This window comes from Acomys russatus, chromosome 19 (assembly GCF_903995435.1).
Source record: "Acomys russatus chromosome 19, mAcoRus1.1, whole genome shotgun sequence".
In the NCBI taxonomy this organism is placed as follows: Eukaryota; Metazoa; Chordata; class Mammalia; order Rodentia; family Muridae; genus Acomys; species Acomys russatus.
The window spans coordinates 62,225,706-62,348,727 of NC_067155.1; the positions used below are offsets into that span (position 1 = coordinate 62,225,706).

The 123,022-nt window shown below is 53.2% G+C and overlaps 3 protein-coding genes across 3 annotated transcripts; 2 read left to right on the top strand and 1 right to left on the bottom strand.

The window, feature by feature from the left end:
• The first annotated feature begins 3,288 nt into the window (after window positions 1-3,288).
• Myo1h (myosin IH) lies at window positions 3,289-46,263 on the top strand. Its single transcript, XM_051161967.1, has 31 exons — window positions 3,289-3,447; window positions 4,372-4,487; window positions 6,139-6,337; window positions 7,105-7,185; window positions 12,866-13,045; window positions 15,938-16,036; window positions 18,089-18,202; window positions 18,576-18,647; window positions 20,355-20,474; window positions 21,422-21,489; window positions 21,809-21,914; window positions 22,818-22,898; window positions 23,782-23,873; window positions 25,926-26,020; window positions 30,115-30,161; window positions 31,918-31,998; window positions 33,183-33,288; window positions 34,892-35,009; window positions 37,072-37,185; window positions 38,538-38,614; window positions 39,873-39,941; window positions 40,648-40,732; window positions 41,327-41,486; window positions 42,208-42,291; window positions 42,911-43,004; window positions 43,153-43,208; window positions 44,012-44,147; window positions 44,299-44,369; window positions 44,490-44,587; window positions 45,377-45,476; window positions 46,240-46,263. Exons 1-31 carry the CDS (start codon window positions 3,322-3,324, stop codon window positions 46,261-46,263), a joined length of 3,069 nt encoding a protein of 1,022 aa, XP_051017924.1. The 5' UTR covers window positions 3,289-3,321.
• A 2,248-nt stretch (window positions 46,264-48,511) lies between these two features.
• Kctd10 (potassium channel tetramerization domain containing 10) lies at window positions 48,512-67,341 on the bottom strand. The gene is made up of 7 exons (XM_051161705.1): window positions 67,228-67,341; window positions 61,706-61,919; window positions 56,003-56,172; window positions 53,770-53,856; window positions 51,944-51,996; window positions 50,887-51,082; window positions 48,512-49,242 (listed from the first exon to the last, which is right to left on the bottom strand). The coding sequence occupies exons 1-7, from the start codon at window positions 67,228-67,230 to the stop codon at window positions 49,018-49,020; spliced, it is 948 nt and encodes a 315-aa protein (XP_051017662.1). The 5' UTR covers window positions 67,231-67,341; the 3' UTR covers window positions 48,512-49,017.
• A 202-nt stretch (window positions 67,342-67,543) lies between these two features.
• On the top strand, window positions 67,544-112,238 carry Ube3b (ubiquitin protein ligase E3B). Its single transcript, XM_051161706.1, has 28 exons — window positions 67,544-67,766; window positions 71,682-71,765; window positions 74,189-74,370; window positions 74,468-74,588; window positions 75,796-75,855; window positions 76,428-76,532; window positions 81,001-81,097; window positions 82,887-82,972; window positions 84,134-84,216; window positions 87,119-87,224; window positions 87,495-87,615; window positions 88,332-88,509; window positions 89,954-90,117; window positions 91,078-91,245; window positions 94,314-94,485; window positions 95,979-96,097; window positions 96,548-96,662; window positions 97,313-97,412; window positions 99,564-99,683; window positions 103,083-103,259; window positions 103,333-103,443; window positions 103,974-104,111; window positions 104,296-104,361; window positions 105,508-105,566; window positions 107,187-107,369; window positions 107,629-107,740; window positions 110,473-110,565; window positions 112,027-112,238. The coding sequence occupies exons 3-28, from the start codon at window positions 74,210-74,212 to the stop codon at window positions 112,216-112,218; spliced, it is 3,207 nt and encodes a 1,068-aa protein (XP_051017663.1). The 5' UTR covers window positions 67,544-67,766; window positions 71,682-71,765; window positions 74,189-74,209; the 3' UTR covers window positions 112,219-112,238.
• The last annotated feature ends 10,784 nt before the right edge of the window (window positions 112,239-123,022 follow it).

A 123,022-nucleotide genomic window follows, 5' to 3' on the forward strand; every position in this document is an offset into this window, starting at 1 on the left:
CTGAGTGCATTGGTCAGAGATGGGCGCGTCGGCACGGGACATGCAGATCAGAGTCCCAGGCTGCCAAATGCATCATCACCAGGAGAGAGGTATGCACACCCTAAACCAAGCAGAGCCTGGCATGCGGCACCATTCCGGGCTTGCTGCTCACTGCGACGCAGGGCTCTCACGGAACCAGAAGCTCAGCCATTTTAGCTGCGCCTGAGCGTTTAGCTGGGTGGTGAATTCGGAAGCCAGGGCCTCACGCTTGCTCAGCCTCTGAGCTGTAGCAGTTGCTGTGCCGGGTACGTTTGCTTCAGAGCTGTCGTTTGTAATATCCCCTTCATTCTGAGATGCTTAACCACTGAGCTCTAATGTCTACCTTTTTCTTTTTCTTTCTTTCTTTCTTTTTTTTTTCTTTTTTTTCCGAGACAGGGTTTCTCTGTGTAGTCTTGGCTGTCCTGGACTCACTTTGTAGACCAGGCTGGCCTTGAACGAACAGTGATCCACCTGCCTCTGCCTCCTGCGTGCTAGGATTATAGGGGTGTGCTGCCACACCCACTGTCTGCCTTTCTCTTTAACTATTATCTCTCCCCACATCTCTCATCTGCGAACACTTCCCGCATCCCTCTGGCTGGGAGATACTCTCCTTATTTGCTTTTAATAATTGTATTGATTTTATACTCACATGTAAATCTAAGGGCACATCAGTTACACACTGCGTGCTTGGCTATACACTACATGCATGTGTGCCCCACATAGTGTAAGGTGAAGGCAAAGAGGCAAAGCTGTGTTTGTAGATAGCTAATGACTCCTGCCACGTCATTTGAAATGATTTTTCATTTTTTTCTCTTAAGTGTCTTAGTACTTTACCAAAATACAAAACAAAACAAAGAAAAGAGGGAAGAAAAAAAACTAACTTAAAAAATTTTCAAAGATTTATTTATTTGTTATTTATACAGTATTCTACCTGCATGTACGCCTGAAGGCCAGAAGAGGGCATCAGATCTCGTTATAGATGATTGTGAGCCACCATGTGGTTCCTGGGAATTGAACTCAGGACCATTGGAGAAGCAGCCGGTGCCCTTAACCGCCGAGCCACCTCTTTAACTTAAGTTTAAGTTGTGTGTCTGTGCGGCTGTGTGTGAGGAGCCTGTCTCGGAGGCCAGAAGAGGCGGGCACGGGTGCTGGGAGCTCAGCCGTGAGCACAGGCACGCCTACCTGTTGAGCTGCCTCCAGCCTTTGCACAGTCTCGGTCCTGTCAGGGTGACTGGGTGAGTCACCGATCTTGGCCTTTTCTTCCTAAGGTTCTATTGGGTGTTGGAGGGCCTTGACCTGCAGGTTCCGGCTGTCCCTGCCTCAGGTCCAGGCTCGCCCTCCCGCCCACATGCTGTTCATCCTATGTCCACCGGGGGGCGCTGGAGGCCACACCGCGGAGTTCCTGGCTCCTTGCTGAGCTCTGGGTGTTCTCCGCAGTGTGTGGTCACGCCGAGATTACAAGAGTAAAATGCGACCTGACTGTGACTTAATGGTCTTCTGACACACAGTTCACAGCCGAGCCCGGGACCTGCGGGGGTGCTCACACCCAGAGCCTGGGCCCTGCCAAGGTGACTCCAGCTTCTATGTCTGCAATCTTTATTTGTTTCTTGAGACAGGGTTTCTCTGTGTAGCCCTGGCTGCCCTGGGCTCACTTTGTAGACCAGTCTGGCCTCGAACTCACAGAGATCCTCCTGCCTCCGCCTCCCGAGTGCTGGGATTACAGGCGTGCACCACCACTGCCCAGCTTGCCATCTTTTTAAAACAGAATTTCTCCTGGCCTGGAACCCACGGGTCAGCTGTCTGGCCAGCAAAACCCAGGGATCTGCCCACCTCCACCTCCCACACACAGGACTACATGCGTGTGCCACTGTGCCCAGCTTTTCTGCATGTGTTCTGGGGATCACACTCAGGTCTCCATGGTTGCACGGTGAGCATTTTACTAATGGGAACATCACCTCGGCTCCCTGGCTGATTTCACGCCCGGCTCTGCCTTTTGGCAGCTCGTGAGCGTGGTTTACATGATCTCTTGGTTTCCCCACCAGCCTCAGTGGAGCCACAGAATCAGAATTAATACGAGATGAGACGCTACAAGCTGGTAAAACAGTGTCTCACATAACAGGTGCTGGGTTTCTGTTAGATGCCACTGCTGCTTACACACACACACATACACACAACATATACACACATACATACACCCAGCACACATACGTACATGAACACAATACACACACACACTCACATATGTACGTATACACAATACACACACAATATATATACACACATACATAGAAATACATTTAAACAGGCACATAAATACATATTCACATCCACACATAAATGTATACACACATACACATAACATGCATACGTACACATATGCACACACACAATATACACACACACACACACACATGCATACACCATGCACTGCTTAATCGTGGATATGTTCCGAGAAACGCCCCGTTATTCGGCTCTGCTACCACAAAAGCATCATAGACATGGTAAACCCAGCGCAGGCCTGCGATCCACACGTACATACACACACGTGCACACATGTTGGCTACACACCCAAACAAGGTGTTGCTATCCTAAGGGTTGCTGTGGTCGGTTGTGATACAGCAGTAAGTGTTTGTGAATCTAGACATGGAAGAAGCATGGCAAAAACACCAGTGCAAATTGTGTTGGTGTCTTAGGGCCACGATGGTCCCCTCAGCCTGTTACTGGCTCAGGCTTTAGCGTCTGTTTCCTCGCAGGGGCCAGAGTCCCCGTAGGTGTTTCTGGTTAACTGAGCTGCTGAGGGCATTTCTGGTTAACCGAGCTGCTGAGGATGTTTCTGGTTAACCGAGCTGCTGAGGGCATTTCCGGTTAACTGAGCTGCCGAGGGCATTTCTGGTTAACCGAGCTGCTGAGGGCATTTCCGGTTAACTGAGCTGCCGAGGGCATTTCTGGTTAACCGAGCTGCTGAGGGCATTTCCGGTTAACTGAGCTGCCGAGGGCATTTCTGGTTAACCGAGCTGCTGAGGGCATTTCCAGTTAACCAAGCTGCTGAGGGCATTTCTGGTTAACTGAGCTGCTGAGGGCATTTCTGGTTAAACCGAGCTGCTGAGGATGTTTCTGGTTAACCGAGCTGCTGAGGGCATTTCCGGTTAACTGAGCTGCTGAGGGCATTTCCAGTTAACCAAGCTGCTGAGGGCATTTCTGGTTAACTGAGCTGCTAAGGATGTTTCTGGTTAACCGAGCTGCTGAGGACATTTCTGTTCCCCACAGAAGGAAGAAGTGAGGAGGAAACACATCCGCCTGCACATGGAAGGGACTCTCACTGCCCGGGACAAGGTGGGCGTGCAGGACTTTGTGCTACTGGACGCCTACACCAGCGAATCCGCCTTCCTGGAGAATCTTCGCAAGCGGTTCAGAGAGAACCTCATCTATGTACGTACCCTCATCTATATGTACGTACCCTCATCTGTGTGATTACTGCTCCCCAGCGGCCTTTGTCCTCTGCTCCCTCCCTGTGCACAGCCTGGTGGCCCTGAGCGACCTCACCAGTGACATAGCCACAAGCGGCCAGCAGAGGGCGCTCTCCGTGAGGCCAGGAGAGACAGGAGTGACTTAAACACCCCGCACCACACTCAGAAGATGCTCCCTCACTTTACAAAACCTGCGAACACAGGAACAGACTAGGGTTCAGGCAGCCCCTGCTCTGCCCTCTCCACGGCGGCTGGTTTCTCCTGGAGCAGCCTCTCCGGTCCCTGAGCTCAGCACTGCTGCCGGGGAGGGAGACATCGCTAGCAGGTGGCCCAGAGCAGGTGCAGGCTCTCTCAACCAATCCCCACGGGGAACAGTCCCAGAGCTGGGACAGGGGGATTCCTGAAAGAACTCTTTTGGGACAAGGGGAAAGATGCCAGACAGGGATATAAGTGACTATCTCTGTCCCTGTAAGTCTTAAAGGACCAAGGAAACAGCGTTTTATTAAAAGTGTGGTCTTGTCCTGCCTGGTGTGCGCAGGGCCTTGGCTTGGGTCTCCAGCAAAACAAAAGTGTCTGTGTTATAGTGGGTGGAGCAGCCTTCCCCTGGTGGGAATGATTAGCTCTTCATCCTCCCAGCTTCCACACAGATGCTCACTCCGCAGCGGAAGCTGCTGGAGACGCCTAGCTAATGCAGCCTCTGCATGCCTCTGGCCGCTCCTCTGGTGCCGTCTGCTCTCACCCTTCCGCACACAGGCTCTGTGTCAGCCGAGTGCACACCTCACCGACTTGTTGGGTCAGCACCCGGGGGTCAGCACCTGGGGGGCAGCGCCCGGGACACTATTTGTACACTGAATCCCTCACGGACCATGTGGTCTCCTTCCTTCAGACATATATCGGCACGCTGCTTGTGTCTGTGAATCCGTACCAGGAGCTGGGGATCTACACTGCCAGCCAGATGGAGCTTTACCAAGGGGTCAATTTCTTTGAACTACCACCACATGTGTAAGTAGCTCCCCAGGGTCAGGTCTGGACCCGCTTCCTTTTTCTCATTGTGTGTATATTGTTGTTTTTGGTTTTTTGAGACAGGGTTTCTCTGTGTAGCCTTGGCTGTCCTGGACTCACTTTGTAGACCAGGCTGGCCTCGAACTCACAGCGATCCGCCTGCCTCTGCCTCCTGAGTGCTGAGATTAAAAGCGTGTGCCACCACACCTGGCCTCATTTTATATTTTATCCTTCTCTCTTCCTTCTTCTTATCCTCCTGTCGTCCATCCGTCCATCCTCCCTCACACCTCCTTGATGGATTTCCTTAGGTTCTGCACTCTCGCGTGTCAAAGAGTAGAAAATGTCAGCAGGTTGCTTTCCCCTCCCGGCCTAAGCAGACAAGAGGAAAGCTCTTTATGGAACCTCAGATAAGTGTGTGGCTAGAGAGGCATCTTCTCTGGGATGTGGTTGCTGTGGTGCCACCTACTGGTGCCCATGTGTCACTGCAGCTAAGGACCCCTGAGCGATTTCTTGCCTGGTCTGCACTCTGGGATTGGCTGAGCCTCCCTCGGCTGGGGCCCAGCCGTTTCCTCTGAAGCGTCTGTAGGTTTTCCTTCTCATCAGTCCCATCAGCAGCTGCCCCACCACTGCATGCTGAGCTCACCAGCTCTCAGCAGAACTCCAAGTTTGGTTTCTGATCCTGGAAATAAATCGCTGGTAGTAGCTTCACCTCACGTGCTGGGAGTATCAGAGTCTCTAAGCTTTGGTTTCTCCTGCACCCCAGGGGTTGAGAAAACAGTGCTATACATTTAATACTTTAGACAAGATGCTGTTTCTACCTACGGTTAATACAATGTCTCATGAGGATATAGTTTAGCATCTGACCTATTCTCGAAAGAAATGTAAATGGGTTTAAAAAAAAATAAATCTGGCTGGTCAGTGGTGATGCACGCCTTTAATCCCAGCATTTGGGAGGCAGAGGCAGGCAGATCTGTGAGTTTGAGGCCAGCCTGGTCTACAGAGAGAGTTCCAGGACAGCCAGCCAAGGCTACACAGAGAAACCCTGTCTTGAAAAGAAAGAAATAAATCTGATAGATAGATACATAGATACATGATAGATAGATAGACAGACAGATAGATAAGTAAATTGATGAGGCTGGATACGGCTTGATGGTAGACTGTGTTTTATATGCATAAAGCCTTAGGATTCAATCTCTAAATCAAATTAATTAGGTTGTCTTAGTTACTTTCAGTTGCTGTGGTAAAATACCCTGACAAACGCTTTTTAGGGGAGAAACAGTCTGACAGTGGTGGGGACGTTAGGGAGGCAGGACCTTGACACAGTTGGTCACAGTCAGGAAGCAGAGAGCGCCGATGCCCACGGCTGCCCAGTCCTCTGTCTCAGTCCAGCATCCCGGGCAGGGACCGGCGCCTGCGGCCGGCAGATCTTCTCTGCCAACTGAAACACAGGCAGATTCTGGCAAGGCGTCCCTTGCCTTGAACTTCTGTGTTACTGAAGTTTGTGATCCCTGCAGAGGGGCCTGTCAAGGTGGCACAGTGCAGCTGTGGCTTCTCAGAGACAGGGGGTTTTGTCTCTCTGCCCGGTAGGCATTAGAGCCAGGGCCAGCTCGCAGCATTAAGAACCAGTGCTTGCGTCCGCTCCCCCCCGTAGCTACGCCATCGCCGACAACGCCTACCGCATGATGTGCCTGGAGCTCAGCAACCATTTCATCCTCATCTCCGGAGAGAGTGGAGCCGGGAAGACGGAGGCCTCCAAGAAGATCCTACAGTACTTCGCGGTGACCTGCCCCATGACCGAGTCACTCCAAATAGCCCGAGACAGACTGCTGCTCTCCATCCCAGTCCTGGAGGTGAGCGGCCTCGAGGGCCCCCGGAGGGGACTTCCGAGAAGCCCCCCAGGAAAGGCGGTTCTCTCTCCAGGGATAGCAGTAAAACCAGTCACGTGACTACTGAGGAAAGGACTTGACAGGCACCGTGACAGCGAGGGACATGACCTCGGCGTGAGGTTGGCAGGCTTGGGTGTAATCCAGCCGAACCTCAGCAAAGGCCCTGGACCCAAGAGCGCATCTCTCCAGCCGCTCAGAGCACCGACTCTCCAGAGGTCGTGGGGGGTCCGGTGGGATGAGTGACAAAAGCGCATGGCAATTAGCAAACGTATAAAGCACACGTGACCTTAATTTCCCTTGAATTGAAATCATCTGGGTTGTCATTTCTATGGCGACAGTGCTGGCTCATGCAGAACAAGTCACTGTGCCCTGGGTGGCTGCCCTGTCTGTCAGAGGAGCTCAGGGTAAAGGAGTTTGCAACTGACCCTTGGGTGTGAGAAAGAAGAACGGGGTGACAGGCTGCCAGCCATACCTGGGAAGGCGGTGACAGTCACATACTCTGCTCGGTCATTTCTAATGATCTCGTCAGAGATCCCAGGGCACACCACCCTCCTCACCATGTCCAAATACGGTGTTAGAATTGGATCCTCTGTACCAATGGCTGTGTTTTGGAGGACAAAGTGTGGCTTCCTCCCTCCCTCCTCCTCCTGTCCTGTCTTCCATTTTCATAATGAGCACGGTTGGGGGCAGGGACTTGCCGAAGTGACAATGTGCGACGTTTGTATTCAAAGGCTTTTGGAAATGCCAAGACGCTTCGGAATGACAACTCCAGCAGATTTGGAAAATACATGGACATACAGTTTGACTTTCAGGTATGCTGCAATTCCTGTGCAGGCTCGGGGGGCCCCTCACTAGGACAGCCTTCAGGAAAGAGAGCAGCATCGTTGACCCAAACAAGGGGAAGCTGCAGGGGCAGGGTAACTTTTTAAAGTGTGTGAGTGTGTGTGTGTATGTGTGTGTGTGTGTATGTATGTCTGTGTATGTGTGTGTGTATGTGTGTGTGTATGTATGAGTGTGTGTGTGTGTGAGTGTGTGTGTGTGAGTGTGTGTGTGTGTATGTCTGTGTATGTGTGTGTGTATGTATGAGTGTGTGTGTGTGAGTGTGTGTGTGTGTGAGTGTGTATGTCTGTGTATGTGTGTGTGTATGTATGAGTGTGTGTGTGAGTGTGTGTGTGTGAGTGTGTGAGTGTGTGTGTGTGTGTGTGTGTGTGTGTATGTATGTCTGTGTATGTGTGTGTGTATGTATGAGTGTGTGTGTGTGAGTGTGTGTGTGTGTGAGTGTGTATGTCTGTGTATGTGTGTGTGTATGTATGAGTGTGTGTGTGAGTGTGTGTGTGTGAGTGTGTGAGTGTGTGTGTGTGTGAGTGTGTGTGTGTATGTATGTCTGTGTATGTGTGTGTGTGTGTGTATGTATGAGTGTGTGTGTGTGTGAGTGTGTGTGTGTGTGTGTATGTCTGTGTATGTGTGTGTATGTATGAGTGTGTGTGTGAGTGTGTGTGTGTGAGTGTGTGTGTGTGTGAGTGTGTGTGTGTATGTCTGTGTATGTGTGTGTGGTGCGTGAGTATGGTATGTGTGTGTGTGTGAGCGTTGGTGTATGTGTGTGTGGTATGAATGTATATGTGTTTATGTGTATGTGGTGTATGTATGTGTGCATGTGTGCATGTGTGCATGTTTGTGTATGTGTGTTTGTGTGTGGTGTATGTGTGTGTGTGTGGTGTGTGTGTGTGTGTGTGTGTGTGTGTAGCTGCAGGTGCATTCATGCATTCATGCACATGTACCAGGGCACCCATGTGGAGGTCACAGGACAGTTTCAGGTGTCCACACCTTCTGCCTTGTTTGAGACCAGGTGACTTGTTCCACCTCTGTGCATGGCAGGCCAGGCAGCCTGTGAGCTTCTTGGGGAGCTCTGCTTCTCCTTGTCGTAAGAGCACTGGGATTACAGACCTGTGCTGGGGATCCCAGCCTAGGCCCTCACACTGTAGAGCCAGCACTTTACCTCTGAGCCCTCTCCCCACCCCCACCTCACCTCTGTGTAAACATTAACACCATAGCTCTGCCTCTTGATGGACCAGGATCACCTCTGACAGTGCTGGGTCCAGGTGGAGACACGGATGGCCAGGAACGCGCGCGCGTGCGCGCACGCACACACACACAGCTGCTCAGGGTTAGTTACAGCGAGCCCATTAGAAAATGGCCACTGCAAAAAAATAAAAATAAAAACAAAACAAAAAATATAAATAAATAAACAAACAAAAAATAAATAAGAAAATGGCCACTGCACCAACAATGGGCTCCTGTGCAGTGAGGCCTGTTGTCATGTGATACGGAGTATGGCCTAGTGCACACAGCCCAGCACGGAGGAGGCTGAGGCAGGAGGATAGCCTTGGTTTTGAGGCCAGCCTGGGATACAGTGTGGGGTGTGAGCAGCATTCCACTCACAGAGGTATCCACAGGCATATAGCCAAGCCCACAGCAGCCCTGCTCACAATGGCAGAAGACTGGGTGCAGCAGCCATCCAGGAGAGGCTCCCTGCCCACTCACAGGATGGCTAACTTGGGGTGTGTTCATACAGTGAGGGGGTCCTGGAGATGGACTGGCTGCCATTTTTTATAGAGCTTAAAAACAAATGCCAAGTAAACGGCACGTTGTGCGGGTGTGTGGCCCACAAGAAGGAGCCCACGACCTCCTCAGATAGGGCAGAGTAGGAAATACCTTCCACCCCCTGAGCCTCAATCAAAACACCATGTGCTGTACAGCATGAAGGTAGCCACGAGCGACACATGAATGAATGAATGAATGAATGAATGAATGAATGAATGCTGCGGTGCTACATATGGAACTAAAGTGTGTCTGTTGCATGCAAGCATATACTCTGCTTTCAGCCATAAATTCCAAGTGGCAAAGTGACAGGCTGGGGTGCAGCAGCTATCCGAGTGAGGTCTACCTGGCTCGGGCCCTCCCAGGAGCTGGCCTGTGAGCTGCTGAGGGCACGAACATAGACTTTGAAAGATGTCTCATAGCTCTGTGTGGTTTCAGAATATTCTTTTTCTTTTTTCGAGACAGGGTCTCTTTGTGCTAGCCTTGGCTGTCCGGGACCAGGCTGGCCTTGAACTCACAGAGATCCGCCTGCCTCTGCCTCCCAAGTGCTGGGATTAAAGGTGTGCGCCACCATGCTTGGCCCAGCTTTTCTTTTTCTTTTTCTTTTTTTTTTTAATCAAAGTTGAGTACGTACATCAAGAAGGCCAGCCCAGACATGAATGTTGCATATATGTCCGTCCATAGGCCGTCACCACTCAGGGCAAGATGTAGGAACTCTAACAGCCAGATGTTGGTCCAACAAGATCTGCCATTCCAAGGGTTAGCATGGCGCTGGCCTCTGCTGTGACAGCTTTATATGAGTGTGGAGGTCAGGGGACAACTTGGAGGAGCTGGCTCTCTCATGCTACCAAGTGGGTTCTGGGAATCGAACTCTGACCATCTTGTTTAGTGATGAGTGCCTTTACCTGCTGAGCCATCTCACTGGCCCCACAGTGTTGACTGTGGTACAAGAGCAGGTGGGCGTCTCTCTGGTCACTGCGCGGGACACTGGCCGCTTCCCTCCCTCTTCATAGCCATGGTGTCTTAATTGTTACTTTTAATAATATGTTCAGTGAGGATGTTTATTCCAGAACTACACAGGACTCTTGCAAGCCAATGAGAACACGCAGCCCAACTTGACATGGGCACAAAAGAATTTCAAGCAGATGGTGAGTGAACTTCTATTAATGGTCACAGAGGTACAGACTGCAATCTTAGTGAAGAAGCCACATGTCACAAAACTACCAGAGCCGACAGTGAGCACGGCAGCAGGGCTGAGGACAGAGTGGGGTCCACCTGTGATCACACCGTGGCTGAGGACAGAGTGGGGTCCACCTGTGATCACACCGTGGCTGAGGACAGAGTGGGGTCCACCTGTGATCAGACCATGGCTGAGGACAGAGTGGGGTCCACCTGTGATCACACCGTGGCTGAGGACAGAGTGGGGTCCACCTGTGATCACACCGTGGCTGAGGACAGAGTGGGGTCCACCTGTGATCACACCGTGGCTGAGGACAGAGTGGGGTCCACCTGTGATCACACCGTGGCTGAGGACAGAGTGGGTCCACCTGTGATCCACCTGTGATCACACGTGGCTGAGGACAGAGTGGGCAGTACGTGGCTGAGGACAGAGTGGGGTCCACCTGTGATCACACCGTGGCTGAGGACCAGAGTGGGGTCCACCTGTGATCACACCGTGGCTGAGGACAGAGTGGGGTCCACCTGTGATCACACCGTGGCTGAGGACAGAGTGGGGTCCACCTGTGATCACACCGTGGCTGAGGACAGAGTGGGGTCCACCTGTGATCACATCGTGGCTGAGGACAGAGTGGGGTCCACCTGTGATCACACCGTGGCTGAGGACAGAGTGGGGTCCACCTGTGATCACACCGTGGCTGAGGACAGAGTGGGGTCCACCTGTGATCACACCGTGGCTGAGGACAGAGTGGGGTCCACTTGTGATCACACCGTGGCTGGCGAGAGCCCACAGTGCCTCCTGAGTGCCTGGGCCCAACATGAGCGAGGACTTTTTGCCTGCTCAAAGACACAGCAGGAATTCCAGGGACACTGTTTTAATAGTGTCCATCTACAAAAAGCCAAAAATGAAAACAGGGCAGGTGATACGGCTCAGTGGGTAAGGGGACTGCTGCAAAGTCTGAGCACCTGAGTTCAATCACCGAGACCCACTCCTGAAAGTGGGTACGAGAGAACTCACTCCTGAAAGCTGTCCTCTGACCGCCACACAAGTGCTGTGGCCCTGCCACAATATTTTTGTAAGTGGACACTTTGCCTACAGCAACTAGGTTTTTCAAATGTATCACGTTGACTAAGGAGTGCCAGGAATAAAATATGGAATACAAGATGTAATGCCTCCCACTGTAGTCTAGGCAGGGCCTAGAACTTACTACAAAACCCAGGCTCAGCCTCCTGCGTGCTGGGCTGGGTGCCACAGCACTGGGCTGTGCTCTGGATTACATGACAACACCCTCACTACATAGGAGCATCGTTGGGGTGATGGCCATTTTATAATGGGTTCACCGTGAACCCTAGCAGCCGTGTGTGTGGGCTCCTAGCCACCCATGTCTCCACCGGCACCCAGCGTTGTCAGAGGTAATTCTTGTCCACCAAGATATAGAGCTAAGCACTAGAGAGGTGGCTCAGTGGTTAAGAGCATTAGCTGCTCTTCCAGAAGACCTGGGTTCAATCCCCAGCACCCACATGGCGGCTCACAGCTGTCCCTGGCTCACGTTCCCATGGATCCAACTTTGTCACACAGATATTCATGTAGGCCAAACTCCAAATGTACATTAAAATCAATAAATAAAAATGTAAAAAGAGGGAGAACTATAGTAATATGGTAACTCATTGGGGCCTTTAAGTTAGTACAAGGCTGAGGTGGGACTGGGGAAATGGCTCAGTGGGTAAAGTCACTGGTCACCAAGCTCGATGACACGCAGTAGGACAGGAGAACTGGCTCCTGCAAGTGAGTGATCCTCTGACCTCCACACCCAAACTGAAGTGCACGTGTCCTTCCCCTCCCGCCACATACACAGCTGTATACATGTGACTAAAATATTTGATTTTTAAAAAGAATCTGTGTTTATGTGTGTGAGCAGCGTGCTGCATGGGGGTGGGTGCCCACAGAAGCCAGGAGAGGGTTTCAGGCGCCCTGTGAACTTCCTGATGTAGTTCTGGGACGTGAACTCCCCTCAAGAACTGTGCTATCTCTCCAGTCATGAATTAAAAAAGAAAGAAAGAAAGAAAGAAAACCTTTTGAAAATCAGCACTAGACTCAGTAGGGATGCGGTCATCTGTCCGATGAACGATGCTTTTATTGACGCTGGGCGTTGGCCCTCACCTCATGCCATATACAAAAGTTAAATTGGCAAGATGATTTAGTATGTACAAACATTTGCTCCACAAACCACAAACCTGATGGCCAAGGCTCACCCCAGAGCCTGCATGGTGGGAGGAAGGCGCCAAATCCTGAAAGCCGTTCTCACTTCACACGTGTGCTTGTGTGTGCGCACGCACACAACTTTCATACCATTTTTAAAGTTAGCACGATGGGCCTTAGTCTGAAACATTAAACAGTAAAGCAAGTGGAGAAAATGCATTCGTGACCTTGGATTTAGTGAAACCAGAGCCACGGACACGTCAGCCGTTACCCCCCCCCCCCCCCCGCGTCCATTCCTGTAACTATAGTGCTTGGGAGTCAAGGCAGGAAAGGCAGCATTTCAGAGCTAGCCTCGACTACACAGTAAGACTCTTTCCTCCTCGGAAATCCACCCTAAGCTAAACCACTGTTGTTTACCAGGTCTGCAGCAGGATGGGGCTTGTCACAGCCATCACGTGTGTGTGTGTGTGTGTGTGTGTGTGTGTGTGTGTGTGTGTGTGTGTGTGTTTGTTTTAAAGGGTGTTCCAGTAGGTGGGCACATCATCAGTTACCTGATCGAGAAATCCCGAGTCGTCTACCAAAACCATGGCGAGCGGAATTTCCACATCTTCTACCAGCTGCTAGCGGGTGGTGACGCGCGGCGCCTCGCTTCCCTGGGGCTTGAGCAAGACCCCCAGCTGTACAAGTACCTCTCACAGGTTGGAAGGGCCAGCGCCTGGCTTTGGTGGCCTCTGGGAGGAGGGGGGTGGTCACGGGTGTTTGCTGTTCTGGATGTACCCTCCTGAATGACGCTTGTCACAAGCAAGCTAGATCTCCCCTCGCGACTTGCCGGCTATCTCATCTCGGCAAAGCCACTGGATGTCTAGTTCCCAGCAGAAATTAGAATCGGTCAGGGCTGCCAGAGCTGTTTATGATTTGTGCATCTCCCTTGTTATAAGCAGGAAGCTAGGTGGTAGAGTACCTGCCACGGATACACAAGGTCCCCGTCTTGAGTGCCAGTGCCACCCACGCCCCTGAGTTTTGATGCACAGCCAAAGCGAGGGTTAGTGGCAGGTGTGACACACACTCTGCTGTCCCTCTCTGGCCCCCACCCACCAATCTGAAAGAACTCTCTCCAGCTGCCTGACCTCCACTTTGAGAACGTAGCTGCAAAATGAGAACAGTTCAGGAGGTTCCTGATGGGTCCTAGAACATCGAAAACACTCATTTTCTGCAGCCTGTGCCGGGGTTCTAAGATGCCCAGGCTGTGTGACATATATTCGCTCCCACTAGCGCCTTTCTTTGCCTGAAGGTTTCTTCTTTTGTTTGTTTGTTTGTTTGTTTTTGGTTTTTCAAGACAAGGTTTCTCTGTGTACTCTTGGCTGTCCTGGACTTGCTGTGTAGACCAGGCTGGACTTGAACTCACAGCGACCCACCTGCCTCTGCCTCCCAAGTGCTGGAATTATAGGCTTGCGCCACCACTGGGGGGCGCCCCCCCCCCGAAGGTTTCTTATTTGTTTGTTTTTTTCCTTTTCACTGGGCCTGGTGTTGGGGTCACCTGAGGTCATCAGACAGAACAGGTGAGAGTGAGCGAGGCTTTATAAAGTGGGTGATGTAAAGTGAGGGCTGGGGTGCCTCTAGCCCTTAGGAGAAAAGCAGGATTGACTCTAAAGGACCAAGACAAATGATAAGGATCAAGGAAGTCTACACTTGAAAAGCCCGCAGCTGGTTCTCAGAACAGAGCGGCAGATTGGGTTGGTTTTGCATTTCTTTTTTTTTAAGGACCTGGTTTTCCCAGTATGGCCACATGTCTGTGTCATCTTTGGTGCATGATCCAGAGGGAGACAGGCACAAGAGCACCCACATGTGCAGATGTGCGCATGTACACACACACACACACACACACACACACACACATCTTTATTAGATTTTTTTTCCTGGCCTTACTGCTTCAATCAGATCCATTTGCCCCACTGGCTTTGCAAGCAGCTCTAGCAATTTGCCAGTGTTTGTTTTGTTTTAAATCCGTTCCCTGTTGCCGCACAAACGTTGGGGAATTGCTCAGCTTTATTTTGCAGTTTGCATTCCCATAAACCAAGTGTGTGTCCCAGAGGGACAGATCTGCACACGCTTTGCCTGCAGGGGGCAGGAGCAGACATGGGAAGAGACAGCTGCTGAGATGCCACAGGACCCCATGCCAGGACCCCTGATGGACCGCAACATCCAAGGATGCCTGAGTCTCTTATCTAACATGGCCAAGTGTTTGTACACGACCTACACATCCTCCTGCATATGCTAAGTTGTTTTTTGTAAGACCAGACACAGTGTAAGTGCTGTCACAGGACAGTACGGGGCTGTGAAGATGGCTTGGTCAGTACAGTGTTTGCCACACAAGTGTGAGGAACCAAGGTTGAATCTCTTGAATCCACCTCAAAAGTGAAGAGGCAGAGTAAGAGGGAGAACTCTTGAGGCTCACGTCCAGCCAGTCTAACCAAGTCAGTGAGCCCCGGGATCACGGAAAGACTCAAAATCTAAAGCAGAGGGTGATCAAGAAAGACACCGAACGTGGACCTCTGGCCTTCATGCACAGACGTGGAGCCCCAGGCACACGCAAAGCGAGCAGCTGTTATACTGTACTGTTTAGGGAAATAATAAATAAGTGATGTCTGCACATGTCCAGTGAGACACAACTTACCTGAAAAAAAAATTTTTTTGTTTTTGAATGTGAGAATACAGAAGTCACAGACATGGAAGTCTTTTTTCCAAAATGTGAGTTTTATTCTGGCTGGCTGGCTGGTGGACACTGCACAATACAGCAATATCTTAAGATGACAAATCTTCAGGTAGCCATCAAACTGGGAACACTTTTGTACTTCAAATGCAAAACAATTTTTAAAAATGTCTGTACCATTTTCTCTTTTTGTTTTGTTTTGTTTCGAGACAGGGTTTCTCTGTGTAGCCTCAGCTGTCCTGGACTCACTTTGTAGACCAGGCTGGCCTCGAACTCACAGCGATCCACCTGCCTCTGCCTCCCGAGTGCTGGGATTACAGGCGTGCGCCACCACGCCTGGCTTCTTTATAACTTGCATGCTTCAGCAGATCCCTTACTACACAAACACCTTCCAGTTATTTAGCAAAACTGAAAAGGAAAAGCGTTTTAAAAAAGGTCCTGAAGATAGAGTTCACTAGCTTTGAAAGTTTATGGGGACAGGGATTTTATAAGGTAAAATACCAAATAAAATCCAGAATAAGGCCGGGTGGTGGTGGTGGCGCACGCCTTTTATCCCAGCACTCGGAGGCAGAGGCAGGCGGATCTCTGAGTTCGAGGCCTGCATGCTCTCTGAGTGAGTTTCAGGACAGGCAAGGCTACACAGAGAAACCCTGTCTTGAAAATACAAACAAAGAAAAACACACGCAAAAATTTTAAAAATTGAAAATAAGGAGCTGCCAGCAAATGATCCCTGGTAGGTAGATTAACCCCTTCTTGTCTACGGTTCAGGACATTTCACAAATGGGTTCTGTGTGGTTAGATAGCCACTCCGAGCCAGGAACAGGTGTGTGCGTGCTCCATTGTCCTTAAAATACCACTACCTGATCCAACTGTGTCACAGGGTCACTGTGCCAGAGAGTCACCCACCAACGACAAGAATGACTGGAAAACGGTGTCCAGTGCCTTTTCTGTCATTGGTTTTACTGAAGCCGACCTTGAGGTAAAGGCCTTGGGGTTCTGTCTGGGTGGTTCCCCATCCTGTATTTGGTCACTGTAGGACCACGGGACTCGGCAAATAAAGGCATACGTCAGAGGTGGGGCCCTGGACTGGACTGGGCTGGGGGTGGCGCAGTGGGTAAAGACCTGGGTCAGGGATGGAGGATCAGAAACTACAGATAGTTGAGAGCCACCATGTGTGTGCTGGGCACTGAACCCCGGTCCTCTGCTGGAGCCACGTGAGCTCATAACCACTGAGCCATCTCTCCAGCCCCCTAAAAAAAGCAGACACTGTGGTGCTCTCTTGTGATCCCAGCAATGAGAAGGCAGTAGAAGCCGGTCCCTCAGCTTACTGGCCGGCTGGCCTGGCTCACGTGGTAGGTTCCAGGCCAGCGAGAGAACTAGTAAAAATGAATAAAGAGTAGACATCATGCTTGTGACCTGAGTTGTCCTCTGTTCCATGCATTGCAAGCACGTGCCTGCACACACATGTGAACATGCACACACATGAACATACATGGGGTAAAGTGTAGGACATCCTGTAATGCAAGCACACTGAGTTAAATAATAATGAAGAATATTTGGTATAAATGTGCCTCAAGTGTTGTAGCTAAACAATGCTAGAAGCCTGTTCAAGCCTAGAACTTGTAGCCTATTCAAAGAGTAAATGGGCATTTTCGCCTCTTTCCTGTCATCTTAAGTTTCTACAGTGGCCGGGTGGTGGCGGTGCACGCCTGTAATCCCAGCACTCGGGAGGCAGAGGCAGGCGGATGTCTGTGAATTCGAGGCCAGCCTGGTCTACAGAGTGAGTCCAGGACGGCCAAGTCTATACAAAGAAACAAACAAACAAACAAACAAAGGTTCTACAGTGTTGTACAGAGGGAGGTGATGTGGTCTTGCCCCCAGGTTAAGTCCAGTCTGGATTTAGATCCATTGGGTGCAAATTTAATCTTTAATTACTCCTCAGTTTTGAAATGAACGGCATCATGGGTAAACATTGAATAGAATTTTGTCTCTTTTTTTCCCATTTTGATTATAATTTATTTTTGAAGGACCAAGATGTATTTTTATAAAATGGTAATAATATTTGAGACCATGTTAACAGAAAATCAAATAGCTTGACTGTAGGATTTGTCTGTTTGTTTGTTTGTTTATTTATTTATTTATTTTGTCTGTTTATTTTGAGACAGGATCTCACTATGGTAACCCAGGCTGATGTGGAATTAGTCACTCTCCTGCCTCAGCCTTCCCAAGTGCTGGAGTTACAGGCACAAGCCACCCCAGATATCTGGAAGTTTGTTTTGTAAACTGTTTTTTGTTGTTGTCATTGTTTTTCAAGACAAAGTTTCTTTGCATAGCTTTGGCTGTTGTGAAACTTGCTTTGTAGACCAGGCTGGCCTCGAACTCAGAGAGATCTACCTGCCTCTGCCTCCTGAGTTCTGGGATTAAAAGTGTGCACCACCACTGTGTGTCTATAAATTGCTTTTTTGTTTGCTTGTTTGTTTGTTTTTTAAGACAGGATTTCTCTGTGTATCCTTGGCCGTCCTGGACTTGTTTTTGTAGACCAAGCTGGCCTCAAACTCATAGTGATCCACCTGCCTCTGCCTCTGGAGTGCTGGGACTAAAGGCGTGCACCACCACGCCTGGCCTATAAACTGGTTTTATAAAATGTTCATCTATTTACATTTTGTGCTGGAGGCTGAGTGGCTCCCCTCCACCCTTTCTCCTCATTAAGATAATTAGTACGAGCCGGGCATGGTGGCACACGCCTTTAATCCTAGCACTTGGGAGGCAGAGGCAGGTGGATCTCTGTGAGTTTGAGGCCAGCCTGGTCTACAAAGTGAGTCTAGGACAGTTAAGGCTACACAGAGAAACCTTGTCTCGGAAAACAAAAACAAAACAAACAAACAAAAAAGATAATTAGTACTGGAAATTGCCAGGGCCCATTTCTAGGGAGCTGGCTCTGTGAGCTGGGCTGGCTGAGGGAGGAGACATCTCCAGGCCCTTCTCAGGGAGCTGCTGACCCTCTGCCTCTGTCCCCTGCCCTCATCTCCAGAACCTCTTTGGAATCATCGCCAGCGTCCTACACCTGGGCAACATTTGTTTCAAGGAGGACAAACAAGGCTGTGCCAGTGTGCCGGACACTCACGAAATCAAGTGGATCGCCAAGGTGACCTTCCCTTTCAGAGGAGCGCAGAGGAGGGATGGGGGAGCTGGATCCCCAGGTGTCCGCAGCAGCCCAGTGACCAGCACCACCCTTTCCCTGGTGCCAGTTAGGGAGGTTAGAGGGAGCTGCACCAGTGAACTTGTTTCCGCCTGTTTTGGAGGTAGGGCCTCATTATGCAGCCTGGGCTGGGCCTGAACTTGCAGTCCCCTGTCTCAGCCTCCCAGATGCTGAGACTACAGGAGGGTACCACCTTAGCTGGTCCAGTGAGGGCCCTTTTGCGCTAAAGGACAGCAGTGAGGGAGGGCAGGCGATGCCGGACCAGGAGAAGCCACAGGCTGTTTACAGTCACTGAGTAATAACCGGACTCTTCACGCAGCTCCTGGGGGTCTGCCCAGCAGTTCTTCTGGAAGCTCTCACTCACAGAAAGATTGAAGCCAAAACAGAGGAGGTAAAAATGGCACCGGGGAGATGTGTGCCCCCTGCCACGGCTGCCTGACTCTGGTGTCCTTGGTGGGTAATGAACCCTCTAACCACGCCTGCCAGGCCCTGAGTGGCTCATCTCTTTCTGGGGTCCCAGCCTCATCTCCCCACTCCCTCCATCTCCTATTCCTCCGTTCCCATTAATTACACCACCTCCCACCCCTTAGACCTCATCCCGACCCCTGCTCCCCATCCCCACCCCTGTCCCCCATCCCTACTTCTGACCCCCATCCCCACCCCTGACCCCCATCCCCACCCCTGATCTTCATCCCCACCCCTGACCCCCATCCCCACCCCTGACCCCCATTCTGCACCCCTCACCCCTACCCCGTCCCTCACCCCCATTCTCACCACTCACCCCCATCCCCATCCCTTAACCCCCATCCCCACCCCTGACCCCCATCGCCACACTTGACCTCCATCCCCACCCCTTCCCCCATCCCCACCCCTCACCCCCATCCCCACCCCTGACCCCCATCCCCACCCTTCACCCCCATCCCCACCCCTGACCCCATCCCCCACCCCTGACCCCATCCCCACTCCTGACCCTCATCCCCACCCCTGACCCCTACCCCGCCCCTGACCCCTACCCCGCCCCTGACCCCCATCCCCACCCCTGACCCCTACGCCGCCCCTGACCCCCATTCCCACCCCTCACCCACCCCTGACCCCCATCCCTACCCCTCACCCCTACACCGTCCTTCACCCCCATCCCCACTCCTGACCCCCATCCCCGCCCCTGACCCCCATCCCCACCCCTCACCCCCATCCCTACCCCTCACCCCTACCCCGCCGCTCACCCCCATCCCCATCCCTGACCCCCATCCCCACCCCTGGCCCCCATCCCCGCCCCTCACGCCTATCCCCACCCCTCACCCCTACCCCGCCCCTCACTCCCATCCTCACCCCTGACCCCCCGTCCTCGCCCCTGACCCCCATCCCCGCCCCTCACCCCTACCCCGCCCCTCACCCCCATCCCTACCACTCACCCCTACCCCATCCCTCATTCCCATCCCCACCCCTGCCCCCATTCCCACCCCTGACCCCCATCCCCATCCCTGACCCCCATCCCCATCCCTCACCCCTACCCCGCCCCTCACTCCCATCCCTACCACTCACCCCTACCCTGTCCCTCACCCCCATCCCCACCCCTGCCCCCATCCCCACCCCTGATCCCCATCCCCACCCCTGACCCCCATCCCCACTCCTGACCCCCATCCCTGCCCCTGACCCCCAACCCTGCCCCTCATCCCCACCCCTCACCCCTACTCCGCCGCTCACCCCCATCCCTGCCCCTCACCCCCCTTTCCACCTTTTATCTCCCATCCCTAGTGCACCAGTTAGCATACCCTCCTCACAGGGTCCTTGCAAACACAGTTCCCACTGCCTTTCCCTGTTCATCCTTCAGCCCCCAGAGCCCTGAACCAAGGAGCCTCCCCCAGGGATCGATCGATCGCCTCCCTGATAGCCCATGTATCACCTGGTGGCACCTGTCACACTCCTTTCTGTGATTCTCTGGATGGCTTGTCAGCATGCTCACCTCTGCCCCAAGCTGAGCCCACGCACACCAGGGCTGTGTGTTTGGGCCCTGGTCTCCTAGCTCGAATCCTTTGCTCAGTCACCATGAAAGCACCGTTGGGCTAGTCCCGTAGTGACTGGCCTTATCCCTTTCCAGGTGGTTTGCCCACTGACGGTAGAACTCTCTGCTTATGCTAGAGATGCCATGGCAAAGGCTGTTTATGGACGGACATTTACTTGGCTGGTCAATAAGATCAACTCTTCCTTAGTTAAAAAGGTGGGTCAACATGTGTTGGATGTCTTGTTCTCACCAAAGTGGTAATGCTTACAGCCATCCTAGTTGACGTAAAGAGGATGAGCCGTAAGCTCCCGGTGGTGGTGGTAGATGTCTTTTCGGGTCTTCCAATGCCTTGCGCACAGTAGGCTAACAGGTGTACACACAGTTGGCTCGGCAGTACTTCCCAAAGTCTGGTATCCAACTCACCTTTGGAGGATGGAGAGCCAGGAAGCCACAAAGTAAATCAGAGGTCAAAGCGTTGCCTCAGGACATGATAGGCAGGCCCAGCTGAGAAGCCAACAGGAGGAGCAGGCTAGCGGGCCCCAAAGGCTACCCTGTGTGCAACTGCCGAAGAGAAAGGCAGCAGCCGTGCGCGTTACAGCTGAGTCCCAACCTTAGGGTCAGTAACAGGTGTCGCAGAATGACAAGCCTAGAAGAACCAGCTCATGCCCCACTATGCTAATGTGATGAGGAGGAGCAGAGCATCACAGGCCAAGAGCGAGGGGGGGGAGCATCCTCTACACGCCTCCTCTGGTCTCTATCTTTCTCTTAGTGGGAAGTCAGGAGCACCGGGTCATAGGGGTTCCGTTCTGGTCCTCTCTAATTCAGCTGATAGTCTCTAAGGCCCCTCCTCCACACTCCACGGTCAAAATTAATTTCCATCTCTTAAAGCCCTACCGTGGGGATTAAGTTTCAACACAAGAGCCTTTGGGTAAGGGCTAGAAAGATGCTCTGTGGGTTAAAAGCAATTGCTTCTCTTGCAGAGGACCCACGTTCGGTTCCCAGCACCCGCGCCAGGCAGCTCGCAGCTGCCCCTAACACCAGCTCCTGGGGACCCAAGGCCCTCTTCTGGCCTCTGCAGGCACCTGCTAACAGGTGGCCCACACACAGAGGAATCTCTGTGAGAGCCACGGCACTAGCGGTTAACAGCATGCACTGTTCCCTAGGATTTCACCGAGAAGACCGTGATCGGGCTGTTGGACATCTACGGCTTTGAAGTCTTCGACAAGAACGGGTGAGCTGGCGCTGCCTGCCTGCTGTGCTTGCCTCTTGGTTTCAGTCAGAGTCTACGTCATGTTTGTGTGTGTGGAGGCTGGGACTGGTCTCCCTGTCCCTAGAACTACAGACCCACAGCCCTCGATCCACACACTAGTCCAGGCAAGCGCTGTACCCACGGGCTGCATGCCCAGCCGCTGGCACACTGCCCCGGAAGTAGAACCATAGACAACCGGACGCTGTGTCCATGTGATGAGAGCCGGGGACTCGCACAGAAGCGATTTGGTTGGGCCTGGTGGCTCCGTGTGATCTGAGTGATGAAATCCCTGCATCCCTAGTTTTGAACAGTTCTGCATAAACTACTGCAACGAGAAACTGCAGCAGTTGCTGATAGAACGGACGCTGAAGGCCGAGCAGGCTGAGTACGAGTCGGAAGGCATTGAGGTGAGCGTTGGGCCCGTCTCTGAGTGTGTGTGCGCGCGCGCACGTGTGTGTGTGTGTGTGTGTGTGTGTGTGTGTGTGTGTGTGTATCTGATGGCAGGGGATGGGGATGGGAGGGAGGGAGGGAGGAAGGAGGGAGGGTGGGGCAGGGTGCAGGGCTGGCAGTGCATCCAGGGCTGTAAACACACTGGTAAAGGGCTCCCCTCCCCAGCTCCACCCTGACCTCTCCCCCTTCACTTGGGAAAGGTTATCTATCACACTGGGTATTGCTTGGATTGAGGATTTTTAGTTCTTCCCTAGGGACAAGCTTGAGGTTTATAGTATCATCTAAGAATTTTTAAATTTCGTGTGTGTGTGTGTGTGTGTGTGTGTGTGTGTGTGGTGTGGGTGGAAGTGGGCCAGGCCACAGAGGACAACTTCAGAGTCAGCTCCGTCCTGCATCTTTCCATGTGGTCCAGGATAGAACTCAGGGTGTGAGGCTTTTGTGGCTAACACCCTTGCTTGCTGGGCCATCTCACCAGCCCCCAAAGTATCATTTTAAAAAGATTTTCTTTGCATCGTGTGTGTGTGTGTGTGTGTGTGTGTGTGTGTGTGTGTGTGTGTGTGTGTATGAATACCTCAGTGCAGTTTCCTCGGCCAAAAAAAGGGGCACGTTCCTCTCCAGCCAGAGTTACAGGCAGTTATAAGCCACACGAGGTGCATGCTGGGAACTGAACTTGGGACTTCTGTGAGAATATTAGATGTTCTTAACTGCTGAGCCATCTCTCTAGGCCCCCAAAGTATAATTGTTTAAGGTTGGATATGAAAACCAGATTTTGGGGGAAAATATTTGGAGAATCCCTGTCAAACCAATGTGCTTGATGCCCCTGTGCATGCTGGGAGAACTCTTCCCTCTCGTTGTTTTAGTGGGAGCCTGTCCAGTACTTCAACAACAAGATTATCTGTGATTTGGTGGAAGAGAGACACAGAGGGATCATCTCTATTCTGGTGAGAAAACCGTGGCCTCGCTCACTTACTGGGTGTCTGCCTCAGGTGTATGCGTAGAGCCCGGGGCTCAAAAGGGGTAGAGGGACCCCCATGTAACCACAGAACCTCAGGGAGATTGCCGTGGGTGTGATGCCAGCATGGACTACACAGTAAATTCAAAGACAGCTCAGTCTGCAGAACAGGATGTCTCAAAATGTGTGAGTGTGTGTGTATGAGTGTGTGCATGAGTGTGTGTTTGTGTGTGTGGGTGTGGAGATGTGCATGAGTGTGTATGTTTGTGTGTGAGTGTGTATATGAGTGTGTATAAGTGTGTGTGAGTGTGTGCATGAGTGTGTGTGTGTGTGGGTGTGGAGATGTGTATGAGTGTGTATGTTTGTGTGTGAGTGTGTATAAGTGTGTGTATGAGTGTGTGTGAGTGCGTGCATGAGTGTGTGTTTGTGTGTGTGGGTGTGGAGATGTGTATGAGTGTGTATGTTTGTGTGTGAGTGTGTATATGAGTGTGTATAAGTGTGCGTGTTTGAGTGTGTGTGTGCATGAGTGTGTGTTTGTGTGTGGGGGTGTGGAGATGTGTATGAGTGTGTATGTTTGTGTGTGAGTGTGTATATGAGTGTGTATGAGTGTGTGCATGAGTGTGTGTGTTTGTGTGTGGGGGTGTGGAGATGTGTATGAGTGTGTATGTTTGTGAGTGTGTATGAGTGTGTGTGAGTGTGCATGAGTGTGTGTGTTTGTGGGTGTGGAGATGTGTGTGAGTGTGTATATGAGTGTGTATAAGTGTGCGTGTTTGAGTGTGTGTGTGTTTCACTGCAGGTGAAGGCACTTAGCCCCTGATTCAGCCTGCATATGCTGTGGTGTGGGGTTGAGGTGTCCTCTTTTCATTTGAAAGGATGAAGAATGCATCCGCCCAGGTCCTGCTACAGACTTGAGTTTCCTGGAGAAGCTGGAGGAGAAAGTGGGCAAGCACGCGCACTTCCGAACGTGCGTACCTACTGCATTTGAAGGGCTGGCCTGTAGGGACAGAGCTGTGTCTCCTTTCTTGAATCTGTGTCCAAGTACAAGTGCCTGGGGCTGGAGCGATGGCTTCGTGGGTAGCAACACTTGCTGTGCAAGCACGGGGCCTTGAGTTCAGATCACAGCAGCCACATAAAAGGCTGGGCGTGGCTGCACTGGTCCATGACCGCAGGGCTGTGGAGGGTGAGGCAGGAGGATGTCTGGGGCTGGCTGCCTGCCTAGCTCTAGGTTCAGTGAGAGACCTTGTCAAAATGAACATGGCAGAGAGTGATTGAGCAGGACACCAGTGTCTGTCCTCCTCAGATCTGTGTGCCCAACACGTACACACGCTCATATGTACCACACACATTTGCATACACACAGTATGGTGACTTCACGTACAAGAATAGCACCCTGAAAACCGGCCCATACTCCAGCATGACCTTGTTAGCCGAGATCGGGCCGACGGGAATTGCAGTAGAGTGTCTTTAAGGTTGAGTGTCTTGCTTTGGTTGTTTTGTGTGTGGTGCAGGCGTGAGATGGTTCCTTCTGAACACTTAGCCAGACGCAGTTACACAGGCTTGTCATCGCAGCACTCGGAGGCTGACACAGGGAATCAGGAGTTCAAACCTTGGCCACACGGAAAGACACTGTCTCAAAAGACCTTAAACAAACAAATAAGTGAAGCCTGGTGACCGGGCTGAACATCGCAGCACTAACAAAAGAAAGGGAAAAGTGAGTCGGGTCTGAAAGAGTGGTGTAAGTGTGAATGTGGGGCAGGTAGTGTGTGTGTGTGTGTGTTGGTGTTGGTGTGTGAGCTTGCACATGTGTGTGCAGGTGCCTATGGAGGACAGAAGAAGGTGTTCACACTGTGGTGAGCCACCTCATCTGGGTGCTAAGGTCCGAACAGGAAGGTCTGCAGAAGCAGCACATGCTCTGAACTGCTGAGTCATCACTCAGCCCCCTAATGTCCATACCCCCATGCCAATCAAAAGCATTCCCAACAGCCCAGAAAGGAAATTCAAATTCTAACTTAGTCTTTGAGACGAAGATGAGAAAAATGTAACCCGTGGTCTCGGGAGGCAGAGGCAAGGAGATGAGTGTGAGGCTACTTTGGTCCACATAGAAAGTTCCTGGTCAACCAGAGGTTTATAATGAGAACTTGTCTCAAAAGAAAAAAAAAATTTTTTTTTAAATCTTGGTGCTGTAGTGACGGCTCATTGGTTAGAGTCCTTTTTCAGAGGATCTGAGTTGAGTGCCCAGCTCCCTGATGGTAGCTCATAAGTGTCTATAACTCTAGTGTCAGGGATTTGAGGCCTTCTTTTGGCTTCTTCAGGCACTCACTGCATGCTTTCGGGACACAGATGATGTACATAGACACACAAAACACAAACACACACACATACACACACATAAAACACACAGACATACACACACATACATACACATTCATACACATGCACATGCACACCCACACACACTCAGACGCACCTACACACAATACACACATACACTCACACTCGCTCACTCACACATACACACCCAGCTGACCTTCCTACTGCACTGACACCCCAGAGGGGAAAAAGCCCTTTCTCCTCCTCCTTGCTGTCTTAAATACCCTCTTCCACTCAATGTCCCTCTTTCCTGTGTTTTCTTATGTTCCCTCTGTGTTGGCTGGTTGCTTGCTCTGCCTCATGACCTAGGGTTGACTTTAACTCTTGTTTATAGCAATTTGTGCCAGGGCTAAGCCACACCACAACAAGAAACAGGTTTTTCCAGTTCACACTCTTAGGGATCACAATGCGATCAAATATCCTGCAACATGTGTGTTTTTCTTCCTCACTAGCTTAGGTGAAGGAAGGCTCTAATTGTGAGCCCTGATACACAGGCAGACAAATGGAGCAAGGCTCCCTGGGAGCCTCCATGGAGTCGGCGTCAATGCAGATGGCAGTGTCCCTGAGCAGCTGGTCTGGGATTTCTCTGTCCTTGTTGCTGCAGTGGAGGAGACAGGATCAGGTGGTCTGTGTTTGTGTCTTGTAGCCGGAAGCTGGCTGGTCCAAAGGGCCGGAAGAGGATCGGCTGGCTGGAGTTCTGCCTCCTGCACTATGCAGGAGAGGTCACCTACTGCACCAAAGGTGAGTGGCAGAGGTTGTGGGTCACAGCCATGCAGGTGCCATCTGTGGCTACCCCAGAGTTCCTTAGTGTTGCATTCAAGCACGCCACCTGAAATGTCTTTCTTGCTTTATTTATTAATTACTGATATGACCACCAATTTATTTGTGTAGCCTTGACTGTCCTGGACTTGCTTTGTAGACCAGGCTGGCCTTGAACACACAGCAATCCACCTGCCTCTGCCTCCCAAGTGCTGGGATTAAAGGCGTGTGCTACCACGCCCAACTATAACTACCAATTTTTAAGATAAATAAATAAAAGTATTCATGTGCTACAAACTTCATCGGCCGACCTGTGCAACTCAAGGGTTTTAGTGTATTCAGAGTTGTGCATCTGTGTACTCCGCCCCATTTTAGATGCATTCCCCTCTCCCATACCCTCTGCCTGTTCCCCACGACACTAGACAATGAACTAATGCCCTTTCTACATCCATAGTGCCTTTCATGCATGAGAGAGTCCCGCATGTGGTCCTGCAGGCCTGACTTCCCTCATTTAGCATAACATTTCAAGGTCCCTCGAGGTTACTGTTCATTTTCATTGCTGAGTAATATTTTATCTGTGCCCATTGTTTGGGAAGTGTTTTGGGGGGGGGGTGGTCCTTCTAGCCGTGGTGAAAACTGACACTTGGAATATGCCTGTGTACCCTATTCCCCAGCACTACCAGAGATTGAGTCCCCTCAGTCCCCTTCCAAAAAGTTTTAGATTTTTTTTTGGACGGTCTCACTAAGTTGCCCAGGCCAGGTTTGAACTTGCCATCTTCTTGCCTCAGGTTCCTGAGTAGCTGGGGTGACCTGGCTTGCTTTTGTTTTTCTGGGTAGACGAGCATAGGCTGGGTCCCATAAAAGCTACCTGCTTAGCTGGGTGTGGTGGCGCACACCTTTAATCCCAGCACTCGGGAGGCAGAGGCAGGTGGATCGCTGTGAGTTCGAGGCCAGCCTGGTCTACAAAGTGAGTCTAGGACAGTCAAGGCTACACAGAGAGACCCTGTCTCAAAAAACAAATAAACAAAAGCTCCCTGCTTGGAGTTCTGAGGAGCCTCCTGATTGCCATGGTCCTAGTGTTCCACATTCTCGCCAGCACCACAGTGTTCTGTCAGCAGCCCTCTGTGCAGACGAAAAGGCCTGTCCTGTGGTTCTCCCGGTGGCTGATGATGCCAAACACTCTTCTCGCACTTGCCAGTCATTTGCATATCTTCCTTGGAGAAATGACTGTTTAGATACTTTGTCCATTAGAAAATTATTATTGAATCATTAGAGTTCTTTATATATTCTGGACCCTAGATCTTTGTCAGATACAGGATTCTCCAGCATTTTCTCCTATTCTGAGAACTGCACTTTCTCTATTGATGGTATCTTTCAAAGCACCAAAAAGTTCATCACTGAGAATCGTTGTAAAGTAACAGGACACATTTTAAAGTGTTTTCTTTAAATGCAAATCAGTATAGAGAACATTTTTAAAAAGAATAGATTGGCTTTCTGTGTAGATAACTCGATATATATTTCATAATTAAAGTAACAGGTAGGTAAGGATAGAAACTAGCTGTGGTGTCGGGGGAGCACAGAAGGAAATCCTCTTTGCTCCTACCCCTGAGGCAATCTCAAGATGCATGCTTCCTGTGGGTGCTATCGGCGTGTGTGTGTTTGTGCATGTGTGTGTGTCTTATGTCTGCCTACACTCGTTGGGACACATGCTCTTTTGCACTGTGTACTCTCGTGTTCCATGTGAGCCTGGAGCCTGGGATCCCACCCACGCCGCTTCTCTGGCCTTATCCACAGGGCAGCCATGGCCCCAGGTCTGTCGGGGAATACTACTGTTCCCAGAGCTCAGAGCAGCTCACTGCATCTCCCAGAGTCATAGGGTCAGGAACTGTCTGAGCTAAGGCACAGACCCTGGCTCTGACCTTCATCCAGCCGCACCCACTCAGGGCAACACAGGCTCAGCTGTATCTTTCTGGAAATTGCATGCACACACACACACACACACACACACACACACACACATGCATGCGCACACACATGCACGCAAACACACGCACACACACACACACACCACAAAGCACCGAGTCCTGGCACCTGCTGGCACTGCTTGCTCTCGTTTGCCTCCTGGAAACACCACCGCATTGGGCTTCTTGGATCTATTAAATGCTAGCTTTGACCATTTCTGGGTGTAGAGCTAAAAGAACTGGGGTACATAGGGTGCAGATGCTTTTGTCCACCCACGCCTGAGGCAGCATTATTCACCATAGCCACAAAGCTGGAAGCCACAGGGGTACCCTGGTAGGCAGGGAGCAAAGCAACACGCTAGGTATACACAGGAACTTACCTCAGCCTTGGACAGGAAGAAGGCTGTGACCAGGAACAGGATGCAAAGAGGAAGAAGCCCTGTTGGAAAGCGAGGGGCCTACAGAGACACACCGGGCTAGTTCCTGTACAGGGTTTTGGTTAGGATGCTTATAAAGTTCCCAGGTAGTGATGGCTACATACAGACGGACTTAACACTGCCGCGTCAGCACTTACAGACCCCATGGTAAATCCTTTGTGCAGGTGTTCATGTGTGGGCACTGCCTGTGTGGAGGCCGCAGGAGGTCATCAGGAAGAGCAGACAGTGCTCTTAACTGCTGAGCCATCTCTCCAGCCCCCATGTGGCTTTTTGCTACATGGGAGTTGTTGCTGCTTTTACTCGTGTCATTTAGTTCCTGGGTTAGCCATGAACCAGTGAGGACTGACTGTGTTTGCTTTTTGAGACATGGTCTAAGTGTGTAATTAATCCTGGCTAGCCTGGAACTTGGAGATCTGCCTGCCTTTGCCTGGGGAGTGCTGGGATCGAAGGCATGTGTCACCACTCCTGACTGTAAGTGGACCACGTAAGCCCAGGTTGTGAATCATACAGACAGTGAAAGTGCCACGCTGGAGGTGTGGCTTGGCTGGTAGAGTGCTGGCCTAGCGTGCATTAAGCCCTGGCTTCTGTCTTTAGCACCATGTAAATCGGGCTGGTGAATGCCTGTAACCTCGGTGCAAGCAGAGGCAGGAGACACAGCTACATAGAGGCTGGACTACATGAGACCCAGTTCAAAAAACCAAGGGAGGAAGGTCTGCCACAGTGACTTATACCTTTAATCCCAGCACTCCGGAAGCAGAGGAAGGCAGGTCTCTGTAAGTTCAAGGTCAGCCTGGTCTACAGAGCAAGTTCCAAGCCAGTCGGGACTGCATGGAACGACGTTGGCACCAACAAACAAACCCAGAAAACCACCAGTGGGTGGAAAACGACATCACTGGAGCTGGCCTGTCTCAGTGGCGCTGATTTTCCTACAACGTCACGTGGTCTCAGTTGGCCTCCCGGGGCTCAGTGCCCTCCACTGTCGCTGTGGGTCGTAAGGCTGTAAGGCATTGCAACTGGGTCTCTTAGAATCAAGGCCACGCATCACACAGCAGCCTGCTGTAAATTTACCTCTGAGGACCTGGCTCTCAGCCTGGGAAGGCCTCCCTAGAGCATCTGGCATTCTAGAGTTATACAAGGAGGGTGTCCACTCAGAGTAACTGGCTCTCTCTGGGGGAATGTAAGGAGTGTCCCCCATGGGTCTGGCTGTGCCTGGGCTATGCTGGGTTCATGTCCCCAGGATATCTGGATCTGTCTGGGGGTATGTATTGGAGGGGGGGTCCCCCATGATGTCCTGCTCTGTCTGAGGTATATCACTGCAGGCAGGGGGCGAGCTTCTAGCGTGGGTGGAGGCCTGGGTATTACTCCATGCTTAGCACACAGCACCGCTCACAGCCAGGATCCAGTGGCTTTTTCAGTCTTGCAAAGGCTGGGAAACGTCACACAACCACACCTCAGGCATCATCAGACATGTCTTAGCAGTTAGTGTGGCATCACGCTGAGTGAGACTTTTTGTTTGGTTGGTTGGTTGGTTGGTTTTTGGTTTTTTTTGAGACAGGGTTTCTCTGTGTGTAGTCTTGGCTGTCCTAGACTCGCTCTGTAGTCCAGGCTGGCCTTGAACTCACAGCGATCTGCCTGCCTCTGCCTCCTGAGTGCTGTTTTTTTTTTTTTTTTTAAACAGGATTCTTGGAGAAAAACAATGACCTGCTTTACAGACACCTGAAGGAGGTAAGCCTGAATCATCTTCACCTTACAGGTTCAGTGAGGACATAGCCTGTGGCAGGAGCCAACGGTGGTCCTGGATTTTTCTGGAACTTTCTTTGTCCATGGCTTAGGTCCTAAGCAGGGCCTACAGGCAGCCTATAATCTTTCTTAGCACCTAGGAAGGTACAAGCAAGAGGACCAGGAGTTGGACGTCATCCTCAGCCACCAGGGGAGTTTGTGGCCATGAACCACAGGACACTCTGTCTAAGCCAAAAAGAATTTCCTGATTTAAGGCTGAATGGCATTTTATTAGATAAATACAAGGGTATTTTTTTTTTTGTATAGTCCCGATTTTGTCAAATTAAGGTCATCTTCCAGATGAAGTGGCACACACCTGTAACCCCAGCACTTGAGAGAGGGAAATGGGAGGATCTCCAGTTTAAGGTGAGCCCGGGGGTAGCCGGGGAAAGTGCCTAAAAGAAAAACACAAAATCGAAGATGGGAAGAGAAGGACAGCGATGGCGATGATGACGACAGAGGCTGGGACGGTGGCTTAGCGTATGCAAGGCACCAAGTATGAATTATAAACAAGAATAAAAAGGGAGGTGTTGTTTTAATTGAAAAAAATCCCAGATTGTTCTATTTTGCCCATAAAGATTCAGGAGACAGATACTGGAGTGAACAGCCTGCTAGCTCAGAGAGGCAGGGAAAGAACCCACCTGACCTTCCTACTCAGCTCATGTTCTGATGGAAAAGGCCCAGAAGGCTCATTAGCTCAGCTAACAGCCCAGGAGGAAAAGGCCAAAAAACCCAAGGCCAAAGGCTAGCTAGCCCAAAGCCCAAAAAGCCAAAGACTGAGGAGCCGAGGAGCTCAAGAGCTAGAGAGCTAAGAGTTAAAAAGTGAGCTGAAATACCAAGAGCGCCTTCTGCTTCTACACGCTGTCTTAAATACCCCTCAGCTCCAAGTCCCCCTACTCTTTCATCCCTGTCAGCTGGTTTCCTGCTCTGCCTCTTGACCTGGGGTGAACTTTATTCAATCCAGTGTACAGAAGGCTCTTGGATTAAAGGTGTGTGTTAGGGCTCAACCACCAAACAGGACAGGTTTTTACAGTTCACAATCTCAGGGATCACATTGGGATCAAATATACTGCAAAGGGGCAGAGGGGGGTAGCGGGGTGTGCATTTTTCTTTTTTTAAAAATTTTTTTTATTAATTTATTCTTGTTACATCTCGTGCATTTTTCTTATAACAGATTATTATGAAAACTGACAGAGCAGGGCCAGCTAATGCAAAGCCTAGAATCTCTGGCTTCATGCCACTGTGTCTCCTGAGTGGCAGGATCTGTGGTTTCTGAGTCCCCCTCCAGGTGGCTAAGGCTCTGTGACCTCCATGTGTCCTTCCTCCACGCAGCAGTGCACCGCACATTGCACGTCTGCTCACTCCTGCCCGCTTATGATTTGACGGTTCGTAGGTCAGCTTAGTCCACAACACTAAGGTGGGCTGGGGACAAGTCGTGATGCCCCCGTAAGTACACACAGCAGGGGCTGCAGCATTTGAACACCTCCCAGTGTGCTCTCTGGCAATGCTGGGTGTGGAAGCCGGGGGGCCTCACTATGGGAAGTGAGCAATCTACAGCCCCGTGCCATTTCTTCGTGCTTCTCCGCACTCTGCTGTTGTGGGAACGCCTTCAAGTGCTCAGGAGCGTGTGGCTCTGCCGTCTCCTGACGGCCTCTAGAGATGCCCAGATGAGCGAGTTCAGTGCGGCCGCCTCTTCACACAGGTGCTGTGCCTGTCCAAGAACAGCATCCTGAGGGAATGTTTCCTGGTGGCCGAGCTGGAAAACCGGAGGCGGCCCCCAACGGTGAGCGAAGCCAGCGGGAGAGAGGCTGATGTGAAGTTAGGAAGGGGACAAAAGTCACAGGGACAGTGACTACCCCTGCTTCTCCAGAGCCATTCTCTCTTCTCTAACAGAGAACCGCGAAGCAAGTTAGCTCTCCTCAGGTCAGTTCACTCTGTGCAGACATTCACTGAACACCTGCTGTGCAGGCGGCTGGGCTGGGCTGGGCTTCCCTGACCTCAGGGGCCTACAGTCTAGGAGGGAGAGGGTGCAAGATGAAGGAGGGACCAGGAGACCTAAAGAGGCGGGACAAAAGGGGCTGGACCCCAGGGGCAGCCTGCCTCCACGTGGTGCTCTGCATGGGTGAGTCAGCTTTCTGGCACTGTGACAGAATCCCAGAGGAAAACATGGTAACTTAAAAGCTGAATTGGTCCCTGGCTTTGGAGTTTGCACTCCATGGCCTCTTGCCAGCCGAGAAGGTGTGTGGAGAGATTGGGGGCGGGGCATAACTTCCTTCCTCCCAGAGGGGCCCCACCCCACCTTTTAGGGAGCCCACACCTCCCTAAAGAACCCAGCATCCCTAGCGCAGTGGGCTGTCACTCCATCACTAATCTGTCAATGAGGCCAGAGCTGCTGCACGCTGACACTATGGCTGCGCTCCTGAGCTAAGAGCCTGGCTGATGCTGGGCGGGGACCTAGTGTCTCATGCACAGCGCCCTCCCAAGGCAGCAGCCCAGCCTCCCTCTCTCCATGCTTGCGTTTCGCCCCACTCTCTCTCTCTCTCTCTCTTTTTTTTTTTTAAGATTTATTTATGTATTTAATATCGTATTCTCCTGCAAGTACACCTGCAGGCCAGAAGAGGGCACCAGATCTCTATAGATGGTTGTGAGCCACCACTATGTGGTTCCTGGAAATTGAACTCAGGACCTCTGGAAGAGCAGCTAGTATTCTTAACCTCTGAGCCATCTCTCCAGTCCCGCCCCACTCTCTTTTAGTTAGGAAAATCTTCCTGTGCCCGAGAAGCTGGTGGCTTTTGTCTCAGCAAGCCCCAAGGCAGTGGGAACTGACCTTCCCCAACAGGACACCCACAGCCTCCAGGCAGAGGACAAAGCACTAACAGGCAGAGTTCAGGCCTCGGGGTCTGCGCTTCTTGCCGTGCTGTGTCTCCAGAGTCAGGGGCGTCTACTCAGTGCGTTCTCGCTGCACAGGTGGGGACTCAGTTTAAGAACAGCCTTAGCAGCCTGCTGGAAATCCTCATCTCCAAGGAGCCTTGGTACATCCGCTGCCTCAAGCCGAACGAGAGGAAGGAACCCAGTGAGTCGCCCTCCGCTGAGCGCTGAGCGTGGAGCGCAGGGCCGGGGAGACAGGCAGTGGCCATGCTTACAAACTTCAGAGAAATTTCAGTGGCACATGCCTTTAATCCCAGCACTCGGGAGGCAGAGGCAGGCGGATTGCTGTGAGTTCGAGGCCAGCCTGATGTACAAAGTGAGTCCAGGACAGCCAAGGCTACACAGAGAAACCCTGTCTCAAACAAACAAACAACCTGCCTCCTTCCTTTTTCTGCATTGTCCCTTAAGTATCTTTACTTTCTTCTCTCTTCTTGTGAGAGTTGGGCGTGTCCTATTCTGTCAGATCTTCTCTGATTAGTCACCATTTTTTTTTTGTTTGTTTGTTTTGCTTTGTTTTGTTTTGGTTTTTTGGTCACTCAATTAGACATCACTTTCAAACCTGGGTGCTTCCTTCTACAAACTAACTTACCTTCACTGTTTGGGATTAAAGGCGTGTACCACCACACTTGGACCTAAGTTTTTCTTTCTTTCTTTTTAAAGATTTATTGTGTATACAGTATTCTGCCTGCATGTACACCTGCACGCCAGAAGAGGGCATCAGATCTCATTATAGATGGTTGTGAGCCACCATGTGGTTGCTGGGAATTGAACTCAGGACCTTTGGAAGAACAGACTAGTGCTCTTAACCTCTGAGCCATCTCTCCAGCCCCCTAAGTTTTTCTTTACCTGATACTTGCTCTATGCCAGGCTGGCCTTGAACTCAGATCTGCTTGCCTCTGTCTCCTGGATTAAAGGCGTGTTTGTATTCCAGCTGGATCACACAGACCTAGAAGGCCTTTGGATGTGGTCTCTTGCCAGAGGAGCCATGTTCTGAATTAACATTCCTCTACATGTAATTATGGCTCCACAGGATCCAGTGTGGGGGCGGGGAAAGGAAAAAGCAAACAAAGTTGACAGGGACTCCTTTGATGGTCAGAGTCAGGCGATGCCAGGCAGGCAGGTGTCCAAAGTGACAGGAATCAGTTGAGTTCTCTACTGCACCCAACAATGGTCTGGGGTGAAGGCACTTTCCAAGCTCTTGGATCCTCTGGAAGAAAGCCAAGCAGACCCAGGCAGGTGGCTCCCTAGTCTACAGGATGGCAGGGCCAGGAGTGTGTTCTCCTTAGAGAGGTGGCATCAGTAAGCCCTTCAGCTGTTGTCACGTGAGAGTGCAGGCCACATGAGCGGACCTTGGGAATGTTTATCAGGAGAAACTAGAGTTTCATTTTTCTTTTCTTTTCTTTTTTTTTTTTAAGATTTATTTATTTATTGTTTATGTATACAATGTTTTGCCTGTCTGCCTGCAGGCCAGAAGAGGGCATCAGATCTCATTATAGATGGTTGTGAGCCACTATGTGGGTGCTGGGAATTGAACTCAGGACCTTTGGAAGAGCAGGCAGTGTTCTTAACCTCTGAGCCATCTCTCCAGCCCCCTAGAGTTTCTTACCAAGTCCTCCATCTAAGAAACACAGCTGAGGTGTAGTGACAGGTTTCTGTGGTGAGGCCCGGCCAGAATAGGAGCCTGGAGCCTTGGTTTAAGTGGAGCCAAGGGGACATTTCCGGCCACTCTCTCTTCTACTACCCCAAAGGCAAGTTTGATGACTTCCTCATCAGCCACCAGATCAAGTACTTGGGCCTAATGGAGCACCTGCGTGTGCGGCGGGCCGGCTTCGCCTACAGACGCAAGTACGAACACTTCCTGCAGAGGTGAGGTGGACACTGTTGCGCGCCCGTCTTAAAGCCGGCCTCCCGGAGACAGCTAGGTCCACAGGGAGGGGGGCTGACATTCCCTAGGGAGCTGAGACCAGATCCGAAGCACATGGCCCATGAGAACACAAGGCACTAACATTGTCCTCCTGCAAAACCAGCGCCCTGTTCCCATCTTCTGCTGAGTCCACTAAGTCCTAACTCAGCTTCCAGCAGTCTTGGGGAGAGGCTGGGTACTCAGATGTAGCACCAACGGGTGCATTGTCCATCCAGACCCCAAGAGTTAGTGCCTGTGACCTGGGCTGTCAAGGGCAGTGGGTGCAAGGGAGACACTGGCTCTGAAACCCTAGAAGGGTAGGAATTGTCTCCACACCCACAGCTGAGGTTAAAGTGTTTAGAAAGGTTTGATGCCACACCCGGGTGGCATCTTTAGGGATGGGCAGCACATGACCACTGCACACTGATGGCAATGCGCTTTGGGTAAGCATCCCAAAGGGCAATCTTTAGAAGTTAAAATGATGGGGCTGGAGAGATGGCTCAGTGGTTAAGAGCACTGACTGCTCTTCCAAAGGACCCAGGTCCAATTCCCAGTACCCACATGGCAGCTCACAACTGTCTGTAACTCCAAGATCTGGCACCCTCACACAGACATACATGCAGGCAAAACACCAACGCACATACGATAAAAATAAATAAATTAAAAAAAAAAAAAAGTTAAAATGCTCGCACCGTTGGCTGCTTCAGACCGTTCAACCCACCATGAGGTTTCCTTTGAGTTTAAGGGACCACACAACATTTCCCATCAGCCTCCCCGCTGCACCTCCATCACCTGCTAGCCATCTGTTGTTGGTACCCACCCTATCTGTTTTTCTCAGCTTGGCAAAGAAGTTGGGAGGCCACAGCTACCACCCATTTCATCCTCAACACATGCCTAGCATTTCCGTCAACTCCCCCCCCCCACACCCCTTAACATTTCTTCCATGCCTCATCTTATGTCTCTGCTCAACCACTTCATCCCAGACACTCCCTTCTACCACTGATGCTGTGGATGCCTCCTGAACCATCCTGTGGGCTAATACAGTTCATTTTCTGGTGGGAGGGATGTGTGAGGTTGGGTACGGAGAGGTCCATGGAAGAGGGGAGAGTACCAGGCTGCCTGCTGGGTAAGGAGCTTGGCTGACTCTAGAGGGGCTCCAGAGGTGTGGGTTGGGATTGGATTTACTCTGAAGGAAGCCTTTCTGGCTGGGTGTGGTGACTCACACCTTTAATCCCAGTACCCAGGAGACAGAGCAGGCAGACTCTGTGAGTTTGGGGCTAGCCTGATCTACAGAGCAAGCTCCGAGCCTGTCTCAAAAGAAAATAAAATATAGGGGAGGCTGGACTGAGGAAGTGACTTAGAGGGGAAGGTGCTTGCTGTACAAGTGTGAGGACCAGATCTGATCCCCAGCATGCACCACACTGCTGCTCGGGGAGCTAAAGAGCCCACTTATAACCCCAGCACTCAGGAGGCAGACGGGATTTCCATGGCCAGCTGGCTAGCTAGACTAACCAAATCAGTACACTGTGGGCTCAGTGAGAGCCCCACCTCAGGGAACAGTGAAGAGCAACTGAGAAAGACACACACGCGTGCTCATGCACACACACACGAGCGCACACACACACACACACGCACACACATGCACACGCTCATGCCCTGTTGTGCCCCCACAAGTGTAAACGTGCTCCAGTGTGCACACAAGCTCACATGAAATCCTCCACTTGCAAGCATGGCATGTTTACTCCTGGTGTCTGGCTGGCTGCCGCACTTTGGGGCACGAGGCTGCACAAGGCTATGTGGACAAAGGGTATGCACCTAGGAGTGGGACTGAGTCACTTGGCTGAGTGTCCAGCGATGGCTATGTGAAGCCACTTTCATTTCTTTCCTGCCCTGTATGCACTGCTGGGACAGCTACACTCTGAGTGGCTGGTCCATTACAGGGGGGTCTAGGAGACCTGTGAGGTGTGTGGAGGGCGGCGTAGGCTGTCCTGTTGGTTTCTACATGTCCTTCTCTGTTCCCGGCAGGTACAAGTCACTGTGCCCAGACACCTGGCCGCACTGGCACGGACCCCCAGGAGAGGGCGTCGAGCGGCTAATCAAGTATATTGGCTACCAACCTCAGGACTACAAGTTAGGGAGGTAAGTGGCCCACGAAAACTGCCAAGCCGTCTTTCCTACACTCAACAGATCTCACCTGCCGACCTGCATGGAGCAGGCGTGTCTAACCTTCAATGTGGAGGCAAAAATGCATCTACACAGTTCTCACTGAGAACTACTCAATTGAATTGAATTGGGGAAAAAAAAAACAAAACAAAACACCTTAAAAACTCTCATTCACAAGTGTCCATGGCTGCAAGCGGGCCAACAGTTGGTTTGATATGTGATCATGCCTGACACTGCCTCGTGGGTTATTTTTGGTTTTTGTTTGTTTGTTTGTTGAGAGTTGGTTTGCACACCAATTCTTCTACCCACTAAGTTTAAATGCAGCTGGTGGTTACAGCGAGAAGCAGCGGTGAAGCTGGGTGTTCTAAGCCTGGCTCTACCGCTGGGCAGAGCCTCTGCCTACACCGTGAAGAGGGGCCAGGGTGGGGCCTGTGCTGGCTACGCTGCTCTCACTGCTCAGGTGAGCACAGCATCTCCCAGAGTGCTAACTTCATCTTGCTTCATTCTCAGCATCCCAAATGGTGTTGGGTACCACTGTAGGGTACCACAGTATCCTAGAGCAGAGAGCTTCCCCATGTGTTGAATGCTTTCAGCCACTTGCTCGGATTACCCAGGATGCCTTGGGTCTGTACTGTTAGTTATTTTGGTCAGAGTTAGCATGGCTGTAAAGAACCTTGTACAAGCCTCAAGAGGACCAGTTCACAGACAGCAGGGCCTTCCCGCTTTAGGGATCCCTGCCTTCATATTGACCAGTGAGCTACCTGCCAGTTCCGGCCTGTGTGGCCTCTGGCCCAGATGGTCCCTTTCAGCTTCATTAACCCATCCACGAGTCTGTCCCCGTTCCCTAACCCTGGAATTAGCATCACAGGGCCTGGCATGCTGCTGTCCCTTCAGTAGCTGCTCTGGGACGTCTCCAGCACAAGGTGCTGGCTGTGTGGTTGGTGCAGGTGACACCCTTTCTTTCCCTGTCTGAAGCAACTTCTGGATTAGCTTCCCAGGGCTACATACCAAGTCAGAGCAGCAGGAACGCAGTCTCACAGCCCCGGGTCCAGGATGAAGACAGGGGCGGGCCATCCTTAGCCGGTAGCATCACTCTTGCCTGCTTGGTTCCCGTGTCCCTCCCTAGCTCTTACAACATCGAACTGGATTTAGGGTGTACTCTAATCTACTGTTCCCCCTCCGCCGTCCCTACTTCAGTCACATCTGCAAAGACAGCCACCTCCCACAAAGGTCACTTCTAAAGTTCTGGTGGCCGTGGGTTGGGGGCGGGACACCACTCAACCATCACGGGTGGCAACTGACCAATCATTGTTTCTTTCCTCTTCTAGAACCAAAATATTCATTCGCTTCCCCAGAACCCTTTTTGCTACTGAAGATGCCTTTGAATTTAGTAAGCATCAATTAGGTATGACGTGCCTTTTGTCCTGATTTCAAGAGAGATGAACAAATTTATCCAGGGAGGGGGCAAGAAAAACCTTAAACAGGGTGTGTGGGGCTGGAGAGACGGCTCAGAGGTTAAGAGCACTGACTGCTCTTCCAGAGGTCCTGAGTTCAATTCCCAGCAACCACATGGTGGCTCACAACCATCTATAATGAGATCTGGTGCCCTCTTCTGGCCTGCAGGTGTAAATGTAGGCAGAATACTGTATACACAATAAAGAAATACATCTTTTTTTTTTTGGTTTTTCGAGACAGGGTTTCTCTGTGTAATCTTGGCTGTCCTGGACTCACTTTGTAGACCAGGCTGGCCTCGAACTCACAGCGATCCACCTGCCTCTGCCTCCCGAGTGCTGGGATTAAAGACGTGCGCCACCACTGCCCGGCCGATAAATACATCTTTAAAAACAAAACCCAAAACAAACAAACAAAAAAACATTGTGTGTGATGTGTCAGAAGGCCTCACGTCAGAGCCAGGGATAAAGAGTGAGCCTGTGAGCGGGTACTGCTGCTCCTGTTATTCAGGGAAGCTGGCACACAGGGGCACCATGAGCTGCCGAGTACCACAGCTGGGCAGCAGCAGAGCTGCCTGGAGTTGGGCCTGTCTGGCTTCAAGGCCTGATGGTTGCACGCTCGAGGCAAGCTCTCTACCACTGAGCCATTCCTCCAGCAGCACGTGCCCCTGGCCACCCACCTGGCCAAGATGCAGGCACTGGCTTAGCCAGGCTCCGGGGTGCGGGGTGGGATTCGTGTCAGTACCTCTTCCTGGAGGACGTGCTGTTGCTGGCTGTGCAGGGTCCTCTGAACTTGACCTCAGTCACTATACGGGTTGGGGAGGTGATGAAGGCTGGAGCTGTGGGGTGCTCTGGGGTTCACACTGCTCAGTGCTGATGTCACCTTGAGGCCACCAGACATCTCTATGTGAGCCTGTGTCCTGCACTTGAGATGTGTAGATGTCCCTCCGCCCTGTGGATGGGCCGTGAGGATGGCTCATGAACTGGGCGCCCTCACTCTAACTCCTTTCCTGTGGAAGGAGAGAGAACCACACGGTGCCTGGGAGGCAGGCCTAATGGCACCAGCTGTTCCTGTCTCTCCGACACTGTTAGCTCCCCAAAAATGGTTACACTGCAGGCTCTCAAGGCCCACGCTAGAGGCCGGTCCTGCTTCCAGAAATCATGATCAAAGACAGAGACGCCAACTCACCAAACCTTTCATTTTATTTTAAGTTTCAAGAATCCAAGCCACATACAAAGGCTGCCTAGGAAGGAGAGAATACGTGAGGAAGAGACAAGCAGGTAAGAACTGGGCGGAAGCGTGGCGAGCCCATGCCCTCTCTGTGCACCCCATCCTCACACCTTTGTCTGGGGCCGCTCAGACTCATCCTGAGATCATAGCACACTGCCTTAACCACTTGCAAATAATGCATGTGTGTTGGTGTGCATGCGTGTGCGCTTGTGGAAGCTGCAGGTGAGTGCTGGGCATCTTTCTTCACTGTATTTTTTGAGCGTGGAGCTGACTTGACCAGAGTGGCTGGCGAGTCCCAGGGAGCCTTCTCCTCCATGCTCTAGCACTGGGATCTCAAAACAAACAAACAAACAAAAAGAAAAAGAAAACAAGAAAACCCAAAGAAACACACACACATGCACATACACACATGCACGAACACAGGAAAGAAAACTATTAAAGCATAAGACAAGCAGCCTGACTTTTTATGCCCGTTTGTTTAATCAATCTCCGTCTTTGAATGTGGTAACTAAGTCAGCCCTGGGTAAAAACAAACTAGTCTCTATGTCCCAAGTGTGGTTCCCACAAAGGCCTCAGGACGGCCCCTCCTGTACTGCTCAGCATCCTGTCACCCTGGGGCATGCAGGCTCCAAGGACAGGGCCAGCAGGGCCCTCGGATGGGCGGACATATACTGAGTGGGTAGATCCTTCAAGAAAAGCCTTCCTTATTTCTGCATGACTGAGCCACCTTCTAATGCCAGCGGTGGACTCTTTCAGCCACCAAGCTAGAAGCCCATTGGCGTGGTGCCCTGGCTCGGAAGGAGATCAAGAGGAGGAAGTGGGCGGTGCAGACCATTCGGAGGTAAGGGCTCAGAACCAGCGCGCTGGGGTCACAGACTTGGCAGGGTTCCTGTGACTGAGGTGAGGAATGCGAGTCTGTGTACGTGTGAGCAGGTGTGTGAGAACGTGGGCGCATTCCAGCAGAGGGCACTAAGACCTGAACTTCTGACTAAGCAAGTGCACCAAGCCATCTCTTCAGCTGTGCTTTTGGTTTGTAAGGAAAGATCTGCCCTCAGAGCATACTGGGAACCCAGCGGTCTGTCTGCTCTGAATCCCAACAGTTAGCTCTCAGCTCAGCTGGCTGTCACGGTCTCCCTTAGTCACATGGGGATCAGACAAGGTGTGGTGGGGATGGCAGCTGATCAGGAGGCCCGTTGTCACCATTCTTCCCAAAGGAGAAGAGCCTAGCCAGTGTGGCCTGCCTCGCTCTTCAGGAAAAGCCAAAGTCTGGCTTTTAGGCGATGCTCATTTTTTAACTGGCAACTGATACCAGCTCATGAAAACAGAAAGCGCCGTGGGTGGAGCAAAGCACGCTGCTGGGGCAGGCTGGGGGTGCCACACTGTTGGTTCCTGGCCTGTGTGGCTGTGCGGCCACCTTTGTCACTTTCCTCTGGAGGTTTGTCAAGGGCTTTATCAACCGGAACAAACCCCTGTGTCCTGACAATGAGGAGTTTGTGGTGCTTGTGAGGAAGAACTACATCTTGAATCTTCGCTACCACGTGCCAAAGAGTGTGCTGGACCAGAGCTGGCTGAGGCCCCCCGGCATCCTGGAAACGGTGAGTGGAAAGCAGGATGCTGATGTTGCCACCGACAGGGCTGCTTTTCAAAGTCTTTATTTGCAAACATGTCTCAGAAGAAATGGAATGCCTCAGCATTCCTCAGTGCGGGTATGAAAGCGACAGACACCTGTTCAGACAATACAGGTTCTTCATATATAGGCCAGGCTGGCCCTAATGTGTACGCTTCCTCCTGCCTCAGCGTCCCAAGCACTGAGATTACAGTTACGTCCACTATGACGTATCCGCCATGGTTACGCAACGACGGTTCTAGAGCCGTGGTTCTCAACCTTCCTAACGCTGCGGCCCTTTAACGCAGACTGTGCTCTGATGCCCCCAACCATGAGGTTATTTTGTCGCTACTTCACAGCTAAAATTTTGCTCTTATAAGTCATAATGTAAATATCTGATATGCGACCCAAGGGGCCGAAACCCACAGGTTTGAGTACTGCTATTCCCTGGTGGCAGCTCCTGTAAGATTCCCGCGCTCCACGGAAGCCCCACTGTGTAAGACGCCCCCTTAGTGGCTCTCCTCATATTTAAGTTAGCAAAATCTAGTTCAGCAGTGCTGGCCTGCAGAGGGGGACCGGAAGGCCAGCTGCCTGGAGCGTAAGATGCTGATGCTATGACCTGTCTTAAAGCTGCCATGTGGGTCACCACAACCCAAGGCGGGGAGTGAGACACATGAGAACACGTGAGAACACATGTGTTCTCCACACAGGCCTCCACTCTGCTCAGGAAGATGTGCATGAGGAACCTTGTTCGGAAGTACTGCCGCGGAGTCTCAGCTGAGAGGAAAGCCATGGTAGGGTGGACGACACATGGCATCTCCATGGTCGTGGGGACCAGGCTTGCCAAGTCACGTTACTAGCACTCAATCAACTGGCCACCCACTGACAAGCCAAGGCTCACACTATTCTCATGGCATGTAGAGGTGCTGAGGAATTTCAGCTGCTGCAGTCAGCATCCCTGTGTTGTCACCACGGGAACAGAATCCAGATGGCCCCCAAACTGCATGGGGTAGCCCCATGCTGAGGACTCTTACCTGTGGTCTTTTCTTTGAAAGGCTGCAGAGTCCATCTTTGAGGCTTTCTGGGATGTATTCCCTTTGCTCCACTGCTTTCTTGCTATGGCAAGCAGCAGTCACAGACATGTAAACATGAACACCATAGCTGTGTCCCAATAAAGCTTTATTTACAAACCCAAGCACTGGGCCACAAGCTGCCTCAGGGCCGGAGTTGCAGAGCTCTGATTTAAGAGAGATGATGCTCCCCGAAAGCTCCACCATAGGAAACGGGTGTGGGTAAGGGACTCAAGGAGGTACCAGCCCACTCTCCACCAGGGTAAGCCGTAGGACATTTGTAATGAAGCTGTCCAAAAACAGCCCAGGACCGTGGCTCTACGCTCTGAACTGTTGTTCCCAGATGCAGCAGAAGGTGGTCACGAGTGAAATATTCAAGGGGAGGAAGGAAGGCTATGAGGAGAGCTTAAACCAAGCCTTTGCCAGCAGCCGGCTGGGTAAGTGCATCTTCTGGCAGAAGGCGTGGGAGGACCGGAGATTCTGCCCTCAGCTGAGGCCTCAGCAGGGAGGAGCACAGCCCCAGCAGACAGCAGGCCTTCCTCACAGGACTGGTGACAACCCCTGCTGTTCTGGTTCCTTCCCTAGGCGAAGGCGACATAAATCCCAAAGTGCTTCAACTGCTCGGCACTGAGAAAATCCAGGTACGACAACGCCGCTGTGTGTGGCCTCCGCCAAGACCCTTCCTTATCATGTCTGAGGCCAGGGCTGTGTTTTTCTGTGTCTCTGCTGCTTAAACACAGGGGTGCAGCATGGTTCTTTGGGGCTCCTCACGGTCACTCTGGACATTAAGGTTACCAGGTGGCGTTTGCCAACAGAGGGTGACAGCCCTTCCCACACTCTGTCTGTCAGCCCCTAAACCATCTTAGTTTGCTTTTCCGTGAAACAGAGATGTAGCCAGGACCTTTACCATGAGACACCAAGTTAGTGAGGGGTAGTGGACTGACAACCCCATCAGTACCGATGTTGGTGGGTGGCTCAGCACAGCGGCCAGGAGGTCCCGGCCAGGTCACTGCTTCTAATCGTATGTGGCTTGTGGGGTGACTGTGGTGAGTGAGTCCTTGCTCATGTGCTGGTGGCTGCTCTCTGCTGCTTGGTTCTGGAGAAAAGCAGCAGGAGAGAATGGAGATTGCCCTCTGGCTATGAGACCCTAGGGACCATGCATGCTCTCCTCTCAGTGCAGACCTGGAAGGCTGGAGCTGCAGCCTCAGTTTCCTCGGGGGGAGAGGGGGAGAGGGGGAGAGGGGCAGCAGTAAGGCAGAGCTCCCTCCGAATCACAATCTTCCAGAGCCAGGGCACAGGGCAACAGCACAAGAGTGTTTCTATAAGAGCTGAGTCAGGCCGAGTGCCTGAGGCAGCGCCACGTGGTTCCAAGGGGAGAGGCTCTGTCCCCTGCAGCCCCTGGTGAGGTAGCCTTCCCCTCCTGGTGACACTAGCCACCTTGCAGTATGGCGCCCCGGTCATCAAGTATGACAGGAAAGGCTTCAAGGCCCGGCAGCGCCAACTCCTCCTCACCCTGAGAGCGGCGTATGTGGTGGAGCTTTCCAAAATCAAGCAGAAGATAGAGTATTCAGCGCTGAGAGGTAAGCGCTGGGCAGATGACTCTCTTCGGGTCGCTCACCCCACCCCCCTGGGGTCACAGATGCTTGCGCTAGGTCTCGCTTTTATGTGGGTGCTGGGTGTCCAAACCCAAGTCCCGTTCTTTATTAATGCTGAAGTCTGGATCTGTCGTAGGCGTGTCCACCAGCAGCCTGAGTGACAGAATCCTGGTCATTCACGTCTCACCAGCCGACAAACAGCAAAAGGTAACTAGGGCTTCTGGCCTCTGCTGCTCAGCTCAGCCACGGCAGCTTGCTTCCCTAGGCTGAGAGCTGAGGAGCCTCCATATTAAGGCACTCAATGAACCCACTGCCACCCCTCCACAGGGGGATGTCATCCTGCAGTGTGAGCACGTGTTTGAGGTGGCCACCAAACTCGCCATGCTGACTAAGAAGGAGCATGCCGTCCGAGTTGTTCAAGGAAGGTAGGGGCTCACTCACTGTTACAAGGCTGCCCACCGAGCCCCACCTGCCTCCTCCAGCAAAAGCGGGGGGTAGGGGATGGGAGGGGGGTAAAAGGGGGGTGGGGGGCAAGGAACCCTCCTACTGGACTGGGAGGCTCCATAGAGGGGACCCATTAGCGCTCACGCAGCAGCCCAGAGGTTGCAGGTCCACCCGTGCTGTGGGAGGACGGCGCTTCAAAGGCCAGGTGCAGTGCTGCAGGTGCCTGTGGACTGGCCAGCAGAAGGGCCGGATTCTTTGGGGGTGGGGGTGGGGAAGAACTGGCACCGAGATAGAGACCCCTCCATCTCTCAGCGGCACCCCAACAGCCCCTTAGCTGTGCCAAGTGAGCTTGGGCCACCCAGCATGCCTGAGGCAGGAGGCTGGCAGTGAGACTCGCCGCTGTGTTTGCACTGCTCCTGTTCCAGCCAGCTGCTCCTGGACAGAGGTCTGCTCTCTGCCCCCAGCTCTCACACTCTAATGGTGAATTCATAGGTAGAGAACGAGTGTGTCGTCTTAAAAGTGCATCTACCTTGATGGAACTCAGAGGACTCCTTGGGTGGCTGTGGGCTTCAGCAGGGACCTGGCAGGCCGTTATTTATGTATCAGATGACCCGTTAGAGGGCCGAACTGATGTGACAGTGACTCCAGAAGCCTGTCACTGCCCACCTGTAAGGACATCCTTCTGATGGAACCATCAGTGAAGCAGGAATTCAGTTATCAGCTACATCAGACTGAAAGCGTGTCAGTAACTTGGAACTCACTATTCTAAGTTTACAGTTCTACGTCGGTCCTGGGAAAGAAGGCACAATAGTCTTTGAGACTGGAGCAGAAGACCAAGTCTGTAAGGACAGAGACGGACAGTTAACGGTGGTGAGTGGCTGCGTGGGAGGAAGTGCTAGATGATGGGGTGAACACGTCCGAGGCAAGAGCCAGTTCGCTCCCCCTCAGCCTTGGTTTGTGCTGTGATACTTGACACAGTGACTCGGTAGTGAGTGAGCTGGGGGGAAGGGTGGGGCAGGTGTCATGAACTGAGGTTCACACGAAATAGCTGCCATTCTCAAGCGTTAAAGCCCAGCTGTTTGCTGCCTCACAAAAGCCTCTGCCATGTGCTCAGGTCCCAGCTGAGATGAAAAGGTCCTGGGCCTAAGGCGGCTCAGATCTGAAACCACTGCCGAGCTCCCCACATGCTGGTCACAAAGTCCTCACAGGCTGAGGATGTGTTCCGGTGCTAAGGAATCTATAAGATGCATTTTCCATATACACTTAAGTTTATATCTCTCTCTCTCTCTCTCTCACACACACACACACACACACACACACACACACACACACACACACTAGTTTGCATGTATAAATAGCCCAAGTATCTTTCACAGTGCAGTTCCCCATTAGGGACAAGTGAAAGGAAGGGTCACTTTGACGTGAGGAAGGGTCAGTGACGTGAGATGCTGGCAGGACTGTGTGGCCACACAGTTTATCTTCCCCCATGCCTACCCAAGGCTGACGATGCCAACGGTCCCTCTGTACCACTTTCTAACCTGCCTGGTCCCTTAGGAGGCAGAGGGGCTCCCGGTGGTGGCTGCTTCTCCAGGGCACGGGGCTGAGGCTCTAAGACAGGTGTCCCCCTCCCCAGGTGTCAGCAGGGAGGAAGACCTGACAGCAGACAACTCTGCCCTCCACGGCCACTACTTCTGCTCCAGCTGAGGAAAGCACTGAGCAAGCAGGGATTTGGTCCAGTTACCCATGCTCAAGGAAAGTGCTAGCAGCTCTTGGAACCTGTGCTATGGCAAAGCCAGACCTCAGCTTCATGGGTGCCAGGTGGCACTGCGTTCAATTTTTCCTGGGAGCCGACATAGTCATCCCCCTGCCCCCAGTAGGATCCAATTTAGGCACACCAAGAAGTCACTATGGGGGGTGGCGGACTCTGTGCCTCTGAAGGGGATTTTGTTGAGATGCACAATTTGAACTCAGCTGTAAATGACACCCACGTTCCGCCAGGGACTGGGCTGGCCCCCACAGGCCCCCCTCCCCGAGGAGGGCTGGGGTCTCCTGGAACAGCAGCTGATTCCTTTTGTTTTCTTTCACAAGCCCCTCGGCTTCCTCTCAGGGTTTAAGCTGAAAAATGACTTGGAAGTCGGCTGTGCGGCCTTGCTCTGTTGTTGTATGTCAGCAGTCCTGCTGAGCCAGGCGTCCCAAAAAGACCAGAAGGCGGATGTGAGTAGAAGCACAGTTGAACGTTTATTTTACATGTGTCCGCAGATGCTTGTACAACAGTGGGCAGGCACTTCTAAACTCCCAGCATTGTTTCATAGTGCAGAGACAGGAAGGCTAGCAATGCTTAGAATGACCAGTGACTTGGGTGGAGCCCCCCAGCCTGCACACACTCTGGGGGAGGGCTGAGTGCCAGCAGTGAGCAGCAGGTAAGGGAGGGTTGCACCTAAGTGGGACCACAGCTTCCAGGGGCCAAACAGCCCACCCTTCACGGGAAGGCGGCAGGAGGCTGTGCCAGGACCTGCCAGGGGTGTGGGCCCCAGTTGCCAAAACACTGAACTTGGTTACCAAGAACAAAAGGCTATTCCTATTTACTTTCACTGTGAGCCCTAAGCTCACTCTTATACCAAACCCAAGGCGAGTGGCTCACTGGATGCTGAGCTAGAAATGCTGACTTCTGCCCTTCGTGCGGGCTATGGAACCTGAAGCAGAGCTTTGGAGTCAGACCCAGCCTGACGGACGCCGGGTCAGGCCCTAGCTGGATAGCTGCCAGCGGTACCAGGCACCATGGAATGTTTGCTAGGCCTGTTCCTATCCCTGGGAGCAGAGGTGCAAAGCCACAGGCACATGATTTGAGGAGAGAAGAAGGTAGAGAGAGCTGCCAAAACAGTAACCGTAAGGCGCAGAGGCCAAGGCAAGTCTGATCGTGGCGCCAAGTCATTTTGCCCCTGAACATCACACAGTGTACACAGCGGCTTTTCCTTCCTACAGAAAATGCCAGGGCTCGCTCACATTAACTTCCTAGAGAAGTTGAACCCCCAGGGCAGGGCAGGGCAGGGCTGACGTTTAAAACACAAACAGTATAAAAACTTATGAACCATAATTTGTAAGCTCCCTTTTTTGGCTCTTAATACAAAAGATTCCCCGACACCACTGTTTAAAAAGCATCTATCTACCCGAGCGTGGTTCCTCGATCCAGTCGGGACTGTTTGAATATTTATTGTAGGCTTTGCTATCAGATATAAGAGAAAGGTACACAACTGTCACGTACAAAGTGAGCTGTAAAAACCGTCACAAAATAGAAACTTTAATACATGTCAGAGATCACCCACTAAATACCTTTGGTCTGAAAAACAGTAACGACTCCTTTACCGAGCGGCCAAAATCCATCACCATCGCACTCGCCTTATAACTAGTCTACTCAGAACCAACCCTGTCAGTCACGACTCACTTCTGCACAGGCGCAGAGGAGACTCTGTACCTCCTTGTGAGCGCCTGCGCCCACAGTCACACACGGCCCACCAGCAGTCACACACGTCCCTAAACACAGGCAAGACTCAAAGGTATCCTCACGCCACTCTGTTCTGCATGGAAAGAGAAACTGAAGGAAGCTACGGTAAGAGAGCGCAGGCTTACAGCAGGGACCCATGTCAGTCTGCCAGCTCCTCCTGGTGCCCCCACCTGGTGCCACACAGCTCCTACCAACACACCCTCCTGCTGAGGAAAGGAGGCCCTTCAGAAGGGAGGAAGCCCTAACGCCTTGGTCTGGAGTAATGGCTGCAAGGCGGCAAGATAACCTTCCTGGATGGGGCGCATCAGAAGGCAGTGAGGAGCAGGGTCCACTGGCAGGAAGTGGTCTGCTCCCTGCCTCACTGAGGGACCACGGAGAGGCTGAAAGCACTCAGGCCCACTGCTACAAGCTGCAAGTGTGACCAACGAGCTCTATCACAAAACTGTACAGAGCAGACTCCCAGGGAAAAGTGAGACTGCCTGCCTGGAGTACACAGGGGCCAGGCTGCTCACAGACAAGACATCTTGGTGGCTGACTGCCAACTACAAAGTCCCTCACAACTGGTAAACTAAGCCCTACGGGAGTGTCACCTAAGAAGCCCTAATAGGTAGTCAACACCCATGTAATAAATACTGCAACAAAGGCTCTCGCATACACACCAGCCTCATTCACACTTTTCCTCTAAGAGCCAAAGAAGCCAGGCTCCAGGCTCTCCTGAGAAGTAGAGCTTTCAGAAGGGTACACACTTAGGTCAACACAGAAGCAATCCGCTTTGTCAAGAAATATCAAAATAATCATCTGCTTATTACAAAAGTGTCTCCGGACTCCAGGGGAGGTGGGAGGCGCCCCGAAGCCTGCACAGGGTCAGAGGGGGCAGGGGTGCAGGGAAGGCAGCTTGCACTTGCTGCCTCACTGGTGCAGGTGGGCCCGGTCATCTGGGCGCTTGATGTGGATCCTCCGCACGCGCTCAATCCGCTCCCGCTCCCTCTCCTCGTCCTCGTCCAGGTGGTGGGAGCGCCCAGCTGCACCGCCCGTGGCTTCCAGGAGCGCGTTGTCAGGTCCTCGGCCATCCTGGGCTTCATACAGCAAAATGTTCAAGGTCTCCTCATAAATTCGGGCTTCAGGGAACTCAACCTGTACCCCACAAAATACACAGCAAGTACATTAGCGGGCGACACAGCCACCACTTCACATGTACTCTCAGCAGGGCTGCCTTAACACTGGCGCCTCCAGGAGACTCATGGCTCTGGAGATGCTGTCCCCAGTGGCAGGAATGGCTCCTAAACCTCACAGAGACCAGCAATGGGACACTCCCCGCCCAGCCCGAGTAGCCACAGGCAGCAGGTGTGAGAGGCTGAAGGCTGGAAAAACCAAATTGCCACTAGAACTCCAATCACAAGGCTGGTTGGAACTTGTGACCTAAATCTCACAGTGGCAATTGCCAGCCAAACCAGAACATCATGCTGGAGCCAGTGCGATGGCCCAGGCAGGGGTAAAGGTGGCAAGCCTGACCACCTGAGTTGAGCTCCCAGGACCCAGTGGGGCAGGGGAACCAGATCCCACAAACCATGCTGACCTTCATCCACATGCCAGAGTGGGAGGGCGAGGAGACAGACACACAGAGAATATTAAAAACAAAAAAGCAACAACAAAAGCCAGTTCCCTAGGTATTAGATAAGACCCAGCATCCTACAACTGATGCTCCAAACAGGACATGGCTCTAATTACTCAGGACTGTGAAGAAGCAAGAAAATCCCAATTCCTGTGGTAAAGCTGAACCAATAGATGCCAGCGCTGAGAGGACTCAAGAGCTGGAATCGCTTGGTGAGGACCTGAAAGCAGCTGCCACTCAGAACAAAACAGCAGCAGCGATCAGTAAGGCGCGCAAGCACTCGTAGAGCAAACGTCAGTATGAGAAGCAAATGCTCGCTGTACAAGTGACAAACCCAGCCAGCCAGCCAAGGAAGACTCCCACAGAAGCTTGACAACCTGAACAGTGACCCAACAGGCCAAGCAAGGAAGGGCCAAAGCTCTGTGGGCTCATCATCCACTCAGCAGCAGGCAGGGACGCATTAAAGGCTGCGCAGACTGCATCCATGTCCACAGGACCACGTGATGACAAAAGCACCAGGGATGCTGCATCACACCCCCACCATGCAACACCCCAGAGGACAGGCAGCTCAGACGACAAACCCCCAAGCTTTCAGGGAACAGTGGAACTATTACTGCTCAGGGCCAGTTTTGCTGCCACCAACTGTCTGGAAAACCAAGGCCTCGGGCTCTCCTGAGGGGCAAAGGTCACCACCAAAGCAGCCAGGGAGAAGAGAAGGGCCCTTGGCCTCCCAGCCGGGCTCTGCACCTAGCACATCTCGCAAGCGCAGGCTCTCCTGGAGACCTCTGCTCACCTGGAATCACTTGGGCCCCAAGCACATGCTTGCTAGATCCCCTCTCCCCCACCGCTAAGCTGCAGGGGATCCGATGCGCCTGCACTTACAGATACACACACCCACACATGGTAATCTTACAAAGTTATGGCGTGTGGGGCCTATGACAGTGGAAGACAGATCTAGGTCAGCAGGAAAAGAAGGACAGAGGTAGACGGCCAAGGGCAGCAGCAGTGTCCTCTGACTGTGAGCTTGCTGGGGCCATGCTGGTGGAGAGCCCAGCACCCAGAGGACAGCCACCCAGCAGGGCTCAGAGGGAGAGGGCACTGCAGGTACCAGGGAGCAAGGCCCAGTGTCAGTCGGCACTGCCCGTGTTTCTCTGCACAGCTCTCACCTTGGTCTGCTTCTTTTCGGTGGCATAGACGATGGAGGTACAGCAGACTTCTGCGATTTTGCGGCCTTGACCATAAAAGGACCAGCAGCAGATTTCATCCCCAATGACGTCCTTTATGAACAGGACCCTCCCGTTAAAGCGCAGAGAAAGCTTATCAAACAATTCAATGTTTTTCAACATATTGTCGTCAGAATTGCTGCAAGAGAGCATTTGGTGAGGTGAGCACAGCTGGCGACAGCTTCTAAGCCTGCACAGGCCTGAGTCCGACACTGAGTGTGGGGCCTCTGGGCTCCAGTTGCTGAGCCGACCTACGCTTTCCCCACCAGGCCCATGAGGTGCACAGCAGCAATGCCCAGGGAAGATTGTGACCCTAAGTGAGCCTGTGGATCTCTACTGAACTCATCAAATCCCTGCATTCCCCAAGTTGCTCATTTATAGAGCACGCTCCTGAGACCCAAAAGGCCCTCTAGACACACTCACCACTTGCTGGTGGCATTGTTTAAACAGTGCAGTCCCCAGTACCCGAGCCAGTCACAGGTGACCCAGCAGCCCATTCATGCCGCCTATCGAAGAGGCAGGACAGCTATGTCCATAAAAACCGCCTGCCAGTCCACAAAAACCCTTCTGTAACAGCCAGAAACTGCAAACACCACGCTGAAGAAAGAAGGAAATGTGGAGGGCCCATATGCTAGGGCCACGCTTGCCACGCTGATGGTGTACAGTGTGCACAAACCCTGACAACATCACATTGAGTGAAGGGACAGTCACAAAATGCAGCATGATCTAGCACCTGACACGACGCAGGTCAGCAGCTGTTGGAGGCCAGGGAAAATGAGGGAGCCTGCTAGTGGGCAAACTGCCCTGTCCTAGAAAGTATTGGTGGCTGCACATTGTGGGTATGTCAAAAGCACTCAAGTGTGCAACACAAGGTGGTGGATTTTGTGGGGTAGGGGAATTCCACCTCAAAGTCCCTCTACCTGCCCACCTATGCTTAGGTGCAGAGGGCGGCCACTGCGTGAGGGACAGGCAGAGCGGGGCCGCCCTGGCCGGCGCTTACCTGGTGTAGGAGTACTTGTTGTTGCTTCTGTTGTAGAGCAGCTTCACGGCCGGCTGTGGGGGACAGGAGGGCACAGCCGCTAGTGCGGAAGGCGCCACGCACACTGGCTTCCCAGAGGCAATGGCACAGGCTGGCAGGGCTGCAGGAGGAATCACTGCACGCTCCAGGAGTAGGGGCAGTCCCAAAACACAAGCACAGGGTACGGCCAGCACCTCCCCCAACACAGGTACACACAGACCTCCCCCAACACAGGTACACACAGACCCCTCCACTCCCACAGGTACACACAGACCCCTGCCACTCACACAGGTACACACAGACCCCTGCCACTCACACAGGTACACACAGACCCCTCCATTCACAGGTACACACAGACCCCTCCACTCACACAGGTACACACAGACCCCTCCATTCACAGGTACACACAGACCTCCCACTCCCACAGGTACACACAGACCCCTCCACTCACACAGGTACACACAGACCTCTCCATTCACAGGTACACACAGACCTCCCACTCCCACAGGTACACACAGACCCCTCCACTCACACAGGTACACACAGACCCCTCCATTCACAGGTACACACAGACCCCTCCACTCACACAGGTACACACAGACCCCTCCATTCACAGGTACACACAGACCTCCCACTCCCACAGGTACACACAGACCCCCTCCACTCACACAGGTTACACACAGACCTCCCACTCACACAGGTACACACAGACCCCTCCATTCACAGGTACACACAGACCCCTCCACTCACACAGGTACACACAGACCCCTCCACTCACACAGGTACACACAGACCCCTCCACTCACACAGGTACACACAGACCTCCCACTCACACAGGTACACACAGACCCCTCCATTCACAGGTACACACAGACCCCTCCACTCCCACAGGTACACACAGACCCCTCCATTCACAGGTACACACAGACCCCTCCACTCCCACAGGTACACACAGACCCCTCCATTCACAGGTACACACAGACCTCCCACTCCCACAGGTACACACAGACCCCTCCACTCACACAGGTACACACAGACCTCCCACTCACACAGGTACACACAGACCCCTCCATTCACAGGTACACACAGACCCCTCCACTCACACAGGTACACACAGACCCCTCCACTCACACAGGTACACACAGACCCCTCCACTCACACAGGTACACACAGACCCCTCCACTCACACAGGTACACACAGACCCCTCCACTCACACAGGTACACACAGACCTCCCACTCACACAGGTACACACAGACCCCTCCATTCACAGGTACACACAGACCCCTCCACTCACACAGGTACACACAGACCCCTGCCACTCACACAGGTACACACAGACCCCTCCATTCACAGGTACACACAGACCCCTCCACTCACACAGGTACACACAGACCCCTGCCACTCACACAGGTACACACAGACCCCTCCATTCACAGGTACACACAGACCCCTCCACTCACACAGGTACACACAGACCCCTCCCCATTCACACGCACACTAACACAGGTTCACACAGGGCCCCCCACAGGTACATGCAGACACAACACTCACACAGGTACATGCAAACTACCCTCACTCACACACGATGTACACAGACACCCCAACCCTCACTCACACAGTATACACACATCCACACACAGGTACACACAGACTCTCCGACTGACACACACACAGGTACACACACTCCCCCAGTGACGCATACACATACACCCCCCAAGTATACACAGACTCCTCCACTGACACACGAACACAGGTATACACACAGACACCCCCCCACACACACTCACACACAGCACCCCTGCACACCTTATTGGAAGCCGCTATGAGCCTCTGTTCTTCCTTGGAGGAGGTGATGACAGGCACCTTGCAGAAGGGCTCGTATGTGTCTTTGTTCTGCTGGGACAAAGCACGCTTTCAGCCCGGGGTCTGCCTAGCACAGGGCTATCTATACAGCCAGTACGAAGCCAGGCCCTGATGAGGGGACACAGGACAGTCATGGTGGAGAGGAAGACACTTCGCACCTGTTAGTTGGGAAAGGTGAGACTAGGGGAGGGATCTGCTCCTGTGGGGCTGTGGGGTACGCCAGAGGGCCCAGGAGACACAGGGGTGACAGCTCTCTCTGCCAGGATGCCACTCACAACTAATCCCTCAATACACTGCCATAAAGCCAGATCAAAAGCTCCTTCGTCCCCACTGTAATGGCAGCAACAGAAGGAAGGGGAGAGAGAGAAGGGGAAGTATGCAGTCAGAAGACAACCGCAGCAGATGCTGAGCTGCTGAGCAGACTGCAGCTGAGAGATGGGGAAAGAGACAGGCAAACCCATGTGAGGGAAGGAGAAGCGCCTACAGTCCTCAGGGACCACCACAGGCTAGAGGCACAGGGGTGAGGGCTGAGGGGGCCTCCTGCCAGCAGGCAATGCAGCTGCAAAGCCATCTCACCCCACTGTCAGCAGGAGAAAGTCTACACTCCTGGGGGGTGGGCAGAGCAGAGGACAGATGTGTCGTTATTCTGGACACCCTGCAACCCCCCCCCCCTGCGCTCAGCCCAGATGGATGGTACCCAGCCATGCTTAAACCCCACAGACAGAGGTATAGGGCCTCTTTGGTTTTTAGTGAGTGTTGCTGTGTAGCCTGGGCTGGCTGCAAAATCCACGATCCTGCCTCTGCCTTCTGAGTGCCTGCATTACAGGCACTGCTACCCTGGTGGCAGAGGACTCCTTGCAGACATCTTTGCCCCAAGAAGCTCCCCAGAGGAAAAAGTCAAGTCTGTTATCCAACCATGAAGGCCCTGAAAGACAAGGCCTCCCAGCCCCGCACATATAGCCTGTCCTTGGGCCTCAACAGAAGCCAAGGCTCATCCAACTACAACTGAGAAGCATCTCCAACACAAAAGGTGACACCGCAAGGGACAGAGGGACAGACAGGACATGTACGTCAGATGGTACCCAGCCAGGCAGCCAAGGACAGATGTAGTGCTTTCTGAACAAGGGCAGCACAACCCAAGGACAGCTTTCAGACACAGAAAGGACAGCACAGAGAGGTTGAACCTCTCAGACCTATAGACAGGAAGCCAGGGGACCTGTCCCCACACAAAGGTGACACAGAGGATCTCTGGTGCATCTGGACAGTCCAGTATGAGACTGGCCCTTGGCCTGCTTATCTGTGAACCTGGGGCTCAAGCAGGGATAGATACAAAATACCTCAGGACTCAAGACTGACAGTGCTGGGGACAATGACAGGGTGAACTCAGAACACTTGTCTAGCCCACAGCTGTGCTTAAACTATTCTGAGAAAAGGAAGAGGTAAGCTTGGTGGAGAAGGAAGGGAGGGGACACGTGAGGCTGAGTCCAGCTGACCGTGCCTAAGGCTGAGGACACACAGACGCAGAGAGCCGCTGGGCACTGGTACAGGAAGCGGGAAGGCCATGCTGGCGGGAGCCATCAATCACACTTCCTGAATTATGCCCCTGCACAATGTCAGCACACCTAAGAATGAATCCGGTGAGATTTGTAACAGTGTGAAGCTCACAGGCAAGGCATGTGTGGGGCAAGGCCAATAACACTGCTTCAGTGAGGGCCAAACACAGCTCCATGGCTCAGGGAAGGCGCAGACAGGAGCCTCGTGTACAGGAATCACGACCGTACCACAGCACAAAGGGAAATTCGATGCTCCAGAGTATGAACTCCTGACTGCATTTGTTTTGTGGGTAAAGGGAGGGTATCTGGAGATCTCTCTGGACTTCCAACAACAACAAATGTGCAGAGTCAGTCTCATGGCGGAGCCTCTGAGGGCTGCGATCTACATGACATGACCCGACACAAAAGAAGAGAGCAGAGTACCAGGCAGACAAAGTGTCCCTCAGACATTAGCATCCCAGGTGGATGGGACTGTGACATCCTAACCAAGGGACAGTTTCCCAACTGTAGTCTGCTTCAGCAGGTCCCCAACACCTCAATGAGGCAGGGCCCACTACGCAAGGGGAAAGGAAGATGGCAGGAAGGTTTGGGTGCCTCCGTGTGGGACAGAAAGGGGTGCCTACTTGTAGGGCCGCCTGGCACTCTTCTAGGAGACCCTGCACCAGGTAGTACTTGGCCTCCGCTAGCAGCTCCTCAATCTCCCGGCGGCTCTCGGGTAAGGGCACAGCCCCGTCTCGAAGGTAGTTGAGTATTGTCCCAAAGTGCTTCCCACAGCGGTCAATGAGGATCCAGCCTGCAGTGGGGAGACAAGGAAGCTCTTCTCAGGGAAGGGACACCATGGCGGGCCGAGAGCTCCCAGACTCCTGCGGTCCTTAGCCCGTGCAACCCCAAGGCTCCAAAGCCCGAATCTGCTCTGAAGGATCCTGCAAATACCTAAGAAACCAAAAGCCTGACTCCTGCTCTGCCACAGCTCAGCCACTTGCCAGCAGCAGGACCCATCGGCCAAACATCCCTGACTGTGCCCTCCGGTCAGCAGAGACGACTCATGGCTTCTCACAGCAAGTACTTACGGGCTAGGATAGTGACAGGACAATAGAATGCCACCAAAGGGCTCAGTCACCAAGAGAAGGTGAACCCACTTCCACTGGATACGGAAAATGTCCCACCGGCCAGCACCAGGGGAGGGGCTGAGAAGACTACCCCTGCTTACCAGTCCTCTCCAACTGTCACTGGCCCACTCCTCCTCCACCTGAGCCCACTGCTCGTCAAATTTCCTCTCCTGAAATGTGACATCTCTGACACAGTGGGAAACACACCACCAGGCTTCCTGCATGGAGCTACGCCTGTGAACACAGGGCACGTGCTAAGTGGGCTGCAAAGGTAAATCCGCCTACAGTGACTCCAGGTGTCACCTGTGCCCGTTTCTGGGTCTGAGGAAACAAGACACTCACTTCCTAGTGTCCACAACCCACATGCGTGTGGCTGGGCAGGCCAGGCCAGGGGCTGGCTAGACCGTGTGACCTTTGCCCAAGTATGGCCTCTACTGATTTAGCCCAAAGTGGCCAAGAAGGAAAGTGAAAGTGGGCCCAGGGCTTCTTGGGCTCCAGCACTCCAAGCAAAGCCGGAAATTCAAATTATTCTGTCATTCTCCTCATTTTAAAAGGATGGTAAGCTAGTTTAAAAAGCAAACAGTTCTCAGCCCATCAAAAGGCACACAAACATGCCCACACACACAGGCTGGATTCTGTCCACACGCATCAGGCCTACAGCCCCAAGCCTCTAGGCCAATGCTGACACAGTGTGGGATGATGGTATGACCTCCTCTTCTGCACTTCTGGGGGTGTCATTCCTCATTTCCACAGACACAGAGTCCCCCAGATGCTTGCTGGCATTCCAAAGGGGAAGGGAGCAGGATTCAGCCACTAAGAACCAAGCCTCAAGCTCTGAGAGAAACAGCAGTGACAAACTTAGCTGACTGGAGAGAGCCCGCCTGCGTCCTGCCTACATGCTTGACCTACCCAAACCTCTGGGGAAAGGCCAACAGCCCCAGATGCATTATCCAAGCGACAGCCCAGAGTTTCCATAAACGAGCAGGCAAACTGTGACACTGGGCTCCCGCTCAGGAATGTCAGGAAAGGCTGTGGGAAGGCACACTTGAACAAATAAGGGCAAAGGAGCCGGGCACGCTCCAGGAGGCTTCCATTAGCACTCTGACTGGAGATATGCTGGTTGCTTTCAAGGAGGACCCCATCCCTCGCAGCAGCTCAACCGCCTGCATGGAGAACCGCAAACAGCCACGAAGTGGCCTCTTGCTGCCTTGGAGCGCACAGCATCAGGGAAAGCTTCCAGGGCCATCGGGACAGTAGGATGCACAGTGCAGCCCAGAGGCTCTGCCTGAGCTCCAGGACGTCTCAGCGCCCGGCACAGGGTGCTGAGCGGGGGCCACTGTCACCTGCCCTTAGGCTCCCTTCCAGCTGTCTCTCCTGATGGAATGCACAGTGCTGGCATACAGGTGTGACTAGAGGAGCCAGAGAGCACAGAGCCCCACACGGGCCTCTCGGCAGCACTCACCATTAACTTCAGGTGTGTGACAATGAGCTAGAAAGACAGCTACAGGTGTTGGGAAGCAGCAAGCACCAGAACCCAGGACAAGTCGGTGTCTTTCAGGGTGGGAATGGGGTGCTGGGAAGGGGACTACTGGCTCCTGTGCAAACACACTGATGTTTCTTCTCTGGGAAGTTTGGGCTCCCGCCCCCCTTCTCCAGGAAGCCTCTCTTCACCACAGGCAGGCATTACAACTCCAAACCAGGTCTCCAGTCCCTCTAACACACTTGTTACACTTTCAAATTCCAGAGCCTGAGCCTCAGGGCAGGATCTGTGAGAGGAGCCTGTCCAGTGCACCGCAAGGCACTTAGCAGCATTCCTGTCACCCAGCTTGTGACAACCAAAAACATCTTTGGACATTGCTGAATGTCCCTGAGGTCACAAACAACATCAACAATGCTTATCTGAGAACGCTGAGGCAGATCAGGGACCTGTGGACAGGCTGATGAGCAGGAGCGCCCGGCCTAGCAAGGGACATTCCCCAGGCTCAATTCCCAGGACTAGGGGGAAGGGAGTGAAGAAGGAGAGGGAAGGAGGGGCACAGGGAGGTGGGGAGGAGGAGTACAGGGAGGAGGGGAGGAGGGGTACAGGGAGGAGGGGAGGAGGGGTACAGGGAGGAGGGGAGGAGAGAAAGGAGACAGAGACCTAACTGTGAAAGCAATGCGCAACCACAGAGGTAAGTCCGCAAGGAAACAGGTCTACAGCACGTGCTTCCACGGAGCAGCAACACCAGACGCAATGAGGCAGCAGAAGGACGGAACCCAGACCAACTAGTGTAAGACAGATGTGCAGCCACCGGAAACCAGGGAACCAGACTGAGGCAGACACTGGATCTGCGCAGTACTTGGCAAGAGTTTAAAGGGTCAACAGCGCCCAGTGCTGTGAGGCACAAGAGCACACAGCCTGAGAGAAAGCTCTGGCAATACTCACCGCTATCCCCAACTGTTTCTGGGAACACACTAGGGAGGGAGGGGTAAGAGCTTAGTGCTGCAGACCCTGAGGCTGAAGGGCCCTGCATCCCTGGGGGAATCACATTCCTAACCTGGCACTGCAGCGTTTGTAGGGCCATCACGGGCTGCTTACTCAGGCCGCATAAGCATAATGCTCAATGAAGGGCAGCAAAAAAGACCACTGCCTACTGTTTAAAGCCATGCTAGCAGAACGTCGGTTAGGAATCTCCACAACAGTGGGAAACACAACACTCACAAAAATGCAGCTCCCTGGCTGCTGGGGAGGTGACTGTGCCAATGGCCTGCCTAGGGCCAGTTGTCTGGGCCAGGACCCAGGGTGAGCAGCCTGAGCTGCACCCAGGACCCCAAGCCAGACGGAAAAGGAGGGAGGCCAGCAGACAGGAACGGGCCACATCGTGCTAGTCTCTGCGGCTTTCTGAGAGGATGTGCAGATAATAACATGACTGACAGCTTCAGCCTAGTCTCCCCACTCCCTAATTCTGAATGCATTAGTCAGAGGCCTGAAGCCATGGGGGGGGGGCAGGGCGGTGCTGTGTCCAGCCTCAAGAGAGGTGGGGGAGGGGAGAACAGTTTCAGGAGTCCCAGGCTGGCCTTAAACTCTTGATCCTCCTGCCCACACCTCCTGAAAACTGGTATTCAGGCATGCACCACCATACCTAGTTTTTTAATGTGGTGCCAGGGGCTGAAGCCATCTTAGCGCATGCTGGGCAGGGCTTCTACCCTCTGGGTCACTGGACATGGTGACAAGGGCTCAGAGGAAAACTCCAGCAAGGCCAGAACTCAACTTCTCAGAGAAAGCCTGCTCATGCCACGTGTCCTCTCAGAAAAGGCACCCCAAGGGCGCAGTTCTGAGCCACAGCACATCTGCTCCTGAAGGGCCCGCCATGGAGGCAGGCTCCTCAATCTCTCCATCTCTCAGTAATGCCAGCCATGTGGCTCTCCAGTGCACACACAGCTCTGTCAAGGAGCATGAGAGGAGGTTCAAAGACAGAGCCACCCACTCAGGGTCACAATTCCAGCGTACGGCCATGCCTGGTGCAAGGCAAAACTAGCACCATGCCTGGTGTGAGGAAGAGGCTCTGAAAGCATCAGCTGTGACCTTGCCGTGTGGCAGAGCCAGGACTCCAGCTTCTGCACTGATGCTCTTTTGTATTCTAGCACTGTGGTGCTCAGGCTAGTGGCAGTGACAAAGGGGGACCCTCACACAGCCTGGATGCAGGCCTCTTCTCAAGCCGCACTCTCTGGGGATGTCTGGCAACACAGCACACACCGTGAGGACTCAGAACCCCTCCTCTTCCCGGCGGAAGGCCGACTGTGGGTTCCTCTCTCAGCTGCTGCTCTTGAGTTTCTGAAGACAGTCTTTCTGTGTGTGTGTGTCAGAACATGCATGTGGCGTGCACAGCAGCCACAAGGCGTCATGTTCCCCTGGAGCTGTCTGACACAGGCGCTGGGAGTCAACTTCAATCCTCTGCAAGAGGCCTGCACTTCTGTCTACAGCAAATGTCAGCTCAGCTGGCAGGGGTGGGGTCCCCAAATCGGGGTGATTCTTTAAGATGCAGCAGCTGATTCCTGTTTGTACCTAAGCATGCTCCTGGGGTGGCGTGTAGGCCATGGTCAGGCTATGCAGGGTTTCCTCCAAGGGCAACAGGATGGCTCCGCCGGGCATGGGTAATGGCTGAGGTCTGGACACCAGCTGACAGCCAGGCCTTCATGGGGTTGCTGAAGGGCCCTGGCACCAGGTGATCTGGCTTGGGTAACGGGCCCATGCCCAAATCACAGCGTAAGGTCCAGAGATCTCAGGGTTGGTAGCTGCACTTCCTTTTCTAGCCCAAGAGCTCTGGAAAAACTATTTAATCTCCCACAGGCAAAGGACTACACTAAGGATCAAAGGGAACGGCGGCCATGAACTGCTGGGCTGAGAGCTCCAAGAAGGGCTGGAGGCCTGGTGACTGATGGGCACGTGTGACGTGTCTGGCATGTTGTTGACAACACTGCTTCCCCAGATGCTAGGCTGTCCAGACAGAATGGGACAAAGGTTGCCCTTAGCATGCGTCTACAACAGGAGCAGGCCTGCTGGCCCACAAACACTGTCCAGCTGAGTGACGATGGCTGTGTGAGCCCTGTCTGGTTTGCAATATGGCCTCAGGCCACCCAGATGATGGCTTCCTTCAGGAAGCTCCCAGCCAAGATCCAACATAGAGGACCAAATTGAGCAGGGGTCCTGGGTTCTCCCACAGCACCTGTCTCCTTCTGTGGCTGGGGCGCCATTGTCTTGGCACCCTGCAGGATAGGGGTGGCCCAGCAGAGGGTGCCTCCCACTCATAAACCACTGTTCTCTGAATACAAGCACAGCAGCGGCCTTGGGGCTCTGACCCCACTTAATGGGAAGGCAGTGAGCAAGGGAGGACACTGGGCCCCCGTCTTACAGAAGCCAAGGCCTGAGCAGGACGGATCGTGCTCAGAGTCAAACAGCAGTCCTGCTACGTCAAGACCAAGAGTCCTTATCGACACAAGTGACTCCTACTCAGTCTGGTCCCGGCTTCAGTGCCACTTCCTCAGGAAGTCCTCCCTAACCACACCCCCCCCCCCCAGACTAAGTCTAGTGTCGCCCAGCTCTCAGGGCATCCTGCAATCAACTGTGTGTACAACTGCCCTCGAACGCAGGACTTCTGAACAGCCCTCAGCCCTCAGCCACTAGCCAGTCTATGGCACATAGCGCCACACCAGACCAGCCGGCGGCGCTGGACTCACCTTCACTGTCGGTGAGCACCTCCATGCGCCCGCTGAACATGGCCTTCAGCATGGTGTCCTGCTTGGTGAGCGTCTGCATGGTGGTGTAGTAGAGGGCGCCCCCCACGTTCAGCTTCACGTACTTGGAGCTGGGACTGGCGCCCTTGAAGGAAGTGGTGCGGGTAGCAGCCGCTGGCACCGCCGAGCTCACCACACTTTCTCCTGACATCTCTTCCTGCCAGGGAGAAGACAGGGTCAGCACAGCAAGCCTGCTCTACTCAGGCTGAAGTCATATCCAGAGGTTGCTTGGTTTGGCCCATGTATACACTGCATTTAAAACTTCCAACATTGATAACTCAAGAGCTCAAAGAAATACAAAAACAGCCCTGGATTTCTGGTTTCTCTTAAAATAAGAGCTAACTGGGCCAGGAGGACAAATGGCAGCTACTGAAGGGCAGGCTGCCCCCAAGGTCAGGAACGCATCCCTCAGCTCACTTGCAGGCCAACCCTGCCTGCTGCCCCTGTAGGCATGGGCTTGTCTCTAAATCTGTGTTGCGTGATGTCCTCTGTCCACACCAACAGCACCTGGGCCGCATGAGACGGCAGTCAAGGCCGCATGTGAGCAGCCAAAAGGACCATCTTTCAAATCAACTCCATAAGCATTCTTTTGTGAGCTAGGCGGGACGAGGAAGCAAATTCAGAAAAAGGAGCAATTTCCTGCCCTCCTGTCACCTGACACGAGATCCTACAGGGGTCCGGAAGACACGGCCAGATCTGCGGTACTTAACGCGTATCAGCACCTGGTCTTTCTGTACTTCAGGAGGAACCTCTCAAACCCCAGAGCCTGAGGAATCCAGGGTGAGCTGGCTCTGCTCCCCGAATCTGGGGCAAGAAATGACAAGGGAAAAAAGCAGCCTGCAGACACCCCGGGCTGACAGCACTGCAAGACCCTGGACAATGTCCCAGAGCTCCACCGTCACATTAAGCCACTCTGGAGCCACACTGCTGTAGGACAAAACCAAGACCATTCCACCATCACGCCTAAACACAGAGGGCACGAGCACTATACAAAACACAGAAAGGACCACACACGCACTCTCCTGGCCCATGCACACTCCGGCTGCTGGTCCTGACATCTCTTCCTGCCAGGGTGAGAGTGACCAGGCTCAAGTATGGCATTAGCTGCCTGCTGACAGTACCACACACAGAGCTGCGCCTTCTCTCAACACTCCTGCTCCTCTTCCTGAGGCACCTTCTACACTCTCAGCACAGCCAGGAGGTAAGCCAGCCAGCTCGGGCACAGCTATGCTCCTATCTTTTAGCTAGACAGTGCAAAACTTCAAGTTACCTGAAAAACAATGGCTTTCCTATTTTTCTCAGAAAGCCTTTCCACAGAAAATTGTACATGGCAAGACACACATCTTCTTAACAGCAGGAGACAAAACAGAAGCAACTTGTTACAACACGGATGGTCAGCAAGCACTATGAAATAGCTTCTTCTAGTCTCTCTAGCTCTGTCGCCCCCAACCCTCAAGGCTGATGGAAAACCACAGTTGGGGAACCTGTGTCAGAGCTCTGCAGAGCAGAGCATATAGAATACTCCCCTGGGGTGCAGGACAGCCAGGGACACACGCAGAGAAACCCTGTCCTGAGAAACAAAGCAACAAAATAAAACAAAACAAGCTCCCCTGCAAGGGTTTCCTCAGGCAACTCTCTTGCTGTGTGTGCGCATGTGTGTGTGTATGTGTGCGTGCTCACAGTTTCAAAAGCTCAGGCAGAGCTCTCCTGGAGTCTATGGCGTGATGACAAAATAAAAGATCCAGGAGGAAAGCAAGACACACACAGGCACAAATACACACACACACACACACACACACACACACACACACAGAGCTTTCAAAACAGCCCCCAGAAATGCTATATTAATACTTGTGGCCAAACATCCTCCATGGTGGCAGGAGATTCTAGGAAGAAAGCATTTCCAAGACTGATGACCTGGAGGGCAGGAGAAAGGCTTACAGGTGGTAGGGGGAAATAAAAAGAAATTTGCCCCAAATTGGAAATACTTTTCAGATACAAACTTACCACACACACACACACACACACACACACACACACACACACACACACACACACAAACACACACACAGTGTGTGGAAGTAGTCTAGCATCTTGCAAGACGCCTGACACAAAGCAAGACATAAAACACCTGTGTACTTTTGTGTGGACACTTTGCATATAATAAACACTACTTAGCGTGCACAGATGGCTGGATTTTAGTGAACTTGTGCACCTGTGCAGCCCTACTCTGCATAAGGCAGAGAACACCGACACGCTCTAGACATACTCCCACTCTGACTGTTGACACCCACAGTGTGGGGGATAGCACTGGTCATTTTTTCTATGGCCCAAAGAGGGTCAGTGACAAGCAAGCCAAGGATGTGGCCAGGCCTGGCTGACCCTGGTTGTTGGTGATATTTGGTATATTTAGAGCTATGACATGTAAATCAAGACAGGAAAGTCCCATCTCATTAAAAGATGAAAGAAAAGCAACGCGTAGTTAAGGACTCGGTTTTCAGACCCATGTTCAAGGGGTGGTAGAGCAGGACCATGAACAACGCCGCTATCAGACACTGGCTTTCCCTGCCGGCTTCGAGATGCCAGCTGGACAGAAAGATTCAGCAGAGCCCGGGCTGGTTAAACACTCAAATTACATTATCTCCGCCTCAAGCCATCAGCTCATCTTTGGAGACTGTCTCCAGCTGTGACTTACTAAGGGACAAAGGCATCACAACAGAGTCCTTTGAGACACCAAGGAAAGTGTCCAAAGTGAAGCAAGGAAAGTCTAGAGCCTCCCAGAGTCCCTCACCCCAAATCAACTAATCAGGCTGATGCCTAACACCAGGAGAGACCCTTGGAGGGCAGGCTCTGGGGACATTCATGTCCCCGGCTCAGTGATGCTGGACTGAGGGCAAACACAGCGACCCTGCCCTGCCCCTGCCCGCCCCACAGTGCTATGCTCTGCCCTTCTAAAGGCTGATTTCATTAGTGAGTTAGGGTGAGCAACCTTGGTTACCAGGGAAACGGAGGTAACTCAGAAGTTTGTTCCGGTGCGCTGGGTGAATCTAGGCTTCCTTCCTTCACATCTGCTTGAAGATACTGTTGCCTACTAAATAGTGGCTGTACCTGGCCACTAACTGAAACCCCAGAGAAGCTTTTAAAAGGGCAATGCCTGGATCCTACTCACAGAAATTCCGATGTTATCAGCCTTCGGGATATGGCCCAGGGGACAACCTTTTTTTTTTTTTTTTTTAAATTAAATTCCCTTAGTTGGTTCTAATGCTCAGCCAGGATGACAAGCCTCTGTTCTAAAAGGCTCTGTACCCCTTAATTCGGCTATAATTAGCTCTGTGGTCTTGAAGAGGCTCTGTAACTAGCTTCGCACGTTGCTGGCCCAGTGAATTCCTGACCCGCGTGCAAACACAAACCAAAGCATCATAAATAGAAGTCTCGCTTTGCAGCTTCAAAGCGGAAGGCAGGAAGCAGCCATCTGTATGCTTGCAAAGATTTATGTAAAAATCAGCCAGAAGAGACAACTTCTGGTAAATAAGACATGGAAACGCAAACAAACAAAACACCAGAAAATACCAAGTCCCTGCACACTGTCTCCTGTGAGCTGAGGTTCCAGCAAGCCTGGACTGCAGGCCGCAGGTCACTTTCTATGTCATGTTCACGGGAGCTACTGCATCCAAGTCTCCGTTTCCTACGTTGTAAAACTGTTAAAGCCACGATCTTCCAAACACCGCCTCCCCCAAGAGAAAAGACAAAGCGTGGGCCACCTAGTTCTGTAAGTTCCTCTTCTGCTCCTGAACCTCCTTAAGACCAGGTGTGTTCAACCGGGGCAACTAGAGTCACCTGTGCTTAAAAAAACACTGGCACCTGCCTGGGCTGGACCCCAGACCAACAGCGGTGCTGCCAGTCACTTGGGTCTAAAAAGCTCTGCTGGGCATGGTGGCGCACACCTTTAACCCCAGCACTTGGGAGGCAGAGGCAGGCAGATCGCTGTGAGTTCGAGGCCAGCCTGGTCGACAAAGCGAGTCCAGGACAGTCAGGGCTACACACAGAGAAACCCTGTCTCAACAAAACAAAACAAAACAGCTCCTTCAGATGATTCAGTTGCTAAGTAAGATCAGGTGGTCAGTTTATCGAACAGCCTCTGGGATCTGAGGGGAACTTTTCCTTCCAGAAGCTTAAGAGGTGCTGTGCACCCCAGCTAAAACAAACTGAGGTCTCTGCCACAGTGCAGACAAGACCGCAGCTCCATCTGAACCAAACAAAGCTGAAGGAGGCAAATAAGTGAGGCACTGTACCCCCGAACCTGCTTCTAAGGCAGTTACCCTAATTCCAAGACCCTGACCCAAGGGCATTCTCCTGCACCCTTCTCTCAAGGGTCCAGTGAGAATGTTTGTCGATGCTGCTGATTAGGGACGAAAGCTCTGGTTTCAGACGCCTCCACTTAACAGCCCAAATCACTAATGACCTGCAGAGTCGGTATAAATACACCGATGAGCCCTGTGCCCAGATTGGTGGTGTTAGGGTTGAGAAGCTGGCAGCTTCTTAACAAGTTCCCAGGTTACGCTGCTAGCCGGGTTAAACAGTTGGAGAGCTACTGGTGTTGTCCTCCTTCTGGCAAAATGTTCCTTATTTTACACAAAATAGAGGTGAGCAAAGCCAAATACAGGCTGAGTGGTTTGTGTTGAGTTTGGGGTTGATCTTCTAGGGAAGTGAGTGGGTAAACAAAGAGCACCTGGGTTGATCTTTGCCCATCCCCGCCCAAGGACAAAGAACCCTTCAAGGAACAGACCCTTGAGAATCCCAAATAAACAGGAACCATCCCACGACCCACACAGCAATAGCAGACATCCTGGGATCCCGAGCTGTGGTCACCTAGGGCCAAGTCAACGGAAGTGACTAGGTAGGTACCCAGGTGCCACTTGAGGCTAAGACTCCGTGGTCAGAATACCCTGACCTCAGATGCCTGGCATCCCATACCAGAACCCAGTCACTAGTCACCTCGCTCCAGAACCTGGGGTTCAGAGGAACGTGGCAGGCCCCTTCCTGTCTTGCGGGGGACCCAAGCACTCAAGTCACAGCCTCCAAGACGCCAAGCGCTCAGTTCCAAGGATTCCAGCCCGTCCCCTCTCCACACGCCCTCGAGGCCGTCTCTTTGTCCTAAACAATCTTCCAAGTCGCATCGCCAATCAACAGTCAAGACTCAAGAGCCGGTCCCCTCGCCGCGACCCGCGCATTTTCGCAAGTCCAGACGCCCCTTCACAGACAGCACAGCCCCCCAAGTTCTTCATCCAAAGCCCTTCCCCCGCCCCGACCTGGCCCGCAGGAGCCACCCAGCGACCCTGTGCTGTCGCGGCCGCCGCCCACCGCGCCTGGTCCAGCGAGTCCCTCCCCCTCGTTCTCGTCGCCGCCGCCCGCCGCCCTCTGTCCTCGCCGGCCCGAAGCCCCCCGACCGCGGCCGCCGCCCTCACCATGAAAAGTCGGAGGACGCCGGAGTCTCCAAATCCGGACTGAGAGGAAGGAAACACCCAGCTCACTCAAGGCAGGGGGCGGAGGCGGGGCCGGGGTGTGCACTTCCGTTGTCCACACCCCACTTCCGTCCCGTAGAGGGACACTTGCTAAAAGTGTCCCCTGTAGTCCGAAATGGGGACTCTTCTTCTCGACCTCTCCCTCTCGGGTCGGTTCTACCTCTCCTTGGCTGAGTCAGGCTTTTATCCTCACTTCTGGATGTTTCTCCTTTTCGGCTGCCAAAGAAGAGAACAGCATGAAGGAGAGGTTTTCTTTCCTTGGCAAAGAAACTGTGCGGAACTGTTGTCTCCCGGAACTAGATAATTGCTCCCAGGCGGAGTTCGGAGCACAACACCCGGGGCAGCGGGGCAAGATGGCGGCCGGGCTTCGGCCGCTGCCCCGGGTCTGGCCGAACTCCGGGGTATCGGGCTGAGGCGGCGGCGGCGGCCTCCGGGACCCCGAGCGCCGGGGCCTCGAACGGATAAAGATCTCCGGCCTGCGGGTAGCGAACGGGAACAAGATGGTCGACTCTCTGGGTGGCGGGGCCAGCGAATGAGGGAGGTTGTCTGGGGGCCGAGTGAAGTCGGAGCGGGAGGCTCTGAGGACTGGCTGGCCGCCTCAGTGAGCTCGCCCTGGTTCCCGTCCATCGATTTTCCCGTTGAGGCAGCTGAGCTTCCGAACCAGCTGTTTCTGGACGAGACGGACTTGTTGTTGTGTTTGTCGATGTTAGTGTCGATGAAAGGCGTTGGGCCTTAGGGTCACCCGAGTGCAGTTCGCTGGCTTGTGACCTTGGGTGAATCCAGTCACATCTCTGACCCTCCGTTTCCTTCTTTGCAAATGAAGTAATTAGATCGTCACACGGGGGTTATTTTAGAATATGTTTTAGTGTGGCTCCTGACAGCTCTTAAAAACAGAAAAACTCGGTGAGATGTTTATGTCAGCCCAGCCGGAATGGAGCCCGGCGTTCTCAACTTAACTTTGTTGTGCCGTTCTCTTTGTGTGGGGACCCTGAGCCTTGTCTGTTTGACCTGCCAATAAGCGATCCCTTTGGGGGTTCAGAGTCAGGAACCCAGAGGACACTGGCAGGTTTTGTGCTCTCTCAGTGTTTCATTTCCCCATTTGGATGGGCTGTAGCCTTCTGTGAGAAATACCTTGGCCTATTAATGGTTTCTTTAAGATCCTTTTTCTATTCTTGAGCTTTTAAAATTGGTGTGTTGTAGGCTAAGAGGATAGAGCTGGTGTAAAGGAAGGCCTAGTTAAATATATCTACAGTGGCTGTTACGTGGTCTGCCCTTAAATGGTGCCCATTAAGCCTGGAAACCTAGCCACTTCTGCCATAAAGAAATAGCGTTCAGCAGTTTGTATTTCACTCCGTAGTCTGGCCTCTTGTACAGTTTTGTTGCTTTCTCAGCCCAAGTAGATTGGTTTTAAGTAGGTTGCCTGGGAGTATAGAGGCAGTGCAGGGTCTGCTTCTTAACCCAGCCTAGGGGAGGCAAGAATTGATCTTCTCACAGTATTGCCACCCTTATTAGATGAGACACTCAGAGGACACTTGGCTTATTCTCCCTTCCGGGTGCTCTGGACTCTTAACTTAATGTTTTGCGATCTTTCTACGTATGCAGTCCTTAGCCCCCCAGCCCAACTCCAAGCTCTGTAGGGACAGTGCGGTAAGGCTCCCTTAGATGTGATGACGTTCCAACTGCCAGTTATCAATAGTTCCCACTGATCCCTAAGCTCAACGCTGCAGTGACGAAATTAAGGTTAACACTGGCTTGGCATGGTTGCGCACCCCTTTAATCCCAGCACTTGGAAGGCAGAGACAAGTGGATCCCTGAGTTCCAGGCCAGCCAGGGCTACGCAGAGAAACCCTGTCTAAAAAGTGGGGGGAGGGATGTTCCTAACAATCCTAAGATTGAGCCTTGTTATTATTGTGAGGAAGCAGGGACGGAGAACTTAAGGACAGTGAACTGAGAGGGAGGTTCTGGAAGTTGCTGGTCTGAGGCCTTTCTTGGTACAGCCTTTGCTGTGTTCCTCTGTGGCTTTCAGGGGACTGAGAACGTAACACTCAGTTTTGCGTCTTACTTGATTCATGAACCATGCGCGTGGAAAAGGCACAAGAGAGCAGGAAGAAAGCCACAAAGCTGCTGAGCAGTGCAAACAGAAACCTGTGGCCACGATGTCTGGGGTGGGGTGCGGGGGCACCCTGAGAAAGGGATCAGATCCAGACAGGTCCTCAGGAGAAGCGAAAGACTGGAGGGTGTCACAGAGGCTGGCTTCAGTTTGCATGCAGCCCTTTGTTTTTCTGCTGTGAGGAGGCGCCCTCTTTTTCTGCTCCCCTGTCCTGCCTACTAGTAGGCACATTTTATTTTATTTTATTTTTTGCTTTAGGCATATGAGTGTTTTGCATACATGTATGTATGTGCATTCCCCGTGTTCATGCCTGGTGCCATGCTCTCATAGCCACTGTGCCATCTCTGAAGCCCCGCCTCAGCATACCTCAAGGAGAGGACTTAAGGTTGGGTCAAGCCTTGCAGCCTGCTTGCACCTCTCAGGAACTGGACTGTTCACAGTTTAAAGAGGAAGACCAGGGGTTCATCTTCCTAAGTGCTGGGCCTAGCACATCTTAGTCCCTTCAAGGCTAGGGAAACAGCCTAATGAGACTATGCAGGTGGGAAGATTAAATAGCAGTAATCTAACTAGGTTGAAAAGAGAGCGCAGTGGTTAAAAGCACTTAACTGCTCTTGCTCAGGTTCTGTTCCCAGCACCCATATCACATGGCTCATGAACTGCCTGTAACTCCAGCCCTAGGAGAATCTGACACCCTCTTCTGGCCCTCCTGGACACTGCTCTCACATCCTCACAGACAGACAGACAGACAGACAGACACACACACACAGAGAGAGAGAGAGAGAGAGAGAGAGAGAGAGAGAGAGAGAGAGAGAGAGAGAGAATGAATTGCAAATAATTTCAAAAAGAAAAGAACTTGTTGCATCCATAAAGGTAACACATCCCCTAGGCTTTTTAGCTGTTTACTGTCAGCTGAGTAGCACCATGGTACACAGATGTCTATTCTCAGAACAGGCACCAAAGCTGATTGTCAAAGACAGAAGACTGAGGCTCCTTCCCAGCAGTGTTGACAGGAACAGGGGCTGGTGCCAGCTCTGTGTAACTCAGGCCCATGTGCCTCTTGGCTGTGCTACCACACCGTGTGCTTCCTGTGAAGGGGGGGGGCTCCCCATAATCCCACTACTTAAAATGGCCACTTTGATTTGTTTTTTACCCTTTTACCATACTAACGATAAAGCCTGAGATCTGACCTTTGACCAGACTTGATGTCTTTCACAGCAGTATGGTTTCTATGTGTGCACGTTCGCCTTGCCTTTGCACTGAGAAGTGCAGTCCTGTTGTCTCACGGGTGGCCTTTTTTTTTTTTTTTCCACTTCTAAGGCATAAACCCTTTTCCTGAGCATTGAAAAAATGTGAAGAGTGATTACCTTTTTTGTTGTGTCCCCTCTTGGAGTGGCTCTAAGGTAGAGTGTAATGAGAGGAGACTTAGAGGGCTTTCCTTTCTTTTTCAATAATTTCTCCTTTCTTTCTTTTTTAATATTTATTTATTTATTGTGTTCTGCCTGCATGTACACCTGCAGGCCAGAAGAGGGTATCTGATCACACTACAGATGGTCGTGAGCCACCATGTGGTTGCTGGGAATTGAACTCAGGACCTCTGGAGAAGCAGTCAGTGCTCTTAACCTCTGAGCCATCTCTCCAGCCCTCTCCTTTCTTTTTTTAAAGACAGGGTTTCTCTGTGTAGCCTTGGCTGTCCTGAACTCACTTTGTAGACCAGGCTGGCCTGGAACTCACAAAGATCCACCTGCCTCTGCCTCCTGAGTGCTGGGATTACAGGCGAGTGCCACTGCACCTGACTTAAGAATTTATTTGTATTTCGTGTGCATTGATGTTTGCCTGAATGTCTGTCTGTACAAGGGTTTCAAATCATGAAGTTACAGGCAGTGTGAGCCACCATGTGGGTGCTGGGAGTTGAACTTGGATCCTCTGGAAGAGCAGTCAGTGCTCTTACCTGCTGAGCCATCTCTCCAGCCCAAGAGCTTTTTATTTATTTATTTAGTGGTTTCCTTTTATTTTATTTGAATTGGTGTTCTGCCTGCATGCATGTCTGTGCAAGGTGAAGGGTGTCAGATCCCCTGGAACTGGAGTTACAGAAGTTGTGAGCGTCCTGCAGGTGCCAGGAGTTGAACCTGGGTCCTCTGAAAGAGCAGCCAGTGCTCTTACCTGCTGAGCCATCTCTCCAGCTCCTAGACAGTTTTTAAAAAACCACCTCAGTGTATTACTTAGACTCGGTGACATTAGGCTGCCATGTCTGCAAAACAGTACTGACTCTGAGTCTTTTTTATGCCAGCAAAGCCCAACTCCTCTGAAGCCAGAGGCTGCACAAGGTCACTGATGGTCACCTAGCATCTCTGCTGCACAGGCAGGTCCTCAGGTAAGCTCTCCAGGCCCTGCGGAAAGAGGGAACAGTCAGGAACATGGCTGCCTCTCTCGGCTCAGCTTTGCTCCTCACCTGTGGTTAGCACCTATGACGATCTGGTTCAGGAGTTGCTGGTGGCTGGTATGGAGCTTTGTGGTAGTACCTTTGACTGGCATGCACAAAACAGCTGTTATCTTGAGTATTGCTGACAATAGAGCAGTTGTCAGCAAATCCCTGGTGTGCTTTGACAGGTGTGAGTCAGGTGGGAAGGGCCTGCAGAGGCCTGGATGCACCGTGGGCCAGAGATCTAGTCCTGCCTTTTACTCTGTATGTCTTTCCCAGTGCCTGGTGCTTTGAGTGAGCTAACCCAGGGAAAGATACTTTGATACTTTTCCAAAAATCTGGATTTCTGCATGACTTGTGTTAATGATTTGGTCAGCTAAACTAACAATGGTGTGTTTGGGGGTAGCTAAAGAAGTCGCCCAGGCTGGGCGTGGTGATACACACCTTTAGTCCCAGCATTTGGGAGTTTGAGGCCAGCCTGGTGCACAGCAAGTTCCAGGACAGCCAAGGCTATTACACAGAGAAAGCCTATGGAAAAAAAAACCTTAAAAATAAAGAAAGAAAGAAAAGAAAAGAGGAGGAAGAGAAACCAAAAGAAAAAGGAGAAGTAGTTGCAGTCCTTGTCATCTCACCCAGGTGGATGGCTCAGCAGCTCAGAGCTGTGTACCTTTGGCTGCTGTCAGCCAACACCACCCACGTGGGGCAAAAACAGTTCCTAGTGATCCTGTGCTGTTCGCTGTTCACCTCTGCCCCGCACAGCACCCGTCAGTGAGAAGGTGTGGTCCTCCTGTGCTGCCTGGCCATGGAGTAAGTGATGTGGAATGGCCCCGTCCAGGCTAAGTGGGCTGCCGTGGCTGCTGCAATTGTGAGTGCTGGGAAGCCCTTGCCATGCCAGCTGCGGAGGCCGGGTCCCCAGGGTGCACCTGTGCTGGGCACCCATCTGTGACCTCAGCACTTGAGAAACAGAGTCACTTCAAAAGAGGTAGACAGCTGATTTGTGAGCTCTTGGTTCAAGTGAGAAACCCTACCTTAAATGGGGAGCAATGGAGGAGATGTGACCTCACCTTCAGTCTTCTGTGCATGTATGCATACATACATTCACTCATGGGAAATACAGCACACACACGCACACACGCACACACGCACACGCACAAGCAAACCACAAAAACCATGGCTTCTTGAACAAAAGACTTTGGGGGCTGGCAAGGTGGCTCAGTGGGTACAAAGGCACCTGCCGCCCAGCCTGACTTTTGAGTTTGATTCCTGGGGCCTGTTTGGTGGAAGGAGACTACTGGCACCTGCATGTTTTCCCCTGTCCTCCACACATGTTCCACATGTGCATATACTCACACGCATGCACTCATGTGTACACACACAAAATAAAAATAAGTATAATTTTAAAACACTTTAAAAAGATTTATCTTTGTATTTTGTGTATCTGAGTGTTTGCTGGCATGTATGTATACGGTGAGTGTACAGTGCCAACAAGGCCAGAGGAGCACAGCAGATCTGTGTGACTAGCGTCACAGGTGACTGTGAGCTACCATGGGCTGCTGGAAGCTGAACCTGGGTCTTCTGCAAGAGCAGCCAATGCTCTCAACCCATGAGACATCTCGTGTAAATATAAAGAAAGGCCTTGGGGTGCTGAGGTGGCTCGGGTTACACATGCAAAACCCATGAAAAGAAAATTGACCCTCAGATTTTCTGATCTCCACGCATGCACTGTGACATGCACTGTCCACAAACACACGTTTAACTTTTTAAATTTCGAGCACAGTGACACAGCAGGAAAGGGCTACTGCCCAGCCTGGCAATCTGAGTTCCATCCCCAGGCCTCAGGGGCGTGGTGGGCATCACTGTGGCACTACACAGTTGCTCAAATAAAATGCAATTAAACGTTTTAAAATAATAGTTAAAACAACTTTTTCATGTGTGGCATAGCATAGACACCAGTAAACATTTGTCTTGTGAATGGGTGACCACAGTGGTGACCACATAATAATGTCTGTTTCTTCCTGCAAGCCTTTACCTGCCAAGATGAAAGGCGGCTGCCTTTCTGCCTTGTGCCTGTGGAGAATTTAGCGGAGGAGACAGTGTCTGGGAACCTCGACACGGGCGTTAAGTGGCACTCCCTGGATGGGATGACTCATGCATTGTCATCTTTAAACCTTTAGGAACCCACCTCTGCTCACACCAAGCATCCCTGGTCCCTGCGGGTGCTCTGAAGGGAGCTGGTATGAAGTTGAGACTTGTGTCAGGAGAAGGGACTGGAAGCTGCTGAGTGCCTCACTGCCTCCACAGGCTTCCACCTGCTGCCCCTACCGTGTGTGCTCCCGACACCGAGACCCACACCAGCTCCTCTGCTGTCCCCACAGGGTTCGTGTCACATTGCAAACATGTTCACTGTATCTCAGAGCTCCAGAGCGTGGTTCATCGACAGGGCCCGGCAGGCTCGAGAGGAAAGGCTGGTGCAGAAGGAGCGGGAGCGCTCGGCTGTGACGGCGCAGGCCCTGGTCCGTGGCTTCCTCTGCCGGAGACGACTGCACAGAGACATCAGGTGAGGGCCGCTGCTCCCGCTGCTGTGGTGAGGCGCCAGGCTTCCAGCTGCTTGGTGCTCCTGATTAAGAACGCCCCCTTCCCCCTTCTCTATCCAGGAGAGAGATTGATGAGTTTTTCACTGCCGACGACTCCGGGTCCAGTAAAAGAAGTGCACTTTGTATTTTTAAGATCGCCAGGAAACTGCTGTTCATATGTAAAATTAACGAGGACAATGAGGTAAGCCCTGGTGGGTTCATACAAGCTTCTTGCCCTGTGCCAGGACCTGGTGCTTGATAAGCTGGGCCCCTTTTGTTTAAGGCACCTGCATGAGGCATAGTCTTGGCTGCCCACAGTCTCTGGATAGATTCAGCCCTGCTTCTGGCGTCTCTGCACGTTAGCTGTCACAAACCAGAATTATCCTCAGATGTGTGTAAGACTCAGACAGCTGAGGGACATGGGTGACAGAGGCTAGAGACAGCACAGTAGGGAACAGGAGTCAACTCTCGGCCAGTGGTGGGCTGCAGGGGCGAGGTCCTAGAGAGCAGTGGGGTCTGCTCCCTGCCCCGGCCTGCGGGGCCAGTGCTGGCCCGGGCTGCAGTTCTCCAGAACAATGCTAGAAGCTTGAGTCACACTGATGTTCTGGTTAAGATTCAATGCTGCCATCTTATTTATTGTTACTTGTATCATAAATGATTCCACTTTGCTTCCGTGGCATGAGAATAGCAGGGGAGCAGTAGGTGCCTGTGATCACACTCAGGGTACCACTGGGGAGCCCCAAAGAGAAGCCAGACAGGCAAGGCCTCCACGCTCGCTGAGCTCCTAAGGTCACAAAGATGAAGACTTTCAGGCTCTGGGAGGCAACTCCATCACAGGGGAGCAAACCCTGGAGCCATGCCCTCCTCAGGTGCAGATGTGGGGCTAGAACAGCCCGAGTAAGCAGTTTTTCCAGGTTCTACTTTTTCCTGATTTGCACATCAGGGTTACAGTGATGACTGAAGAGCTTTTGGCTGTTGGCTGCAAGGCAGAGGTCAGTGCTTGTGCTCAGAGGTGTGAGGTGTAGGGCACAGACTAGAAAGAAGAGACATGGCTAGGAATGGTGGGAGTCGGGAGTCCAAGGCAGTCACGATTGCTGAGAGTTGGAGCCAGCCTAAGCCACACAGTGAGACCAAAGGAAGCACCATTCTGGATTTTTATGTGAAATGCACCACTTGAAAAAACACATCTATAGGGCTCGCGAGTTCTGTAAGCCACTGGTTGGAAGCAGTCTGTGGCCTGTGCTCTCTTGTGTCCACACCTCTAAGCAGGGATTAAATGTGATCATGTGTGTATGAACCACCCAACATGTTGCCTGCATGTTTCTTGTGCCCCCCAAACACACAGCCCCCACCCCTTACTCACATCCAGTCAGTTTGAAGAATACACAGCTAGCTCTTCTGCCCCACAGAGACTGGAGAAGCTGTGCCGTAGCATCCTGAGCAGCATGGAAGCCGAGAACGAGCCGAAGGTGAGTGGCCTGCAGCTGTGTCGGCTCCTCCCCGCTCCAGAGGGTGAGCGCACTGCTCTGAAAGGTCCTGGGCTGCTAGTGCTGAGCGCACTGCTCTGAAAGGTCCTGGGCTGCTAGTGCTGAGCGCACTGCTCTGAGAGGTCCTGGGCTGCTAGTGCTGAGCGCACTGCTCTGAGAGGTCCTGGGCTCCTAGTGCTGAGCGCACTGCTCTGAGAGGTCCTGGGCTGCTAGTGCTGAGCGCACTGCTCTGAGAGGTCCTGGGCTGCTAGTGCTGAGCGCACTGCTCTGAGAGGTCCTGGGCTCCTAGTGCTGAGCGCACTGCTCTGAGAGGTCCTGGGCTGCTAGTGCTGAGCACACTGCTCTGAGAGGTCCTAGTCCTCATCTATGGAGCCGTGCTTTGCTCCTACCTCTTATTCAAGATGGTCACTGCCTCTCTAGGTTCTTCGAACTCTAGGTTTAGTGTTAGCATACTGCTTTCCTGGTCCTCATCCATCCAATCCCGCTGCTTTAATAGAGCTTGTTTAATACAGCCCCGTCACTGCCCACAGCCCTGCTCTTCTTGCCGCCTGCAGGTATGGTACGTGTCCCTGGCTCTCTCCAAGGACCTCACTCTGTTATGGATTAAACAGATCAAGAGCATCCTGTGGTACTGCTGTGAGCTTCTTGGACAGCTCAAGGTAAATCACACCGCCAAACGAAACCAGCACGTCTGTCCTTACTGTGTACCTCAGTCTGTCCTCACTGTGTACCTCAGTCTGTCCTCCCTGTGTACCTCAGTCTGTCCTCACTGTGTACCTCAGTCTGTCCTCACTGTGTACCTCAGTCTGTCCTCACTGTGTACCTCAGTCTGTCCTCACTGTGTACCTCAGTCTGTCCTCACTGTGTAGCTCAGTCTGTCCTCCCTGGGTACCTCAGTCTGTCCTCACTGTGTACCTCAGTCTGTCCTCACTGTGTACCTCAGTCTGTCCTCACTGTGTACCTCAGTCTGTCCTCCCTGGTTACCTCAGTCTGTCCTCACTGTGTACCTCAGTCTGTCCTCACTGTGTACCTCAGTCTGTCCTCACTGTGTACCTCAGTCTGTCCTCACTGGGTACCTCAGTCTGTCCTCACTGTGTACCTCAGTCTGTCCTCACTGTGTACCTCAGTCTGTCCTCCCTGGTTACCTCAGTCTGTCCTCACTGTGTACCTCAGTCTGTCCTCACTGTGTAGCTCAGTCTGTCCTCACTGTGTACCTCAGTCTGTCCTCACTGGGTACCTCAGTCTGTCCTCACTGTGTACCTCAGTCTGTCCTCACTGTGTACCTCAGTCTGTCCTCACTGTGTAGCTCAGTCTGTCCTCACTGTGTACCTCAGTCTGTCCTCACTGTGTAGCTCAGTCTGTCCTCACTGTGTACCTCAGTCTGTCCTCCCTGGGTACCTCAGTCTGTCCTCACTGTGTACCTCAGTCTGTCCTCACTGTGTACCTCAGTCTGTCCTCACTGTGTACCTCAGTCTGTCCTCACTGTGTACCTTAGTCTGTCCTCACTGTGTACCTCAGTCTGTCCTCCCTGGTTACCTCAGTCTGTCCTCCCTGGGTACCTCAGTCTGTCCTCACTGTGTACCTTAGTCTGTCCTCACTGTGTACCTCAGTCTGTCCTCCCTGGGTACCTCAGTCTGTCCTCACTGTGTAGCTCAGTCTGCCCTCACTGTGTACCTTAGTCTGCCCTCACTGTGTACCTTAGTCTGTCCTCACTGTGTAGCTCAGTCTGTCCTCATTGGGTACCTCAGTCTGTCCTCACTGTGTACCTCAGTCTGTCCTCACTGTGTACCTCAGTCTGTCCTCACTGTGTACCTCAGTCTGTCCTCACTGTGTACCTCAGTCTGTCCTCACTGTGTACCTCAGTCTGTCCTCACTGTGTAGCTCAGTCTGTCCTCATTGGGTACCTCAGTCTGTCCTCACTGTGTAGCTCAGTCTGTCCTCACTGTGTACCTCAGTCTGTCCTCACTGTGTACCTCAGTCTGTCCTCACTGTGTAGCTCAGTCTGTCCTCACTGTGTACCTCAGTCTGTCCTCACTGTGTACCTCAGTCTGTCCTCACTGTGTACCTCAGTCTGTCCTCACTGGGTACCTCAGTCTGTCCTCACTGTGTACCTCAGTCTGTCCTCACTGTGTACCTCAGTCTGTCCTCACTGTGTACCTCAGTCTGTCCTCACTGTGTACCTCAGTCTGTCCTCACTGTGTACCTCAGTCTGTCCTCACTGTGTACCTCAGTCTGTCCTCACTGGGTACCTCAGTCTGTCCTCACTGTGTACCTCAGTCTGTCCTCACTGTGTACCTCAGTCTGTCCTCACTGTGTACCTCAGTCTGTCCTCACTGTGTACCTCAGTCTGTTCTCACTGTGTAGCTCAGTCTGTCCTCATTGGGTACCTCAGTCTGTCCTCACTGTGTAGCTCAGTCTGTCCTCACTGTGTACCTCAGTCTGTCCTCACTGTGTACCTCAGTCTGTCCTCACTGTGTAGCTCAGTCTGTCCTCACTGTGTACCTCAGTCTGTCCTCACTGTGTACCTCAGTCTGTCCTCACTGTGTACCTCAGTTTGTCCTCACTGGGTACCTCAGTCTGTCCTCACTGTGTACCTCAGTCTGTCCTCACTGTGTACCTCAGTCTGTCCTCACTGTGTACCTCAGTCTGTCCTCACTGTGTCCTCAGTACCTGTCTTCTCACTGTGTACCTCAGTCTGTCCTCCCTGGTTACCTCAGTCTGTCCTCACTGGGTACCTCAGTCTGTCCTCACTGTGTACCTCAGTCTGTCCTCACTGTGTACCTCAGTCTGTCCTCACTGGGTACCTCAGTCTGTCCTCACTGGGTACCTCAGTCTGTCCTCACTGGGTACCTCAGTACTGTGCATTTGCTCTGTCTGTGCCTCTCGGGATCTAGCAGAGCTTGGTAGAGAGCTGGACAAAGCACTGTCTGGGAGAGAGGAGGGTAGATCTACCATTACTGTCTTAGGTTACACTCTCCACGGTCTCCATACCAAGGAGCCTTCAGGGCCAAGGAGGGGACTGAATGTGTCAGGCTGTGTGCTGTGCTAGGAAGAGGACCTCAGTTTGAATCCCCCGCACATAACCTTTGCGCATGCTGATTCTCAGGTTCAGTGAGAGGTCCTGTCTCAAAGAATACGAGAGAGAGCAAGAGGGGAAAGTCCTGATCTGCCTGCACACACAGGCACACCACATGTGTGTACACACACGCGCGCGCGCACACACACACACACAGAGTCAGGAAGCTGTCCTCCTTCCTTGCCATTCTGTTGGTGTGATAGATTCTTTGTGTTCTCTGTTGAGATACTGTGAGGCTCCTTGTTAGGGTGGCATGCCAAAGCACCACAGAACACTCCAAAGCCTGCAGCTGTCTGCTCTCTGTTCCCTTTCTTTCCTCTCTCTCCCTCTCCTGTAATCACACAGCCAGCAGTTCACACACACACACACACACACACACACACACACACACACACACACACACACACACACACACACACACACTGTCCTCCAACCCTGTCTGTCATGACTACAGAGAAAAGAGGGCCTCTTTCCTAGCTGGGAGATCCCAGAGGACTTGTAAAGACCCAGGAGCATCCTGGGCGCAACTGTGAACCCATCTTAGAGACTCAGCCCAGTCCTGTGGCGACTCTTGTGTACAGAGGTGCGTACAACGTGGGTAGACAACGAGCAGCCACTTCCACAGGAGCCAGAGCTTGCATGGTGACTGGTGAAGTGTCCCCAAAGTCCCCAGTGGTCATGCTGAGGCCTGATGGATGGCTCTCGCCACATCCCTGCCAAGGCAATGACCCACTAGCAGGCTACCCATGTCACAGCTTGTCAGCTGAGGCATTGGGTACAGGGTAGAGGTCTTCACACACACCCCATCCTCAGAGCACTGGGATCCTCCCAGAATGCCTCAGGGCCAAGCAGGCAGGCTGTTCCTCTACGCCACCCCGCCTTGAGCCAGGCAGGTTCTCTGACCCACTTTCTACATCTGCACTCCACAGCAGCTCGCTCTCTCTCTGCCAAGAGGCCCTTCTTCTCTGAAAACCTAAGAATGGGCAGGAGAGATGGCTCAGCAGTTAAGAGCACTGGCAGCTCTTCCAGAGGGCCCAGGTTCCATCTCCAGCAGCACCTCAGGCAGCTCTATGAGCAGCCAACACCGCTGGCCTCTGTTGGCACCGCATTTCCTTGTGTCCCGCCCCACCACCACAGATCACATACACACAGAGAGACCCTCTGGCCTCTGGGGGCACCTCACTAATGTGACCATTGCCCCATGTCCCCCTGCACACACACAGGTCATGTACACACGGAGGGACACACACAGACACACATGCACCTTAAGAAAATAAATTATAGCTGGGCATGGTGGCACACGCCTTTAATCCCAGCACTCGGGAGGCAGAGGCAGGTGGATCACTGAGAGTTCAAGGCCAGCCTGGTCTACAAAGCAAGTCCAGGACAGCCAAGGCTACACAGAGAGACCCTGTCTTGGAAAAAAAAAAAAAAAAGGAACCTAAGGACAGACAGGTGCAGGAGAGGACGTGGGGCTGGAGCCAGGGCCCCTGGGCTTGAGGCTGGTCTGTGCCGGTCCTGCACACGTTCCCTCCCTGTGAACTGGTGAAGTGTCTCCAGGTCTTTCCCAGTTGGATGTATGGGAGGGTCTCTGAGCTTGCAGTTCAGGAAATCGCCAATGCACAGAGACAGAGAACAACTGTCCCTAGTGAACAGGTAAGGGAACCCAGGCCCAGAGGGGTTCAGAAACTTCTCTAAGATTACAGAGCCGGTAAGCAGGGAGGCCAGGCTGTGCGCGCGCGCGCGCGCACACACACACACCCGTCTCCAGTACTCTGTGTCGCAGGTGTGCTCTGTCCCTGTTCGTCCCAGCCTACAGTCAGCTGTAGGCACGGATGTAAGGTGTAAGGCGGCCTGGATCCTGTTTCCCAGGGATACTCAGCCCTGTCCCGGCAGCATGATCTCAGGGTTGAGTACTCACGGGCTGAAAGTCTAGAACATACCATGAGGACTCCCGTGTGTATGTGTGTGTGTTGTTGCACAGTGGGGAGCACATGCGCCGGGGCGTATGATTCTGGGTACAAATGTCAATCTTACTCCATCGTTTGCAGCCAGAAATCTTACAAGACTCCAGGCTCATCACTCTGCACCTCACCATGCTTGTCACCTTCACGGACACTTCAACCTGGAAGATTCTCCGGGGAAAAGGTATGTGGGACCCGCTTCAAAAATCTTCCCCAAAGCCGGGCTTGGTGGCGCACGTTTAATCCCAGCACTCGGGAGGCAGAGGCAGGCGGATCACTGTGAGTTCGAGGCCAGCCTGCTCTACAAAGGGAGTCCAGGACAGTCATGGCTACACAGAGAAACCCTGTCTCAAAAAACCAAAAAAAAAAAAAAAATCTTCCCCAGCCAGCAAGGGGGCACCTCTGCTGCGTGAGGAGCGTGGAAGTCCCCAGCCTGTGCACGTGGCACTTCCTGCCAGGCTGCTTCCCAGGGTCCAGTGTGCATGAGCATGTGTGGATGCCCTCTTGCCTGTGAGGGTCTGTGTATAGGCTTTGTTCTCTTCTCTCCTTCCTAATGCCCAGCACCCTGCTTGCGAGTGGTGGAATCCGCTGAACCCTTCTTGTATTATTTGTTTTATTTAAAAAAAAAAAAAAAATTAGGCTGGGTGGTGGTGGCGCATGGCTTTAACCTTAGCACTCAGGAGTCAGAGGCAGGCAGATCCAGAACTTCCAGAGGTATACAGAGAAACTCTGTCTCAAAAAAAAAAAAAAAAAAAGGAAAAAAATTAAAAAAAAATAGTGAGGGTCTGGAGAGGTGACTCAGCTTAGGAGCAGTGACTGCCCTTCCAGGGGACCCGAGTTTGGTTTCCAGTGCTCACATAGCGGCTCCAGCCATTCATGACCCCAGCTCCAGGATATTCAGTGTCGTCTTCTGACCCCTGTGGCCACCAGGCACGTGTTATACATACATGCAGGCAGAGCGCTCATAAATACAAATAAATCTAAGATGTTTTTAGTAATAATACTATTTTGCCCATAAAAATTACAGTTGCCTTCTTCCCTATAAATCATCCGGGGTTTGACACATACACTCACAGACAGCCTTACACACCAGGCACCGTGTCAGACACTGGAGTGCAGTGGCCAGCGGTCCTCAACAGCTGGCATCTGGCAAGCAGGTGGCAGAAGAAGATTCTCCAGCCATGGAGGCAGCCAGCTGAAGATTGGAAATTCCTAAAAACAAAGCACACCTTTAGCCAGCATGTCAGACCCCCTTTGTGCAGTTACTTCTTGGTGTGTTACAGCTGCTATCTCCAGCGTTTATGTTGTACCGGTGCTGTAACTACCCACGGGTGATCTAAAATGTGTGGTGGATGTCTATTCTGTGCAAATGCTCTGCTTCTGGACTAGGGAAGAGTCCTAAAGCTTCTGAGTTCTGAGCCCTGCTGGGAGAGCGTGCATCTGGTAGGGAGAGGAGACACAGCCCCGCCCTGGCTAGGGCTCCAACCCCTGAGGTAACACTTGAGCCAGACCCTCTGTAGGAATCAGCCTCCCAGGGCTCTGGTTTCCCCAAGGGACTGGGAACCTAGGCAGACAGTGGCCCCTCCACTGGCATGGCCATGGTGCAGATGCTTGTAGCTGTGCTGGGCCTCGGACAAGAGCAGAGGAGAAAGGGGTTCCCTTCTGCCTGACGGGGTTGGCACAGTCCTCCATGGCAGAGAAGGTTTGGTGGCAGGAGTAAGAGACTGACTGGTCTGGCAGTTGGGAACCAGAGTGGGCACATCTCATCTTGCAGAGGGCACAGAAAGTGGGGCGAGGCTATAAAAACTCGAAGCCTACCCCCCATACCCTGTGACTTACACCTTCTTGTCACGTGAGCCCGCGGGAGACATTTCTCATTCATCCCATCCCTGCCAAGGCCTTGTCCTCTGCTCTGGATAAATTGGTCCCACTGTGGCACGAGCTTGTCTTCTCATGCTGTTTTCTTCATTTAGGTGAGAGCCTTCGGCCAGCCCTAAACCACATTTGTGCAAATATAATGGGCCATCTCAACCAGCGAGGATTTTACTCTGTGTTGCAGGTCTGTGACCCCGGCCCTAAAGTGTTCCTGCAGTGCCTGAACTGGATTTTCCCCTAGGTTACACATGCCTCTCATCTTCCTCACTAAGTTGAATACACAGTGTCCGCTTTCCTCACTTGCAGTCACTGTGGTCCTGGGAAGAGGACTGGCACTCAGCCCTAGAAGGTTCTATCTAGTGGTGCAAGGGCTGTCCAAAGTCTGCTAACATTGCAGTCGCGGACAGAGGCCCCAGGGCTGTTCCAGCTCCTTGGTGGAGAGGACAGTGTGTTTCTACCTCGACCTCAGCTACTGCAGATGGCCCTCTGTCCATGCCATATGCGATGCCAGTTCTTAGGCCAAGGGGGAGCCTGTTGCTCTTGAGAGCTTCTGTGGGCCTTTCGGCTTTAGGAGGGCCGCTCACCTCACTCTTCCTTCTGCCCCCTGCTGGGCAGGCCAACTCCTAGTTCAGTTTCACATCTCACAGCACAGTAGTGTGTTGGCAAGAAGTGGCGAGTCACCGGGTGCGGTGGCGCACGCCTTTAATCCCAGCACTCGGGAGGCAGAGGCAGGTGGATCTCTGTGAGTTCAAGGCCAGCCTGGTCTACAAAGTGAGTCCAGGACAACCAAGGCTACACAGAGAAACCCTGTCTCGAAAACCAAAAAGAAGAGGAGGAGGAGGCAGCATGCCAACTGTTGGCTTTGGCTGGACAACAGTATGCTTCAGGCGTGTTGTTTCATGTGGATTGTTTTCACTCCCTGTGTTGGGGGGTTGTTGGGCTGTCCAGGCCAACCTCAAACCCCAGTGCTTGGGCACTCCTGGGAGGCCAGGACTGCAAGGTGCAATGTGCCCAGCACGTAGATACTCACCTTCTCAGCTGTTTATTATGAAAACGCTTCTGTGACATCTAGGGTGGGGCTGACGAGCACGGCGTCTCCACTCGGCAGCTTCCATCCAACGCGGGTTTATCTGCAGCACCCTTCTGCCTTTTTGCTCTTTGTTGTTTTGTCTGAGAAGGGGTGTACTGTGTCACAGGCTGACCTGGAACAACCCAAGAGACCCTCCAGCTTCTGCCTCCCGAGTGCTGGGATTAAAACGTGTGCCATCGTGCCACGGCCCTTTTCCAAATGGACAAATGGCTGTGTGCCTCAGTGCGCAGACTCACGGCTTGACTGTTCTTTCAGGTACTGCTGAGCCGAGGCCTGGCCAGATCCCGGCCCTGTCTGTCCAAAGGCACTTTAACAGCAGCCTTCTCTCTGGCGTTGCGGTAAGAAACCAGCTGCAAGGCCAGCTGCCCCAGCACTCCCCTCACCCTCTTGTTCTTTCTGCCACCTTGTCAGAATTTGCAGGAAGTGTTTGTCTTAGTGAAAGTGACAAAAAAAAAAAAAAGAAAGTGACATTTTGTGAGACTGAGACTTTCCTCAGCCTTCTGTGTGAATATTTTTCCTTGTGATCTGAGGGAAGCAATTCACAGTGAATTAGGCGCCATCCTGCCGGTGACTGTACAGAATTGTTTTTCCTTTTGAGTTGCTAAGAGTGAAGGAAGGACCAGCTCAAGGCAAGGGGACAGTTAGGAGGATGCTTTGGGTACACAGGTGGGAGTTGCTGGCCACAGAGGGCATGTGGGGAAGGGGTGCTGTTTGCCTGCACTTTGTTGCTACAAAGCTCATAAGTGTGTAAACACGAAAGGCTTCCATAGAGAACTCAGAGCTACAGTTCCAAGAACTGCCAAGGGGAGAAACTGCGTTCCTAACTGCTCTAGATTGTGTAATCTGCTGAGAGGATTGCTGACATGGAGAGAGGTTGGTAACTGGTCCTGGGAGAAAGGGCGCCATTGTCAAGCCAGCTCAGGATGAGCAGCCTCCCTGCCCCCTCCAGCGGATGCATGTTGCATCCTGGTGCCGAGAACTCCAAGACCTGAGGTTCTCACAGGCCCTTATGGGTGTGTTGAGTCTTATCCCCCGTCTGTGTTCTGTGGAGCCTGTTGTCATCTTCTAGAAAGGGCTGGAAGGCCAACAGTCCCAGCTTTGTGGGCCACTTGGCCTCTGGACAGGCATCGTGAAGACCTCATGGTCCAGGCTTAGAGCTTTCACCATCTTGGCCACATGTAATCATCAATTGGCTGGGCTGGAATGCCCCTGGGAATGACCTCCAGGGCCACAGGGCCGGGCATGGTGGCACAGGCCTGTGAGGATCAGTCAGTCACCTGTGGCTAGGAGATGGAGGCAGCCTGGGGCACAGTGCGCCCTGGTTCAGCACTGCCGGGTCTGCAGTTGTCGGGCAGCACGTTCTGCTGACCTCCCCGTAGAGTCAGGCGCCCCCAAGCTGCTGCTGTACTGGGCAGCGCTTTCCTCCCTCCAGTCTGCAGGTCAGTGAGCATAGGCAGGACCCTAAAGTAAGATGCAGGGTCAGCAAGATGGCTCCCTGGGAAAAACACTCACGTGGGCCTAACAGTCCACAAAAAGGTGGGCAGAGAGGACGTCTCAAAACTGTCCTCTGACCCCAGCCCTCAGCTGGCGCACCCACACACATGCATGTACATGTGCGCACTATAATAGTCAATAAAATAAAAAAGACGCACAGTGTTGCCTTTGTCAGGAATACAGTGAAAATCCTGGAAGATGTGACATATTAAGTCCTCAAGTACTAAGCCCTTCAGTACTAAGTCTTCCAGTGCTAAGTCCTCCAGTACGTGTAGCTGGAAATCATGACCTCACATTCTTCTGGGGTTTCTCACACCCATTGGTTTCTTCCCTACCACAGTCTCTTAGGCTGGTTTTTATAAAGTCCAGAGAGGTCAAAACATTTACTCTCAGTCACACAGCAGGGAGAGGTCAGGCTAGGATTAAATCTTAGTCTGACTCGGGAGCCCACACAGCTCTTTATTCTTAGTGCTCGCCTTGCACGGCCGGCACTTGTATTCTAAGAGCAGCGTGCGAGTCTTGGGTAAATGGCGCAGAGGACCCTTCCCAAGCACAGATCTGTCCTGGGCCCCTCCTTGTTCTTTTATATTTTTGGCATTTATGTATGTACTTTAAATGCTAATGTCAGGCTGTAGATACTAGAATAAACTTTGTGCTCACAGTGGGAGGTATTTGTGTGTCATCACCCTGGGACACACTAGGGTGGTGCTGCTCAGTTGAGTGGGCTCGACTGAAGCTTTCTCTCATAGCAAGAGTTTTTTCCTTTTTTTTTTTTCCCCCAAATTTTTTCAGTATAAGCATTTTCTCAGGTCAGTCACTTCAGAACTGACCTTTCCTAGCTGTGCAGCATTGCCCCTGTGGTGTCTGTGCAGCGTTGTCCCCCATGGTGTCTGTGCAGCTTTGTCCCCTGTGGTGTCTGTGCAACGTTGTCCCCCGTGGTGTCTGTGCAGCTTTGTCCCCTGTGGTGTCTGTGCAGCTTTGTCCCCTGTGGTGTCTGTGCAGCGTTGTCCCCCATGGTGTCTGTGCAGCTTTGTCCCCTGTGGTGTCTGTGCAACGTTGTCCCCCGTGGTGTCTGTGCAGCTTTGTCCCCTGTGGTGTCTGTGCAGCTTTGTCCCCTGTGGTGTCTGTGCAGCGTTGTCCCCCGTGGTGTCTGTGCAGCGTTGTCCCCCGTGGTGTCTGTGCAGCGTTGTCCCCCGTGGTGTCTGTGCAGCTTTGTCCCCTGTGGCGTCTGTGCAGCATCGCCCCTGTGGTGTCTGTGCAGCGTTGTCCCCCGTGGTGTCTGTGCAGCGTTGTCCCCCGTGGCGTCTGTGCAGCATTGTCCCTCGTGGTATGTGTGCAGCGTTGTCCCTCGTGGCGTCTGTGCAGCATCGCCCCCATGGTGTCTCTGCAGCATTGTCCCCCGTGGTGTCTGGGCATGATTGCCCCCATGGTGTCTCTTCAGCTTTGTCCCCTGTGGTGTCTGTGCAGCGTTGTCCCTCGTGGTGTCTGTGCAGCATCGCCCTGTGGTGTCTGTGCAGCGTTGTCCCCCGTGGCATCTGTGCAGTGGTGGCATCTGTGCAGTGGTGGCATCTGTGCAGTGGTGGCATCTGTGCAGTGGTGGCATCTGTGCATTGTTGTCCCCCGTGGCATCTACACAGCGTTGTCGCCCGGGGCATTTGTGCAACATCACCCCTGTGGCGTCTGTACAGCATTGACCCCGTGGCATCTGTGCACTCACTGTCTTAGCACCCTGCCCTCTCTCTCTAGCCCTGTAGTTGCTGCACAGTTCTCAGACAATCTGATGCGACCGTTTGTCATCCACATCATGTCGGTACCTGCTCTCACGACTCATCTCAGCACAGTGACCCCTGAGGTAAGCATGCCAGGTCTGTCTCTGTTTGTTTGCTAACCTCCAAAAGCAAAGCAGTACCTCTGCCGATTCCTACTCCTTCCCCCCAGCTTTCTCGGTAGCTGCTGGAGACACGTTCCTGTAACCAGCCACAAAATCAGGTTCCTGTCCTCATCCCCTCCCTCCCTTGTGCCTCAGAGCAGTATTCTGTTCAAGCAAGGGCAGCAAGCCCTGGGCAGGCCCAAACCCCATGGGGAAGCCCTAGCCGTGTTAACTGTCTGCCATTGCTTGCAGTGTCTCAGTGTTTTAGAATCCCATGACATGCTTCGCAAATTCATCGTCTTTCTGAGAGACAGAGACCACTGCCGCGATGCCTGTGAAAGTTTAGAAGGCTGCCATACCCTGTGTCTCATGGGTGAGTCTAGGAGACTGGGTTTGGGCTGGTTATGGCCAGGAGGGCCCTCGTGTATGTTAGGTCATTAGTGGCCTGCAGGAGTTAACGTCACAGCAGACCCCTCTCCGTAGTGCAGCTAGATGAACAGTCAGAACCACACGTGGATGTGGCAGACTGGCCACACATGTGCTGAGCTGGCTGCACCCTTCCCTGGAAGGGAGGAGGCCGTGGCTCCGATCAGAGCGGAGCCGCCTACCTCACAGTGGCAGTGTTTGGATAGGAGCTTAGAACACAGGGCTGCACCTAGTGCTCTGGCCTGAGCAAGGGTGTTTAGATAGAGCTGGCCTTGGTTACAGCGTTGGTGTTTCTTGGGCTGGACACTAAGGGGAGAGTACTTGGTAAACACTGAATGCATCCATTTCCCAGGACATTTTGCTAATGCCATGTCTTGTGTCACTGTCATATTAAAATGTGATGCTAAATATCGTCCCCCTCTGTGTGCTGAGGTGAGGAAGCCATTTCAGGTGGTTTGGGAGCTGTGTAGCTCATCTGTGGCCACACTGTGGTTTAAAGTCAGGTAGGCCTGGCTTTTACCAGTGCAGCCCCTGGTCCTGACAGAAATCCCTCACATACACGCTCCTTCTCACAGCGCCTCAGCCCCAGGCGGAGAACAGGGCTGGGGACTGATCCCATAATGCGCCTGTCTGGCCGGTACATTCAGCCCTCTGTCTTTGTAGGCAACCTCCTACACTTGGGCTCCCTCCACCCCAAGGTGTTAGAGGAGGAAGCAGATGGGCTCGTGAGCTTGCTCACGCAGATGATGTGCTACTGCCAGAAGTACGTGTCCCAGAAGAAGTCCAACCTGACCCACTGGCACCCTGTGCTCGGCTGGTTTTCCCAGTCTGTGGATTACGGGTATGTTCAGAGAGAGGCTTCTGCCGCCACCTCCGTCCCTCCCACCTCCCTCCCTCCTTCCTCCTGTTCTCTTGCAACTCTCGTAGGTTTGTGTGTTTATTGCACAGTGTCAACAGCCTGGGGATTCGGCTCACTGGAGAGGGCCCTGGGCTCAAGCCCCACAGTCAAGAGGGCATTAAATAGCTCATAATCCTCATATGAAAATGGCTGGGCGCTCAGCCTTTTATCCTTGTCCTTTAGTGAGAGCTGTTACAGAGAGAGGTTAGAGGGTGTGATTTCCACTTGGGCTTTTTTCCTTGGTAACTTATCCGTGACCCTTTTTCTTCTTCAGCATCGCTTTCACTGATTGACAAGGCAGCTGTGCCCTACAGGGCTGAGACAGGGCAAATGATTTAAAGGGGTAGGAGCCTCCAGACCCTCCCACAAGGTAGAGGATAACGCCATAAACTCAGAGTCACTAGAAAGGCCAGAATGCAGGGACAGAGGTGAAGTCAGCACCACACAGACAGAATATGTGTCCTTGGGTGGCCCCTGTTCGGTGTGCCCAAGGTCGGGCTCCTTCTTTTGTACCTGAGTGACATCCTTGAGACCTGTCAGACATTACAAGGCACTTCCAAGGAAGGCCACGCGTGTGTGACACCCCACCTGGAGAGCAAGAGTGCGTGCACTGGGCCAGCGGGGCAGCAAAGCCCACTTCAGGACACTCTCCTCCCCCGAGTCCTCGTGTGACATCATGCCTCCAGTAAGGTTGTCTGTGGCTACATCGTGTAGTGCTGCACACTCTGGACCCTAATGGAGCTGCCCCCATGCCTCCATATTGCGTGGCAGGCCTGGCTCATGCTCAGGGGGTTGTGGCTGTTCCCGCAGATAGAGGGAGCCAGCCTAGGGTCTTGATGGAGACTAGGAGTCAGGGTGGTGCTGGAAGTACGGCCTGCAGTGGAGAGCCATGAGACACTGCCGGTGTGGAACCATCGAGATCGAGGGGTTGGGCCAGCTGAGAAGCAGGGCAGTGCAGCTGGCAGGAGACAGCCTTTGCCTGACAGGGCTGAGGGCAGCTCCAAGATGGCTGCCTCAGGGAAGGAAGGCAGCATGGGAGGCTGGCCTGAGTGACAGGCACATGTGGACTGGGTGCCTTTTCAGACCCAGCCCTCGGCAGCAGTTTCTTCATTCCACTTCCTTTCACAAGAAATTCCCTTGGATTTTCTGTTGGTTGGTTGGTGGATTCATTATAGAGCTCAGACTAGCCTCTGGCTTGCATCCTCCAGCCTCCTGAGAGCTGGGATTACAGTCATGTGACGCATCCACTCAGTTCCTACTTAGCCTCTCTGTGCCTGAGTGCCAGCCCAGGCTGTACCTCTGTTTGGGGGGTCCCAGGGAAAGGACTGGGGCTCTCCCTGGTAGATAGTGGGTGGCCCTGATAGGCCTGTCTCCTGCTCTGTTGTAGCCTCAACGAATCCATGCACCTGATCACCAAGCAGCTGCAGTTCCTGTGGGGGGTGCCTCTCATCCGCATTCTCTTCAGCGACATCCTCAGCACGAAGCTGCTGGAGCACCCGGAGCCAGCGCCGCCTCAGCCGTCATCCCCACAGAACGTGCTCCCAGTGAAGAGTGAGTGCCGAGCGGTTCCTGCATCTTCCTGTGAGAAAGCCTCACTGCTTGTGCGATACTCGCTTCTCCCACCACCACCATCTGCAGGGCCACATTCAGCAAGGCGGTGACGGTCATGGAATAGAAATAAGAGCCAGCGAGATAGGACGAGGCCGTCAGTGTGCTCAGGGGGTCGCTCTGCTGTCTCTGAGCTTCAGCTCGGCTGCACACTCCCCATAGCCAGCCAGCCAGGGCTCTGTGGACCCTTTCTTCTTATTACCCGGGAGGAGCAGAAAGGGGAACCTTAAGCTCTTCTGAGTTTAGTCATAAACCTCCCTCCCACACAGGCCTCCTCTAAGAAGCCGCTGAGGCACAGGCCGGGTGGCACCTCAGCAGGTAGAGGTGGGCTCTTTGGAGAGAAGGGCTTCTTGTTCTGCTGTGATCACAGTCAAGGAGTGTGACCAGCACATGCTCCATGGTTCTGCCTGTACTGCGAACATGGGGTGGTGGTGGCTCTGCCACTTCTGGGTGGCAGTGAGCATGGGCTCTACGCTCACATGGCTTCATCTGCCCAAGAACAGGAAAGCCAAAGGCTGAAGGACATGCCATTTGGCCAGTACTCAGGACCTGAGGGTGTCCACAGCACTCCCTCCAAAATAGTGCCCAGCCCTGCCTCCCCTGCCCGTTCCAATACAGTCCCCAGCGTTTCCCTTCTGACTTGGGGAAGTTCCGTGATACAGTATGGGACTGCCATGTCTGTGCTGAGCACGCCTCCCTTACGCTGAAAAGTACAGTGGTGATCTGAAGGGGTCGCTGTGCTGCACTGAAAACGCAGGGCTAGCATCTTCCCAGTGTATCCCAAAAGCCCACAGTGAGCACGTGCCGCAGCCACCCCCCGCCTGTGGCCGTGCTTCTCCTTGACGGGGCGGGAGCTCGTAGATAGCTGACCTGCTGCTGTGCGTCTACTTCCCTCCGGGCCAGGTCTCCTCAAGCGTGCATTTCAGAAGTCAGCTTCAGTGCGGAACATCCTGAGGCCTGTCGGGGGCCGACGCGTGGACTCCGCTGAGGTGCAGAAGGTCTGCAGCATCTGTGTGCTCTACCAGACCTCGCTGACGACTCTCACCCAGATCCGCCTACAGATCCTCACAGGTCAGAACCCAAGGCTGTCGCTCCCACTTCCAAAATTAGTGGGCGTTTTTCCTAGAAAACCTTGACCTCTTCTTCCTGGCTTCCTTGACTCAGAAAATAGATTTTGTAGGTGGGTATTTTTGAGCTATTCTTAGAAATTGGTGAGCCCCCGATAGTTCAAGCCACCCTTGGTCATAGCACTGCCATCTTGTCCCCTTACTGGCTGTGTGCTCACACATCGGATGTGCTTAGGCAGACTCATCTCATCTTCCCCTCCCTGTCGTCACTCACAAGCATCCCTCTCAACTGCGACCTCAGAGACACTCATCGCAGGGATACGTCCCTTCTGTGAGGACAGAATTGGGGGTCTAGGGCTTTTAAGGTGCAGCCCAGGCATTATGGTATGAGTTGGTCTTTATGTGGTCTTTCTGACTGGGCAAGCCGCTTGCTTCAGAAAGGAGTCTAAACTCTGCTCCACCGAGTGTTTTTAAATCCTCAACTGCCACTGCTTCTATCCTTAATGCTTATGTACTCACTCCAGACAGACTTGTCTGTGCAGGGCACTGAGGACACTGAGGTAAAGGACTGCTAGGGCCTGTCTCCAGGAGATGGTCTGCAATGGAGCGATGAGCAGACTGTAGCAACACCGTCCAGAGTGGTGAAGGAGGGAGAGGCCATGGCTGGGCAGGAGCACTCGCACTGCTGCTGTTGATGGCTGCCCAGTGCTTTGTGAAAGGGCTGTCTGCTAGCATAGGATGTGACCCTGAGCGAGACTTCCTCTCTGTGACAGGGTGATGGCCAGGTTGCCCCCAGTGGCGGTAGTAGTGATGAGGCAGAGAGACTCAAGACTGATGCCCCTTGCGTCTTGTGCAGCAGAGTTCAGAAACCTTCAGTTTAAAAACACATTAGAGAGCTGGGTGGCAGGGGGGCACATCTTTAATCCCAGGACTCAGGGAGACAGAGGCAGGCCGATCTCTGAGTTTGAGGCCAGCCTGGTCCACAGAGCTACTTCCAGAACAGCCAGGGCTACACAGAAACCTTGTCTCAACAACAACAACAAAACCAAAACCAAAACCCACATAAAGGAACGAGTAAACACACAGTACAGTGGGAAAATAAAGCACCTTACTGAATACAAGAAGAAAGCAACTGCCCTGTGTGACACACTCTGGAAGCAACAGCCTCACAGGCAGATATGGGGCAGGGCCCATGAGGGTGGGGCAGACTTGGAAAAAGCGAGTGGCGGGTGCAGTACAGCTTTACTGTCACCCTCTATGCCTGACTTAAGACCACAGCTGCAGGAGTGGACATCTTATTCTCAAAGCGTCATTTTCAGATTCCCCCACAGGAAGAATTTTGTCATGAGCTCCCCTTAAAGAGACAGGATGGTAACCTCTGAATCCTCCCCAAGAGCCTCTCAGGTCCTGGGGGCTGGGCTCTCCGTCCCTGCCTCCATCTGAGGAGTGAGGCCAGAGATGCCCAGGCCCCATGGCTGATGTCACCTCTGGTCCTCACACCCCAAATACAACGTGCCAATCAGAACCAAGATCCACCTGGAAACTGCCTCCTTACGGTTCAGCCAGTTCACGTGTCAGCACCCTTAAGTAGCACTAATGGGGGTTTCCCAGAGTCCCACCCCAGGCAGCATGTCTTCCCCAGACAGGCTTACTTGAGCCTGAGCCTGAGGATGCCTTACCTGCTGAGAGGCGTGAGGTCCAATGCAGAGCTGCCACCTTGCGGGGAGGTCCTCAGCTGCGTTTGCAGCATACTTGCGGGGAGGTCCTCACGTATGTGTGCAGCATGCTTGCGGGGAGGTCATCCGCTGCATCTGCAGCATGCTTGTTGGCCAAAGATGTGCCAGCCTGTAGCCTGTGTGTCCAGGCCTTGGAGCCCCTGAAAAACAGATTAGAAGTTCCTCCTGTAGGGCTGGAGAGATGGCTTAGAGGTTAAGAGCACCATCTGCTCTTCTGAAGGTCCCGAGTTCTATTCCCAGCAACCACATGGTAGCTTACAACCACCTATAAGGAGATCTGGTGCCTTCTTGTGGTGGGCAGGCACACGTGTGGGCAGAATACTGTGTAAATAATAAATAAATATTAAAAAAAAAAAAAGAAGTTCCTACTGTGCCTGCCACTTGCCTTGGGTAGTCTGGAGGGTCTCAGCTGCAGACATCCACTGCTCTTCTAGTGTTAGCGGCTCAGGAGCAGGGGGGAGGGAGCTCATCTCGCTGCAGGTGAGCCTGCCCACAGACCCAAGCCGGCCCCATTTACTAGCATAAATGCTCTCTTGCTGGGACACTGCCAGATCTGTGTGTTCCCTTCATTCCTGTGTCTGCTAGCACTGAGTGAGTAGTGGTGTCCAAGAAAACAAGGAAATGGCTGAGTCAGAGCCACAGCAGCAAGCCCTAGGCAGCCAGGGTGGCCACATACAGGAGGTGCCAGGCTGGGGTGCACACTGCTTGCCCTTCCTGGAAGCTGCACCCAGAACTGCATCTGGTCCTGAGTGCTGTCAGTGTGCAGCCAGACTCTTTGTTATTGCTTATTTATTTGTATGTTTGTTTGTCTGTTTTGGAACAGGGTCTCCTTTTGTAACAGCCTGGCTGTCCGGAATTTACTTGTAGTCCAGGCTAGCCTCAATCTCAGAGCTCCGCCTGCCTCTGCCCCTGGAGTGCTGAGATCAAACGTGTGCACCACCACTGCCCAAATGTAATCTAACAATAGAGATTGCCTGGCCTGTCATGCTTTTAAAGTACCCACTGACAGTAGCTGGTTCCTGATTTAAACATGCTGCTGCGGCACACAGGCCTGGGCTCTTTGGCGGACCCCAGCCATGACCTAGGGGCCGTCACTGGGCCCACTTAGCCTAGCTGCACTAGGCTCTGTGGCTGGGGCCTGCTTGGGAGCCGTGCAGAGTGGAGTCTGGCACTTGTGAACATCCACCTGTGTCAGCTGCCTCTGCTGTGGTGGTCTCGGGGTGCTCCCGCCTTCTCTTGCATGCTGGCTTAAGTGTTGTGCTTTCCCGCTGGAAGGGAAGAAATAGCAGAGCAGCTGGAGTCCCCGCCTGAAGCTCTGGTTTCTCTCCCTTTCCAGGGCTTACGTACCTTGATGACCTGCTGCCCAAGCTGTGGGCTTTTATCTGTGAACTGGGGCCCCATGGAGGGCTAAAGCTCTTCTTGGAGTGCCTGAACAGTGACACTGGAGAGTCCAAGCAGCTCCTGGCCATGCTGATGCTGTTCTGTGACTGCTCGCGGCACCTCATCACGTAGGTTGATGTGGGCTGGGCGCTCTGGCTAGGACTCGGGCGCATCAGCAACACGGGGAAGCAAATAACTGTGCCTGTGCGGCGGGGTCACTGTAAGAGATGGCCAACGGCTGGGTGGCCGGACGTAGTGACACATACCTGTAATGGCAGCTACTCAGGGAGGCTGGAGCAGGAGAAATCACTTGGGGTCCTACGTTCCAGGCCAGCCTAGGCAACATAGCAAGAGCCCATGACCCCCTGCACCTCCCACCAGAAGAGTAGACAGGAAGACATTCACAAATCAGGTGGCTTGTGCCAAGTGCTCAGAGACTGTTAGGTACTTTCAGGGCAGCTGCTGTGGGCTTTTGGAGTCTCTGGAGATGTGTTCAAATCACACCTCAGCCATTTACTCACTGACAGGTAGATTACAGGAAAGTCCCAGACTCAGAAACCAGGGTGAAAAACCTGGTCCAGTGGTTTCCTATCTACAGAGGAAAGGCACTGGGAGTAGCCCCAGCCCCCACCCCTGAGGCTTGTGTGAGGATTAAAGGATTAATGCGTGCCCAGTGCCACAGCTCAGTTAGCAAGCTGGCTCAACCTTGCTGAGCATAGTTTCCTCATTGGTAGAACGGAGGTGACACCACCCACCACGTCAAGAGTAAATAAGCCTGGGGCATTCACCACAATCCTTGTGTTCCCTTCTGCATTTGCTGCTGTCTGTCTTCCACTCTCCCTAAAGATTGTTTGGAAAGATCTAGAATGGAACTCAAGCAGCTATATTCAGACTAGAAGACCTTGTATCACGAGGGTTCAGGGGCATGTAGCTGGACGACTGGGTGCCTTAGAAGAAAGGGTCTAGTGACCAGATTAAACACCCTGAAGGCTGAGGCAAGGCTAAGATGAGCCTGAGCTGTATTCTAAAACATGTGGAGAGCTTTCCAGAAATTTTCAGTGGAAGCCTATCATGTTCGTTTGTTCGTTCATTCGTTTGTTCACTCACTCACTCACTCACTCAGTCACTCACACTTTCTTTCAAACGTGCATTTGCTCACAAGCACCAAGTGCCACGGTCTCTTTCCTAGATGGATAAGGTTTCCCAGCACACCTCAGGAAGCACTGATCGATTCAAGGCTCCTTTATATTCAGGCATGGACGAGGCGCGACGGACAGTGGGCCACACGCAGCCTTAGTTGTTTTCCTTAATTCTGTCTTCCTGCTCTGCACAGTTTCGAGTAAACAGAAGCTAAAGAGCTTGCAGAGCCCTCACCACCTCAGCAGCTCATGGCCAGCCTTGCTCCTTAACCCCGCAGCGCCCCTCCCGGCCTGACTCTGGCGCAGACAGACCGTAGACACATGTCATTCGTGTCTGCAAGCCTTGCAGAGTGTGTCTAGCAAAGCTGGCACTTTCTGCCTTTTTTCTTTATTTTTCTGTTTGTTTTGTCGAGAAGACAGTGAGGCCTCCCTTGTTTTCCTTTCTCGATGGCAAACTCTGAACAGTTTTCTGCCTCGCGTAGCATCCTCGATGACATTGAACTTTACGAAGAACAAGTCTCCTTCAAGCTGGAAGAGCTGCTCACCATCTCCTCTTTCCTCAATTCCTTCGTGTTTAAGATGATCTGGGACGGGATTGTAGGTAAGGTCGAGGCGCCACCGTTCCCTGCTGCTGCCCAGGGTCAGTCAGTCTGCCCTCAGCATGTCACTCACATGAAATAATGGTGTGGTGGCAAAGCTGTCACTCTGCCAGCTCCCTCGGGCCATGCTAGGGACTGAGCTCTGTCCTGAAACACCCGTTACCCCCCCCCTTTACCTCTGTGCTTTGGTTTCCATGGAGATGGGGCTGTGTCAGTTCCTGCTGTGGGCAAGTCTCCTGTCTGAATATCTCTGCTGGGTCAGGACAAAGGTCCTGAGGGGAGTGGGGCCTTAGGATGGTGCACACGTGGGGTGTGGCATGAGGGGCTTCCCTGAAAGACAGCCAGCCAGGCCCTAAGGGCACTTAAACACTTCCAGAGAGCCTGTGCTTCCGCTGAGGTCAGAGCCCTGAGCTCAGGTCTGCCCTCCTGAGAGCTCTCCTTGTGTGCTGCAGAGGCCGCCAAGGGTGAGACCCTGGAGCTGTTCCAGTCCGTCCACGGCTGGCTGACGGCACTGTACGAGCGAGACTGCCGCAGGCGCTTTGCTCCTGAGGACCACTGGCTGCGAAAGTGAGCACGGGGTGGGGAGGCTGGTGCCGGGTGCTCCACATCTGTGCTCGGGGCAGTGAGCCTCTCCCCTCTTGCACCCGTCCATTTGTCTGTGGACAGCACTGCTGTCCCGTAAAACGCCTGTCTGGGTGTCACTTCGCAGTCGCCTCTGTTCTACCAGTGTCATTCCAGTTAATTGATGGTGACAAGCCAGGTCACTGAAACAGCTGTGTCTCACCTAGCCTGGGAAGAGAGCTTCCCTCAGCTGACCTGACCAACAGAGTGTGATAGTTACATGGCATTTTTGTCAGCAGAGTCGCCGGGTGAGAGCTGCCTCCAGGCTTGGGAGGTGGGTTGGGACCCTCTGAGAGCAGGTCAGCATTTCTGTCAGGAACCCATCAGATCTCCTGAAATGGTTGCAGTCTGGCACCAGAGCAGAGCCTCACAGACTGGGCCATAAAGACAGCTTCTGCCCCACCACTCCCTCTGCTGTGCTGCCGCCAAGCCAGCCACAGTCCGAGCATATAGGAATGAGCAGGTGTGGCCAGATCCCTGTAAGATTATACCCGAGTGGGCGGCTGCCACATGGGCACGTGCGCACAGTGCCAGCCCTGCGCTATAGGAGGCTTCTCTGCCTTTAGTAACCACGCCCATGTCTCTCTCTCTGGAAGGGACCTCAAGCCAGCTGTGCTTTTCCAGGAGCTGGACAAGGACCGCAGGAGGGCTCAGCTGACCCTGCAGCACATCCCCCACGTGGTCCCTCATAAGAACGTGAGTGTCCCCGCGGGGTCTCTGGCTCCCCTCCGATAAACTTGGAAATGTCTAAGGGACGTCACTCAGCCCACACACGCTGTGTTGTCATTTTTCACTTGGGCAGCTTGTACTGGGGTGCACAGACAGGGAAGATGGTGTGTAGTCAGTCAGGTGACATGAGGTGTGTGCTGTGCAAGACCCAGGACATAGACCTGTTGAGCTGCCAGGGAGAAGGGGTTGGCTCCACGCAGAGTGGGAGGAAAGAACAGACTCCACTAATTATCCTCGGACCTCCACACAGCAAAGTGGTAGGTGTCCACGCATGCCTGTACACACACACACACACACACACACACACACACACACACACACACACACACACACACTCTCTCTCTCTCTCTCTCTCTCTCTCTCTCTCTCTCTCTCTCTCTCTCTCTCTCTCTCTCTTAGTCTGGTCTCCGTATGTGGACCTGGCTGGGTTCCCTTAGCTCGCTGGTCTCCACATCCACCCATTCTCCTGCTAGTGCTGGATCACATTCTTCTTGCCTGCTAGATAGAATTGCACTTGTTTTGTGTCCGTCCACTGATGGTTGCACATCTAGGCTGGCTCCATATCTCATCTCTTGTGAGCTGTCCAGCAGTGGGCATGGCTGTGAAGGTGTCTGTGGTGTGCAGGTGTCTGTGCTGTGCTGTCCAGCAGTGGGCATGGGTATGCAGGTGTCTGTGGTGTGCAGGTGTCTGTGGTGTGCAGGTGTCTGTGGTGGGCAGGTGTCTGTGGTGTTCAGGTGTCTGTGGTGTGCAGGTGTCTGTGCTGTGCTGTCCAGCAGTGGGCATGGGTGTGCAAGTTTGTGGTGTGCAGGTGTCTGTGGTGTTCAGGTGTCTGTGCTGTGCTGTCCAGCAGTGGGCATGGGTGTGCAGGTGTCTGTGGTGTGCAGGTGTCTGTGGTGTGCAGGTGTCTGTGGTGTGCTATCTTGCATTCTTTCGGGTACGGGCCCTAAAGTTCTATAGCTGGAGCATAAGGTCGTTACACGTTTAGTTTTGCTGATTTTTGCGTGGCTGAACCCGTTTACCTAGCCATGTACCCGGTTCTGCTGCTTTTGAGGGTGGGTCTCTGCAGCCAGGCTGGCCTGCACTGTGACCCTCCTACACTACCCTCCTTCCCTGTATTGCGGCACCACACCCAATTTGGTTTTGCTGTTCTCACTTGTATTTCACGAAGCCCCTGGTTTTTAGGACTAGCCCCATTTTTAAGATCTGTTTCTTATGTGTGTGGATATCTTACTTCTGTGTGCCTCATGCATGCGGGGTGCCTGCAGAGAGCAGAGGAGGGGGCCCAGTACCCTGCAACTGAACTTAGATGGCTGTGAGCTGCCACATAGGTGCTGGGACTCAAACTGGCTTCTCTATGAGAGCTGAGCCAGCACTCCAGCCCCAGCTGCTGTGATGGCAGAGCTGTGGGGGGCGGGGTGTGCTTACCCAGCTGGCCTCACCGGGTGCTGAGCTGGCGCACAGGGCTTCATTCTCTGTTGTGGGCACAGAGGCTTGTGCATGTGCTCCCAGCGGCTTGTGCATGTGCTCCCAGCGGCTTGTGCACTTGCTCCCAGCGGCTTGGGAAGCTGAGCTGAGAAGACAGCTTGAGGCCAGCCAGAGTAACATCAAGAGACTTGAGTCTCTTAATAAAATAAAGATGCTCGTCACAGTTGCAGGGCCAAGGAGGTTGGGCTCACTCCAAGTGGTGACTGAAAATCCTCACAGGAGGCAGGCAGAAAGGCCAAGGATCTTTATCTTGTAGGCTCATTTTTTACATCTGACATTGGGGAAAACTGAATGTTTTTTGTGTCTGACGTTCATGACATTGATTTCCTTTGGAGCAGGCATAGCTATAGACAGCAGTCTGTATGACTGGCTGTGCCCTGGGCTTCTGAGGCCACACTGACTTCATGAGAATGAGGTTTGACAGGTCCTAGCTGTCTCTTAAACACACCTGAGTTCCTAGTTCTCGGAGGCTCTCTGGGGATGCTCACGGTTCTCTCAGGACGCTTCTGAGCTACAGGACTCTGGCATCCCCGTTTACTTGGTGTCAGTCACTTCATGCTGAGTCTTGTTTTGTTTTGATTTGTTTTGACATTGGTTGCTGACCCTTTTACTGGACCCCTTTGCTCATTTCAGAGAGTCCTCCTGTTCCGGAACATGGTTACCAAGGAGAAAGAGAAGCTGGGGCTTGTAGAGACCAGCTCTGCCTCCCCTCATGTCACCCACATCACTATCAGAAGGTCCCGCATGCTGGAGGTGAGTGGCCCCTCAGGGAGAAGGGGACTCTGTCGGGTGGATGTAATGGGGACCTCTTCCAAACTCTCCTGTCACTCTGTGGTAGGTGTGAAACCTCAGTGAGGTTCTTCTAGCAGGCCTTAGCCAGTCCGCTGCTGAGTACTGGCTGCTCAGTCTAGCATGTCCTCAGTGCTGGGGACTTCAGTGGCTTCCTTTGCCCGCCCCTCCCCCAGAGCCCCTGACTAAAGCACAGACTCCTAATGCCTCTGCAAAACCAGGGCAAGAGCTCAGTGTAGTGGCTGCCTGCCTTTCCCAGGTCTGTGCTCACTGCGTTGTCCTAGCCAGCACTGTCCCAGACTCCGTTTGCGAGTGTGCTGTAGACACTAGTGGCGTTGCTCTCCCTGACGACAAAAATGCTTTCATCACAGACTCAAAGGCCTCTATAGGTGCAGCAGGAGATTCAAGTAATGTCACCCTCTCGAGCCACGCCTTCTCCAGGGTTCCACTGTGTGGCCACTTCATAAGTTAGAAGTAGGTGCCCTGTCCTTAAGCACTCCTCCTCTGTGTCACCCTGACTGTGTTGCTGGGACATTGCCTCGGGCCTCTGATGTATACCACACATGCCCATCGGTCGTGTAGGCCACAACTTAAGCAGTGCTGGTGATACTTACTAGGGCTGGGCTGGGTTTACTTGTCGTGATGCTCTTCAGACCATTGGTTGTGTCTGTGTGTTCTGCCTGTGTGTGACGACCATGTGACCAGCCACTTGTGTGTGCGCTGTGGCAGAGCAGCCTATGTCCTCTAGCAGTGCACTTGCCGTTTGTGTCGCCACTTGTTGGGTGACTTATTTTAGCTCCCGTTACTTGCGCTGTTAAGGCGCTGCCTGGAGCCGGGCACGTTGGCGCACACCTATAATCCCAGCACTCGGGAGGCAGAAGCAAGTGGTTCTCTGTGAGTTCGAGGACAGCCTGGTCTACAAAGTGAGTCCAGGACAGCCAAGGCTACACAGAGAAACCCTGTCTCGAAAAACTAAAAAAAAAAAAAAAGACGTAGAGACAGTGGTAGTCATGTTCCTGCACAGTTGCCCGCGTGTGCCTCCTCAGTGAGTGTTTGGTTTATGTTCTAAACAAGGAAACGTGCCCTCCACCCCCCGCTGCTCCAGCCCAGTTCTCTCCGCCTTAGCCCTATCCATCTGCCTCCCTTAGGGAAGACAGCTCCGCCAGCGAGTGGGCAAATGTTAGCAGACTGAGATCTGGCCTCCACGATGGAAATGATGGGAAAGAGAGTGGCATGTCGGCCTTGTCTCAGGAAATCTCAGTCCTCCATCAGATACGGCCAGGACCCACCTCCTAGAAGAACTGGGTGATGTGGGCTGTGTTGTGTACTAGAGGGGCTCTTGGCTCCTCCCTCAAGTGCCACTGCTGATGGCAGGTCACCTGATACCAGCTCTGCCTGGCTACAACCCACCTTGGGTGTCACAGAAGTAGTCTGTGCACTCCATGAAAACGCGCTTAGTTTTGAACCTGAGTTAGGCTGAGAGAGGGTCGTTTGTTCCATGCCCCTGGTTCCCTCGAGCTTTGCTTGTTGTGAACTGCAACTCTCACACCTTCCTGGCGTGTGTGTGAGGCCATGCTGCTGGTAGATTTCACCATCCTGCAGGAACACCCCCTTCTTCAGGTGAAGGCCGCCTAGCCTGGAGGATGTTCAGACAGGCTCTTATCCAGCCCTTGCCCCTCGCCCTGTCAGAGGCAGAGCCAAGGCCGTGTAAACCCAGACCTTGAATCTACCTCCTCGGGTGCTGGGGACAGCTTGCTGGCCTCCATTTCCACATGTTGAAGCCTGAGAGGGTGCTGGCTCTGTCCTGTGGAGCGTGTGTGTGTGACCCTCACATAGCTACACGGACCCGCAGGGCAGGGATGCGCCAGAGGAGGCAGGAGGCACACTCCTTTACAACCTCTTGAGAGGCTGGTGTGGCTCAGACCAAGCAGGAGTCAGTGTACGTCCAGCAGGTGTTCCTCGTGCTCTGCCACATAGCTGCTGCCAGGGTCAGACAGGAGAGAGAAGTCCTCGGGTACCAGGGGCATGCTGGAGCCCTCTGTCCTTCCTCCTGGTGGTGCCCAGGGATGCTGGCCCTCGCGGCTCCCAGTGCTGCAGCGGCGGCTGTGCAGCAACTCCCCTACCCCTTCTCCATCTGTGTTTGTTTTCCAGGCGGGTTTCCCCTGTGCCTCAGGCTGGCCTGGGCTCGCAGCGACCCTGCCTCACCTCACAGTCCTATGCTCACCTCTCACTGCACCCAGAGCTGGCTTCCTGTTCCCCACAGGGCTCTGGGGACTAAGAGGCCATTTCTTCCTGGGCTCAGCAACCTAAGACTCTGTCCCTGACCAGATACACAGTTACTGTAGGAGGGACTTTTGTGTCACTATGCATGACAGGAAGACGGCAAAAATACTCCAAACTAGGGCTCACTGTGCTGCCAGGCCGCTCATTGGCTTGTGACAAAGGCAGCCAGGACAGCACATGGATGTGGTCTGCTTTGTGTTAGCTAAATGTGACAGCACTGCTTCAGGATAAAAACCCCAGCTCTTCAGACACCAGGATCTGGAGTGACAGTCAGATGCCAGGAAGACCTGCAGAACCCAGAGGTATCCGCCTTAGTTAGGGTCACTGTTGCTGTGACAAAACACACTGACCAAAAATCATATGGGGAGGAAAGGGTTACATACCCTGAATCACAGTACTCTGAGGAAACCAAGGCAGGAACCCACGCAGGGCAGGAGCCTGGAAACAACAGCTGATGCAGAGGCCCTGGAGGGTGCTGCTTGCTGGCTTGTTCTCCCTGCGGTGCTCAGCCCTCACTAAGGAATAGCCTACAGGCTCGCTACAGCCAGATCTTATGGAGGTAATTTTTCAAGTGAGGTTCCCTCCCCTCCGATGACTATAGCTTGTGTCGGGGTGACATAACCTAGCCAGCACACGTGGTTTAGTCAACTTGGATGATCTAGATAGGAGGCTCAGTCACTGTCTGCACTTACTGATCTGGTTTCCAGGGCTGCGGCTCCCACCCCACAAACCAGCAAAACTCAGAGCTCTCCCTCCACCACTCCCCACTGTTCCTACCCTCATGCGCAGACCCAGCGCCACTACTGCGCCTGGGCTCGCTTCCTACCTCACCTCCTGCTGCCAACCCGGCAGCCTCGACTTCTCCAGCCCCTTACCCCAGCTGTCCAGGACCCAGGGTTTTCATCTTGCCATGTCCTGAAAGCCTGGCTCTGCCCTGAGCTAAGAGAACTCTCCACTGTGATGCTAGAGCAACTATGACTGTCTGTTTCCCTGTCTGACTCCGTGTGTCCTCCAGGGGGCAGTCTCCTCATGCCTCGCATGGGCTGCCGTCCTGACCGCATGGTCATTCTGTCTTGGTAGGACGGCTATGAGCAGCTTCGGCAGCTTTCCCAGCACGCCATGAAAGGGGTGATCCGGGTGAAGTTCGTCAACGACCTTGGGGTGGATGAGGCTGGCATCGACCAGGACGGCGTCTTTAAGGAGTTCTTGGAAGAGATCATCAAGAGGGTTTTTGACCCAGCGCTCAATCTGTTCAAGGTGGGTAGGGGGCGCCAAAGGGCACAGGGAACACTCAGAATAGCTTCCACCTCATGCTGTGCTTCTCCTGCAGACGACCAGCGGGGACGAGAGGCTGTACCCCTCACCCACGTCCTACATCCATGAGAATTACCTGCAGCTCTTTGAGTTCGTGGGGAAGATGCTGGGAAAGGCTGTGTATGAGGTAGGCACTCGAAGGCATGTGGAGCTAATATGAGTGACACCTGCGAGTGGGCATGGTGGCACACCCTGCCTGGAGGACAGGACCCAGGGCACCACATGCCCATGGTTCCTGGGAGTTAGCAAGCTAGCACAGAAAGACCGAGTATAGCCAGCAGTGTAAAATGGGTTGTCATCCATGGTAAGTGAGGTCCCTGCCTGGCACCAGGTTGGGCTCTCCGGACTGTTGTTAGCTTCTGTGCCTCGGGCTCATGAGGTCAAGGTAGTGAGGGCTTCCTCGGGCTTCAGGATAGCCCCTCACAGCTCCTGGAGCCTGTCTATGGACACCCAGGTTGAGAAAGCCGCCTGAGCAGCTGAGCTGAGGCCTCATCACTGGGCTACATGGCTCCGGGGCCTGTGCCCATGCCCAGTGCTAGATCCTAGATCGTTTCTCAGGTGGTGGGCGGCACAGCTGCAGGCCGCTCCCCACACTCCACTGGTGCCCCAGGCTGGCCCTGAGCTGATGGCTGAGCCCTTCCCTCCTGGCCCTTCCAGGGCATCGTGGTGGACGTGCCGTTCGCCTCCTTCTTCCTGAGCCAGATGCTCGGGCACCACCACAGCATCTTCTACAGCTCCGTGGATGAGCTCCCCTCACTGGACTCGGAGTTCTACAAAAACCTCACCTCCATCAAGGTTAGCGCTGAAGGGTGGGAGCTGTGAGCGCCGTGTGAGGCCACAGCCAGCGACAGCCGGCATCCCCACCCCTGAGGCCCATCTCATGCCTGAGGCTTACAGCCTCTTCTGTCCTCGTGACAAGTGGCCCCTGCTCGAAGGCCTCCGCGCGCAGCAGCCCAGTGCTCTCTATCTGTTCCATTAGCGCTATGACGGAGACGTCGCCGACCTCGGGCTGACCCTGTCGTACGATGAAGACGTCATGGGCCAGGTGCGTGCGCGCTTCTGAGACCCGCCAGCCCCTGGGGCCGCTCTCAGAAATCCACCTGCTGTCACCTGGCCAGGGAGGGAGGGTCGCCTGCTTCTTCCCTCCAACCCTGCCTTGCCTGCTCACCTCAGCCAGCTCCCACAGAGCCCATTTTGGGACTTGAGACAGGATCTGCCTATGCCCAGCCTTCCTGTGCTAGTTTGTGGCAAGCTGTGAGTCTCAGTGCAGAGGTCCATGTTGTGGGTTGGCTGTTACAAATGGATGTTTCTGATTTGATGTGGTGGGGCAGCACCTGAGGAGAAGTCCCTGTAGGATGGTCGCGTCCCTGTTCACATCGCCGTCGGGAGCAGAGGAGAAAAGGCTCCTGAAATCAGGCTGGCAGGAGCGTTCCCCTCACAGTCACTGACACGACTCTCCCACAACCTCTGGCCCCTCCTCTTGTGTCCCTGAGGGAGGTTCTCTGTCCATGTGGCCCAAGGTCTTCTCTGGAGAAACCAAGAGCATATTGGTGCAGAGCTGGCTTCTCAGACTCCACCTGTCACCTCAGAGGTTATTTGGTCTCTGAAAAGCATCTACAATGCCTGTGTCTGGAGCGTGCCCTTGTAATGTGTCCCCTGCCTTTCCAGACTTTCCCCCACAGGCATGTGCACCTGTGTATCCACGGGAGCAAGTGTGTGAGTGTGTGTGCGTGTATGCACAGGAATGTGCATGTGTGTATGCGTGTGAAAGTGCTTATGCGTGTGCACATGAGCGAGAGTGTGTGCTGCAGAGATGATGCCATGTCTCTTGCAATATCATCTTTTTTTCTCCAGCAAGCCTGCTCTTACCACATCTCCAGATAGCCGTATAGCGCTCCTGCATGTTGGTGTTCACACCCAGTGCTGTCCTCAGCACCAGAGCGTGTCACCCTCTGTGGCACCCAGCTTCCTTAGTGCAGATGTTTGGACAAGGATTGGATGAGAAACCTTTCCTGCTGATCACATGAGGCCTGCATGTTGATGTTGCAGCCTCTGGGTTTTGTGAAAAGTGTTCTCAAAGGTGTAGCATTTAGCTCCATCACCATCATAGGCATTCCTGGGGCCGTTTCATCTCGGGAGGTGTTGTCTCCTGTTGGAATTCTCTCCAATAACCACCCCGTCTTCTCCCCAGCTTGTCTGCCACGAACTGGTTCCTGGAGGGAAGACCATCCCTGTCACAAATGAGAATAAGTGAGTACAGCAGTTAGCTGAAGACTTCACTCCGGCTCTGGACTTGTGCTGAGAATGTATTAAGATAGATTGAGGTGGAAAGGGGCCAGAAATACCATAATGGAATTTTCTGGTTACAGTTCATAGGCTGGAATTGTATTAAATTCAATTTGCAAACTAACAGTGGACGGTTTGCTCTCTGCAGAAGCACTTGGCAGGTCAGAGGCACTGTTCTTAGGAATGTAGCGATAGCCCCTGCTGAGACAGATGGAGCCTAAGCTGCTTAGGCCGTCCTGAGGGTAGGCGAGGGGGACACTCTAGCCCAGCTGTGTGTGGCTGTTGTCAGGACGACACAGTGCATGTAGGTGCAGCAGATGCGTCTTAGAGGCAGGAGTTGAAGGAGGTGCTGGGCACGGCTGCATCTGTCACAGACACTGCCTTCAGGAACATCCTCAATCCTCCTGATCCCAGAAACAAACCCCTCAACACATGGCTTTCCTGCCTAATTAAAAGGGTAGAACTTGGCAGGAGGAGGGGACATTGGCCCCCTTGTCAGTTTTCTGTCCCCAACTTTGCATTTGAACTGTTTGGCTAAGCATTCATTTTGACAAGGACAGGCGAGGGCTTGAGCCCTGAGTCCTCTGGCCCCAGTGTGGCTCTCCTGCACCATTCCTCTCGAGTCAGCTTGTCTGGGAGTCTGTCCTGTCGTCTGATGGGTCATCAACAAGGTTGAAGTCTGTCAGCACTGCCCTTAGCCACCGGCATTGGTTTGAAAGCGCCTCAGTGCAGGGGTGGGTCCTGGTCCTGCCTGGCTGTGACCTGTGGCTTCTTCAGAGGGCAGCAGTGACATAATGTATAAAACGGCTTTGGAGATAGCTAGCTGAAAAGAGGCCCTGAACTTTTTGACAGCGGGAATGGAACATATCCTGTAGACCAAGGAGGCCATTTTTCTGCCTGGAGCTATGGCAAAGGGTAATGTCTGTGTGTATGAGGGAAAGAGATAATTTTTTCAAGTTCATACTTAAATGTATCAATGTGTAATGTTGATGAATGCTTTTTTAACAAGAAATGTTTCAAGGACAGTAACTTTGGCCTGGGCATTGTGGGACAGAACAGACTTATTTGGGCAACACAGGCAAGCTGGCTGGAGTGTCAGCCTGCTGCTGTAGGTCAGCTAGGTCCCTGTGCGTGAAGCCGAAGCAGGAGACCCTGTGCCCTGTCAGTGCTGGTAGGTCTGACCTTACTGTTGAACGACATTTTTGGAGAACTCTGCCCCGCCTGACAGCACAGGCTTTAGTGGGACTTTGAGCACAGAGTTGCACGTGAGGCAGCTTTTCTCTGAAGTCAGTTGAAGCACTAAGCTGTAGCCTTGAGAGGTCAAATGGCTCTTTAGTTCCTGAGAAATGGGGGTCATCCCAGGATGTTAGGTTGGGGGCTGTTGGGACACGTGAACGAGGCTGTGCCTTGGACACTTGGTGCCGTCATGGTGGCACAGCGTGTGACTTGGGTGTCACCATCCTTGTCCTGATAGACGCCTGGGTTTGTGTTTTGGAAATGGTGAGATCCAGGCTTCTCTCTTAGCCTGTTTGGCAGCAGCCACCCCAACCTGCTGGTTCCACTGTTGCTCTCTCTGCTTAACAGAATTAGCTACATCCATCTGATGGCACACTTTCGAATGCACACTCAAATCAAGAACCAGACGGCTGCCCTCATTAGCGGCTTCCGCTCCATTATTAAGCCCGAATGGATCCGAATGTTCTCTGCCCCTGAGCTTCAGCGTCTCATCTCCGGGGACAACGCTGAGATCGATCTGGAAGATTTAAAGTAAGATTTAAAGTAAAGTGAGGAGGGAAGGGCAGCATGCTTAGGCCTTCTAGAAGGAGGGTGGTATGCCTGGCGCCCCTGAGGACGGGGTTACGCTCTGAGGCTCCGTCACTGGCATGCTGTGACAACAGAGCCACTCTGCCGAGTTAGCTGCGGCAAGATGCAACTGTGACATGGGAACTTGCGTGGGTGCGCCTGCCTGCCTGCTCCCGTAGGTGTGGCCACCACAGTGCTGAGCCCTCCTCTGGATTGCTTTTAGGAAGCACACTGTGTACTATGGCGGCTTTCATGGGAGTCACAGAGTCATCATCTGGCTCTGGGACATTCTGGCTTCCGACTTCACACCCGAGGAAAGAGCCATGTTCCTGAAGGTACCTTACTACAACTTCTGTAGGCATTCCTGAGTGTGTGTGCAGGCCCCGGGCCACGCTCAAAACAGGAGTACCCAGAGAGCTGCACAGTGTCAGCAGGCTCTCCCCGTGCCAGGGGCCTGAGGAAGCAGAGAGGGGCTGCAGCGAGGAGGCCTGGCTGCTGTCTGCTCCTCACTGTGCATCAAGCAGGGCCCTGTATCCACCCCTGACATCTTCAGCCTCATTACCTGAAGAAAATGGTGGCGCATGCCTATAGTCCCACTCGGAAGGCAGAGGCAGGTGGATCACTGTGAGTTCAAAGCTAGCCTGGTCTACAGAGTGAGTTCCAGGACGGCCAGGGCTACACAGAGAAACCCTGTCACAAACAAACAAAACAAAAAAGAAGAAAAGAAAAGTGCGGACAATTCTAATCTTCACCCAAATGTAGCGTCTTCTATCTAAGGGACTCTACTACCAGGTGCCCTTCCCAGTAGTTTAGTACATGCCTCACACACGCACACACATGTGCACAGACACATGCAGTGCCCCAAGGAAGCATACTTGTAGAGACTAACAACATTGAGCATTGCTTTGAGGGGTTCAGGGACTGAGTCAGGTTCTCAATGTGTAGCCCAGGCAGGACTTTGTAGCCTCGCCTACTTCACACTCAGGGCAGTCATCCTGTCTCAGCATCTTGAGTACTGAAATTCCAGGTGTGGCCACCATGCCTGGCGTACTGTGTGCTCTTTCAAATGAAGTCTCCGTAGTTAATGTTTGCTGCCCTAGAATCAGTAAAGTCTTGACTGTCCACTATGTCCCTGAGTGTCACTGGGTTTGAATGACATAAGCAGAGTGTAAGCATGCTTGTCTCTGCGGTATGTGTAAGTAGATTGCCACTAAACACACATCATCATTTGCCATCTGCTTTCTCTCTCTGAAAAGCTGCAGTCTAGGAGATATTTAGTGTCTTAGAATCCTTTCCCTAAGGCTTGCTGGCTGGCTCACACACTTCTCTCTGTCTCTCTGTCTGCCCTCCCCCATCGCCCCCTCTCTTTTCCTTCACGCGAGGTGTCATATAGCCCAAGATGCTCTCAGATTTGCCGTGTAACCCATAGCTGAGGGAGCCTTTACCCACTCAGTCCAGCCAGTATACACACGGGCTCCATGCATCCATGCGGCTCCAGCACACAGGCACCCTTGTTGCCACAAGTAGTTCTGGGAGCACTGGCTGCTTTCCCCACAGTGCACCGCAGAGCAGGCTGTGCACCAGGTGAGCCTGTGCCTTTGTGTCACTTGTCACCACACCTGCCTGCAGTGGCTTCAGCGCCAGCTGAGGGAGTTCTGCCCGAGAGAATGTGACTGTGTTGCCCTAAGGGCAGCACGCTAACATTGCTCCCTCTTGCCAGCCCCAGGTGCAAAGCAAAGCACGTCAGGGCAGCAACATGGTACCTTTTTCTTTAAGATTTCTTTTATTTTTATTGGTGTATAAATGTCTGTAAGTATATGCTGTGTGTGCGAGTGCCCTTGGAGGCCAGTCGCAGTTACAGGAGTCATCCTTGGTCCTCTGGAAGAACAGCAAACACTCTCAGCCACTGAGCCGTGTCCCCAGGAACACCGTTTGAAGCATGCCACGTAAAGCTGTCTTGCTGCTGTACTGTCACTTAAGTGGCCGCATTCTGACCCACGTCACATTAGCTACTGAATCTCAGAGCCAGGCTTGGCGTTCCGTCTCTTAGAAGACAGCGAGTATTTGGTGACTGCTGAGCTAGAGCTGGGGAGTCACTGAGGTCTCCCCACAGGGCTGGCCTGTGTCTGGAGCAGAGCAATGGTTCCTGAAGCACTGAGCAGGGTGCTGTGTTTGGAAACTGCCAGGAGGCACTGGAACGCTGCTGAAAAGTGCCCCATGTCTTGTCCCTGCAGCCTCACTGGCTTCGTAGACCTGATTTTTCTCAGCACTCTGATTGCTGTGGAGCCTCCTACAGACCCTCCCCCACCCCAGGAACCCAGACCACAGTATGCTCTGCAAACATGCAAGACACCAGTGTGTGGCATGCATGAGGTCATGGGTTCAGGCTACACTAGGACTCTGTGGCTCCAGCCCTTGTCTCATGGGCACCACCAGCGTCTGCTCACCCAGGCCCCGGTGGGTGCTGCCACCGCAGTCCTCCCAGTCTGTTCCTGCTTACTGTGTAACAGCACAGTTAGAGAGCTGCTCCAAACTGGGCGTGGTGCTCTACACCAGGAGTTGAAGGCACCTTCAGTGACAGAGGGGTGCCTGTGTCAGACAGTGATAAAAAAGAGACCGGTTTCAGTCAGGCGTGGTGGCGCACAGTTTTAATCCCAGCACTCAGGAGGCAGAGGCAGGCGGATCGCTGTGAGTTTGGGGCCAGCCTGGTCTACAAAGCAAGTCCAGAACAATCAAGGATAACACAGAGAGACTCTGTTGCGAATAACAGAGAGAGAGAGAGAGAGAGAGAGAGAGAGAGAGAGAGAGCGCTGTTTCATGGTCTGTCACCCCGAGTCGCCCTATAAGCCACTAGTCTCATACAGTGAACCATGATTTCATGAGCATTAGCTCCAGAGAGGGGCACTCTGGGAAATGTGGTGCAGCCTGGATGCGCATGGAGCAAGCACCACCCTCTCACCCCTAGTTCTAGTGACAAATGAGTGAGCAGCTCCTGGAGGGAGAAGAGCCCCACACGGCTGCACTGGCCGGGACCCCTGTGTCCCACTGACCCTGCCTTGTTTTGCAGTTTGTGACCAGCTGCTCCCGGCCCCCACTCCTAGGATTCGCCTACCTCAAGCCTCCATTCTCCATCCGCTGTGTGGAAGTGTCGGATGACCAGGTACTTAAGGCCATGTTCCTTCCCTCCCTTCTCTGCGTCTGTACCCACCATGTGCCCCCCACCCTCCCCTGCATGGTGCTTAGGGCATGAAAGCCCACCACCCACAGAGGGCACTGCAGAGTTAAGTCAGTGTGGGCCTCAGTGCTTCCTCTGAGGTCCCTCTTTGTGGAAGGCCTGCAGGAATGCGTAATTAGGACACTGTCTTTGGGGCTGCTGACCTGGCCAGGTTCGAAGTCCAAGCAGCAGGGTAAGAGAGGGTGACACTCGGGGACGAGGGCAGGCCTGCTCCCCAGCCGGTGCCCTTGCTGGCCATGCGCACGCAGGCAGGCTGCCTGTTGCCTGCAGGTTGAAGGAGAGTGCCCTAGGACTCGTGTGCCCAGTGTGTTGGAGCCTCAGTGTGTGTAGCTCAGATGTGGTCACCCTGTGAAAGCCTGCTGCTCTCAGGGTGTTTCTGTCTCACCGCCTCTCTTCAGGCTGCAGACTGTGTTCCCTTTGGTCAGATACTAAATGGTCCTTTACCTCCAAACTTTGGGAAAGGTTGAGCCAAGTGCTAGTGGGCTGGGGGCTATGGTACGGACAGAGAAGGGGGTGTTGGGCTGCTTTAGTTAACTCATAAGTGTCCATTAGCCAGGAGGCCCATTGTCTTAGGGGACCTAGTACAGGTCTCCTATGTGAGTGCCCAGAGCAGCAGGTGTGAGTGCCCAGAGCAGCAGGTGGAACTGCCCAGAGCAGCAGGTGTGAGTACCCAGAGCAGCAGGTGGGACTGCCCAGAGCAGCAGGTGTGAGTACCCAGAGCAGCAGGTGGGACTGCCCAGAGCAGCAGGTGTGAGTGCCCAGAGCAGCAGGTGTGAGTGCCCAGAGCAGCAGGTGGGACTGTCCAGAGCAGCAGGTGGGACTGCCCAGAGCAGCAGGTGTGAGTACCCAGAGCAGCAGGTGGGACTGTCCAGAGCAGCAGGTGTGAGTACCCAGAGCAGCAGGTGGGACTGCCCAGAGCAGCAGGTGTGAGTACCCAGAGCAGCAGGTGGGACTGCCCAGAGCAGCAGGTGTGAGTGCCCAGAGCAGCAGGTGGGACTGTCCAGAGCAGCAGGTGGGACTGCCCAGAGCAGCAGGTGTGAGTACCCAGAGCAGCAGGTGGGACTGTCCAGAGCAGCAGGTGTGAGTACCCAGAGCAGCAGGTGGGACTGCCCAGAGCAGCAGGTGTGAGTACCCAGAGCAGCAGGTGTGAGTACCCAGAGCAGCAGGTGTGAGTACCCAGAGCAGCAGGTGGGACTGCCCAGAGCAGCAGGTGGGACTGCCCAGAGCAGCAGGTGGGACTGCCCAGAGCAGCAGGTGTGAGTGCCCAGAGCAGCAGGTGGGACTGTCCAGAGCAGCAGGTGTTCCTCTTCAGCCACTCAGGCTACTGTGCTGTGTGCACTTGCATAGGCACTGTCTGACCCAAAGCTGTGGTGTGTGTGCTTGCAGGACACTGGGGATACCCTGGGCAGCGTCCTCAGGGGCTTCTTCACCATCCGCAAGCGGGAGCCAGGTGGGCGTCTGCCTACTTCTTCCACTTGCTTCAACCTGCTCAAGCTGCCCAACTACAGCAAGAAAAGTGTCCTCCGAGAGAAACTGCGCTACGCCATCAGCATGAACACAGGCTTCGAGCTCTCCTAGCCCAACCCCGGTCTCATCCACCTTGAGGGCACCCAGACTCCCGAGCCCTTCAGCCCCTGGAGGCAGCATGCCCCAGGAATGTGGCCAGGTTACTCAGCACTCAGACCCTCAGACCCTCTCAATAGCCATGAGACACTCTAGCTTGGGGATGCACAGCACCCTTAGGGTTCTGGGGAGGGAGGGCTATTGAAACCAAACCCCCAGTTCTGCCTTCACAAGTCCCCTCCCTGCCTTCTGGGGACTGAAACCTGGGCCTAGTGACTGCAGAGGAACTAACTGGTAGTTGTGTAGGGCTGTCTTCCTCTGCCCTCCGAGAACACAAAGCCTGTGAGCTCCTCCATTCTGAAAACTCAGGTACGGCCTCGCCAAGCCTCTATGCACGGCAAAGTCCCTGTGTCTACCCATCCACAGCGGCCTCTTCCCAGGCAACCAAGCCTAGCTTCTGCCAGGGAGGCTGCTGAGCACAGTCAGGGGATCCAGGTGTTCCACACCACAGTCCTCCCTCAAGTCCTCAGCAGGCCATGCTGTCAGGGAGCCCTTGCTGTCAGCCCCTGGCCTATGCATCAGTGTCCTAGCCCGGGAGAGAAGGCTGGCACTCCTAGAGAGCAGCCCAGTTCTGGAGTGCCCAGAGCCTGCTCGCTGCGTGTCTGCCCCTCCTCGTTACCTTATGGAGGTCGCTGGGCACGCTGCACTCCAGGGACTGCAAAGCCCGTCCTTTTGCACTGACAGGCCCTGGAGGCTGAGGGTTCATCCCACACATCCTCGCTCCACCTCTGTCAGCTCTGCTCTCTTGTTTTGAACTTCCCTGTGTTTTCTCACCCATTGCACTCCTGGGCCTCCCTTTCCCCACCTATCGTAAGATCTTTCTCCAGATTCAGGGTGTTGAGGCAGAGGCAGCAGCCATGCATCTCCTGTCTCATCAGGTTCTTGCATCCTCACCATGCTGGGGATGGCCAGGAGTCCTGGTCCCTCCTCCACTCTGTGGAGCCAGCTTAGGGCTGCAGCGCTCAAAGCCAGGAAGCTCCTTCCACCAGGAACCTGCACACCGTTCCCACTTGAGTGAGGAGCTGCGGCTGGAGCCTGGTGTATGCCCAGGAAAGGCCCCCGGGCTTCTGAAGTGTGGTGCCAGCTTCACTTGGATGGAAAGTTTGCACAGCCCTGGGAAGATGTCTGCCACCCGGACGTGTACTCAGCTTGCCTGCAGATCAGATCCCCGTGGCCCATGCACAGTCTGCATGAGTAACATGGAGCCTGCAAGTTCCACAGCAGGGACATGGGAGAGTGAGTTCTACACACCAATACCCACTTGACCTGTTTGGTTTTGACCTAGGGCTATCTGTAGTTCCAGCAGTTATATCACGGTATGCACACACCCATCTGTGTGATGCTGGTGGTCACCGGCCCCCCAGCAGCTCTTGGTGGTTCCAAAACGGAGTGGGACGTTTGTTCCTGTAGGTAGCTTGTGGCCTAGACTGCCTCGGGGCTTTATTAAATTTGTACTTGAGAACATGGTGGCTCTGTTCTGGTTTGTCCTCAGCCTGTGTCTGGATGGCTCAAGTCACATGAGAGACCTACAGGAGCAAGAGGACACGGTGTGCTGACACCTGGCTTCAGAACTGAGGAGAGCTGGGCAGTGGTCACGAGACATTTCAGAGAAGGCGCCCTAGAACCAGTCTCCCTCTGCTCCCTCCTATAGGCTTTGTAGTTTATGATCTACATGGTATTTTAAAAAGCCAGCTTGTTTGATGGGCTGAGACTCATAGACACCTCTCACCTGGGGTACCTCTAGCACCCGTGTCCCTCTCACCTGGGATACCTCTGACACCGCTGTGTCCCTCTCACCTGGGGTACCTCTGACACCGCTGTGTCCCTCTCACCTGGGATACCTCTGACATCTGTGTCCCTCTCACCTGGGATACCTCTGACATCTGTGTCCCTCTCACCTGGGGTGCCTCTCTGACATCTGTGTCCCTCTCACCTGGGATACCTCTCTGACATCTGTGTCCCTCTCACCTGGGGTACCTCTGACATCTGTGTCCCTCTCACCTGGGGTACCTCTAGCACCCGTGTCCCTCTCACCTGGGATACCTCTGACATCTGTGTCCCTCTCACCTGGGATACCTCTCTGACATCTGTGTCCCTCTCACCTGGGATACCTCTCTGACATCTGTGTCCCTCTCACCTGGGATACCTCTCTGACATCTGTGTCCCTCTCACCTGGGGTACCTCTGACATCTGTGTCCTCTCACCTGGGGTACCTCTGACACCACTGTGTCCCTCTCACCTGGGGTACCTCTGACATCTGTGTCCCTCTCACCTGGGGTACCTCTCTGACATCTGTGTCCCTCTCACCTGGGATACCTCTCTGACATCTGTGTCCCTCTCACCTGGGGTACCTCTCTGACATCTGTGTCCCTCTCACCTGGGATACCTCTCTGACATCTGTGTCCCTCTCACCTGGGATACCTCTCTGACATCTGTGTCCCTCTCACCTGGGGTACCTCTGACATCTGTGTCCCTCTCACCTGGGGTACCTCTGACACCACTGTGTCCCTCTCACCTGGGGTACCTCTGACATCTGTGTCCCTCTCACCTGGGGTACCTCTCTGACATCTGTGTCCCTCTCACCTGGGGTACCTCTCTGACATCTGTGTCCCTCTCACCTGGGGTACCTCTCTGACATCTGTGTCCCTCTCACCTGGGATACCTCTCTGACATCTGTGTCCCTCTCACCTGGGATACCTCTGACATCTGTGTCCCTCTCACCTGGGGTACCTCTGACACCGCTGTGTCCCTCTCACCTGGAGTGCCTCTGACATCTGTGTCCCTCTCACCTGGGATACCTCTGACATCTGTGTCCCTCTCACCTGGGATACCTCTCTGACATCTGTGTCCCTCTCACCTGGGATACCTCTGACATCTGTGTCCCTCTCACCTGGGGTACCTCTGACACCGCTGTGTCCCTCTCACCTGGGGTGCCTCTGACATCTGTGTCCCTCTCACCTGGGATACCTCTGACATCTGTGTCCCTCTCACCTGGGATACCTCTCTGACATCTGTGTCCCTCTCACCTGGGGTACCTCTCTGACATCTGTGTCCCTCTCACCTGGGGTACCTCTGACATCTGTGTCCCTCTCACCTGGGATACCTCTCTGACATCTGTGTCCCTCTCACCTGGGGTACCTCTGACATCTGTGTCCCTCTCACCTGGGGTACCTCTGACACCGCTGTGTCCCTCTCACCTGGGGTACCTCTGACATCTGTGTCCCTCTCACCTGGGATACCTCTCTGACATCTGTGTCCCTCTCACCTGGGATACCTCTCTGACATCTGTGTCCCTCTCACCTGGGATACCTCTCTGACATCTGTGTCCCTCTCACCTGGGATACCTCTGACATCTGTGTCCCTCTCACCTGGAGTACCTCTGACACCGCTGTGTCCCTCTATGAGAAGAACACTACAAAGGCCCCAAGACACACAACCTGCCTGCAGTGTGATGCTCACCCACCTAAAACTAAAGCCTGGCCCTGGAGTTGCAGTCTGGAAAAGTGAAGGTAGCAGAGCAAAGGGCTAGCATGCTTACAACTGGGAAACAGGCCGGATCCTTGTCCAGCCTGTCCTCTGGTGCTTATGGACATTTAGGGGACGTGCCAAGCCCTGGGGTGGCAAAGTCGTCGGCCTTTGTCCTCTGTCAGCTGTGTTGCTAGAAGTGGGGACTGGGCAGACACAGTGGGCTCTCCCTAAATTTGGTCACTATGGATGCAGTGCACCCCAGATCCTTTTTTTCTTTTTTTCTTTCTTTCTTTCTTTTTTTTTTTTTTTGGAGATTGGGTATACTATGTAACTCATCTGGTTGCTTTCATGCTGGGGTCACGGGTTCGTGTCACCACTTGCATGCTGAGGTAACAGGTCCACATCACCACACCTCACTCCTCACTAGACCTTAGATTTCTCAGATTGCCTGCGGAACTGTGAAAGGTTCACTGCACTGGCTGTGGGGTCAGAGGTGGGTGCCAGCGACACTGCTGACCGCGGTGTCCTCACAAGTGACACTGCTGACCGTGGGTGAAAGCGACACTGCTGACCGTGGATGTCCCATCCCAGTTCTTTCCGGGAGACTGGGGCAGTGAGAATCAGTATGGTGACAGCTTCGGCCTGGCTCAGGGTTAGCATTTAGAGGACACTCCACTTCCTGCTTCTCCTCACCGGTCACTTTGGAAGTCAAAGCTAAGCCAGGCAGAGTGACAAACACCTATAATCCTAGAACCTGAGAGCCTGAGACAGGAAGATCTCAAGGTTCGAGGCCAGCCTGGGGTAAACAGCAGGCATGGTCTCAAGCCGCAAAGCAAACCAAGCAACAAAAATACCAGGGTACCCACAGGCCTGATGAGGCTCTCACAAAGCTTCCAGAGGCAATCTGAGAACTGTCCTTCACAGTCAGAGTGGACAGGATAAAGGTCACCCACCATTTCTTCATGCAGTTTGCATAGGCTAGGGACTCATCCGTGTGGAACAGTGCCATAGCAAAGGTGCTCTAGCCGGCATGGGCCTAGCCAGGATGTGTTTGCACACCTGAGGTGCTTGCACGGCTGTGCCTCTCAGACCAGTGTTAGACCAGCGTTGGAGAGGCTGCGTCCAGACCTAGGCCAGCAGCCCCTACCCCTTGGCGCATGAGTCCTAGTGAAATCATTTCTTCATTGGTTGCGCAGCCAACGCTGCTGATGAGCATATGTGTGACAGATGGGGTGGTTCTGGAGCCGGAGCTGAGGGCCAGAGAGCATCCTGCCACAGGGCTCGCATCCCAACACCGCCCACCAACAGGGAGCTCAGGCCAAGATCCCTTGCCTTTTGAGCTGCAGTTTCCCCTTCAGGACAGCAGAGAAGGCGGCCCAAGAGACCTTGGTCTCTGCCATCTGTAGACTTGTGATTCCTGGTTGTCTCAGGGACAGAGTCAACATTCTCTCTGGAGTTCGTTTGTTCTTCAGACTTGTAGGTAGGAGCATTCACTGGTATCCACAGAGACCTCAGAGATCTGCAGCTGGGCCAAAGACGGTGCTGGTGCTGGTGGGCGACACCACAATCTTCCATCCACACTCACTGGACAACTCACCTGGTTTGGGCACTATGGCTGCTTTTCCTTCGTACTTGCCTTAGACCCTGTTAGGGGTTTGGGGGTGGGGTGGGGGCAATGGCAGGGCCCCAGGTGGTTTGAAGCAAGCACAAGGCCGGGGCTCCAGCAGGTGGGATGCAACACCTCCCAGATGCTCAGGTCATCCAGCTGACCCTGGGCCGTGTCTATCTCTCAGCTTCCTTCCACACTCACACCTGCACAGTGGTACCCGTGGATCATCATGCGGACAGACTACTGGAGTTACTGGCCAAGTGGGCAAGGCCAATCCAGCTACGGGTGCTCTGGCCACCTTGAAACCTCACTGTCTTCATCTGTGTGTCCCCTGCATGGATGACCGCTGTAATCTACCCAGGAGTCTTAGGAGCTGGGGGATTTGCAGGGGTGAATTGGTTTGCGGGAGGTCACATCTCCAAAACCCCAAACAGAAATGCAGCCCTGGGCCTGCTGGATGACTGACTCAGCTGCCCCGGAGGGTGTGTGCTGGATGGGGAGGGAGCAGGGGCTCTGGGATCAGGCTGTCTTCCACACTGGGGCTCTGAAATCAGTGGGGGGGGGGGTGGCAGACAGGCAGGAAAAGCTGGGCTTCGGAGAGCAGTTCCGGGGAGAGGCACCTGCTAGGCATCTGCATCCACAGTCCTTTCCTCACAGGGGCACCAGTGCACCCCATAACCTTCTGTCCCATGCAGGACACTGTCTGGGGGAGGGAACACCCCCTGTTTGTACTACAGGGCCTTTGGTGTGCAGTCTGCTGGATGGCTTTGTCACTGGCCCAGATGGCACCAGATGGGCTGAGCAGCTGGCAGGTGTACCAGCCGGGAGCTGGCCCAGGAAGCCTGACGGGCATTCACTCACCTAACAAATAGGCCCAGAGAACTCCTGTGCCTCAGGCAGGGGCAGGTGTAGGTAACTCCAGCCACAAGCAATGTGGGCACCGTCCCCACTCCAAGAAGCTGTAGCTAATCCAAAGAAAGGAACGGGTCATCATGTACCCTGGTCACTCTGTCCAGTGCCCTGTGTCACCCTATTATGATACCCACTAAACAGCTAAGAAACTGGCACCCTAGTATTCCAGGTCCCAACCCAGCTGTGCCACAGCCCAAGTCCCTCATCAGGGTTGAGTGGGCAGAAAGGTAGGAGACACTTCTAGTCAAAGCAGAAGGGCTGCTGTGCCCCCTGCCTGATCCCATCACCTGGCAAGGGCTTTGAGCACCGACATGGTCACACCTGCATGAGGCAGCCCCTACAGGCTTTAAGTCCAAGCTCTGGCTTCCCCAAGTCCCGCAAACTCAGCGGATGCGACCGGCCATGGAGCAGCTGCTTGCCCCCAGTCCCCAGCCAAAGGTAAGAGAGGGGATTATGGGGGGTGCTGTTGGGAGCCTGCTCAGGGGTATCCACTCTCCCCTGCCCCTTTACAAACTCACTGCAGAGGGGAAGGCAGGAAAAAGGCCAGAACCCTGTCACTCAGCTCACCCCAAGTCCCAGGGCTCCGAAGGCTCCTCACCAGCTGAGGCAGAGACCTAGGCAAGACAAGTGGCCACAGCACACATGGCTCCTTCACTCCATCTTAGCATGGTCCACTGTGAGGGACACCACAATGCGTCCTGTATGAGTGCCTTCCTCATCCTGAGCTCCCAAGAATTGTCCTAATGATGATGGCATGCCACTGGCCGTGTAACGGCAAGCAGTCCCCAGGCTTTCCTTTTGTGCCAGTGGGCCCTCGGGAACGAGCTGTTGTCTCCTGCCACCAAGTGCTCAAGCTATTATGCTGAACAAATGGAAAGTGCTCGCCTGTATCAGGGTGGTCTCTGGTCATCCAGGATTCTGAACAGCATGCAGGAGGAGCCAGCTCAGCATCAGAAATGTCAGAGAGTTAGTGTTGCTGCACTGTGTACCCACGCCACAGGCGGGTGGCAGCCAGGACAGTTCAGAAAGCCTGGGTACTGGAAACAGAATCTGGGTCTCCAGGATGCTGTGGGCATGAGTGGGTTGGCTATAGTCAGTGACCTGTCCTTGCTCAGTACACATATGTGTCCCATGGAGATTGAGTAGACGGGCCTGGGCTTGGGTGCCACCCTTGCATATTAGGTCAGCAGACACTGTCTGGCAACCAGTTATGCCATGCATTGCAGCAGGCCCTGGGACTCAGTCTATTTGGTGAACGCCAACCACCAAACAGGAACTAGTAAGGCACGTTCTGGTGTCTGTGCAAAAAGCCACGGAGCACTACAGAGACCCTGCTGCACCAGGAACAGCCAATCATGCATTCTCAGTGACGGGCCCACACTGTGTGCCCAGAGATCCCTGTTACCTCTGGGCTTCCCAAAGCCCACTCTGGCCTCAGGGTATTTGAGTAGAATTGTAACCCACCATGGGTCCTTCCTCACTGTGACTTGAAACAGTCACCTGTCCTGCACAATGGTGCTGATCCTATAGAGGGCGACCGAGATCAAATGAGGCTACTCCTGCAGAGTGTGGCACATGCTAAACTGCCCAAACTTGCATGGTGTGTGTGTGTGTGTGTGTGTGTGTGTGTGTGTGTGTGTGTGTGTGTGTCCGTCCAGCAAACATCTGTGTTTGTATTCATGAGCATTTGTGCAAGCAAGGAAAGTCACTCACGCCAGATGTCCACTGCCCACCTGATGACCCTCCAATGGATTAAACTAGCTACTTTCTGGTGGGGATACCTTCTCAGAAACCTGTTCTTGGCTATTTTTTTTTTCTTTTGTTTGGTTTTTGTTGTTGCTGTTGTTGTTATTGTTTTCGAGACAGGATTTCTGTGTATCCTTGGCTGTCCTGGACTCACTCTGTAGACCAGGCTGGCCTCCAGAGAGCCACCTGCCTTTGCCTCCCCGAGTGCTGGGATTAAAGGTGTGTACCACCATGCCAGACTGTTCTTGGCTGTTTTGTCACTGCTTGACCATCACAGAGCATGGTCACAAATAAAGCTACAATGTCACGCAGTCTGTCATTGTCATAAGTGTGGCCCTTCGCTGACTAAAGCATCACTGTGCACTGTAAGCAGCAAGGCTGTGTGGCCCTGTAGAGCACTGGCTCCTCCCTCCTAGAAAAAGTTTATTTAAAATACTCAATCACAGAACTAGTCCTGCTCCCTGAGACTGTCCCTCCCCCAAGTCACCAGGCATGAGCGTGGCTGCCCTCCAGCAGCCAGTAGCACTTCCTACATTTTATTCAGAGGTTTCCGCCATGACCTTTGGCTACAGGACCTCGCAACCTGTAAGTCCCCAAATGTCCCTGGAACCAAATGTTTGCCCCACCTAAATGTAGCCATCTTCTAGGAGAGGAGCTGGCCCTGGTGCCTCACACAGCTGGGCATGGCTCAGCACAGCACAATGGGAACCTGAGAGACAAAGCGGTGGCTGCTGGAAGGGAAGGTTCTGGAATTCGCACCCTGAGGAGCTGGTGGTGCGGGCTGGGAGGCTGGAGGGGGTGGGGCTGTCATGCCATCTCTCACTGGTTTTAATCTTGAATTTGCATGCTTTAATATGAAATCTAATTGCAGATGCTGAATTATGGCGGGGAGCTCGTCAGGGCTGACTAATTAATTAGTCAGATTTATAAGCATTTGGCTCTTTAAGATCTATGGCCCTGATTTGTCACCTCGAAGCTCTTGGGTCTTTTCCCTCTGCTAGTTACTCTCATAGAGTGTCCGAGAACCATCTTGAGGGGCTGGTTTGGAGGGGCAGTGTGACCCCTGAGGCAGTCAAGACCACACCTCTGTATGAAGTCTTCTCTCATTTGAGATCCGTGAGGGTTTTACCCTGGGAATGCAGAAGTCTCAAAAGCATGCCTCTTATTCTCCACCTCTGTGAGGCCATGCCAGACATCCCTGGTGGATTGCCAAGTTCCTTTCTATCGATTCTGGCCTCCTGGCTCAGCCTTCTTCCTTGTAACTGGCAGTTCAGTGGCTTCTCTTTCCCTTCCTGGGGTAAGGCCCTCTCTGCTCACAGGAAACAGAGAAAGGGACTGAGTCTGCCTGCTCCTGAAGGCTGGGGCTGAATTCCAGTTATGTCACTTGCTGACTCTAGTGTGTAACCTCGTCTTTCCACTTGTCAGTGTGTCCCTTTGTCCAGAGGGGGTTAAACCGACGACTCGGTCTGCAAAGCCATGAGGTAATAAAGAATGCTGTCATCGATAGAGGAGAGCCGGAGATGACAGTGTCCTCAACTTTGGGCTGAGACGGGAAGGGAGACTCTCCGCCTCCCCCGTGGGGCACCGCAGAAGGGATGGGACTGGTTGTCTTTCCTCCTCAGTTACACTGAGTAGAAGCAAGTCTGCACTTGCAGGCTGCAGTCCAGCCTGTCGACTGTTTGTGACGGAGAGGGCACGGCACATACGCCCTAGGCTGGATACCTGTGGCAGTTTGCATGAGAAAAGTGCACACTGAGCTATAGATCTGAATGCTTGGTCACCAGGGAGTGGCACTATTTGAAAGGACAAGGCCTTGGTGACCAAAGTGGGCTTTGAGGTTTCAAAAGCCCACGCCAAGCCCAGTGTCTCTCTTGGCCAGTGGATCAGGATGTGGCTCTCAGCTCCTCCAGCACCATGTGTGCCCGCATGCTGCCATGTTCCCTGCCGTGATGACAACGAGCTAAACCTCTGAACTGTAAGCAAGTCCCAATTAAATGTTTTTCTTGTAAGAGTTGCCATCGTTGGCCAGGTGGTGGTGGCACACGCCTTTATTCCCAGCACTAGGGAGGCAGAGGCAGGCAGATCTCTATGAGTTCGAGGCCAGCCTGGTCTACAAAGCGAGTCCAGGCTAGCCAAGGCCGCACAGAGACATCTTGTCTCGAAAAACCTAAATAAATAAATAAATAAATAGTTGTCGTAATCATGGCATCTCTTCACAGCAACAGAGCACGGACTAAAACAGTATCAGAGGACACCTATAGGTAGTGGGGAGGCTCTGTAGCACAGCTCCAGCCGACCTAAGGGAGGAAGGTGATACAGCCCAGGCAGGGGGGTGGGGCACACCTTCTTCCCTTTTGGTCTATTTTTCCCTCTATGTCCAGGGTCTCATGTATCCCATGTCAGCCTCAAACTTAATATATAGCCAAGATGACCTTGTCCTAGAACTACCTACAGTACTTGCCTCCACCTCTCAAAGGTTGAGATTAGCAGGATGTACCAACACACACACACACACACACACACACACACACACACACACCAGTCTATTCCTGTCGGAGATCCAACCCAGGGCTCCGCGCACGTTAGACAAGCACCGTACCAACCGAGCCACACAATGTTTCTCTCCCACTCACGTTGCCAGGTGGAGCCCAGCCGCTGGGGTGCTGCCGCTGCACCCCAAGGGCAATGGAAATAGAGTTTTCTTCTCCCGTCTTCCCCAGCTCAAAGCACCTTGACAGAGGCCATGGTCGGTCCATGCGTCTGGCCACCTGGCATGGCCGTCACAGCCACCAGCCACCTCCCTGCCCATGTGCATGCCTGGATGTGTGTGCTCAAGGCCTGCAGCTCGCACCTCATGGCAGGACAGCGAGCTTGAGTTATGGCAGACCTGATTTCCCCATACAGCTCCCACGGAGTTAACAGATGTACACACGTCTGAGGCAGTCAGGCGGCAAGAGGCTTTGGGGCCGATCCTTCCCGTTTTGACAGTGTGCAATCGAGGTGAAGCCATAAATTTTATAAACA

Excerpts from the sequence above, each read along its gene's own strand:
- Myo1h (XM_051161967.1), top strand. The coding sequence starts at position 3,322 with ATGGAAGGGACTCTCACTGCCCGGGACAAGGTGGGCGTGCAGGACTTT. Across the intron at positions 16,037-18,088 it reads TTACTGAAGCCGACCTTGAG|AACCTCTTTGGAATCATCGC; the intron begins GTAAAGGCCTTG and ends CCTCATCTCCAG. Across the intron at positions 43,005-43,152 it reads CTTTGCCAGCAGCCGGCTGG|GCGAAGGCGACATAAATCCC; the intron begins GTAAGTGCATCT and ends TTCCTTCCCTAG.
- Kctd10 (XM_051161705.1), bottom strand. Across the intron at positions 51,997-53,769 it reads TCATAGCGGCTTCCAATAAG|CCGGCCGTGAAGCTGCTCTA; the intron begins GTGTGCAGGGGT and ends TGTCCCCCACAG. Across the intron at positions 49,243-50,886 it reads CCGAAAAGAAGCAGACCAAG|GTTGAGTTCCCTGAAGCCCG; the intron begins GTGAGAGCTGTG and ends TGTGGGGTACAG.
- Ube3b (XM_051161706.1), top strand. The coding sequence starts at position 74,210 with ATGTTCACTGTATCTCAGAGCTCCAGAGCGTGGTTCATCGACAGGGCC. Across the intron at positions 87,225-87,494 it reads TCAGCACAGTGACCCCTGAG|TGTCTCAGTGTTTTAGAATC; the intron begins GTAAGCATGCCA and ends CATTGCTTGCAG. Across the intron at positions 97,413-99,563 it reads ACGTGGTCCCTCATAAGAAC|AGAGTCCTCCTGTTCCGGAA; the intron begins GTGAGTGTCCCC and ends TGCTCATTTCAG.